Raw genomic sequence first — 144,179 nt, forward strand, 5'->3', positions numbered from 1 at the left:
ACTAGAGGGCATAGGTTTAGGGTGAGAGGGGAAAGATATAAAAGAGATCTAAGGGGCAACGTTTTCACGCAGAGGGTGGTACGTGTATGGAATGAGCTGCCAGAGGAAGTGGTGGAGGCTGGTACAATTGCAACATTTTAGAGGAATTTGGATGGGTATACGAATAGGAAGGATTTGGAGGGATATGGGCCGGGTGCTGGCAGGTGAGACTAGATTGGGTTGGGATATCTGGTCAGTATGGACGGATTGGACCGAAGGGTCTGTTTCCATGTAGTACATCTCTATGACTACGTCCACACCAACCCTCCGAAGAGTAACCCACCCAGACCCCTTCCCCATCTCTACTATCCTATTTTTACCCTTGACTAATGCACAGACCCCATCCCCTACCCTACATTTACCCTTGAATAATGCACCTAACCTACACATCCCTGAATAGTATGGGTAATTTAGCACATTCAATTCACCTGACCTGCACATCTTTGGATTGTGGGTGGAAACCAGAGCACCTAGAGGAAAATGACGAAGACATGGGGAGAATGTGCAAACTCCACACTGACAGTTGTCTGAGGCTGGAATTGAACCCAGGACCCTGGTACTGTGAGGCAGCAGTGCTAACCACTGAGCCACCTGCCACCCCTGGTTAAACCCAATTCTAACCTATTTGCTAATTCGAGAAGTAGATCCTTCCTCTGTCTTTCCACACTTTCTTCGTAAATTTGGGAAGCATCTTCAAACCTCAGAACCTCTTTAGCAACATTAAGAGCTATTTCCTTCACTCTTAACTTAACCAACTACTAGTAACCAAAATTAAACAAATTTACTCACCTAAGTTTTATTGAAAGATCTAGGACACTAATCGCCAAGTGTTTAAATCTGCTGGGATCTTCCATCCTCCAAATCTGTTCAAATCCAGAATGATGAGCCCCCAAACTGTTACAATGCAGAGGTCGAACCCCTCTGTTAATTAAAACCAAATTCCCAGAAAAGCTCACCTCACCTAATAATCTGTTAAAAAGTGTGACAGAGAACTCCTAATTTCCAGTAAAAAAAAATGATTTTCTTAACTCTAATAGTGAATACTAAACAATAACTATGAACAAATCCAAGCCCCCCTTTGTTCTTAACTGCTTACTATCTGACCCCAACTCTATTAATAAAATGCTGTTCCAATGACACACTTATTAAACATTACATTAACTTAATCACAAGACCACACAGTCTTTGTCTTCTCTGTGGTCTTCAATCTTCTGTCTGATCTCCCTGGGTCATCTTCCTTCTTTTACTTGCAAGTATGTTTTACATGAGTAGGTACCTTTGATATAGTGTGTTTTCTAATTTTCTTTGAGAGCAAGAATTTAGATTGGCAGTTGGCTCTCTGGCAGTTGCTCGGCTGATCGATGGCAGTTGCTCTCTAATTTTCAAAATGCCCACTTTTTTATACCCACCAACATCGTACCATCTCATTGGTCCGACGCTATCAAAACAATAAATTAAAACACGTTTGGGTTTTAGTATCCTGAGCATAATTTTAATTCAAATTTAACCAATTAGTTTTTGTCAAAACAACAACCAAAATTCAGGTATCCATTTAACAGCGAATTGTTACATGTATCTATTTTGGAACAACATATCTCCCAGCCTTTCCATTCGAGTAGCTGAGCCTGCACTTTGTGTTTACTTCAAATTTAGAAAACACTTTCTATTTTAAAGTGAACATACATGCTTCCGACTTGGTAACAATGGAGAATTTGCTAATGGGCAGGAAACAGCGAGTGGGAATAAGGATGATGGTTGATGAACTGAAGATGACCTGACCTGATGACCTGGGGTTCCACAGAGATCAGTGATGGTACCACAACTGTTGACAAAGTATATTAATAGGCGAGGGAAGGAAGTGAACTGTAGCCACATTTTCGGATGACATAAACATAGGAAGAAAGTCAGGTTGTGAGAAAGCTGCAAACAGTTTACACAGAGAAAAATAGATTGCTGGTGAAACTCAGCAAATCTGTCAGCATCTGTGGGAAGAAAGCAACTGTTTTAAGTCTATTGATTTTTCATCAAAACTCTGTTGAGTGAGCTAGGGAATGAAGTGGAACTGGGGGGAAAGGACAGCTCTGAAACAACGTGAGGTGATACTGATGGAAACAGAAGTTCACAGTGTGCATATAGCACATATAGAGCTGAGTGTGGATTCAGGATGTGGCAAGAACAGTTGTCTGAGGAACACTGTACATTACAGAGATATCTGTGATCTTGGGTGTATTTGAAACACAAAGGATGAGACTTCAGTTGGAATCTGAGTTCTGATAAAGAAAGACCAGACTCGAAACGCTAAGTCAGCTTCCTTCCCACAGATGCTGCTAGACCTGCTCAGTTTCGCCAGCAATTTCTGTTTTCTATTTTGGAATCGCATTTGTTTGTTTGTTTACAGACAGATATTGATAGGTTTAGTAAGTGGACAAATCTTGGCAAATGGAGTATAATGTGGGGAAATGTGAAGTTGTTCATTTTGGAAAGGAGAATAAAAGAGACAGATTATTATTTAAATGGAGAAAAACTACAGACAGCAGCATCATAGGATTTTGGGGTACTTGTACATGAGCACAGCTAATAAATAGGTGTAGCAGGTAACTAGGAAGACCACTAGAATGTTGACGCGTATTTCAAGGGAATTGGAGGATAAGAGTAGGGAAGCTATACTGCAACTGTACAAGGTGTGGTGAGACCACATCTGGAGAACTGTGAACAGTTTTGGTCCCCTTATTTAAGGAAGTATACCATTTCATTGAAGTAGAGAGAAGGTTCACTTGGATGATTCCTGGCATGGAGAGGTTATTTTATGAGCAAAGGCCACACGTGTTGGGATTCTACTCTTTGAAGTTTAGAAGAATGAGAGGTTATCTTATTGAAACACAGAGGATTCTAAAGGGCTTTTCAGGATAAATGCTGTGAAGATGCCTCTCCTCATGGGAGACTCTAGGACCAGAGGGCATAGTCTTAGAATAAAGAGCTGCCAATTTAAGACTGAGAAAGGCGGAGTCCTTTTATATTTTTAAAAGGAGATAGAGTCTTGGTTAGTAGGGGAATAAAAGATTACAGGGAAAGTGCAGGAAAGTAGATGTGAGGAATGTTGTATCAGCAATGTTCCAACTGAATGGTGGAGCAGGCTTGAGGCCTGAAAAGCCAACTCCTGTCTCTATTCGTTACAGTCTTAAGGTCTCAAACTCCTTCAAATGTCACAAAATTCTGTCACAGCCACTTGACACAGTATGAGTGCATGCATCAAAGACTGTGTTACAATAAAGCATGGGTCTTGAAGGGAATAATAGAAAGTAACAATCTGGTATAATGCCTTTCCTCCATGTTTTTCAAACCATTTTAAACAAATGGGTGACTGTAAAACATGAGGTAAGGTTGCATTCAGTAGGAAGACAATCATAAATCAAAGCAGTATTGTACAAATGTTTACTTAGAAGGAAAGAAAACTGTAATTATGCCCAGAGAGAAGTCATCTTCATAATTTCTTTTTAAATCTACTCACATTAAGTTTTGGATTGGTTAGGCAGTTTAAAATTAATGTTTTGTTAGTAAAAAATAAAGCCATTACCAAACACATTAATGTATTAAAAGAACGAGGAAGCAATTATCCAGTGGAACTCTCCTTTAATTAGACAAATATGGATAAAAGCATAATAAATACCTGAGTCAAATGATGGTTCAGAAGTAAATTAACAGTTAAAATCATTATCAATAAAACTGTAACATATAAACTGTCACACAGACCACCCCGCCCCCCAAAAAAAGACAGTAACGTATAATCTGATAGCTGACCTCTACATCAATACAATAGTGACATGTAAACTCACTTCAAGAGGACAATAACAGAGAAACTAACAGGTAAAGTTCCCATCAATAGGGTAATAACAAGTAAACCTGCAGGAAATTACCTATCAATGGAACAGTAACAAGTAAACCTATCAATAGACACTCACCAATAAAACAGGAGCAGATCAAAACAACATCAATGTTCCCATTGATGATTTCCCAGGTTTTAAACTTCCATGGAAAAAGTGTACAACACACACTATTTGAAGAAAGGCCGGGGAAAATGTTACCAGAAGTAGAATATGAATGGCTCAACTTGTGACTGAGATCATCTAAGTCAGGCATTGTATCAGCTGAAGTCTTTGAATGTATTGTTAACCTCAACATCAAACCATAACTGTTTCCCCAGTCATCAAAACAGTAGCTTTTTGTTAATTTCAAAAATATACTTTATTCATAAAATATTTTGATGATCTGTACAATTGGTCATGCCATACATACGTATACATTCCATCTCTTTGCATACAGGGATCGAGTAATCATTCATATATACAGGTCTGTACATTTACCGTATATCCATATATTTAGCTGAGGCGTTAGCGGAGCCTACTTACTGCGTGGGCCCCCTGTTCTTTGGCAGGCAGGCGTTACATTGTGGTCTTTCCCCACTGCGCCTTGGCGGCAGCTGCCCCAAGCTTCAGCGCGTCCCTCAACACATAGTCCTGGACCTTGAAATGTGCCAGTCCGCAACACTCAGTCAGGGTCAGCTCCTTCAGCTGGAAGATCAACAGGTTTTGGACAGACAAAAGAGCGTCTTTCACTGAGTTGATGATCCTCCAGGCACAGTTGATGTTCGTCTCGGTGTGCGTCCCGGAGAACAGACCATAGAGCACGGAGTCCCCGCATCACGGAGCTGCTTGGGACGAACCTCGACAGACACGTCCTCATCCTCGGAGAACCTTTTTTTAATTTCAAAATATACTTTATTCATAAAATATTTTGATGATCTATACAATTGGTCATGCCATACGTACGTATACATTCTATTTCTTTGCACACAGAGATCGGAATTAATCATTTGTATATACAGGTCTGTACGTTTACCATCCATATATCCATATGTTTAGCGGAGGTGTCAGCGGAGCCCACTTACTGCGTGAGCCCCCTATTCTTTTTTGGCAGGCAGACGTAACATGGTGGTCTTTCCCCACCGCGCCTTGGCGGCAGCTGCCCCAAGCTTCAGCGCGTCCCTCAACACGTAGTCCTGGACCTTGGAATGTGCCAGTCTGCAACATTCAGGCGGGGTCAGCTCCTTCAGCTGGAAGGTCAACAGGTTTCGGACAGACCAAAGAGCATCTTTCACCAAGTTGATGATCCTCCAGGCACAGTTGATGTTCGTCTCGGTGTGCGTCCCGAGGAACAGACCGTAGAGCACGGAGTCCCGCGTCACGGCGCTGCTCAGGACGAACCTTGACAAACACCACTGCATTCAACTCCAGACTTCTTCTGCGTAAGCACATTCCACAAGGAGTGTGTGACAGTCTCGTCCTCTCCGCAGCTGCTTCGAGGGCAGCGTGCGGTGCGGCAGAGAGTCCGGGCGTGCATAAAGGATCTCACAGGCAGAGCCCTTCTCACCACCAGCCAAGCCATGTCTTGGTGCTTGTTGGAAAGTTCTGGCGATGAGGCATTCTGCCAAATGACTTTGACAGTCTGCTCAGGGAACCGCTCGATAGGATCCACCCTTTCCTTTTCCCGAAGGGTCTCAAGGGTCTACGTGCTGACCACTTCCTGATGGACTTGTGGTCAACGGTGTTTTTCTTCACAAATTTCTCCACGAAGGACAGGTAATACGGAATGGTCCAATTACTTGGGGTGTTCCACGGCAGCGAGGCCAGGCCCATCCTTCGCAACACCGGGGACAGGTAAAACCTCAGTACGTAGTGACACTTTGTGTTTGCGTACTGGGGGTCCACACACAGCTTGATGCAGCCACACACAAAGGTGGCCATTAGGGTGAGGGTGGCATTGGGTGTGTTTCTTTCCCCCATTGCCCAGATCTTTGTACATTGAGTCCCTTCGGACCCTGGCCATTTTTAGTCTCCATACAAAATGGAAGACGGCCCAGGTGACTGCGACGGCACAGGTTCTGGGAATAGGCCAGACCTGTACCACATATAACAACACTGACAGTGCCTCACACCCGATAACCAGGTTTTTACCCGCGATGGAGAGCGACCGTAGCTTCCAGCTGCCCAGTTTCTGCCTCACATTCTTGATATGCTCCCCCCAAGACTTGGCGCATACCCCAGCCCCTCTGAACCAAATACCCAGCACCTTCAGGTGGTCAGTCATGATGGTGAAGGGGATGGAGGATCGGTCGGCCCAGTTCCCAAAGAGCATGGCCTTGCTCTTGCCTCGGTTTACCTTGGCCCCCAAGGCCTGTTCGAACTGGTCACATATGCACAACAGTCTGTGCACGGACAGCGGATCAGAGCAGAAAACGGCAACATCATCCATGTACAGGGAGGCCTTAACCTGCAGCCAGGAAGTCACCCCTCTCAGGCTCGCATCCTTCCTGTTGGACTCGGCAAATGGCGCTCTATGCAGCACACAGACAAGGCAGGAGAGAGAGGGCAGTCCTGTCTGACTCCAGATCTGACTGGGAAGCTATCTGATTCCCACCCATTGATTGAGACTGCACTGACAATGTTGGTGTCGAGCAGTCTGACCCAATTGCAGATTCCCTCCCCAAAGTCCATTTTGGAGAGAACATCTCTCATATACGTAAGTGATATCCTGTCAAAAGCTTTCTCCTGGTCCAGGCTGATGAGGCAGGTGTCTAGCTGCCTGTCCTGCACGTAGGCGATCGTATCCCTGAGGAGTGCGAGACTCTCAGCGATCTTCCTGCCCGGTACAGCACAGGTTTGGTCAGGGTGAATCACTGACCCCAGAGCAGACCTGACCCAATTGGCGATGACCTTTGCCAAGATTTTGTAATCCACATTCAATAGTGATATTGGTCTCCAGTTTCTGATTTCCTCCCTCTCCCCCTTCCGCTTGTAGATGAGGGTGATGATGCCTTTCCTCATGGATTCACTCATGGTACCTGCCAGAAGCATACTGACATACAGCTCCAGCAGGTCCTGGCCAATCAAGTCCCACAGAGCAGAATAGAGCTCAACCGGTAAGCCGTCGCTTCCGGGAGTTTTATTCTTTTCGAAGGACTCGATGGCCTTGGTCAGCTCGTCCAGAGATAGCGGCTGGTCCAGCCTCTCCCGTGTTCTGTCGTCTAAGACCTCCGTGATAGAGGACAGGAACGACTGGGTTGGCTTCGAGTCATACAGACTGGCATAGAAGGACTTGCTGATCCTCATGACGTCAGCCTGAGATGACGTTATGGAACCATTTTCTTCCTTCAGGCTGCTGAGCATGATCTCTCTTTGTGCATTTTCTGGAAGAAGAAATGTGAGCAAGTCTCGTCCTGCTCCACAGAGCGGACCCCAGACCGGAATATTATCTTGCAGGTCTCGGAGACAAAGAGCGAGGCTTGCTGGCCCTTGACCTCATGGAGGTTCTCCATGACATCGACCCCCATTGTTTGCAGCAGGAGTAGGTTCTGCATACTTTCCTGGAGTTGGGACAGTTTTCCCAACCTCTCTCTCGCCTCCTGAACACCTTTGAGGATGAAGAACCTCTTGATGTTCCCTTTTACTGTTTCCCACCAGTCCGCTTGGGACTCAAAGAGGGGCTTCACGGTTCTCCGTCCTGCGTAGTCCCTCTTGAGCTCCTCAATGTTTCCCGGGCTCAACAGCTTGGTGTTCAGCTTCCACGTTCCCTTACCAGCCCGCTGCTCATCCTGTAGGTGATAGTCGGCCAGCAGGCGGCAGTGGTCAGAAAAGAACACTGGCTTGACGTCAGTGGATCTGACCGAGAACGTTCGGGACACAAACAGGTAATCTATCCTTGAGCGGATAGACCCGTCTGCCCGTGACCAGGTGTATCTACGCTGCGCTCCGTCTGCAGGGGTGAAGACGTCATGCAGCTTGGCATCTTTGACCGTTTCCATCAGGACTCTGGACATGGTGTCCAGCTTACTGTCCCTGCCGCCGGATCGTCCATCTGCATCAATGATACAGTTGAAGTCTCCGGCCAGAATGACCAGCCTGGACATAGCCAGCAACAGTGGAAGCTGCTGCAGGACGGCCAACCGTTCACTCTTACCCATTGGGGCGTACACATTAATCAGTCTCAGGGGAGCATACATGACATCAGTGACGAGGAGGTGCCGCCCATCACCTCCTTAACCACATCAAAACAGTAGCAGGTAAACTGTGAGGTAGACTCGGCATCAACAGGGCAGTAAGCAATTCTGCTTACAGAAAAGGTGGTACATAAAAGTTGCCATTAATGTGATGGTAACTGGTAAACTGATATGGAAACTCATCCCCATCAGTGGAACATTTACAATAAACACCCCTCAATAGGATGTCAACAGGTTAACCGACAGGTAAATTCCCTAACCATTGGATAACAACAGATAAACTCACCAGTAAACTCCATGTAAATAAGCAAGTTACAGCAAAACTGATAGGGACATTCCCCTCCATTGGACAGAAAAGGTAAACCCACAAGTAAACTCCCATCAGTAGGACATTAATAGGTACGCTTTTATCAATAAGGCAGTTATAGGTGAACTCACCATCAGTAGGACAGTTACATGTAAACACCCCCAGCAATAGATAAGTTACAGATAAATAATTCCTCAGTCAGACAGTTACAGGTGAACTCCCAGTGGAACATTTACAGGTAAACTTCCCGTCAATTGGGCATTAACAGATAAATTAACCATCAGTGGGACAGTTACAAGTAAACTTACCATCAAAGGGTTAGTAACTGGTGAACCCTCATCAGTGAAACAGCTATAGGTGAACTCTCCATCAGTCACACAGTTACAAGTAAACTCACCATCAATCGGACAGTAACAGGTAAATTCACCATTAGTGGAACTGTTACAGGTGAACTACCCATCAGTGATACAGTTATAGATGAACCCCATCAGTTGGTTATTTACAGGTGAACTTCTCATCAGTGGCAGTGTTACTGTTAAATTCCACATCAGGGGACAGTTTCAGCTAAACTCACCATCACTAGGGCAGTTACAGATAAAGTCATCAGTTGGACAGTCACAGCTGGACTACCCACATTTAGGACAGTTTAAGTGAACTCCCATCAGTTGGACATTACAGAAACACTGCCATTAGAGTTATAAGAGATGTAAAGCACAGAAAACCAATTCTTCAGTCCAACTCATCCATGCAGACCAGATATCTTAACCAAATCTAGTCCTATTTGTCAGCATTTCACCCATATCCTTTTAAATTCATATACCCATTCAGATGCTTTTTAAATGTTGTAATTGTACCAGCCTCTGCCACTTCCTCTGGCAGCTCATTCCATACATAACCTCTGCGTGAAAAAGCTGCCCCTTAGGTCCCTTTTAAATCTTTCCCCCCTCACCTTAAACTTACTCCCTCTTGTTTTGATCTCCCCCATCCCAGCAAAAACACCTTGTCTATTTACCCTTGTGGTGAAACGGTTAAAAATTATGTCCCAATACATGTGTGAATCTAACCGGAATGGAGGTGTTGCTTAGTCCCGTGTGAATCTTATTACACACCTCCCCGTGTGAATCTTCTTATCTGTATGTAACCAGAATGGAATGTGTTTTTTAGCCTTGCTCTGCTGTTCACATGAATGTTTATATCTGGAAAAGAGTATATCAGCTGGAAAAGTCTCCAGTTCGGAGAGTCTGCTCCGGGGTTACGTTTAACCGCCGAGCGTGGGTTGTTGGCAACCGCTCCACGAGAACTGACGGCTCCCAGTTCCGGTAACATGTAGAGTGAGTATAAGCCAGACCCGGGAGTCTGCTCCGGGGTTACGTTTAACCGCCGAGCGTGGGTTGTTGGCAACCGCTCTACGAGAACTGACGGCTCCCAGTTCCGGTAACATGTAGAGTGAGTATAAGCCAGACCCGTTGTAAGTATGAGACCTGGTTGTGGCGACGCTGCGGGGAATAAAATGCTCATATTCTAGCAGACTCGCCTCTTGGTCGTTTGTTCTGTGTCAGACTACTCTCCTACGAACCTGACCTTGAGAATTTTTTAAAACAACCCTGTCCATGCCCCTTGTGGTTTTGTAAACCTCTATGAGGTTACCCCTCAGCCTCTGAAATTCTGGGGAAAATAGCCCCAGCCTGTTCAGCCTCTCCTTATAGCCCAAGCCCTCCAACCCTGGCAACATCTTTGCAAACCCTTTCTGAACCCTTTCAAGTTTCACAACATCCTTCCTATAGGAAGGAGACCAGATTTGCACACAAGTATTCTAAAATTGGACTAATCTATGTCCTATACTGCCGCAACATGCCCTCCCAATTCCTATTCTCAATGATCTGACCAATAAAGGAAAACATACTAAACACCTTCTTCACTAAGCGAATGCGAGGACTGCAGATGTTGGAGAAGAGAGTCAAGAGGGTGATGCTTGAAAAGCATACAGGTGAGGTAGCATCCGAGGAGCAGGAGAATCGACATTTTGGGCAAAAGCTCTTCATCAGGAATGAGGCTGTGAGCCGAGGGGGTAGAGAGATATATGGGGGGGGGGGGGGGGGAGACAGGGGAGAAGGTAGGTCAGAGAGGAGGGTGGAGCAGATAGGTGGGAAGGAAGATGGAAGGTTGGAACTGGGATAGGGTGAGGGGAAGGGAAATTGGGTAACTAGTGAAATTCACATTGATCCCGTCTGGTTGGAGGTCCCAAGGCGAAAGATGAGGCTTTCTTCCTCCAGAGGTCAGGTGGTGAGGGAGTGGCAATGGAGGAGGCCCAGGACCTGCACGTCCTTGGCGGAATGGGAGGGGGAGTTGAAGGGTTTGGCCATGGGGCGGTGGGGTTGGTTGATACGGGTGTCCCTGAGATGTTCTCTGAAGTGCTCTGCAAGTAGGCATCCTGTCCTCCCCAATGTAGAGGAGACCACATCGGGAGCAAGGGACACAGTAACTGACATGTGTGGAAGTGCAGGAAAAGCTCTGATGGATGTGCAAGGCTCCTTTGGAGTATTAGACAAAGGTGAGGGGGGAGGTGTGGGCACAAGTTTTGCAATTCCTGTACTGGCAGAGTAAGGTGTCAGGAAGGGAAGGTGAGTTGGGGTGGGGGCATGGACCTAACAAGGGAATTGCAGAGGGAATGGTCTTTACAGAAAGCAGATAGGGGTGGGGAGGGAAATATATCTCTGGTAGTGTGGTCCATTTGTAGGTAGCAGAAATGGTGGAGGATGATTTGATGTACGGAGGTTGGTGGAGTGGTACCCCACCTTCTTCACTATCCTATCTACCAGCATTCTAAAGTCATTTTATTCAGCAACACTTCACAGGACCTTACCATTAAGTGCATAAGTCCTACCCTCATTTGCCTTTCCAAAATGCAGCAAGTCACATTTATCTAAATTAAACTCCCCTCATTAGTGGGACAATTACAGGTAAAATCACATCAGTTGGACAGTTACAGATAAAATCACCCTCAGTTGGACATTTTCAGGCAACCTCACCACCAAGGCGTGAGTTAGAGGAAACCCCGCCCCTTTCCGTTTGGCAGTTGCCGCCCGTCGTGCGCGCGCCCCTCGACGTCCCGTTGTGACTTGCGCCGCGGTGACGTAGTTGACTGCGCGCACCGCCGTTCCCAGTTTGGGCGGCTGGCCTCGGGCGGCGTTGTCCAGTGGAGCGGAGCCCGGGATCATGAAGGAGGCGGAAGGTCTGCGGCAGCGCCGGCCACAGCAGCCGCAGGTCGTTTCTGATGAATCGCGGGACGCTGAGACCAAGCATGTGAGGTAGCGGCTGAGTAAGGGATATTGGGGGATGTCGTGGCGGTGGCGGTCATATAACAACCCTTTGACAGTAACCTTGCTAACTGGGTTCCTTAATGTAATAGACTGGGTTTGCCCCTTCTTTAGAGGTCAATATTAACAGAATGGGAGATAAGATTTAGTCCGCTGTTCCAACATTCTACAAGATCATGGCTGATGTGGTTATCTTCCATCCCTCACTTTCTTGTCTGCCCGCCACTGTCTGCATTGAGTAAATTAATAAACGCAGACTTCAAAGCTTTCTGGGGAGATAATTTGACATAATAACAAGGCCCTGGTAGAAAAGAAATCTGTCTCTAAATGAACACCTTTTATGAAACTGTGATCCTTATATTTCTCTCTCTCTTTCTCACATAATGATTCCTTGATGAAGGGCTTATGTTTGAAATGTTGATTCTCCTGCTCCTGGGATGCTGCCTGACCTGCTCTGCTTTCCCAGCACCACACTCTCCACCTGCACAATATATGACATGGTTGTGGTACTTTCCCAACAAAGTCACCTCAGGATTTTGTGTATTTCAAAAGATCACCTGTCATATTTTTACAACTCCAGTAGGTAAAGACACCTCCATCCCTGACATGGGAGTGTTTGATGGGGATAATGTAGTTGGAATGTTTACTCGATCTAACCCTATGCTGTATCTGTTTAATAGGGACAGTATAGTTTGTGATGTTCTGCTTAGGGTAAATGGAGCTTTGCTATTAGTCTGAAAGAGTGGGAATAGAAATGTGACTAAATGTATTGAGGGTAGTGTGGTTTATATGGTTTACAAGGATTTCGCTAAGGCCTTTGACAAACTCCCATGTGGAAGGCTGGTCCCAAAGGTAAGAAGCCATGGCATCCAAAGTAAGTTGGCAAACTGGATCCAAATTTGGCTTGGAAATAGGAGGTAAAGGTTGATGTTGGAGGATTGCTTTTGTGATTGGAAGTCTGTGAGCAGTGGTATACCACAGAGATCACTGCTGGTACCCTTGCTCTTTATATACATGACAACTTGGATGCTCATGCAGAAGGTATGATTGGTAAATTTTCAGATGACATGAAAATTGGTGGTGGTGTTGATAGGAGGATTGTCTGAGGCTACAGTCTGATATTGTTCAGCTGGCGAATTGGCTTGTGCAATGACAGATGGAATTTAACCTTAATAAGTGTGAGGTGATGCATTTTGGGAGGTCTGATAAAAGAAGAGAATACACAATGAATGGTAGATCCCGAAGGAGTACCAAGGAACAAAAGTACTTTGGCGTACAAGTCCATGGATCTCTGAAGATGTCAACACAGGTAAACAAGGTGGTGGAGAAAGCATTTGGGATTGACGGGGTGTAGAATATAGTAAGGAAGTCTTGTTACGATTTTATAAAATATTGGTTAGCTCTGAGATGTAATGCTGTGTGTAGTTCTGGTTGCTACACCATCAGAAGGACGTGATTGCACTGGAGAGGATGCGGAAGAAATTCACCAGGATATTGACTGGGATTGCTTTCCTTCGAGCAGATGAGGCTGAGGCAGGATCTGATTGAAATATACTGCATATAGGAAGCATTATCAGGGCAGATCATGAAAATCTTTTCCCCTTGTTGAAGATCAGAGGGCATAAGTTTAAGGTGAGGAGTCAGGGGTTAGATGAGATCAGAGGAAAATATATTCTCACCCAGAGAATGGTAGAAATATGGAGCACGCTGCCTAAGAAGGTGTTGGAGGCAGGTAATCTCACAGTATTTAAGAAGCATTGGGACAAGCACGTAAAGCAACAGGCCTAGTGCAGGTAAATTGGATTAGTAGTTTGGTGTTTGTTAGTTGGGATAGATATGATGGGCCAAAAGGCCTGTATGAATGTTCAATTTTCCTTTGTAAGATAAATCCTTCATCCCAGGAGTGAGCTGAGTGAGTCGTCTTTGAGCTGCTTCAAATGCAATTATGTATTTTTTTAAATAAGGAAATCAGAACTGTACACAGTGTTCTAGATGTGGTTTCATCAAGGCCAAATAGACCTCCTTAGATACATTTCATTCCTCATGCAATAAACGCTAACATTCTATTAGCTTCCTAATCTCGTCAATTTTTTACATGTTAACTTGTACCAGGATACCCAAGATTCCTTTGTGCCTCTGAGTTCTGAAATTTCTTTACATGCAAATTGTATACTGTTGTTCATAAGATCACTCCCTCATCCGGTTATCAGTCAAGTAAACATTCTCTGAATTGTTTCTAATCCAATTATACGTACTTTTAAAAACCAAAACTGCATGTGAAACTTCAGATGTCGTTTCACCAAAGCTCTGTAGAACTATAGGAAACCATTGCTGTTTTACGTTTCATTCCCTTGAAATAAATGACAGTTTGTTTCCATTCCTTATCATTTTCTGTTTGTACATTCTAACATTTTGTGAACACTTATGAACTGGGCACCCAGAATTTTCTGTACTTCAGAGTTCTGTAATCTCTCCCCATTTAGATAATATGCTGCTTTTCCATAATTCCAGCCAAAATGGACAATTCACATTTTCTGAGATTTTATTTTATCTAAGTATTTTTCCGATTCATTAAGTCTGCAAGACTCTCTATCCTCCTCATTGACAACTTACTCGCTTCTTTATCTTGGTGTCATTGGCAAATTTAGCTACCATTCATTTGATCTCTTCGTCAAAGTCATTGACTGTTTACAATAGATGTCAGTGTCACACCACTGATCCTTGAGGCAGTCTGCTAGTTTTAGCTAGTCATGCTGAGAACAGCCTATTTATCTCTACTGTTAAAAAATTACACAACATCAGGTTATAGTCCAACAGGTTTATTTGGAAGCACTAGCTTTCAGAGTGCTGCGCCTTCATCGGTGGTCGTCCTGCCTCCGATGTCCACCGAATCCAACACCGGCTCCTCCACGTCATACCCCTACTGTGTATTCCCTGTTCAGGAATCAATTCTTTATTCATGCTGTTATTTTCTGTAGTAACTTTTGATGCAGCACCCTATTATTTGCCTTTTGGAGCTTGAAGTACAGATTTTCCTTTATCCGCCTTGCTTCTTACTTCCTCAAAAAATCTCTTGTAGATGAGTTAAACGCCATTTTTCTTTCATAAAGCCATGTTGACTCTGCTTGATCATGTTACGATTTTCTAAGTACTGTATCTTGCTGCAATCACAATAATGGATTCTAGCAATTTTCCTATGGCAGCTGTATATACTAGCCTATAATTTTTGTTTTCTGACTCTGTCCTTAAATAACGGTGTAATATTTGCTTTTTTATCATTTCTGGCACCTTTCCAGAAGGAAAGGGTTTTGGAACATTGTCAGTAATGTCTTTTCTTTTCAAGGTTTTTAGATGAAGGTCATCCAATTCTGGTGACTTAGTTTATAGATTCAATAATTTTCTCAGCAGCTCTTCCCTGGTGATAGTGATTGGTTAAGGTGGCTCCTTCATGCTCACCTTATCTTTGGAAGGTTTTCTAACCTTCTTCAGCAAAGACATCCATAAAATACCTGTTCAATACCTCTGCCATTTCCTTGTTTTTCATTATCGATTCCCCAGACTCACACTCTGAAGGACCGACATTGGCTTCAGTTACTCTTTTCCTATTTAAATATTTGCAGAAATTGTTGTGTCTCCTTTTATATTACAAGTTATCTTTTTCCCTTTTTCAAGTCATTGTTTGCCCCTTGAAATCTGACCAATATTTTGACCTATCACTGATCTTTGCAGATTTGTAGTGCGTCTTTCAATTTGAATGGATCTTTAACTTCCTTATTTAACTACAGATGATTCTTTTTCATTGAGATAAACCTTTGCCAAGAGTTATTTAATATCTACCACCACATCTCTGGTGCCCTATCTTTTAACCTAGTTCTTCAGTTTTCTTTTGCTAACTCTGCCTTTGTAACCTTATTCAGGTTTAGAACACTTGTCTTGGACCCATACTTCTACCCAGGAAACTGAAAGTGAATTTTCTGCAAAGGTTTCCCACAGTTGCAGGGTGGTATGTATTTAATAGGTTTCTTGCATTGGAAACTTGTGTGATTGTTAGTGGAAAGCATGTTATGGAGAAGTAAGTATGTTGTGCAGTCCTAGATATGAACCATGTCGGGTGGGTTAAGTAGGGAAATATATTGTTTTTATTTTGTGTTATGAGTATCTTGGATTAGGCCAGATTTGTTGCTTGTTCCTAACTCCTCTTGAAAAGGTGATGATGAGCTATCTTCTTGAACTAATGCAGTCAGTCTATCTTGTCTATGTATGTACACCCAGAATGCTGTTGGAAAATGAGTTTCAGGATTTTAACTTGGTTGGCAGTAAAAGAACATCAATATAGTATCAGACTGGATTGTTTTTGGCTTGGTGATGTTTCCTTGTATCACGTGCCATTGTCCTTCAAGGATGTAAGTTTGCAGGTTTCCAGGTACTGTGGAGGAACCTTGGTGAGTTCCTGCAGTGCATCTTATAGAAGATGCATACTTTTGCCTCCAACATTTGTTTGAACGCGGTGCCAGTTGTCCAGGCTGTTTTATCCTAGATTGTGTTGAGCCTCTTGAATATTTTTGGAGTTGTTTGATTCAGGCAAGTAAAAGAGTATTCTTTCGTACTTCTGACTTTTGCCTTGTAGATGGTGAACGGGATTTGGAGAAGTAGGAGCTGAGTTACTTGTCACATATTGATTTTAATGGGTTTGTCATCACAGTCACCTTGCAGAGGCAGTTGACTATTTATTGCTATTTTCTGATATTTTATTGAGAAGCTGCAGTTTAGGTATGATTCATTAGTCATTTAGGCAAAAAAAGGAAATATGTGACCTCTGACAGATGAGAATGCTTTGCTGATACCTGAACCATTGAAAACACAGGAGTAGAGACAGCATACTCCCACGTTTGTGGTCTGACATCTCTTGTGATGGTCACTAGTAGTATTTGGTGGTTTCAGTACCAACAGTCTTTGTTCTTCCATTTGGTTGATGACCTGTTGATTGATGTACCTTATTTTGGGAACTGGCCATCAAAATTACTTTAATCAGCTGTCTCAACCCTCTTGGCCCTTGGACATGAGACTGCTCCCTACTATGTCAGATGACAGTTCTTCCTTTGCCTTCCTCTATCTACAGGTGTGTTTTCATTCTTTCTAAGATCAAAATCTTATCTTTGATATACTGCATTAATGGGAGTAGGGTGGCACCTAATAAATCTTGGAGAATCAGAGTTTTGATTCTTATGGTATCTTTTCTGTTTTCATTTAGAGATTTGTTTGTTTGAAGAAGGCTATGTATGAATGTGACAGTTAGATAAGGTCTCATTCTACACAGGAAGTATCAAATATGGAATGCTGAGTTAACACCGATTGGAAGAAGACCGCTAGTTCTCAACAGAGAATTTTCAGCATTTATACTGCTCTTTTACTGACGGTGTTATACAGCTGTTCCAATTAAGATTCTGGTCAATGATAACTTCCTGGGATGCTACTAACAGTTAAAATGGTTCATGCTGTTTGGGGATTTATTAATGGTTTGAATGCAATGATGCATTAGGATTCCTCTTTCCCACCATGTGATATCTTGTTCATTGTAGAAATTGCATGTAGTCTACATGAGAGAACATAGAAAATATAGAAATATAGAAGATGGGAGCAGGAGTCAACAATTTGACCCCTTGAGTTTCCTGTGCCATTCATTATGACCCTGGCTGATCAGCAAGCTCAATACACTAATCCTGTCCTAAAAGTTTTACCCCTAATCTTTAAACTGTGACTTCTTGTTCTGGACTCTCCCACCATCGGGAACATCGATCCTGCATCAAAGCTGTCTAGAATTGTCTAGATTTCTGAGATCCCACCTCATTCTTCTAAACTCCAGTGAATACAATCCTAACTGACTCAAATTCCTCCTACATCAATCCTGCTGTACGAGAAATCAATTTGTTGAATGTTTGCTGCACCCCCTCTATAGGAAGGACATCCTTTCTGTGATAAGGAGATCAAAACTTCACACACTATTCCAGTTGTGGCCTCACCAATGCCCTGTATACTTGCGGTAGACATCTTATACTCGAATCTTCTTACTGGAAAGGTCAATGTACAGTTGCCTTCTTTACTACCCACTGCTCCTGTATGCATACTTTTAGTGACTGGTGCACAAGGATACCTTGGTCTCGTTGAACATTTCACCACCTCAATTTGCAAGCATTCAGATATTAATCTGCATTCCTATTCTTTGCTACCGGAGTGAATAACTCCATATTTATCCACATGATACTGCATCTACCTTTTGCTCAGCCTGTTCAAATCACACTTAATTTCTGCATCCTTCTCAGCTCACACTTCCACCAAGTTTTGCATCATTTGCAAATATTCAGATAATGCATTTAGTTTACTCATTTAATCAGTAACATATTTAATAAATAACAGGGGTCATTGTGTCAAACCTGACTAGTCACGACCTGCCGAACATTTATTCCTACTGTTTTCTGTCTGTAACTAATTTTCTAACCATCTCAATACACTTTCCCCAATCTCAAATGCTTTAATTTTATGCACTGATTTCTTACGTGGGACTATATTGAAATGCTTCTGAAAATCCAAGTAAACCACATCCACTATCAACCGTACTAGTTGCATCCTCAAAGAATTCCAATAGCTTTGTTAAACATGATTTCCCTTTTGGAAATCCATGCTAACTGTGACTAATTTTCCTAATGTTTTCTAACTGTTCTGCTGTAGAACCCTTGTAATAAACTCTAGCATTTTCTCTTTTTGTGATGTCAGACTCACAGGCCTATATTCCATTTTCTGTACCCTTTTTAAACATTAGCTACCTCTCAATCTATAGGAACTGTGCCAGAGTCTATAGAACGTTAGAAGACGACAACCAATGCATCCACTGTTTCTTGGGCCACTAGGGATTTCTTAACCTTCACTTCCATCGATTTCTGCAACATCATTTTTGTGCTAATACAGATTTGCTTCTGTTTCTCTATCATTTGTGGTATACGTTATTCATCTCCTCCTTTATGAATACAGAGGGAATTTAATTGGTCACCCGTGTCTTTGTTCCCCATTATAAGTCCCCTTGTTCCCTTAAGGGACCGTCATTAATTTTCACCAATCCTTTTCTCTTTACGTATCTATAGAAACCTTTATGGTCAGTTCTTACATTCCCTGTAAGCTTACTCTCATACTCTATTTTCCCCTTCTTGATCATTCCCTTGGTCCCCTTTTGACTTCTAAGCTGTTCCCAATGCTCAGGCCTATTATTTTTATTCTTGCTAATTTGTATACTTCATTTTTGTATCTCATACTATCTTTAACTTTTCATTATTCTCTTTGCACTTTTGCATCAGACAGTAATAAACAATTTTTGTAGTTCACCCATTTGATCTTTGGATAGGCAATGGCAAACACTAAATGTCGTTCCTTTCATTAACATTTTCCAATCCATCATAACCAGCTTATAACATTGTAGTTTCCCTTAAGTCTCAAAATCAACTACCTCACTCTCCATCTTGATGAAAAATTGTATCATGTTATCGTCATTCAACTTCACTGTGTCTCTCACAATTGTGTTACCAATTATTCCTTTCTCATTGCATAATACCCAGTGTCAGATGGTCTGTTCCTCAACGTATTGGTACAGAAAACTATCCCATATACAGTCTAGGAATCCCTATTCTACAGTATTGTGACTAATTTGATTTGCCAAATTTATATGCAGATTAAAGACATCCGTGTTACATACTCCTATACTGCATGCATCTCTGATTTCCTGTTTATTGCCGTTCCCACCATCACCACTACACTTGGTGGTCTATATACCACCTGTACGAGTGTTTTTTGGTATTTCTCCAGTCTACACATATGGATTTTACATTGTCTGAGCTAATATCTTTGCTAAATATTGTGTTTATATCTTCTTTAACCAGTAATGCAAGTCCTTTTCCTTTTTGTCTATCCTTCCAAAATACTGAACACCTCGGATATACATTTCCTAACCTGCCTATCGCCCTGCAGCTTTGTCTCCGTAATCCCAACCATATCATACCCATTTCCATCTATTTGCGCAATAATTTGTCTGCTTTATTTTGAATGCTCTGTGCATTCAGGAAAAGCCTTAAGGCTTGTCTTTTTAACATTGCTTGTTCCATTCCCACTATATTTTACTATGGCCTTGTTTGACTCTGGTCCTTGATCCCTCTGCCTATCACTTCTCTGATTCCCCTTGCTGACTTTTGTTCTTGTCCTTGATTACCCTCCCTGTAACTCCTTGCAAAGGTTTCCATTCCCCTGTCAATTTAGTTTAGACCCTCCACTACTCTAGCAAATAAGACTCAGTCATGCCCAGGTGTAATCTGTCCAGTTTGTATTGGTCATGCCTTCTCTAGAACCAGTCCCAAAGCCTTGGGAATCTGAAAGCCTTCCTCTTACGCAATTTCTTTAGCCATATATTCATCCAATATATCCTGTTTCTATGCTGACCAGCATGTGGCACTGGTAATAATCCTGAGATCACTTTGAGGTCCTACTTTTCAGTTTGCTTCCTAACTTGCTGTGTTCTGCTTTTAGAACTTTTTTTTACATTGTGTACCTGTGTACCTTGTATACCATGACTGGGTGTTAACCCTCCCTGCCTCCAGGATGTCCTGTGACTGCTCTGCGACATCCTTGACCCTGGCACCAGGGAGGCAACATGCTATCCTGGAGTCTCATTTGTGACTGCAGAATCATCTAACTATTCCCCTAACAATTGAATCCCCTATGACTATTGCAATTCCACTCTTTTTGCCCATCCCCTGTGCAGCAGAACCAACTGTGGTATCACGAACGTGGCTGTTGCAGTTTCCCCCTGAGAGGCTGTTTCACTCTACAAGGAGTGAAAGGAAGTGGTAATGAGACTAGTGAAGCAACAAAAGTTGGATCTAGAGGAATTGCAAATGGCAACAGAATTATTACCAGAATATAAAACTTGAAAGAACTGTGGATGCTGTAAATCAAACAAAAACAGAAGTTGCTGGAAAAGCTCTGGCAGCATCTGTGGAGAGAAATCAGAGTTAACGTTTCAGGTCCAGTGACCCTTCCTCAGAACTGATGCTAGCTTGGAAAATGTCAGTTTGTATTCAGGTTTATGCATTTTCTTCTGAAATTGTTAGACTCTGTGTTGATATACCTTAATGCCTCTAAATCATACATTTTGAAAAAAAAACTTAGGGCAACAGTTTTTTCTGTACAGATGTTTTTTGCCTTACTCTGTAAAGTTTGTACTTTGCTGTTCTTTGAATATTTTTCTGAAGACTTAATGAAGGTTGAAATATTTGTGGGGCACACATCCTCCTAAAACATTCATTGAGAAGTTACCAAGTTAATGTAAAATAACATTCTCTTTCCACAATAAATTCCTGAGTATCTTTCTCTTTTAGTGCATATAGTGGGAAGGTTTTCCGGATAACCTTGACAACCCTCATTGTGACTCTTCTGGCCCCATTACTGGTGGCAACATTGCTGCTGGAGTCACCAATAAACCCTGAGCCTTTCAGGTAAGTGTTCATTTGCTCTGGATCAAATGTTAATATTGTAGCCAATAATCTCCAATTGTATATCATCAGCTGGAAGGCGTGGTTGAACAGCATACCAACTCTTGCTGTTTGGACTGGCGTATGGAAATGTTAGTGGAAGGCTGCTGGTCAATTGATCTATTATCAGAATAATGCAGCTACTTCTGGAGGGTCGGATCAAGAAGGAATAAAAGAAAAAGTTCCACTTGGAGGAAAAATCAAGTTGAGTGAGGAAGCAAGGTGCATGAAGGAAAATGTTAAATATGAATTTATAGGATATTAGCTTAAAAATAAGATGAAATTTATCATATAGAAAAGAAATGGGTGCTAAAATTGCATAATTGTTATTTTGTAAAATAAGGTCAGGGCAAAGATCATCAGTTATGAACTAGCATAAGCAGTAATTGCAAAACAGCCTGTTAATATAGGAGTAGATCTGTGGAGTGCAGGTTTACACGAATATAAGACTATAAGACATAGGAGCAGAAATTAGGCCATTCAGCCCATCGAGTATGCTCTGCCATTCAATCATGGCTGATAAATTTCTTAACCCCATTCTCCTGCTTTCTTCTGGTAACCCTTGATCCCCTTGCTACCTAAGAACCAATCTATCTCAGTTTTAAATATACTCAATGACCTGGCGTCCACAGCCTCTGTGGCAATGAATTCCATAGATTCACCACTCTCTGTCCAAAGAAGTTTCTCTTTATTTCTGTTCTAAAAGGTCTTCACTTTACTGTAAGGCTATGCCCTTGGGTCCTAGTCTCTCTTACTAATGGAAATATCTGGATTAGTGGTGGGAAGAGCACAGCAGTTCAGGCAGCATCCAAGGAGCTTCGAAATCGACGTTACGGGCAAAAGCCCCAACCTCTACTTTGTCCGTGCCGTTCAGTATTCTGTATGTTTTAATTAGATCCCTCCCAATCCTTCTAAACTCCATCAAGTATAAATCCGTAGTCCTCAAATGTTCCTCATATGTTAAGCTTTTCATTCCTGGAACTATTCTCGTGAATGTCCTCTGAACGTGCTTCAAGGCCAGTATATCCTTCCTGAGATATGGGGTCCAAACTTGCACACAGAATTCCAAACATGGTCTGACCAGAGCAATATAGAGCCTCAGAAGTACATCCCTGCTTTTACAGTCCTCTCACAATAAATGCCATCATTGCATTTATCTTCCTCACCTCTGACTCAACCTGCTAGCTTACTTCAGAGAATCCTGGACTAGAACTTCCAATTCTCTTTGTACTTCAGACTTGTGAACTTTCTCCCCATTTAGAAAATAGTCCATGCCTCTCTTCCTACTAAAGTGCATGACCTCACACTCTCGCACATTGTACTCCATCTGCACATTCTTTGCCCACCCTCCTAACCTGTCCAAATCCTTCTGCAGCGTCTTCCTCAATGCTGCCTGTCCCTTTACCTATCTTTGTAAAAGATTGGAATCATATTTGTTAAACCTGCTTGCAAAATACAATTGACTTAGGGAATCAGTTGAAACATAGTGAAGGTTATTTTGCTTTTTTTTATTAAAAACATACAATTTATCATGAGCAGAGTAAAAGCCAATTGTTAATACTTCTATGCGTTTACTGATTGTTTTATAACACAGTGAGTAGCCTAAAATAAAGAAAGATGGCTGATATAAGCAGGTGGCTTGGCTGCAACTCCCATAGTATCGAACTACCTTTCAATTTTAATACAGCAAATGGTCAAGGGGCCATTGCAATGCCATGCAACATCTGTTGACTAAGATCAATGTCGCTAACTCCAGGCTATAAAAGAAATGCTTCTTGCCTAAAAATCAGCCATGAACTTATCTTTGAGCACTCTGCAAATAAAAACCTCAAGTTGTTATGGACCAGACCAAATACCCTCAAAATATTCAGAAGATAGGCTAGACCCTAACTTTTTCGTATATTAGAGGTGAATGTAAGCTGTTGAGTTCCAAATGCAACTCGATTGATCAAGCGATTGGCTTTAAAGTAAAACACACTTTATTCATCCCCTGTAGTTAAAATACAGCAACAGAAAGTAGGAATTGGCATAACTTAACTCTTTTGAAAGACTTAACAGAATAGTAGATTATTTTACTAATAAACAGTAACAGTCTCAATATAGTAACATCCCACTAACACAGCCTTGGCAAAAGGCAAATTCAGAAAATAGTTGTCTGACATGCAACTCCAGCAGCCCAGGAGGAATAATATCCAGAGAAAACTTGGGGGGCAGTTTAAAAAAACTACAACTCCTAGTTCTATGAGAGCTTGATCGCACTTGTTCAGGCTGCTCCAGTTGTTCCAAGTTTTAAAAAAAAAAAATCTTAAGGCCTCAGAAGCTGTTTACTCTAGTTTGTTTGGTACTGCATCTCTGCTTTGAAACCTTTCTTCAAAAAATCCAGGACAAAATAACCTCTTAAAACTGCGTATCATCACAAAGCACAATAGTGAAACAGAACTCACGTTTAAGGAAAACTTCCTTAAAACTTTTGAAGGTATTTTTAAAGAGAAGAAACTGCCTGCAACTCCTCAACTGGCAACTAGACAGTCAACTCACTCCAACTCAAAGTAATTCCAGATTGCTAACTCCAATTTTGAACTTCTGGACTCCATCTTAAAAGCCAGGACACATTTCTCAATTGTTTTCTATTTAACTAAATAATCTCTTTATCCATTTTGATTCTATGTAAGTCTGTGTTTACATGTGCTTGTGTTGCAAGGTAACTCTGTGTTTTAAGAATATGTGGAATAAACCCTACTTCTGATTTACCTATACCAATGTTGATATGATTTTTACAAAGTCAGAACTTGTGAGCAGTGAGTGGGAGAAGTATGCCTCATCTCTTTCATAAAGCAGAAAAACTAAATAACAATCTGCTTATGGAGAGGTAGTGAGAATAGGGAGAGTTTTTAAAAAAATGTGATCTGTCTCGAACAGTTCTCTTGATTGAAAACAGAAGATGTGGGGCGATTAAGTATCATCTAACTTTTTAAATTTTGAATTTACAATTTTGAGTACTGTTTCTCACTAAACCAGTATAGGAGAATAAACAAAACTGTTTAGAACTTAATAAAATTATAAACGTTAAAACGCTACTCCTTACTGCTACACTCATGCTTGTCAACCAATAGAGGAGGCAATTACTTTATAGTGTAAACAGTATTTGAGATATTGAAAATGAATAAATTTGATAGGATAAATAGAGAAAAACAATTACCCCTATGGTGGGGTTCCAGGTCAAGATGTTTTAACCTTAAAGTTGATAAGAGAACATTCAAAGGTGATGTGTGCAAGCACGTCATATTGAAGGATACTAGTAATCTGCATAAATGTGCTGTCACCTGCATGGTATATTGGAGTTTCACTGGAAGTCTGAATTTTCGAAGATGAGGTATTTCTAGTCATTGCTGTCACAATTACAAATCATGCCAACTATGGCAATTCCACAAATATTCTCATTCAGGAGCATTTGCTATTTATACATACTGTTTCTAACCTTTACTCCATTTTAACACCATTATTTCCACTAAAGTTGGAATGTTTCTAGTTAATTCAGTTATTAAATCAAGTTTGTTTGTCCTTAAAGTATCCCTAACTTCAGGTTTTTAACCTTTTATGATTGCTTTCTTTCTTGTCTGCAGTTACAAGGAACCTCCTCTGCTGACAGGTCCTTTAGAGCCCAACCTTAAACTCAGACAAGCTGAACGCTTATTTGACGGCCAGCTGATTGGACCAGAATCTATTGCACACCTTGGAGGTATGGATTCACTTTGGTAACTTTAATATTAAACCTGGTTTTAGGGTAGGAGAAAGTTTGTAAAATTCAAGAAGCAAAGTCTCTTCGTTACTATTCTTCTGGTCAGTGCAGCCCATGTTACTATAGAATGAAGATTCATATTGCAGAAGGAGGTCATTTTTTTCCATGGTGCTTGGGTCAATGCTTACAAGAATCATCCAGTTCACCCCACTCTCCTCTTTCCTTGTAGCCCTACAATTTTTACTTTTTCATGGATATCCAATTCCTTTTGAGCATTACTATTGATTTTGCTTCCACCCATTTTATTTCAAGCAGTGCAATACACAACACGACCCCAACGTCAGTGAAAACAATTTAACTCTACCAAAACTGTATACAATGTTGAACCCCTCTAATAAATCTCCCTTAAAACTATTTTGTCCAAGGAGGAGATCCTTGTTTCTTAATCCTCTCCACATAATTCTTAATCCTCTCCACATCCTCTGGGCGGCACGGTGGCACAGTGGTTAGCACTGCTGCCTCACAGCGCCAGAGACCCGGGTTCAATTCCCGACTCAGGCGACTGACTGTGTGGAGTTTGCACGTTCTCCCCGTGTCTGTGTGGGTTTCCTCCGGGTGCTCCGGTTTCCTCCCACAGTCCAAAGATGTGCGGGTCAGGTGAATTGGCCATGCTAAATTGCCCATAGTGTTAGGTTAAAGGGGTAAATGTAGGGGTATGGGTGGGTTGCGCTTCGGCGGGTCGGTGTGGACTTGTTGGGCCGAAGGGCCTGTTTCCACACTGTAAGTAATCTAATAATTGAAATATGTAAGACATGACCCACTATCACCAGTTTTTATACATACATACAAAGAAGGGCACCACTTTGACTGGGACAACACACACACACACATACTAGGACAGGTGAAAGACACGCACAACAATTCTTAGAGGCATGGCATTCTAACCCTATCTATCTTCTCTTGAAAAAAAGGAACCGGAAATGACATCACCAACCTTAAGAAACCAAGACCTATAAATAGAGAGGCGGGACATATCACCAGCACTTCACCAGAGATTCTCACTGACGATGTTACCTAGAATGGTGACGAAATGTCTGAAAACAAACCTTCAAGCTCAACGAGCTAACTTACAGACTTATCAACCTGAGCTACAAATCTTCTCAAAAATCACAAACATAATTGAAGTCTCTTATTCCTGCTACCATTTCAGTAAATGTCTGTCCTTTCTCTAAGTTATGTTGGGCAAGACAGAACTAGATAGTTTATAGTAGCATGCTACACCATAGTAATTGTTAATGAGAGTATAATGACCAAAGGCCAAATCTTTTGAGATGTATCACTGTGCAATTCTGTTAAATGCACTATGATGAATTGTAGGGAAATGTTTTTTGAATAATTTTTGGACATGGTTGATGAAATGCTCTTAAATTTTACACTATATTTACAGTGTCACCTATAGGTCAGTGGGAGCACTGCAGTTTTGGAGTCAGTTCTTACGAGCTCTACAACCTGCAGTGCTGGTAGGAAAGAAGTTTTAAGGATTTTGGCCTAGCCAAATTGAAGGAATAACGGATATGGTTTCGAGTCAGAACAAAGAAAATTACAGGGTAGGAACAGGACCTCCAAGCCTGCACCAAATCAGATCCTCTATCTAAACCTGTCGCCTGTTTTCTAAGGATCTGTATCCCTTTGCTGCCTGCCCATTTCATGTATATGTCTAGGTACATCTTAAATGACGCTATCGTGCCCGCCTCTGCCACCTACGCTAGCAATTCATTCCAGACACCCACCACCCTAAGTGTAAAGAACTTTCCGTGCATATCTCCCTTAAACTTCTCCCCTCTCACCTTGAACTCGTGGCCCCTAATAATTGAGTCCTCCACTCTGAGGGGAAAAAGCTTCTTGCTATCCATGCTGTCTACACCTCTCATGATTTTGTAGAGCTCAATCAGGTTCCCCCTAAACCTCTCTCTTTCTAATGAAAATAATCCTAATCCACTCAACCTCTCTTCATAGCTAGAAGCCTCCATACCAGGAAGCATCCTGGTTAACCTTTTTATCCTCTCTCCAAAGTATCCACATTCTTTTGGTAATGTGGCGACCAGAACTGTACACAGTATTCCAAATGTGGTCGAACCAAAGCCCTATACAACTATCACATGACCTGACAACTCTTGTACTCAATACCCCATCTGATGAAGAAAAACATGCCTTATGCCTTCTTAATCACTGTATCGACTTGCATTGCCACCTTCAGAGTACAATAGACCTGTACACCTAGATCTCTCTGTACATCAGCTTTCCCCAAGGCTTTTCCATTTGCTGTATAGTTTGCTCTTGAAATAGATTTTCCAAAATGCATTACCTCGCATTTGCCCGGATTGAACTTCACCTGCCATTTCTCTACCCAACCCTCCAATCTATCTATGTTCTGTTGCATTCTCTGGCAGTCCCCTTCACTATCTACTACTCCACCAATCTTTAGTGACACCTGCAAATTTGCCAGTAACACCACCTATACGTTCCTCCAGATCATTTATGTATACCACAAACAATAGTGGTTCCAGCACGGATCCCTTTGGAACACCACTAGTCACAGTTCTCCATTTGGAGAAACTCCCTTCCACTACTACTCTCTGTCTCCTGTTGCCCAACCAGTTCTCTATCCATCTAGCTAGTACACCTTGGACCCGGTACGACTTCATTTCTCCATCAGCTGACCAAGGGGAACCTTATCAAATGCCTTACTGAAGTCCATGTATATGACATCTACTGCCCTTCTCTCATCAATCAACTTTGTCACTTCCTCAAAGAATTCTATTAAGTTGGTAAGACATGACCTTCCCTCAATATCCTCTTCAGCAGCTTCCCTACCACTAATGTTGGACTCATCAGTCTGTAATTACCTGGATTATCCCTACTACCCTTCTTAAACAAGGGGATAACATTAGCAGGTGGTGTATAGTTTGGAGGTGAATCTGCAGATGGTGGTGTTCATATAAAATCATACAGCATAGAAACAGACCCTTTGGCCTACCATCTCTTTGCCAACCAACAAATACAAAACTACTCTAATCCCATAGCCAGTATGCCTGGTATTTTAAGTGCTCATCCAGGTGCTTCTTAAATGTTCTGCCATCATCTACTTCCAGTATCCTCTCAGGCCTCATGTTTCACATTTCTATTATTGTCTGGGTGAAAAAATTATTTTTCAGATCTTTTCTAAATCACTTGCTTCTCAACTTAAACTTATGCCCTCTAGTATTAGTCATGTCTGCCATAAGAAAGAGAATCTCATGAGACACTCTGTGTATATCTCTCTTATTTTTGTAAGCTTCAGTCAGGAACCATCCCCCTCCTGAGCCGCCTCTGCTCCAAGAAAAACAAATTCAGCCTATCCAGTCTATTCTCCTGACACAGACTTTTCATCCCAGTCAACATCCTGGTGAATTTCCTCTGTGCCCGCTCCAGTGCAGTCATGTAGTTTTGATTGCACTGGAGAGGGTACAAGGCGATGGATCTTGGGGCATACATTTGGAAAATGTTTTTGAGGGAGTCTTTGTGAATTACTGCAATGCCTCATGCAGATGGTACACACTCATGCCACTGTGTATTGATGATGGAAGGAGTGAATATTTAAGGTGGTGATGGTGAACCAAACAAGGGGTGTCAACCCACTGAAGTTACAATGCAGGACTACTTGCATGCCAAATAGCAGAAGCTGCATGCAAGTAGACAGAGCTAAGTGATTGCACAGTGTATGAATTCAATGTATGGTGATTGACAATAAAGCAACTTGCTGGAGTAGAAGTTTCTGCAACAATGGGAGAGTCCAATACATAAGTGCAAAGAACAAGGCTAATGTAATTGCATTTACTTTTAGCCAGAAATGTCAACTGTATGATCAATCTCAAGCTCTTCCTGAGGTCCCCATCATCACAGATGCCAGTTTTCCACCAACTTAATTCTGTCAGTTTGATATCAAAAAGGACCTGAAGGTACTGGATACTGTAAAGGCTATGAGTGCTAAATATTTTGACCATACTACTGAAGAGTTATGCTCCAGAAATAGCTGCACTATGGGGAATGTAGATAATAACCCAGGTATATGCTGTTTACAAAAAAGCAGTACAAATATAACCTAAGCAATTACTGTCCCATTACAGGAAGTCCCTGATTAACAAGTGTCCAATTTACAAATACTCAAATTTATGAATGTTGTCCTATACTGGGGAGTAGGTTTCAAGACTAGACATACAAACATTCCTGTACTTACGAATGGCTGCTTTACATGGCCCTGTATTGTGTTCCAACGATTGTACAAACTGACTTGCAAATGGAATCCAGGACAGAACCCATTTGTGGCCTGGGGAGTGTCTATAGTCTATTGTTCATTTTCAGGCAAATGATGGAATTGGCCATTGGCAGTGGTATTAGATAGCACTTGCTCAGTCATAGTCTTAGTTTGAGTTCCACTAGAGCCAATTGACTCCCACGCTCATTATAGCTTTGGACCAAACAAAAGAGTTAAACTCTAATTTTGGTCATGATTCGGAGATGCCGGTGTTGGACTGGGGTGTACAAAGTTGAAAATCACACAACACCAGGTTATAGTCCAACAAGTTTAATTGGAAGCACACTAGCTTTCGGAGCGACGCTCACAATCACCTGATGAAGGAGCGTCGCTCCGAAAACTAGTGTGCTTCCAATTAAACCTGTTGGACTATAACCTGGTGTTGTGTGATTTCTAATTTTGGTGACAGCAGCTGCCCATGACATTAGCGCAGTATTTGACTGGGTGAGACTACAGGGAGTCCTAAATGAGGTTCATGGGAATTTGAGGAAACCACTTTACTGACTGGGATCATGCCTAGCACAAGGAATTAGAAGTCAACTAACTCAGCCTTAGTACTGTCTGTGGCCCAATCCATCTCAGTTGCTTCATCATTGTCATTCCCTTCATCATAAGATCAGAAGTGGGATTGTTCGCTGATGATTTTAAAATATTCAGCAGCTATCATAACTCCTCCGACATTGACGGAGTCTGTGTCCACGTGTAGCAAGAGTAACACAATATCCAGGCTTAGGCTGATTAGTGGTAAGTGACATTTTTGCCACTCAACTGCTAGCCATTTACCATTTCTAATAAATAAGGTTCTAACCACCTTGCTTTGATCAACAGAATTACAATCACTGAATTGATCAGGTACTGAATGCACCAGCCATATAAATGCTGTGGCTGTCAGAACATGACAGAGTCTGGGAATTCTGTAGTGAGTAACTCCCTTCCAAAGCTTGTCCACTGTGTACAAGGCACAAGTCAGGCATGTGATGGGATACACTTCACTTGCCTGGATTTGCACAGCTCCAGTCACATTCAAGAAGCTCAGCGTGATCCAGGACAAAGCAGAACACTTGATTGTCACCCTATTTGTCATGTTAAATATTATCTTATCAAGAGTGCTTCGGGAGCATCTGCCAAACCCAGAGCCATACTGCTCAGAAGGATGAAGGAGCACCACTTAGGAGTTCCTTTTCATAGTGCTGTGACATGGAACTTTATTATAGTTACCTCAATGTGGCCTAGTCAAAAGCCTAAACTCCTTCCCTGACAGTACTGTTGGTGTACCTCCAATACAAAGACGACAGTAGTTCAAGAAGGTAGCTCAGTATCACATTCTCAAAGGCAATCAGGGCTTGGTAATAAATGCTGGTCAAGTGAATGACACCTGCATCTCCTGAAGGAGTAGATAAATTGGCTTGACTTTCCTTTTTTTATTAATGTTCCAGTACAGACTTTACTATTATGATTCATGTTCCTTGACATTTTTTTCAAGCAGCAAGCCCCTTGAAGTGGTAATGTAATAATGACCAGGTAATATTCTTTCATTATGTGGGTTGAGGAATGAATGTTGACCAGGATGCTATGAAGAACCCTTCTGTCTTTGTGAGTGTTTTGGGATCTTTTATATTCACATGAGGGGCAGATGTGGCCTTGGTTTAATATCTCACCCATAAGGCAGCATCTCAGTGCATCACGTTCTCAGTACAGTACAGAAATTATTTTGCACATGAATCTTCTGTCGTCATAACAAGATGCACAAAAGGAAGGAAATGGTCTCTTGTGCTGAAACACTATCTTGAAACCTTTCAACTTTATTAGCAATCTTTCTTTTAATTGTGTTTGTTATATCAGGGAATTATGATAGCCCTTTGTATGACATTAGTAATTAATGTTGGTTTCGGGTCAGTTTTGTGATTGTGGATCGAACAGCAACTAAATTAGCATTAACTATACTCATTTGGAGTTGAATCTTTTTAACTGATGCTGAGGAAGGGAATATTCATCCTACTCAGATGAATTGGCAGCATTCTAGCCTCTGAGGCAAAAGACTCCAATCCCAATCTAAGGACTTGAGCACAAATCCAGGCTGACATTTCAGTGCAGTCCTGATTAGATAAAGTTTTTTCAAAGAAGTGTAAGAGATTTTTTCCTTGTAGTCTTGGGCTTGATTTATTATTCATCCCTCAACCATTGTTACAAAAAGCACATTATCATGGCTCTATACCATTGTTTATTGCTTTATCTTGCATAAATTAGCAACTATCTTTTCCTACAACAGTGGTTTTGCATTATTGTCAGCAAAGAACATTAGAACATCTTGAGGTCATGAACCTCAAATCCATTTTACTGCTCCTCGGATGCTGCCTGAACTGCTGGCTCTTCCAGCACCACTAATCCAGAACCTCAAATCCAAGTCTTTTCTTTTTAGTTCTGATTAAACTTGCAGCTGAGGATATGAGTGACCGGATCTCTAGTTTTGCTTTTTTCTAGGAAGGTGCTGAGTGAAGCTTGTTTTGTAACTGAATTCTATATGTGGGATCTCTGCAGAGGTCATATTCACTGGTACGGCTGATGGACAGATTCTGAAAATAAGTGATGGACAAATACATACCCTGGCAAGAATAGGCAAACTTCCTTGTGGTGAGTCATGGACAAAAATGACTGTTTTCTTTGATACGGTTTTGGAGTAGTTTTTACATCAAGCTGTATTTAGTTAAGTGGTCCTGCAGTAATAGTCACTTTTTCAAATGGCTTTATTTTCTGTTCTCTTTAGCTTTAACTTAAGTGTTAATTTAATAACAAACTTGCTGCTTTGTAAAAGTTGGCTTGATGGTGAGAATAAAATTAATTTAAAGTTCATGTCTAAAGTTAAGAAAAATAAAATATCTTTAATGATACCCCTGATTTCACTTTGGCTGCACAGCAACAGCACAGCAGGGCAGAGGTTAAGCCTTTGCTCATGGTGGTTTAGAGGAACGGGAGCTGATCATACTAAAGTATAGGGTACTAAGGGGACTTGACAGGGTACATGTAGGAAGGACCTTTCACTTTGTGGTCAAGTATGAACTAGGGGCCACAGTTTGAAGCTTAGGAGTCTCATTAAGACAGATCAGGAGAAATCTTTACTTTGAGATCCATTCTCTGGAATTCTCCTCTTCACAATGCAGTGGATGCTAGATCATTGAATAGATTCAAGCCCGAGTAAGTTGGATTTTTGAATGATGGAGTTGAGGGGTTTGAGACTGGACAGGACTTGAAGCCACAATCAGATCAGCTGTGATCCTATCAAAATGGGTCTTAAGGCTTGAAAGGCTATAAGGGCCTATTCCTACCCCTAATCCTTGAGTTTTTGAGAAACTATTTAATTCCTTTTCTATGTTGCTTTACTTTCTTGCTCTCCGTTTTCTTTATATCATTTTCTCTCATGATATCCTTCCAACTGTTGATGTTGCTGAAACTTTATTTTGAATCCAGGAACAAGAGAAGATGAACCAACTTGTGGAAGACCTTTGGGAATCCGAGTAGGCCCTAATGGGACTCTGTTTGTGGCTGATGCTTACTATGGACTATTTGAGGTTAATCCAGTCACAGGTAGAGTATTTCAATCACCTGGAAGATAATGTATCACTAAGAACGTGTAAGATTTATAATGGATCTGGTGTTTATTTCTTTGTAAAGAGAGAATGCTCTTCCCTCTCCAGTACCCCAAGGATTAGGCTGCACAACTTTGATGTCCAAGGGAATGGAATGAGCTAACTGTTCTTACACCACACACTGTACAACTTTTATGTCATCCCCAGTCTCAATCGTTCTACAGACTATTGCTTGGCTAGGTAGGAAAGTGAACTGTGAAGAGTATATAGAAATGTTTCAGTGGAATTTGAAGAAGCTAAGTTAGTGGGCACATGCAAGGCAGATATATTGTAATGTAGATAAATATGAGGTTATCCGGTTCAGGAGCAAAAACAGGAAGGTGGATTATTATCTGAATGGCTACAAATTGAGAGAGAGGAGTGTGCAATGAGATCTGGGTGTCCTCATACAGCAGTCATTGAATGTAAACATGCAGGTTCTGTAGGCGGTCAAGAAGGCAAATGGTATGTTGGCCTTCATAATGAGGTTATTTGAATAGAGAAGCAGGTATGTCTTTCTGCAATTATACAGGGCTTGGTGGCACCACGTCTGGAATATATACAATTTTGATCTCCTTATCTGAGGAAAATGTTCTTACTATAGAAGGAGTGCAGCAAACCCTTACCAGACTGATTCCTGGGATAGCAGGGCTGGCATATAGGCTTTTGGATTAAGTTCATTGGAGTTCAGAAGAATGAGAAACCTAAAAAGTTCTAGCAGGGCTAGATGGGTTAGATGCATGAGGACTGTTGATGGAGTCCATAACCGGGGTCACAGTCTAAGGATATGGGGTAAATCAGTTAGGACTCTGATTAGGGGAAATGTCTTAATCCAGCATGTTGGTGGAATTCTCTACCACAGAAAGCAGTTGAGACCAAAATCTTGAATGTTTGAGGAACGAGTTGAATAAAACACTTGAAGCTAAAGAGATCAAAAGATATGAGGGAAGAGTGGGAAAATCTGTTGAGTTGAATGATGTACTGTGGTTATCATAAATGTTGGAGCAGGCTCAAAGGGCTACTCATATGGCCTATTCCTGCTCATGTTTTCTATGATTCTATATTGGCATACTGAGAATTGAAATTGGAATGTCAGCAGAACAAGTTATTTGAATTGGCAGAACTCCACAATGTGCTTTTCTAATAGTTGAATCTCTGTCAAGAGAGGAAGGCTGCGTAGGTGGTAATATCACTGGACTCATAATCCAGAACCCCAGTCTTGTGTTCTGAGGACATGGGTTTGAATCCCACTGTGGTAGATGGTGAAATTTGAATCCAGTTTTAAAAATCTGAAAAGAAAGCAATGGTAATCATTTAACCGTTGTTAATTGTTGTAAAAACAATTTTAGACTCTCATGTCTGTGGAGCTCTTGCAAAAATTTGCAATTTCCTTTTCTGTTTCATGATATTTTGCCTGGACCTTATAGCAATTCTACACCCAATTTTGTGCTGCTTACGTGGGTAGGATCCAGAAAGTCAGATTCACATTAGTTCTGTTCAAGAGTCAGCAGATTCAAAGCTTTAACTCTGTTATCTCCCCATAAATGCTGCCGGAGCTACTGAGTTTCTCAAGCAATTTCTGTTCACTAGTAAATTCACAACTTGCCAAATTCTCTGGACAGCATGAGCACGGCCCAGCTTCAGGTAGCATTATGCTAAAAAGACAGCAATTAAAAAGTAATAACAAGTATGCCGTTTTCCTTCATTGAAGCCCCTCACCCCAAGCATCAATTCCTTTTGATTCCTGCATAAAATGATCCTCGCTGTTTCTTGATTTCATGGTGAAAGCAGAAGTCAGTTCAGGAGGAGCTCATTCAAATTACACGTGATTAAAGTAGGTGAAGGTTTTCAGAGGCTTACTTTTGCAGTGACCTATTTTTCTATCCCCTTTCTCCTACTTGCCAAGGAGCTACTGACTGCCACTTCTCTCACCACTTGCGTCTAGTGTTAAGTCCAGAGGTGCCTTCCAACATCACTGCTAAACTCTTGCCGATGGGTAACAGGATGAAACTGAAAACCCACAGATGGCAGCTGATCTTTCAGGTTATCCAGGCCAGAGGTTTGCAGTTGTACAATCCAGCTGTTCTAAAGGCCATGTTCACGAAGGCATGGAAGATGGCAAGGTAAACTGCACATACCAACTGCTTCCACCACACTGGGTTGAAATCGGCTATGACTGAACAAGGCGCTTAGAATGCCAAGGAGTAGGGTGAAACCAACAAACCCAATTATGAGGTTCTTTATACTCTCGTGTAGCGGCCATGGAAATGCCACCAGAGCCAATCAAGAAAACGTATGTCAAGGTGGACAGCATGACACCATGCTGCACAATGTAATTGATAGAAGAGGCGATAATAGATGCACTACATTCTTTAACCAAGGTATTTGAGGCTGATGACCCTGAAGAGTTCAATGAATGCTCACTCAGTCAACTGCCCATTTTTTTTGCTGAAGATGCAAAGGCCATGGAGATGATCCAGGATTTTGCAATGTAGCATGAGAACGGTGGAAATATATTTGACAACATAGCGGATTAAATCACAGAGGTAGCATGCTAAACAGAAAAAGATCACTGAGTTTTTCTGGCACTGACTCCCAACTTTATTTGTGTGTTTTTACGGTGTGTTTTTATTTGGAATTTTGTTTTGGTATAATGGTACATTTGAACAAATTGGATTGTATAGGCCCCTCCATTGCTATCTTGATGCTCCATTTAACACACATTTCTGGGTGCACCTCCTGGGATTTGTTCTGTTGTGAATTTACTATATTATGAAATGTTGTTTTATCAAAGATTCTTGGTTAATTGTAGCAGTTGCTGAAAGTCTCCATTGAATTCGTGATGTTTACAATCTAAACATCCAGACATTGGAAGATAAGCTCTTTTGTTTGAAATCTTTAATGAAACAGGCCTGTTTATATAGACTTCATGGTTCCAATCATGGACAGCACTTACCTGTTCTGTCATAAATAATTTCAGGTGAAGTGGAGATGCTGGTCTCTGCTCAGAAGATTATTCAAGGCAGGCGAATGGCCTTTGTGAATGACCTCAGCATCACACAGGATGGCAGAAAGATCTACTTCACTGATTCCAGCAGTAAGTGGCAGAGAAGAGATAACCGATACCTGGTGATGGAGGGCACTGCTGATGGGCGGTGAGTATTTTGGAGTTCTGTCTTTACTTGTATTGTTAGTTGTGGTTGTATTGTTAACAGATGACAAACTTTGTATTTATGTAGCATCTTCTCCTTTTGGTTCTCCTGGAATCACTGACTTATGCTGTTCCATTTTAGCAGCTGTTGGCTGTCCTCTATCCAGCCTGAATTGACTTGCACAAACCTTCGAAATTAATTTGTTAAGGAGACATCATGGCCAAACATGACCTTCACTCACATGCCCTTTCTATTAGAGATCACTGTGCAGCCTGGATTGTCTCTCCGTTGTCTCTTTTTAGTGTTTGGAGTAGAGGTCAACACATCTCTGATAATTAAAACTGAAACACCCAAAGAAGCTCGTCTTACCTCATAATCTGATAAAGAAGTGTGACAAGTGGTGTAACGTATCTCTCACCACCACCCCCACCCCAGACTGATATGAAGGAGTGGTTAAATTAAGTGAAATTCTTTCATTCACTCTGTACTCAATAAGGAACACCTTATCTAACTCCAACAGTGAACGAATTAACAGAACAATTAATAAAATGAACAATTCCTCTCAAACTACCTATTTCAGAATAAATCAAAATTCTAATAGGATGATGTTCAAATAAATACAAGCCCCACTTAAATAACAAAACAAAATATTAAAACTTAGTCTGAAGTTCACACAATGTGTCTTAAGGAATGTTCCGCTGTTTCTCCTGTCTTCAGTTGATTCTGCTGTCAGAGATGTTTTCTCAGTAATTTCTTCTGTTCTACCTCTCTCAAGTAAATTCTGGTGTCTGGAAAATTATCTAAGAGTGCTGTGTACCTTTATGAATAGATAGTGTTTTTGGAGAGCGTGGAGATGTCTGTGAGAGTGAGATGTTTTTCTTCAGATGGCAGAGAGTACCATCTTTCTCAAAGATGTACTCTCAGTTCAGATGGCAGTTGGCTCTCAGTCAGTTTTCAAAATGTCCACATGTTTTATATTCTTGTATATTTTTTACAATCAGATTGGTTCCTGGTAGTCAAAATCATCAGGTTTAAATGTGATATGTTTTCAGTATCTAAGAGCTTGGTCTAAAATAATTGGCTGATTCAAGCTAGTTACCAAAACAACAAAACAAGCCTAAGATTTTCCAATGACACAGCCAATTTTTACATGTTTCCAATTTAGAACTATCTATGTATCTATAGCTGCTTGCAGATATTTTTTTTAAAATCCCCAAGCTTTGAAAAGTACTTTATCTCTTAAAGGGACCACACAGTCTGCCCTCCTGTCACTTAAACAAACAAACTCTAGCTTTCTGCCTTCCACTTCATGAATACTCTACTCAATCTTGAAGTGTTAGGAATAATGAGATATGGTTGAAGTGCCCAGAGCAATGATTGAAATGTGAAGCTGTCTTGGTCAGCGTGATCCTGTGTCACACAGAATGCTGCACTAATCAGCTAATTTGATCATACTGAGTTTCTCTTAATTTCTACTTCAATGTTAAAGATGTTCCCTTGCATCTTCCAGTTTGTAAATCTTTTCACTTATTGGCATTGAAATTCTATTGAGTTCTTTCCACGGGCTGGTACTGTCAATGTCCTTCTAGAACGACTTGTTTGGTTTATCTGTCTCCCATTTGGTTATTATCTGTGAAATTGACCAGTTTAAATTGTCTCTAAGACCATGTAATTTGTTTAGATCATAAACAGAAGTCCCATAATCTGTCTCTGAAGCACTCCATTGAACAAAGTCTGACAACTCTTATTTTTGGACTATTCTAATTTCAAAACCTACTGTCTTTCTAACCATCCTTTACCTTTTTTATTGTGGTTATGGCCTAAGTGTTTTCTCATGCCTTTAACCTGACAAGCTTCCAGGACTTGTTTTTCCATTACATCAATATCTTATTAATCTATTCAGAATCTAATCTGGCTAACCTCAAAATACTTTTTCTGTGTTGAAAATTGTCAAGAATTCAAATTCAAAAGGGGGCGAGGGGAGATGTAATATTTCTAACTACAGAAATGTAGATTCTAGGATACATTGAATGATAATTGTCCTGAACTGGGATGTATTTGCCAAGATTACGTCAGGTACAAATGGGCACCTTCAAACAAAAGCAAATGTAGCACTACTACTTAAGGAAAAGTAGCCATAGTCTCGGAGAACCACAAGGTTGCACTTGCATTGGAGACAGACGACTTGTGGTGGTTTAACCTGAGGGTCACCACACCTCAGACGAAGGGCAAGGTTGAAAAGTGGAACCTTCACAGTCAGCCCAGCCAGCATGGGAATTGAATCTGTGCTGTTGGCATTATTGTTCATTGTAAACCATCCAGCCAACTGAACTAACCAGCCTCCACTACTACAATATAACATGTAATGAAAGTATTCCTTCTGTGTTGTGATCATTTTCTCAATTACTTCCAGACCCATTTTGATCCGTAATTTTATATATGAGCTCAATGTTTAGTACAACAGTAACCTCAAGATTTGACAAAGGGTTTATGAACTGAAAAGATTGTTCAACATTCACCAAATATTTTGCTAAAATTTCCTCTTCGATTCAGTACACCTCACCAAATTATGAACCAGTGAGTAGCGATTACTGTTTCTCCCTGAAATAAACTGAGCACTTGAGGTGCTGCGACTGCCAACTATGAAATTGAACTTAATGGATAATAATAGTGATTTATTATGTTTTAGTTGATATCATTTGCAAATTTTTCTGCACTCCTTGCTTATCTTTTGGTTTTGATGTGAGAAAAAAAGTCAATACTCACCATTTTTAATTTCTTGAAATATTCTTGCCTAGTTGTTAATCCTGTGTGTAATTGATATTATTATTATTATTGCAGATTAATGGAATATGACACAGTAACAAAACAAGTGGAGGTATTAATGGATGACCTAAGGTTTGCAAACGGAGTCCAACTCTCTCCAGCTGAGGACTATGTACTAGTTACTGAGACGACCATGGCTCGAATTAGAAGGTGAGAATAAAATGCTGTGCATAAATAATATCTGTGTGAACAAGACCATTATTAGATTGCAGGTACATTTGCTACTTAGTGTTATTAAAAGCAAATCTGTCATATTCCCTTAAAATGTTCTCTGCATATTTCTGTGGATCATACAAAAAGTATTACTCTAAGTAAAACATGCTTTGTCTAGGAAAGAACAAATTACAATACCTAATCTATTTTATGTTTCCCAAGATTGGCTTATAACAAGTAAAGAAAATGTTCTATAAAATTTATGGAATCAGTATAATGGCTACTGAATAGATGGTAATCTGTCGAGCATAGGATCAGTTATTTAAGCTCCTTGAACCTTTTCCACTATTGAGTGGGATCATCACTGATCTGTAATCCTAACCCATATTTATTAATACCTTTGACTAACAAAAAGAAACTAACTCAATTTAAAATTAACAATCGATGTGGCATCAATTGAGGTTTGTAGAAGAGCTGTAGATTTTACTTTTTTTGTATGTAGAAATGTTTCTGAATTTTACTGCTGAAAATGCTGCCTGCAATATTTCCCTGGCCCTAGACTGTCTAATAGTGGAAATATTTCCTCTCTGTCTCTCTTATCTGTTGTCTTTAATATTTTGAAAACTTCGATCTGCAATGAAACTCACGTTACAGTAATTTTACTCTTCCACCTCCACTGTTAGCAGTGTCACCTATCTTTGTGTCATTGGCTAATTTTGAATACGTAGCATTTTAGCCCATCCTCAAGTTGAAAAATGGGGTGAACAATTGAGGCCCCGATATAAATCTTTGTGGAATGTTTACAAACTTGTGTTGACTCCTGCTGGTCAGCTGAATGGTTTTGCAATCTTCAGTCACTTTTTCTTAATTATTCACTCCACTAGTTTTCTGACAATAGAATTTAGCCTAGTAGGTGTCTCATCCTCTGGTTTTCCTATGTTTATTAAACAGCTGAATGATGTGCATAATTTTCTATTCCGAAGGAATGCTTTTCAACTTGTGAGAATTTTGGAAGATTATAGCCAAAGCATCAATAATATTCTCATCAATAATAACTTTCTTTAATCCCTATTGTGGGAAATCTTTTGGTCCTGGGTTATTTCTCTCTTCTTTGCCGATATGTATTTGTTACTGTTATTTAGCATGTTTCTTTAAGTCCCTGTCCCTGATTTCAATATTAGTTTCCTTGGTATGCCTACCAAGCTAATCTCTTTCTCTGCTGTACATAGCCATACAAATAAGTCCTTAGCATGTCTATTGTTCTTTATTGACAGCATCAATATTGAGTTTTCAAGGGGTTTTTGTTGCTTTTTCTTTTATTCAATCATGGGATGTGGGTGTTGCTGGCTAGTCCAGCATTTCTGCTGAATTCCCCAGAGGGCTGCCAACCACGTTGCTAGGGGCCTGGAGTCATGCATAGGTCAGACCAGGTAAGGACATCAGATTTCCTGCGCCTAGGAAGCCAGTTCATCATTAGACTTTTAATTCCAGTTTTATTTTATTATTGAATGCAAATTTCACCATCTACCATGGCGGGATTTGAACCCGCGACTACAGAACATTACTTGTATCTCTGAATTAATAGTCTGATGATAATGCCCACTAGACCGTTGCCTCCTTTTATCCTATTTTATCCACTTTTTCTTTTCATTAATATTTCTGGTAGTATAGAAATGTATTTGTGCTATGTAATTCAATTCTGGCTCTTTTTTGGAATGCAGTTGCAGCATAACTAGATTATCATGACTAGTTTTGGATAATATCTGTTACCTCCCTATACCAAGTTGGTGCTATTTTAAGTATTTAATGTATAGTTCTGTTTTATTTTTAATTTGTTGAAATCCTGATCTTTCCAGAATTTGTACTGAGCTGTGATCTTACTTGGATTACTATTGCACAATAGGAATAGTTGACATGATTCCAACTGTCTTCCTTCTTTAAGAGCTTTTCAAAATTCCATAGCATTCATTTTAAGTACTTCAGAATTTGACTTTTTGTAACATTGCGCTTTAATTCTTTCCAACCTGAAGATTTTCAATTACTTTTGGATTTGAATTGAAATGAATAATTAGTATGAAAAAATGCTATTTGTTCTGATGCACTTTGCACATTTCTTTTCCTTATTTTTTACAGCTTTGTCCCCCTTTGTCATTCTTTGCATCTATCGTATTAATCAGGATCTGTGATTTTGTTTTGTTGGGTTTAGGTTGACTCTTGCCTCTTTAGTGATTCATGGTTGACAATTTTGTCAAGTAAACTCCTTAAGAGAATAATTTCATTTGAATCAAATTAAGTTCTTTCTTTAACACTGTCCACTGATTTCTACCGTTTTATCGGTTATCACATTTACACTTCACTGCATCCAGTTTCTCTATCATTGCATTGAATTCAGTTTTCCTTAAGTGTAGCATTTTACTGGCTGTTGAGTATTTTACCCTTTAAAACTTGAGCTTGATGTTGTAATCACTATTCAATGAATGTCTGTGCACTGTGAGGCATTTTACTAAGTCTTTATGGCATACCCTTTTGTTCATTCTAGGCCATATTGTACAAGTTACTATTGTGAATGTACTCAAGAAATTCACCAGTTTTCTGACATATGCTAATCTGCTTATCACTAACTAATAAGAAAGTTGAAATCCCTATTAAAATTGTGCTACCATTGCTGCAGATATTTTCTAAACTAACTGTTCAGAAACAGTATTGCACATCTCTGGGACAGGTTAGATTTGAGTCCAGGTCTCCTGGTTTTAGAGTTAGGGACAGTACCACTGCCACAAGAGCAAACTTGTTTAATGTAAGCAAGTTACTGTGTAACAGTTGGCACAAGAGTCCAAACACAACTGCTGATACAGTCTTAAATATTTCTGTGTTCAATCTTTCTGTGTTCAAGTGATGTTTATACTGTACAAGGGAAGAGTTCTGATTGGTTGACAAGTAGACGCTGATTCAAAGAGAGGTTGCCATGGAGAATGTATCAGTTAATGATTGCGAAGCATTTTGGAAATTAACTGTCATCATTATCCATTGTCATGAATTGTCATGATGAGTGCATTGTAAAATGCTTTCACAAATGTATTTCTTTTCAACAACAGTGAAAAGCTTTACTACCAAGTGAGTATTTGTATACTTTTGTATTCATTGATTTTACCCGTCAAATCTTCCCTTCCTGCATGCCTCTCATGTCCTTTGTTATCTTCCTTAATGGTAAACGTTACTCAACCTCTTTTATAAATTTACCACCCTGACAGTCTTTCAGCCATGAATCTGTAATGGCTACCATATTAGAATTTGCACCTGAAATTCAATTTGTTCCTTATGCAAAGAGCACTTTTAAGACAAACACTAACCTGTCCTTTTGCTCTAATATTTTACTGACATTTTTCTTATTTCTCATTTCTTGATTAATTATTTAATATCTTTTGATTTCATTTTATCCGTAGCACCTAAGCACAATTTCTGGCTGTTACTCCAAACTTTTCCTTTTTGGTTACGTCTTGAATTATCATTTATGCTAACTTTACTCCATGAACACTTCACCCATTTACAAGTCTAGAGCATCTACCACAACCTTTATTTATCCTTGTCATCAGGACAGTGTAGTTCGAGTTGAACTCATTCCAACTGTACATTTCAGTCCTGGTGAAATGCTGGTAACAGTATCTGACTAAATGGAGCACCTTTCTCCTACTTCACACTTTTGACCATGTTTCATGTCCCTTATTTGTTTATCTGCAGACCAATTTGGACATGATTTCACTAATAATCCAGTGATCATAATTTTTGAGGTCTTGTCTTTAAATTTAGTTCTTAGTTTTGCTTTATTCCTTCATATAAGCTGGCCGTCATTGGCTAAGTCAATACTTCCAGCCCACTCCTAATTGCCATGGAGAAGTTGGTAGACATTAAATTGCTGCAGTCCTACAGGTTAAGGGCACCAACAGTGTTGCTTTGTTACATTTGAAACTGATAAGGAAGTAAAGAGCAGCCAACTCATCAAGCCCCCCCCCCCCTTCTGCAGGTTGACTTAAGGCTGATGGATGTCATGCTTCCACCTTTCCCAAGCCCGGTATGCCATGTAATCTCTGAGATAAAACAAAGGTCTGGAGAAAGTTCTCAGGCCAGTGTGCAGCAAAGTATTTTAGAAAGGTCCTCTCTCTCAGCTTTCAGGCTATCCAAACCATATTTAGGATTGAGTATTTGTTATCTATGCCTACATCTACCTCATTGTAGATTAAACAATACAAACCTAATCTTCCAGTCAAAATAAAATATTTAGATTAACAGGATATTGAGAGCAGGGAAGGAAAGAGAAGGAAACAATGTAAAAGGTTTACCCTGTAAAGTGCTAAAGTCGATGGGTTTAATAACTTTGTGACAAATCAGGTTGCCAGAATTGATAACATTTTCCACATCTAATCAATCATAACTAATCAGCGCTATAACTCTGTGACAAAGATACAGTGACAACTTGTATGTGCATTAAGTGGAACTTGTTTTAAGCTGTTGTTGCACATGAGAAGTATTGAGTCTTTCCAGTAGAGTGCAGTATGGCACATTTTATGTTGTTTGTTGTCCTTGTAACAAGAACAAATTGCTGTGTGATGTCCTATTCTTTTCCTGTCTAGGGACAATTCATAAAGTGAGTTTTTGTTTAAAAAGTTAAGCATACAAAATCAGTAATTTCAGTAATTTCCTGCCAATTACTTCAGCTGCAATAAGGAAATGAGCTTTTAGTTTCTCATAGTTGGCATGTCCCAAATATAAAATGACACCCTAAACTGGAGCAAGCACAAAGTGCTGCAGTTCGCTGTGCTCTGACAAGACTGACAATCAGCTTAACCACAAGGATAATCAGATATTATTATGTTGATGTGTTTCCATTTTATTCTTATAATTTATAGGAACCATTCAGTGTGTTACATTGATTCCATTATACTTTGATACTTGAAATGTGTCAGTACTTTGAAACACATGCACATTTCAGTACATAAATGAACTTACAGCACAGAGACAGGCCAATCTCCATGCACCATTAACTTACTTTATAAAAACAATTTAGCATCTGCTTCAAAGTATTTCCAGGTCAAGTACAGAATAAAGCCATGTGGAGAATAATTTTAACTCTTCTCTAATGATGTCTTAACACTGACTTGAGAATTTGAGTTTTTTTTGGTGTTTAACATTCTTCTGAGAACATTCCGAAGAAGGGTCACTGAACCTGAAACTTTAACACTGATTTGTTTCCACAGATGCTGCAAGACCTGTTGAATTTTTCTAGCAATTTCTGTTTTTGTTACTGATTTTCAGCATCTACAATTCTTTAGGTATTTTGTTCAGGTGATAGTAGCACCAGTTAAGCATGGACAAGTGCAAAGTGAAAAGAAATATAAACTGAATGAAGAGATAATGATTTGTCACTCAAACTTTGTGTCCTTGCCAGATACCACATCTCTGGATTAAGAAAAGGAGGACATGATATATTCTTTGACAATCTTCCTGGGTTTCCTGACAATATCCGACCAAGTAGTTCAGGAGGCTATTGGGTTGGCATGGCAGTACTACGCCCAAATCCTGGCTTTTCTATGATGGATTTCCTTGCTCCAAGGCCTTGGCTTAAGAATTTGATTTTCAAGGTAGGAAATACTTCATTGTTGGCTTGCAATACAGAAAAGTTACAATGGATCAAAAACACTACACAAGATAGGTACAGGACATTCAGATGTTATTTCCTAGTTTAGCTGTGTTTGTGAAATTTGTGCAGTGCTATGGAACCTTTCAACTGAGCAGGTTTTTAATTTTGGTTCCTAACTTGTATTCCTGGAAGGAAGCAAAGACAACGCCCATAAGTATCTTACATGCCAGAACATTTCTGTGGCAAGTTTGTCGACTCTAGTAATGGTTAATTTGAGTGACCCCCTTCCATATTTCAAATGCAAGAAAATGCATTATGAATGTAGCTTAATTTAAGTATTATAGCCACAGCATCATTTTGGTGAGTCTTGAGCTGCATCCCTTCCAAAGCAGGTATATTCATCCTAAAATACATTGCCCAGAAATGAAAGCTGAATAGGATCATATCCAGGCTTGTATAAATGCAACTTAGCACCAATCCTTTTGTATGTTACACCCATTAAGATAAAGGCCAATGTCAATTAGCTTCATCATTATTTTCCCCCAGTTTGTCAGCTTTTAATGGCTTCTGTATTTAGGCTCATAAATCTTTGTACTGCCATAATTGACAGCTTCTTGCCATTTCAGATGTAATCTATCTATCTTATTTCCAAAGTGGGCGACAAAACAATTTCCTAATTATACTCCATCTACTACTGTTTTGTTCACTGACTTACTATAATCAGTATCTTTTGCAACTTGCTGCACTGTCCAGTAAGTATTTCTGGACAAGTATTAGGAAAGGAAGCTGGCCAACTCCAAACATAATCCTTTGGGTGAAGGGAGGCGAAGTTGTTTCTGAAGTGGGTGATGCTGTGATTTAGCTGTGTTATGACTGAGATGAGCTGTAAGGGGCAGTACACTTACATCATAAATCATTCTGTGAATAAATGTACATTCTGATGCAGTGCAAAGTTATTTTTAAAAAAACACACTTGCAGTTATATAATGCCTCAATGTTCCGAAGAGATTTTTAGTGAAGTACTTTTTTTGAGGTGTAATAATATAGGAAGCATGACATCTAATTTGAATAAAAGTCCCACAAATTATAAGCTGGTAATGATCAGGTAATTTATTTCAGTGACATTGTTTGGGGGCTACATATTGACCAATATCTCCCTGTTCTTTGAATTGTATTACATTTGCCAGAGGTGGGGTCTCAGTTTAATGTTTTACCTGAAAAGTAGCACCTTATCAATACTGCAGTGAGAATTTCAACCTGAATTACAGGCTCGAGCCTGTGAAGATGACCAATCGAAATCCTCCTTGCTCTGAGGTGAGAGTGTATCACTGATCCACTGTTGATTAGAACATAAGAAATAGGAACAGGAGTAAACCATTTGCCTCCTCAAGCCTGCTCCACCATTCAGTAGGATTATGGCTGATCTGACTCCTACCATTTCCCTGTAACCATTAATTCTCCCACTGATAAAGTATCTATCCACCTTAAACTTAGATATACCCAAGGTCTCTGCCCCTAAAGCTGGCTGTGGCAAGGAGTTTCAAAAAACCCAACCATCTGAGATGAGAAGTTCCTCTCTCCCAACCTTAAATTGGTGCTGCTTTATTCAGAGACACTGTCCTTTGGCCCTAGGGGCCAAAGGGGGAATATCCTCTCTGGCATTTACCCTGTAAAGCCTCTTTAGAATTCTATATGTCTCAATGAGATTGCCTCTCATTCTTCTAAACTCCAGAGAGTAGCGTCCCAATCTGTTTAGCCTTCACTCATAAAACACTCATTCCATACTGGGGATCGTCCTAGTGGACCTTCTGTGAACTGCCTTCCATGAAATGATAAAGAAATAGAACAGAAGTAGTTTGTTCAGTCCTCAAGGCTGCTTGGCCATTCAGTGAGATCACAGCTGATCCAACGTTTCTCACATCCATTTTTTGGATTGGGCGGATGCTGTTCAGAGGGTTAGTGTAGACTCAATGAACGGAATGGCCTGCTTCCACACCACAGGGATTCTATCAATATCTCTCTGCAAACTGTTTGTGTCCCTCTCTCGACCTTTCCATCCATTTTTGCATCAGCAATATGTTTGCCTTCTTCCTTGATGCAGTTACACAGCTTGAACCAGTTTCAGCTTCAATTCATGTTGTTCTGAGAGACTGTTATGGACCAGGCCAGACCTCACAGTATTTTAAAAGGTAGCCTAGACCCCAACTACTTCTTATTTTAAAGGCAGATGTGAAGTGGATATTCCAGGAGTGATGCAGGAGTGAGTCAAACCACTCGGTTTTAAGCAAACAGAATTTATTTAAACACTACAGTTGAAATATGAACAAAAGTGAGCAGAATGTAGAATAACTTAACTATTTGAAAACCCAACCGACCTGATATAGCAATTTAGCTAAGGAGCTGTTCCAATTCCCATAACATCCCATAAACACACGCCTTGGCAAAAGGTAAATTCAAACTCAGGTTCTTACAGGCAGGAGGAAACAATTTCCAAAGAGACTTTGGAGAGAAAGCCAGTCAGGAACTATCTGCTGAAGCTTGGAAGTTTTCTCTGCATTGCTGCAGCTCCTCATTGTTACAATTAACAGAAACTAGTAAAAAACCTGGACGAGAAGAACTGACCACTCCTCTGCCATTGTTAAACTAGGCTCTTGCCCTGGCATTTCAGCACTTCTACCTTTACAACCTCTCTTGAGAAAAAAAAGGACAAAATAACCTTTTAAAGCATCATCACCCCTTAAGAAATGAACCATAAATGTACAAAGATGGCTTCATTTTAAATCCCTTAGACTTACCCTGTTAGTACACTACAATACATATACATTACATTAACTACAACCATGCAAACATGCACTACTATGTTTTATTTCAGTCTGTTAACTCCTGCCACCAAACGCCTTAGTTTATTCATCCAGGTCTCGACAATGTGGCGGCAATTACGTTTTCTCGTCCTGCCACGTGCATATTTTTCAAATTTAATGGCTGCAATAACAAGCTCCATCTAAACAGTCTGGCATTTTTTTGTCCTTAAATTTCTCAAAACCCTTAATGGGTTATGGCACCATATTGGCAACATAAATGTTGAAATGTTGTAACACCAACACCAAGCTCAAAGTCGTCTCAATTGTCGAATATTTCTGCTGATTCAGTTCAGTTTCCTGGAGAAATATCCAATAGGTCTTTCTATCTTCTGGTCATCTTCTTGTTACAGTACAGCACCAACACCCACATCACTTGCATCAAAACAGTCTTGAATGGCTTTGCGTACTTAGGTGTGGCTAATACTGGGGCAGTGGTTAACATAGCTTTCAGCTGTCAAATGCCTTCCAACAATCTGCCATCCACTGAAACTTCCTGATTTTCTTAAGTAATTCAGTAAGTGGAGCAGCCACGCTGCTAAAATTTGGTATGAATTTCCAATAAAACCCACTCAATCCCAAGAATTGTAGTAATGTTGTCTCATCAGTGGTATGGGGAACCCCCCCGATAACATATATTTTCACATTCTGTGGCGCTATCTGTCCATGTCTGGAATGTGATGCAGGCTTTGGTGAATTCATTCTTAGCTAGGTTTATCATCAAGCCTGCCTCCTGAAGTTGATTGAATAATTCCCATAAATGTTGCAAATGTTCCTTCAATGTGTAACTAAAAATCACCCCATCATCTATGTATACCACACAATTGGGTAATCCAGAAATGACTTTATTGATTAGTCTTTGAAATGTCGCTGACACATTTTTTCGTATCAAATGACATGACTTTAAATTGATACAGTACATTTGGTGATCCAAAAGCTGTAGTTATCTTCGCTCTTTCGGATAAAGGTACCTGCCAATATCCTCTAAGTAAGTCCAATTTAAAAATATATGTTGCTTGCCCCACCTTTTCAATGTAGTCTTCCAAATGTGGAATCAGACTTTGTAACTGCATTGACTTTGCAATAGTCTACACATTTGGCACTGTTACTGTGGGTGAGCTCCAATCACTACAACTCACTTTGATTATGTCATCTTGGAGCATATGTTTAATCTCTTTTTTAACTGGTGCCAATTTTAGGGGATTAAGTTTATAAGGATGTTGCTTAATTGGAACAGCATTTCTTTTTCTACATCATGCATAATTAGATTAGTATTTCCCAGCTTATTCCCACATATTTCCACATTTCCAAAATGACTCTTTCAGGTCATTTTGAGTTTCCTCTGGAAGGTAACTCAATTTATCCCAATTTCTGACAACTTGCTCATTGTCCAATTTAGTTTGAGGAATGTTCAATTCAGAATCCTCTGAACTTTGTTCTTCACACTCACCAATTTCTCCTTAATCAATTTTAGTGGTCCTCTCACTTCATGCCCAAATTCTAATGCAAATGGACTGAATTTGTTTGATTCATTTGGTGCGTCTTTAATGGTACAAATAAAGTATAAACAGAATTATTTTATTCCTAATCACCTAGATAGTCTTGGCTAAAGCCCTGAACAAGGTCTTTAACATCTGCCACCTTTCTAGTGCTCCCTGTGATTTTGGAAGGTACACAATGGACTTGAATCATTTTATTCCTAAGCAGTCCATAACTTACTTGAATAATTTTGATGTAAAATTTGACCCTTGATCTGATTATATCTCTGTGGTTAGTCCATATCTAGTGTTAAATTTGAGTAACTCTTTTAAAATCCTTTTGCTGTGATATTGTGTAATAGAATGGCCCCTGGAAATCCAGTGGACACATCTGTTATTGTCAACACATACTGATTCCTACTTTTTGTTTTAGGTAGGGGTCTTATGCAATCAATTAAGACTCTTGTAAAAGGTTCCTCAAATGTAGGAATGGGTATGAAAGGTGTGGGTTTTATTACTGCTTGTCATTTTCCAATTATTAGGAGAAAGGGAGGATTGTAGATGTTTGGAGATCAGAGTCTAAGAGTGTGGTGCTGCAAAAGAGCAGGTCATGCAGCATCTGAGGAGCAGAAGAGTTGCCATTTCGGGTGTAAGCTCTTCATCAGGAAAGAAGCTAATGGGCCAAGGGGGCAGAGAGATAAATGGAAGGGGTGTGGGACTGGGGGGGGAAGGTAGCTGAGAATATGATGGGCAGATGAAGGTGGGGGTGAAAGTGATAGGTGGGAAGGAAGATGGACATGTAGGACCGTTCGAGGGCGGTGTTGAGTTGGAAGGATAGGACTGGGATAAGGTGGGAGGAGGGGAAATGGGAACCTGATGAAATTCACATTGACCCCATGTCCTTGGAGAGTCCCCAGGCAGAAGATGAGGCGTTCTTCCTCCAGGCATTGGTTGGTGAGGGTTAGACCGTAGAGGAGGCCTAGGATCTGCATGTCCTTGGGGGAATGGGAGGAGGAGCTGAAGTGTTCGGCCACAGGGTGGTTGGGGTTGGTTAGTGCGGGTGTTCTGGAGATGTTCTCTGAAACAATCTGCAAGTTGGCGTCCTGTCTCCCCAATGTAGAGGAGACCACATCGGGTGTAACGAATGCAGTAGATGATGTATGTGGAATACAGGTAAATTTCTGTGGGATATGGAAGAATCCTTTGGGGTCTTGGTCTTAGGACATATGTTCTAAGACCCCAAAGGATTCTTCCATATCCCACAGAAATTTACCTGTACTTCCACATACATCATCTACTGCATTCGTTACACCCGATGTGGTCTCCTCTACATTGGGGAGACAGGACGCCAACTTGCAGATTGTTTCAGAGAACATCTCCAGGACACCCGCACTGGACTGTGATGAGCGGGCAAACGTGGATGCAGGCCTTACAATGGCAGGGGAAGGTGCCGGGAGGGGACGGTGGGTTAGTGGGGGACATGGACCTGACAAGGGAGTCACGGAGAGAATGGTCTCTCTGAAATGCAGATAGGGTCGGGGAGGGGAATATATCTATGGAGTGGGGTCTGTTTGTAGGTAATGGAAATGGCAGAGGATGATGCGGTGTATCTGGAGGTTGGTGGGGTGGAAGGTGAGGACCCAGGTGAGGTGTGGGATGTGGAGGAGATGTGCTGGAGGGCATCATTGACCATGTGGGAGGGGAAATTGCGGTCTTTGAAGGAGGAGGCCATCTGGAATGTTCTGTGGTGGAATTGGTCTTCCTGGGAACAGATGTGGTGGAGGAATTGGGAATAAGGGATAGTGTTTTTACAGGAGGCAGGGTGGAGGAGGTGTAGTCCAGGTAGCTGTGAGAGTCCGTGGGTTTGTAGTAGATATCAGTGTTGAGTCGGTTGCCGGAAACGGAAGTGGAAATGGAGAGGTCCAGGAAGGGGGGAGAAGTGCCTGAGATGCTCCAGGTGAACTTAAGATTGGGGTGGAAAGTGTTTGTGAAGTTGATGAACTGTTCAACCTCCTCGTGGGAGTTATTGATGTAGCGGAGGAAATGAAAGGGAATGGCGCCGGTGTAGCTACAGAAGATGGACTGTTCCATTTACCCGACGAAGAGGCAGGCGTAGCTGGGGCCCATGCAGGTGTCCATGGCTATCCCTTTAGTCTGGAGGATTGGAAGGAGAAGTTGTTGAGGGTGAGGACCAGTTCAGCCAGTCGAATGAGTGTGTTGGTGGAAGGCTACTAGTTAGGTCGATGTGAGAGGAAGAAACAGATGGCTTGGAGGCCTTCGTCATGGCGTATGGATGTGTACAGGGACTAGATGTCCAAGGTGAAGATAAGGCATTGGGGACTGGCAAATTGAAAGTCAAGGAGGAGGTGGAGGTGGTGTTCCAAACATAGGTGGGGAGTTCCTGGACTGAGGGGGACAGGACGCTGTCAAAAGTATGCAGTGATAAGTTTGGTGGGGCAGGAGTAGACTGTGACAATGGGTCGACTAGGGAAGTCAGGTTTGTGGATTTTGGGTAGTTGGTAGAACTCGGTGGTGCAGGGTTCCCAGACTAAGGTTGGAGGCTGTGAATGGGAGGTCCCCAGAGGTGATGATGTCGCGAATAGTCTGAGAGATGATGGTTTGGTGATGGAGGGGGTGAGATCGTGGTCGAGGGGGCATGAGGAGGATGTATCTGAGTTGGTGCCTGGCTTCAGTAGTATAGAGGACAATGTGCCAAACTACCACTGTGCCCTCCCTATCTGCAGGTTTGATGGTGAGGTTGGAGTTGAAGCGGAGGGCTGCACGTTGTGAGAGTGAGAGGTTGGAGTGCGTGAGGAGGGTGGACAGGTTGAGGCGGTCTATGTCCCAGCGGCAGCTGGAGATGAAGAGATCAAGGGCATATCACAGACCAGCCCGGGCTGTCCAGGTGGATGGGGTGTGCTGTAGGTGGGAGAAGGGGTCCTCCGAGGGTGGGTGGGAGTCCTGGTGGGAAAAGTAAACCCGGAGGCGGTGGAAGAAATGTTCAATGTTGCAAAATGTGTCGAATTCATTGATCCAGGAGCATAGGGGGTTTTCCAATGACCTGATGTATTTAACATGTCTGGCAAAATTCAACTGCATCCTTGTGCAGTCCAGGCTAGTAAAAATGTTCTTATATTTTAGCTTGCGTTTTTATTTCTCCTAAATGACCTCCTACTGGTAGTTCAAGCGCTATCCACAACACCACCTTTCTGTAATCCTCTGGGAATATGACTTGATGAACTTCTGCCTGTTTTTCATCTGCCTGAATATATCATGGTCTCCATTTCCTCATTAAGACATAATTTTTAAGATAGTAGCACTCAGATTCTTCAGGTTCTTCTTCCGTGTATGCTTTTTGATACCATTGTTTCAGTCTGTTGTCTTTCTGTTATAACTCAGTTAATTTCTCTGAACTAAAACTATCCACTTTGTCCTCCACCAGCAGCTGTTTTGTCTCAGCCATTTATTCAAATGTGGTCTCCGATAATTCTATTTCAACTTCCTTCTCTGTATTCTTTGGTTTCTCCTCTTGTTTCATTTGGTGACTTTGTGAACTTGTTACTACACAGTCAAGAAAAATCTCAGCATATGCTTCCTGTAATACCTCAGTTGCCTGATTTTCACACTGGCTTTTTGACCACAGTAGGCTGTACTCATTAGCAAGGACAACTTGTATTCCTGGAGCCAAGAGTCCTTCCAATACTCTTACCCTGACTTTTCCACTTTCCACTGGACAGTCTTAACCTCACTTTATATAACTGAGCACTTCTTGTCTCACTGTGAATTCCACGTATTGGCACTTTTTCTGGGATTAGTCCTTCTGAGTTACATATCTCCTCATCTCCCAACATCAATGATTGACATGAACCCGTATCTCTTAATACTATAACTTCTTTACCTGCTGCTCCTTGCGAAGGTAAGGTTTAATTGCATTGGCACGTAAATGGTTTAAGATGATCTGGCACTTCCTCCTTAACCATCCTCTAATCAGGTTGGATATTCTGCTGCAGCTTTTTAGCCTCCTCGGTGCCTTCCTTTACCACTTCAACAAAATTTACTGGCTTATCCTGTTTTCCTACATCTGGCTTCCCACTTTTTTTTTCTAACCCACCAACACTATGATTTCTTGTGGCCTACTTTGTTGCATAGAAAACACTGGAGTTTTTAAACTTCTGTTTCCCCTGCATGGGTTTCCTTTTTACCCTGTGGTTAGCTATCTTTACTATCTTCACTGAGACCTACCTTTCCCCTACCACTTGAGGATTTCTCTTTTTCCCCAATTTCTATCCCTCACTGATCGAAATTGATGTTGAAAGCCAAACTTTGATTTATGAACCAACTCATCGTCAGCCATTTCAGTAGCTAATCTTGCCATTGTAATTCTGTTCTTTCACATGACTTCCACATGAACTATTTCAGGAAATGAATTTTTGAACTCCTTCAAAATTCAGAGGAATCTCAATTATCTGAGTACCGATTATCCGAAGGAGATCTTGAGGTCCCGATGGGAACATTATATCAAAGACGTGTTTCCAACAGTGATCGTGTCTTTTGTTTATAGTGATTAAACAGGCATCGTCTCCAAATGATTGACTGACTGACTGCCCGCCCTCTCTCTCTCTCCACACTTTCTCTCAAGTTCTACACAGCCATGTACCCTAAACCCCCCTTCCCACATAACCTCTCCAACATTGTTCTGTACAGGGCAAAGGTGGAACCTGTCTAAAAGTTGCAGTAAATAGTTGTGTGTGTGGCTGTGGCTGCGTGTGTGTGCGCTATTTGGAGACTTACCCAATAAAGGTAACTGCAGCAGTCTTGTTGGAGTCCAGTCCAGCTGCCCCAGGAGAGGGGGTGGGAGGCAGTGTTGGACAGGGTTTGGGCGGTGTTGCACAAGTTTGGGGTAGTGTTGGGGGGGGGGTGTAGTTTTGGGGGTGGGGAGAGGTGTTGCCCGGGGTTGGGGGCGGGGTCTCCACGCTGTGTGCTGCTGCTAGTCTCCTGAACAGGGAGCAGACATTTTAAAAACTCCGAGCTCCAGAGGAAAGGCATTTAATCGATTAACCGAATAATCGATTATCCGAACGAAATAGTGCCTGCCCATCAAGTTTGGATGATTGAGGTTCCCCTGTAATCGTCTCTCTAAGAGTGTCATATGTTTGATCTATTTTTAATGCCTTTATGCACCTATCAAAATTGCTTTGTTTGATCCTTTTAAAGGAGAAAGTGAGGGCTGCAGATGCTGGAGATCAGAGCTGAAAATGTGTTGCTGGAAAAGCGCAGCAGGTCAGGCAGCATCCAAGGAACAGGAGAATCGACGTTTCGGGCATAAAGCCCTTCTTCAGGAAACTCAATGTATGTTTGATCAGGGTCGCTCCTTAGATTCCTGAAACATTGCCTGTAGGCTTCTGGCACAAGCTCATGTGCACTTAAGATGGCTTTCTTCACCTCCTCGTACGCCCCAGATACCTCCTCTGATAGTGATGTTCTATCTACTAGCTTTGTTTGGATCAACAATATCTACATGGTCACTGACCAATTCAAATAAAAACAAAAATTGGTACTATATTTCTGGTTTTTTTTGTTCTGTCCGATGTTAATGTATTCACAGGTCACTTTTGCAGATCAAAAGGAGTGACTGTTATCTTCCACTTTTTCTCTTGTAAATGCCTAACAGTCCTTACTGTGTTTGTGATTTGTACCCTTTTTAGCTGTTCAGTCAGGAGATGACAATGAAGTTTGTACCCAAGTATGGCCTTGTATTGGAGCTAAATGAGGATGGATCCATCAACAGGAGCTTCCATGATCCCCATGGAGTGGTGGTGCCTGCAGTTAGTGAGGCAGATGAGCATGATGGTTACCTGTACCTTGGTTCCTATTATTCCCCCTTCCTCTGCCGGCTGGATCTCAACAAGGTTTAACATGCTTGGTCTGAAGTGAAAGGATTTTTGCCGAAGGTCCATCTACAAAAGCTAATTTATAACATCCCGCCAACTGATACTTCAAGAAAATGCATTTCAAAAGTTTGCCATGCTTTGAAGATCATAATGATGAATGTTCAAGATTTAATTTTGTTTTGTTTGACCTTTAAATATCAACAAGTTTCCTCAATGATTTGTGAAACTAGACAATGAGGAATAATTTCTGATTATGTTCATTATGAAACAGTTCATTGTCTGAAGTTGGGTTAATAAAAGTTTGTGAAATTAATATATTGCACTAAACCTATAACTATCTACTTTTGGAAGTACAGCAATCATATTAACCAATTTTGTGAATTTATGTAATGTGATGCAACAAACATTATGGATTTTGGAATTTACTGAAAGTTTAATTGCTAATTCTGATTGTGATGTTTGTGGTTCTTCTGTTTAATAATGTGACAGATTTAGGCTCCATTCAATTGAGCTTTGGGTTTAGATCGATTTGGGAGGACACACTTGAATCATGATTTGGAGTTTTTAATTGGAGAACCACACCAGGATATTATTGTCTGGGTCAAAAAGTAAACAAAATTATCAATTTACATATCAATTAGCGACTACAACATTAATAGGCAGATATTGGTAGATAGCTAGTCCTATCTGTTAACCTTTCAGTATTTTCTCTATCTAACAATGTCGTTCCAGAAATTAAAGATTTGGGCGAGACATTTCCTCTTCATTTTCCATCCAGTCCCACACGGATGTAAACATACAGAACAGACTGTCATAAAGAGAGAACATTCACAGTCAATTTTCTTTGAACAATTGAGATGCTATCATACTAAATTACTTACAGTTTTGAAGGAGATTAAATGCTTCTTAAATGGAAATCAGAGTGTAATGTTTATGATAGAATTTACATCATGCTACATTTTGATGGATTGAATGGGCCTTATCAAAAGTTGCCACTGCACTGTTGTTTTGATTGTAGCATTCAAGGCTACCTCATTTATAAAGATGTACAGGTACGAAATGGAAGCTGTCATATTCAGCTTCCTCCATGCTGGCTACTGAAATGTTTTAGCTTTGCAAGTGGTTATACCTATTGCTAGTGTGATCAGTGATGGGTCAGACTGGCCCTTTCTCATTCAAACACAATGGTTTATTTCCAGTTACTACTTGTCTTTTAAAATAATTTTGAAAAATTTTTCACTGTTCCAAACCTCTTCCTCAGGCAGTACTACTAGTCTTGTGAATAGAAGAATGAATGAAAACAGTTGATAATGTTTTTCAATTGTATGACCAGGTGTTAAAAAGTCATGAATAGTGGGCTTCTGCATTATAAATTGAACCTGAATGTGATTTTTTTAATCTAGCAGAGTATCTGTACTGAGGATGGTTAAACTTGTTACAGCTTAAAGTTTAGTTACAGTAATTGTATAAATTATAACCTGAAACTAAGAGGAAAGATCACTAAACACATTCCCAGATTATTTCAACTGAGTTCTCCATCCTGTCTTTACAAGACTGTTGATGGGACACTGCAAGATTGTACTTCTAGTCATTAAGACTAGGCATTTAAATTTATAAGACTGCAGCATACCTTGTCTTGCATTGTTCATTAAAAAGATGATCATGCTGAAACTTATTCTTCCGTGTTTTTGTTTAGTGATGCAACACTAGTTTATGGAATGCCAAGGATGGGAACACAACTAATGTAAGGATTATAATCTCTTTTATGGCTGCATGAGGACATAATTTCAGTAAAGGAGCAGACATTGGAATAGATCTGATTTACATTAAGTCTCCCTCCTTTTGCATCTGTCAAATTCTGGAGAAATAAATCGACCATTTTATCTCAACGTTCCTGTAGGGGTGGCAGACTTTCTCTCAAGCCCTTGCATCCCTGTCTGAAGCATAGTATGTGAAGCATATTTCAACAAACATGTTCTGAATTAGAAAGTTATTGCACTAAGTCACATTTAAGAAACTTGATTACATAATCTAGTACATACTCTAGGACGATTATTGACAAAAGACTGTAGTCAGAAAAGGCTGGAAAAATCTTGTAGCACCCATTGAGATAAAGAAGAGTAAAATGCTTTAGGCTGCTGGCCTATCATCAGCATACTCTAGTGAGGGAGTGGAGAGGGAGTTGCTCGAGGAATTAAGACAGGGGAAGTGATGGCAAAGTGATAATGTCAATGGACTAGAAATCCAGAACCTCCGGTTAATGTTCTGGGGATATGGTTTTGAATTCTGCCATGGCAGACAGTGAAGTTTGAATTCAATAGTGGATAATGACGTTTGAAATCTGGAATTCCAGTGATCACACAACCATGCTCCTAAAAATGCATCTGGTTCACTAATGCCTTTTAGGGAAGGAAATCGGCCATTCTTGCATGGCCTGGCCTACATGAGACTTCAGACCCATAGCAATATATTTGATTCATAACTGCCTTCTGAAATGGTTCAGCAAGCCATTCAGCTTAAGGGTAATTAGGGATGAGCAACAAATACTAGCCTTGCCAGCAGCGCTGACACCATAAAAACTAGGAACAGGAGTGGGCCATTCAACCTTTCTAGCCCATTCCACCATTCAACCGGTTTATGTTTGAACCTCTATCTTAATGCCATATTTCCACATTCTCCCTGTACCCCTTGAGTCTTTAAAATCTCTTGAATATATTCAGAGACTTGCCCTCCACAGCATTCTGTAGTCCAGAATTTCACACGTTTACTACCTTCTGAATGAATAAACCTTTCCTCATTTCAGTCATAAATGGTCTATCCTCTATTTGGGACTGTGTCCCTGATTCTTGACCTCCAACCAATGGAAACATCCACTCTATCAGCTGGTATGTCCAGTCCTGTCAGACTTTTATATGCTTCAATTAGATCCCCTTTTCATTCTTCTAAACTCTTTGTGAATACAGGCCCAGTCGAGCCAATCTCCCATCATAGGACAGTCCTTCCATTCCCAGTATCAGTTTTCCAGTATCAGCAGTACTTTGCTGAGTGAAGGACTACTGCAGTGTCAGAAATGCTGTACTTTAGATGAAATGTTAATACCTGTCTGCACCATCAGGTAGTCTTGACACATCTAGAACACCTGGAAGAAAATAGTTGTGTTTTCCCTGGTACTCTGGCTAATAGTTATCTCTTGTCCCACTTTAAAAAAAAAAGTTCTATTTTTGCTTTATGACAGCAAGATATTTGAAAGTGCTTTGCAGCTTATGGTCACTGATGGAGGAAATTCCTGTTAACCTCTACCGTGCACAACAAGCAATTAAATAATTGTTTCTGGTCCACTGTCAATATGAATGACTCTTAATTGTTGCTTGTTTACACTTTTTTGGGGGGTAGCTAAAGTCAAAGAATAAATAGCCTTATTGTGAATTCCATACACATGAGTTAGTTTTAAAGAAAACTGTTGTAAAAGTGGGATCAGTGGTGAAATAATAGTTTTTAAATAAAAAACAAGTTGTGAACCATAATAGTGTCACTGTTGGCGCAGGAACATTTAAAAACTTATTCTGTAGATATGAGAATCACTTATGTTAGTCATTTCTAATTTCCTTTGAACTAAGTGGTTTGCAATGATATTTGAGGGTAGTTAAGAATCAACATCATTGCTATGGATCAGGAACTGCATGATCAGACCAGATAAGAAACTACCTGAATGTCATTTGTAAACCAGATGGCGCCACCATTTCGTTCCAAATTTATTAATGAGTTAAATTTCAGTTTTTTTTTCCTTGCTGCTGTGGTGGGATTTGAGCAGATTAGTCCAGGCCTTGGGATTATAATACACTGCCACACCCATTTGTGTTATATGCCTCCCTTTAATGCCTGTTGCAGGAAACAACTATGGAGAGAGGCCTAATTTGTAGATTAGGCCATTTTTATGGAGCATTTCCAAATCTCAGGAGCTATGACCTGGGATTGATTCCTTTTTAATCTGAGAGCTAATAAATTCCATTAAATTCTGGTGCAACCTCATTTGCAGTAATTGTATGTGGTTTTATTACTTTTGCATTTACCTCATGAAGCAGATTCTGACTAGAGTAGGAGAACAAGAAAGATTCCTGGTTTAAGTAGATTGAGATAATAGGGCAGACTTTATTCTTGGTCTTAAAATTAGAGAGGCATACACTTAAGAGATGATCTGATTCCACTGGAATTATGAAGGGCACTGGGAGCTTGCAAGACTGCCAATAAGTGAATATTTACATTGGCATTCTGACAAAATGGTTTTTCATTACCCATCCCTAGTTGCTCTATGAAGATGGTGACACAACTGAGTGAGAGCAGATAAAAGTCACGATGTGGGACTGCAGTCTTACATTGAGTGAGAAGACTAAGGATTACATGCTTCCTTTCTGAAGGACATTAATGAAGCTGTTAGATTTATTTATGGTAATCATTCTCTATTTGCTGATACTGGTTTATTTGATACTAGAGAAATGTGACACTTAGTGAAATGAAAAGTGTAGGGACAGAATTGGAGCTCACTTTTATTTCTCAAGGGATGATTGATCTGTGGAACAGGGATCTTTCCGCAGCAGTTCTGTGTACATATAAATTAGGTGCAGAAATAAATGTGACCCCTCAAATCTGCTCTGATTAAATCATGGCTGGTTTGATTGTTTCAAAAATTCTCAATTGTTTTAAATAGAAGATCCCCTTATAAGCTATGTTCCTTGATCTGGTTTTCTCTCACGACGGACAATATCCTTTCAGCAGCCATCCTATCGATTTTCCTCAGGATCTCATTCTTCTAAACTGTAATGGATATAGGCCCAACCTTCCCTTGCCTACCTGAATATAACCTTTGACTTCCACTTAAAAAAATATTCAATAATCCTGCGTCCCGCTGCTTTTTGAGGAAGATCATTCCGGAAAAAAAATCCTTAGGGAAAAAAAAACTCATCTCCAACTTAAATAGGAGATCCCTTCCTTTTAAACTGTGTTCTCGATTTTAAGCTTTTTCATAAGGGAAGCATCCTTCCAGTACACACTCTGTCATGAGCCTCAGGATGATGTGCTTCCCCTCATTCTTCCAAACTATAACAGATATAAGCAAACTGATGTCTGTAAACCTGGCTGCACACCTTCATTCAGGGGAAAAAAAAGACCTGGAGTGGGGTTAGGTCATTTGGCCCATCAAACATGCTCCACTTGCCTGCCTACCCTTGATACTCTTTGAATCCCTAGAGAATCAAAAAATATGTATCTCTATCTTAAAGACATTCAGTGACTCTGCCTACACTCTGGAGATGAGAGTTCCGCAATATTCCATGAGAAAGAAAACAAAATTCTCAAAAAAAGCTGCAGATGCTGGAAATTAGAAATGAAACCAAAAGAGAAATTGCTGGAAAAACCTCAGCAGGTCTGGCAGCCTCTGTAGAGAGAAATCAGTTAATGTTTCAGGTCCAGTGCACCTTCAGCAATTTTGGTTTTGATTTTGTTTCAAAAATTCTCAATTGTTTTAAATAGAAGATCCCCCTTATAAGCTATGTTCCTTGGTCTGGTTTTCTCTCACGACGGACAATATCCTTTCAGCAGCCATCCTATCGATTTTCCTCAGGATCTCATTCTTCTAAACTGTAATGGATATAGGCCCAACCTTCCCTCGTAAGATAACTAGTTCCATGGACAAAAGGGGCTAACTAAACTTTTTTGTTGAACTGCTTTGAATGCGATTTTATATGTGTGTGTATATATATATATATATATATATATATATACATGAGACTGAATGTGGTTTCACCAATGCCCTGTACAGCTAACAAAATGCTCTTACTTTGATTTCACATTCCTCTTTATAAGTGACAGTATTCCATTTACCTTTCTAATCTATTGCTGTAACTGTATACTAACTTCTTGCAATTCATGTACCAGGTCCCTCTGTACCTCAGTTTTGTGATCTCTGTCCATTTTGATAAATGCTGCTGTTCTATTCTTCCTCAAAGTGGATAGTTTCATTTTTTTTCACATTGAACTCCATCTACTAACTTTTTACCCGCTTAACTTATTTATATCCCTTTTCAGATTCTTCATGTCCTCTTCACAACTAAGGTTCAGCAATTTTAGCAGCTGTAGTTTCAATTCTTCATGTGAGTAATTGACAGATTTCTAGCTTTTGAGGCTCCAACACTGTTCCATGTGCTCCAGTTACATGGTGCCAGCTCAAAGAAAAGCCTCTTTACACTCTCACTCTGTTTCCTGTTACCTAACCTATCCTCTAACCGTACTAATAATATCTCCTATACCATGGGTTCTCATATTGTGTAATAATATTTTATGTAAAATATCGTCAACTGCCTTCCTGAATTTTACATACAACACAAGTACTTCCTGTAAACATTTTAATTAATTTATCAAACACAAATTTCCCCCTCCAGAATCATGCTAACTCTGCCCAATTGCAGTGAAATTTTCTAAAGTGCCCAGGCATAGTCTCCTTAATAATAACTTCCAGCATTTTTCCTGTGAAAGATGTCAAGTTGTAATGGTTTCCCACTTTCTGCCATGCTCCTTTCTTGAATAGTGGAAAATAGTATTTGATGGAACTTTCTTAGCATCTAGGGAATTTTGAAAAATTAAAAGCAATGTACCTATTACGTTAGTACCCATTTCTAGAAGACTCTTGAACGCTATCTATCAGGACCTATGTACTTGACTTCCAGTTCTAATAATTTTCTCAGCCCAATCTTTGTCATTGTTTTAAGTCCACAAGATCTCAGAATTGTTACAGTGCAGAAGGAAGCCATTCAGCTCCTTATATCTGCACCAGCAGTCTAAGAAGCACTAGGATCTAGTGCAGTTCTCCTACATTTTCCCCATACTCTAGCACATTATTTCTATTCAACTATTGAACCTGCCTCCACCATATTGCCAAGCAGTGCATTCCAGACCCAACCATTCATGTGAAAAAGTTTTTGTTTAAAATATTACATTTACTTCATTTACAAATCACTTTAAATCTGTGCCTTCTCATTCTCTCTCCCTAAGTATCTGGATTTCTGATGATTTTGAGAAATTTTCATAGCCTCCTCCTCACCAGGGTCCCAATCTCTCCAATCTATCCTCATAACTGAAATTTCTCATGCCTGAAAACATTTGTGCAAATATCTCCAATGCAATGACATCGTTCCTATGTGACACACAGAACTGTACACAATATTGCAGCAGAGTCTAGTGAGTATCTTGTACCAGTGCAGTGTAAACTCCTTGCTCTTTTACTCCATGCCGCTGTTAGCCCAATTCAGGATACTGTATGCTTTGTTGATTGAGCCCCACTCGTCCTGCCACTTTCAGTGATCTACACACATATGCACCCAGACTAATGCTCCTGCACACCCACCTCCTAAATATTAGATTAGATTACTTACAGTGTGGAAACAGGCCCTTCGGCCCAACAAGTCCACACTGACCCATTCCCCTACATCTAGTATTACGGGCAACCTAGCGTGGCCAATTCACCTAACCTGCACATTTTTGGATTGTAGGAGGAAACCGGAGCACCCGGAGGAAACCCACGCAGACAATGTGCAAACTCCACACAGAGTCGCCTGAGGTGGGAATTGAACCCGGGTCTCTGGCGCTGTGAGGCAGCAGTGCTAGAAACCGTGCCACCCCAGGATATTGTATCCTGAAATGGAAAATCTTCAACCCTTTGATTCCTCAACGATCAAACAAGACTTTGGTTTCTTTGTCTAAATGCTATTCATGTATGCATGGGAGGCGTACCCATCAAAGATGGTGCACAACTGATTAGCTACAAAACAATGGTTTTATACTATATTTTACAGGTAACAGTTTTCCAACAAAAGAAGTTACACGTTCTTGTCTCTGTCCGACGGTGTTCATTCCAACTTATCTTGCTAGTACACGTGATTATATTATTATGTTCAAATTTATACATGATTATTTTATCCAATCAAATCCAAATGTTCATGAGTACATCATTCTAATAAAATCATTACATGTTCATGTCTATTGACTGTAAGTATGCACTTTGATTATAAAATTTTTATTGTCTTTTACCCCCCCTTTATTTATACTGTCCATCTAATTTCTTCCTACTAAAATGCATCCCTTCACATTTCTTTGCATTAAACCTCATCTGCCACCTATCCACTCACTGCATTGACCTGTCCATGTCCTTTTGAAGTTCCACAAGGGTTCACAGTGCTTCAAAGTTTTGCATCATCTGCAAACTTTTAAATTGACCCCTGCACACTAGGATCTAGTCACTTTTTAAAAGGTTTTCATTTTGAGTTGTAGCAAAGAGGGGTTGGTACAGGGCTAAGAGTCCATAGAAGGTGGAGCAAATACATTCTCCCAAACAGTTTAAGAAAGACTGGGTTCTTGCAAGTACAGTATTGTAATCATTTAATAATCTAACACTGGGTACCACAGTGGCTCAGTGGTTAGAATTTATGGCTCACAGCACTAGGGACCCTGGTTCATTCCCACCCTCGAGCGACTTTCTGTGTGGTGTTTGCACATTCTCCCCATGTCTGTGTGGGTTTCCTCCAGGTGCTCTGGTTTCCTCCCACAATCCAAAGATGTGCAGGCTAGGTGAATTGGCCATGCTCAATTGCCATAATGTTCAGGGGTGTGTAGGTTAGATGCATTAGTCAGGGTAAATGTAGGGGAATGAGTCTGGTTGGGATACTCTTCAGAGGGTCGGTATGGATTTGTTGGGCCAAAGGACTTGTTTTCACACTGTAGGGATTCTACGATCTCTGCTTCAGTAACACAAAGCTTGATTTACTGCTTAATGAGTCTACAGCCAATCAGCCTTTAATTAAATCTATTCTGTTATAATAGTAAAATATACAATCAGCAGATTGGATATGCATGTATTTGTTCAGAGGAAGCAATATCTCACTTCTTGGACAAAAATGAGAAAAGCTCTTGAAAGGCCCAAGCTATTAGCTCTTGAGGAGAGAACATTCAACAAGAACAATCAATCCCAGCTTTCATAACAAAGTAAGGAGTTACATTTTCAGTTAGTACACCCAAAATTGATGCACACCTATTGAAGTGTAGCCACTTTCACAATAAAGCAACAGTTAAATGGGGTGTTACAAGGTTAGTGATGTTGACTGAAAGATTAATATGCTCAGATTTTACAGACAGTTCCAGTTTTCTCCAGAATAGCTTTGTTGACTGTTATGACACCGGGTAAATCCTCCTGCTTAATTTAAAACCAGCAACACAGAAAAGCTTTATCCTGTCCAATAATCTGTAAAACTTTGAGTGGCTAAGAACTATTTAAAGTAAAAATTAACAACTTCATCTCTTAAAGAATAACAGAGAATAATTAACTCACAACTATTTACACCTCCTTTCTCTAATCTATCTTTACTTTCCCTTCTATAATACTAGACTGATAAAACTCCCAATTACGATTTACAAGAAAATTCAAATTTTAAAACCCATGCAGCGGTCGAATCTTCTCTTTATCTTCATCGGTAGATTGGCTCTCCAGGTCTGTGTGGAGGTTTTTCTCTGTGCGAACTTCTTTTCGAGATAGGAACCTCTCAGAGAGTTCTGACTAGCAGTCTACTGCTGTTGGTCTGGTGGCAGTTCTCCTCCTAAATGTTCAATTTTCCCTGGTCTTATACCCCAAAGCATCGGATTGTGTCATTGGCTTTTAAGATTGTCAATATACTCAATTCAAACTTGATTGGAATTTGGTATGTTTCAGGGTATAATTTAAACCGATTGGCCTAATTTGAATCTGTTTTGTCATTTCCAGGTAACCAGCTGCCCCAGTAGCTGGAGCACATGTTATATTGTGTCTTATTGAGAACACTAGGTGTTGTCACTGCTAGCTTTTACTCTTTTAAAGGCATATTACACCCATATCTTCACAACATGACTCTTCTCCATGCACTGAAAAGGACAGAGAAGCCTCATTCTGGATTAGTGGTGCTGGAAGAGCACAGCAGTTCAGGCAGCATCCAAGGTCCAGCAAAATCGATGTTTCAGGCAAAAGCCATTCATCAGGAATAAAGGCAGAGAGCCTAAAGCGTGGAGAGATAAGCTAGAGGAGGGTGGGGGTGGGGAGAAAGTAGCATAGAGTACAATAGGTGAGTGGGGGAGGGGATGAAGGTGATAGGTCAGGGAGGAGAGGGTGGAGTGGATAGGTGGAAAAGGAGATAGGCAGGTAGGACAAGTCCGGACAAGTCATGGGGACAGTGCTGAGCTGGAAGTTTGGAACTAGGGTGAGGTGGGGGAAGGGGAAATGAGGAAACTGTTGAAGTCCACATTGATGCCCTGGGGTTGAAGTGTTCCGAGGCGGAAGATGAGGCGTTCTTCCTCCAGGCGTCTGGTGGTGAGGGAGCAGTGGTGAAGGAGGCCCAGGACCTCCATGTCCTCGGCAGAGTGGAAGGGGGAGTTGAAATGTTGGGCCACAGGGCGGTGGGGTTGATTAATGCGGGTGTCCCGGAAATGTTCCCTAAATGCTAGGAGGCACCCAGTCTCCCCAATGTAGAGAAGACCGCGTCGGGAGCAACGGATACAATAAATGATATTAGTGGATGTGCAGGTAAATCTTTGATGGATGTGGAAAGCTCCTTTAGGGCCTTGGATAGAGGTGAGGGAGGAGGTGTGGGCACAGGTTTTACAGTTCCTGCGGTGGCAGGGGAAGGTGCCAGGATGGGAGGGTGGGTCGTAGGGGGGGGCGTGGACCTGACCAGGTAGTCACGGAGGGAACGGTCTTTGCGAAAGGCGGAAAGGGGTGGGGAGGGAAATATATCCCTGGTGGTGGAGTCTTTTTGGAGGTGGCGGAAATGTCGGCGGATGATTTGGTTTATGTGAAGGTTGGTAGGGTGGAAGGTGAGCACCAGGGGCTTTCTGTCCTTGTTACGGTTGGAGGGGTGGGGTCTGAGGGCAGAGGTGCGGGATGTGGACGAGATGCGAGGACATCTTTAACTACGTGGGAAGGGAAATTGCGGTCTCTAAAGAAGGAGGCCATCTGGTGTGTTCTGTGGAGGAACTAGTCCTCCTGGGAGCAGATGTGGCGGAGGCGGAGGAATTGGGAATATGGGATGGCATTTTTGCAAGAGGTAGGGTGGGAAGAGGTGTAATCCAGGTAGCTGTGGGAGTCGGTGGGTTTGTAAAAAATGTCAATGTCAAGTCGGTCATCATTAATGGAGATGGAGAGGTCCAGGAAAGGGAGGGAGGTGTCAGAGATGGTCCAGGTAAATTTAAGGTCAGGGTGGAATGTGTTGGTGAAGTTGATGAATTGCTTAACCTCCTCGCGGGAGCACGAGGTGGTGCCAATGCAGTCATCAATGTAGCGGAGGAAGAGGTGGAGAGTGGTGCCGGTGTAATTACGGAAGATCAACTGTTCTACGTAGCCAACAAAGAGACAGGCATAGCTGGGGCCCATATGTGTGCCCATGGCTACTCCTTTGGTCTGGAGGAAGTGGGAGGATTCGAAGGAGAAATTGTTAAGGGTGAGGACCAGTTCGGCCAAACGAATGAGTGTCGGTGGAAGGGTACTGTTGGGGATGTCTGGAGAGGTAAAAACAGAGGGCTTGGAGGCCCTGGTCATGGCGGATGGAGGTGTAGAGGGATTGGATATCCATGGTGAAGATGAGGCATTGGGGGCCGGGAAAACGGAAGTCTTGGAGGAGGTGGAGGGCGTGGGTGGTGTCTCGAATGTATGTGGGGAGTTCCTGGACTAGGGGGGATAGGTAGGTAGAGATGAGTTCAGTGGGGCAGGAGCATGCTGAGACAATGGGTTGGCCAGGGTGGTCAGGCTTGTGGATCTTGGGAAGGAGGTAGAACCGGGCAGTGAGGGATTCCCGGACTATGAGGTTGGAAGCTGTGGGTGGGAGATCTCCTGAGGTGATGAGGTTCTGTATGGTCTGGGAGATGATGGTTTGGTGATGGGGGGTGGGGTCATGGTCGAAGGGGCAGTAGGAAGAGGTGTCCTCGAGTTGGCATTTGGCTTCAGCGGTGTAGGGGTCAGTGTACCAGACTACCACTGCACCCCCTTTATCCGCTGGCTTGATGGTGAGGCTGGGATTGGAGCAGAGGGATTGGAGGGCTGCGCGTTGTGAGGGAGTGGGGAGGGGGGTAGACAGGTTGTGGAGGTTAATGTCAGCCTAACTTTTTTATCTGAAGAATGGACCCACTAATAACCATCTTCATTACATTTGAACAAACAATCTTCCAACTCAGAGGCAAGAAAGTGCTACCACCGAGCCATGGTTGACACCCTTACAACTTTAACCAACTTTGAAAATTCTAAGTAAAAGAGAGCGCGTCTAAAAATAGAGTCTCCTCAGTCCAGTCAACGTCAGGTAATGGGAAGTAGCGTCATGCTCAATTGTTCTTCTGTCCCTTTAAAGATCTTGGTTGACTTGTGCATTTCCAGCATTATTGACCAGCTCTTGTGACTTAATGGATGTTACATCTGTTTCAGTGTTTAGCAGTCTTTTGGTATAAATCCCATTTCAGAGTTCTTAAGAACATAATCTAAGTTCTCAATCCCTGTGTAGACTGAATGAATGCTACACTGTTGGTAGTACTGTCTTTCAGAAACAGTGCTAAGCCAGGATCTCATCTCACCTTGAGTTGCTGTAAAAAGATTCCATTTCTTTATTTTGAAGAACAGACGACAGTTGATTTGACCAATGCTGATACAAGACATTGCACAAAATGTTTGCCAATATTCCTATATTACAAAAGCAGCTACACTTTTCAAAAGCACTTTGTTGTAAATCTCTTTGGGATATTCTGAGCTTGCAAAAAGATCTATAAAATGCAATGCCTTATTCAACATCACCAATAACTCATTTGAAATGTGTTGGTTGATACCATTAAGGCAAAGAAAAAAACCATCGAAAAAACAGTGTACAGCTTCCAATAGCAGCAGCTGTATTCTTTAAAGTGTAAAAGTATGGCCATTTCTAGATGAGGAGGAGTTCTTCATGAATTATGCAGGACACTGAATCTTCTCTTCAACACTTCAGGCAGAAAACAGAAATGGTGAAATTGAATAGTAACTCCACCACTCTGTGGAAATGCTTCAAGTATTAGCACAGGGAACGAATACAGTCCTGAAGGATTCACTGGCAACTTGTTGCAATCACTTTCCAACTTTGTTTCCATAAAACAACCCAGAGTTCAAAATGACAAGTCAACCGCTAAAAGAAAAATGTACAAGGTTAGTGGAAGGGCAGTACAAAAAAATGTAATAGAATCCCCACAGTATGGCAGCAGGCCACTCAGCCCATATTGATTCTTCAAAAAGCAGCCCCCCCCCCCCGCTTCCCCCAGACCCACCCCATCCCTATAACCCTGCATTTCTCGTGGCTAATTCCTGGACACTATGAGCAATTTAGCACAGCCAATTAATCTAACCTGCACATCTTTGGACTGCGGGAAGAAACCCGCACAGATGTGGGGAGAATGTACAAACTCCACATAGGCAGTTGCCCAAGGCTAGAATTGAAACCAGATTCCTGGTGCTATGAGGCAGCAGTGCTAACCACTGAGCCACTGTGCCACTCACTAATAAATTAAAAATTGATATAAATTACAAATAAAAATTCATTTTACAGAATCATACAGTAAACAATTGTACAAGCCTGAAGGTTACAATTTTGCAATCATGTCAGTGTTAGCTTTTTGAAAGGGCTTTCCAATTAGTTTCACACATGTGCTCTCAATAGCATTGTTACAGTAGCAATTAATTTGGAAAGCTCCCACCTGATAAAGGATCAGTGTATTCTGTCAAATCCTTCTTCTGTTGTTTCAATTTGTACTGTGGGAATCAGCAATCAGGGAACATTGTAACATTCAGGGAACAGAAATATTCCAAAGGGTTGTTCCATTTGCATTCCACTTTGATAGTTCCAAAATATTACTCATATCCAATATAGCCCAGGAACAAGGGTGAGTCATGTTAGGGCAATTTTGGGGCCAGTTTGTTCGAGAAAACAGATACAGAGGTAAACTCCACACAGAAACGGATGGTTTAGCTGGACTGCTGAAAAGGCAATGAACTGTACTGAGTCTGTGCAGTTGGGACTCAGTGAGAAATATATGGCTTTTGGATGGCTCTATGCTTTTAGAAGTTCTAGAAATTTGAGATGTTTGAGTCAGGGCTCCAGAAAAAGGTCCTGGGATCTGTGAGTGCTCAGAAGAAAGTATGATATTAGCGATTTTTGAGAAGATTTATAGCTCAGGTTGATGATAAGTCTGTAAGTTTGCTCGCTGAGCTTGAAGGTTTGTTTTCAGATGTTTTGTCAACATACTAGGTAACATCATCAGTGAGAGTCTTCGGTGAGGCGCTGGTGGTATGTCCCACCTCTCTATTTATAGGTCTTGGTTTCTTAAGGTGGGTAATGTCATTTCCGGTTCTTTTTTCCAAGGGAAGGTAGATAGAGTCTAAATCGATGTGTTTATTGATGGAGTTCTGGTTAGAATGCCATGCTTCCTGAAGAAGGGCCTGTGCCCGAAACGTCGAATCTCCTGTTCCCTGGATGCTGCCTGACCTGCTATGCTGTTCCAGCAATAAAGTTTCAACTTTGATCTCCAGCATCTGCAGACCTCACTTTCTCCTTAGAATGCCATGCCTCTAAGAATTCTCATGTGTGTCTTTGTTTGGAGAATTGGAGAGTATAGAAAAGATTTACAGGGATGTTACTAGGACTGGAGAATTTGAGGTATAAGGAGAGACTAGATAAACTGAGACTTTATACACTGGAGAGTAGGAGGCTAAGGGGTGACTTTCTGGAGGTTGATAAGTTCATGAAGGACATAGATACAGTGAAAGGCAAGGGACTTTTCCCTGCAGTAGGGGAGTTCAAAACTAGAGGACACAATTTTAAGGTGAGAGGAGAAAGATTTAAAAGGGACCTGAGGGGCAACTTTTTCACAGAACGTGGAATGAGCTGCCAGAGGAAATGGTAGATGCAGGTATAGTTACAAAATTTAAAAAGATATTTGGATAGGTACGTGAATAGAAAAGGTTTAGAAGAGTAACTGCCAAATGCAGGCGAATAGGACTGGTTTAGTTTGGTCAGCATGGATGAGTTGGATGGAAGGGTCTGTTTCCGTGTTCTATGACTCTATTACCTTCTTTAGAATTTTAAGGCACTAGACATGTTCAATAAAACTGAGTATGATTAGACCTAATGAAAAATTTAAGGGGTGATATTAAATTGGTGAAGCTCACTGTTTCTGAAAAGGTGGGGTTGTAGCCTGAGGAAATGCAGTTTCGAATAATGCAGGGATGTGTAGCCCCCCCCCCCCCCCCCCCACCAAAGCAGAGTTGGACCAGAGTAATCTATGACTGTTGACAGTCTATGATGCTCCATCCAGTCCATGGATGGATATTTAGTTCAAACACCAACAGGTTTGTTAGGTTAACAACAAAACTCAGAGAACAATGATACAGGACGTCAGAGTCAGACGGTCTACAGCACAGAATAAAGCCCTTCAGTGCATTTTTATACCACTCAAAAACCATCTAATTATGGTCAGCCCATTTTCCAGAAACTGCCTGATAACCTTGTACCTTTTCATATTGCAAGAGCACATCGAAACATTCCTTCAATGTGATGAGAGCTTCTGCCTCTAGCACCTCCACAGGCAGTGGGGTTCCAGATTCCCACCACCCTTTGTGTGAAAATGCTTTTCCTCACATGCCCTTTAAGCCTCCGGTCCGTACCTTAAGTCTATGTCCCTGGTCATCGAAACCTCCACCAATGAGAACAGTTTCCTCATGTCTATGCCCTCGTTATTTTATGCATATCAAATCATGTCCCGTCCCCCCGTCCCCCAGTTTCCTCTGCTCCAAGGAAATCAACTCCAGTTCATCCAATCTTTTAGACCATAAGACCCTATGAGATATGAACAGGAGTAGGTTGTTCAGTCCTTAAGGCGGTTGCACCATTCAATAGGATCATGGCTGATCCGAGATTCCTCATGTCTACTTTCCTGCCCATCCCCATTACCCTTGATTCCCCGACTCATCAAGCATCTATCCCAGCCTTAATTATACACAAGGATTCCGACCCCACAGCTCTCTGTGGCAAGGACTTCCAATGACACCCAGATGAGGTGAAGATACTCCTCATCTCAGACTTAAATTGACAACCCCTTATTCTAAGTCTATGCTCTCTGGTCCTAGGTTCTCCCATGAGGGGAAACATTCTCTTAGAATTTACCTTGTCAAGCCCCTTAAGAATCATACATGTTTTACTGAGATCATCACTGATTCTTCTAAACTCCAGTGAGTGGAGTCCCAGCCTGTATAGATGTTTCTCAGAAAACAATCCCTCCATACTGGGGATCATCCAAGTGAATCTTCTCTGAAAACTGCCTCCAATGCAATGATATATTTCCTTAAATAAAGGCAACAATTTTACATTTTATCACATTATACTCCATTTGTCAACTTTTTGCTCATTTATTTAATCTATTAATAGCTCCTTGCAAACTGTTTGCATCCTGTTTTCCATGTATTTCTATCATCTGCAAACAAATTTGGCTACAGTTATTAATATACATAAATTGTAAACATTTGCAGTCCCAGCACTGATCCCTGTGGAACTGCACTGGTTCTAGGTTGCCAATCTGAAAAAGAACTCCATATCCCCGCTCCCCATTTCTTGCCCATTGGCCAATTCTTTATCCATCGATATTCTACTTCCAACATCATGGGCTCTTATGACAACTTTCATTGAGGTACCTTGTTGAATGCCTTCTGGAAGTCCAAATACAACACATCTACTGGTTCGCCTCTATCCACTCTGGTTGAGAATTCCTCTAAATACACCAATAAATTAGTCATATGTGATTTCTCCTTCATGAAGCCATGTCAATTTGCTTGATTAGACAATGATTTTCCAAGTTACTTTTCTAGAGATAGTGATAGTACTTAATTCCTCACCACTTATTCTTTAATATTAGTAGAACTTTGATGTATCTTCCACCATACAGACTGATGCAAAATATCTGTTCAGCCCCAATGCCATTTCCTGTTCCTATCTCCACAGGTTCATTTTCTAAGGGGTCTTTTGTTCACTCTGATCTTTCTCTTCCTTTTTATGTATTTAGAGAAGCTTTTATTGTCAGGTTTCATATTCCTCATTAGTTTGCCTTCATAGTTTAATTTCTGTCTTTATTATCTTTTTAGTCATCTTTCGCTGGGTTCTGAATTTATTCCAGTCTTTGGGTCTGTCACTGACTTTGGGCTCCCTTCATGCTTTTTCTTTCAAATTCATACTCTCCTTAATTTCCTTGGTTAGCCAAGGTGGCTTCTCCCTCTCTGAATATTTCCTCCTTACTAGGATACATTTTTACTGAGAGTCATTAATTACCCCTCTAATCTCAGGCACTGCTTGCTTACTATCATTTCTGCTGATCTGTCTGCCCAGTTAACTTTAACTATCCTTATTCCAATTTCATTGTAATATTTAAATAATTGTTTCTAACCCACACTTCCCACACAAACCAAACTTGATTATGTTATGATCACTACTTCCCAGAGGACTTTTTACTGTGAGGTCATTTATTAAACCTGCCTCATTACCCATGACCAGATGCAAGATAGCCTGTTCCCTAATTGGCTGCATGACATATTGCTCTAGGAAACTATCCCTAATGCACTGTATGAATTGATCCTCATAGCAACCTTTCTAATTTGATTAACCCAATCAACATGAAGATTAACATCACCCATAATTATTGCTCTATTCTTTTTAGGTGCTATTATTTGTTGATTTATAGCTTTTCCCAGAGGAGCTACTGTTTGGAGTCTATACACAACCAATGTCTTCTTTCTCTTGCTACTTGTTTTAAAACATTCCCTCAAATAGACTCTACATGAACTGATCAGAGAATGTCTCTCACTCTGTCCTAATTTCATCTCTTATTATAGTGCCATCCCACCACCTTTTCCATCCTGCCCATCTCTCTGAAAGGTCAAATATTCCTGAATTTCAAGTTTCTGTCTTGGTCATATTCATTTACTTTGATTTGTGCCATCAGTTTATTTACCCTTTTCTGAATGCTTTGTGACACAAAACCTTTCAGTTGGTTCTATTAATCAAATGTCCCTACTCTTATGGTTCGTTGGTAGAAGAAGACATTGTCAAGTTCTGTTCAACAATCAGCCCCATCACTAACCTACAGTTCTACATTCTCCTTTACCTTTCATTTTTCTAATTTTTCATGCAACCAACAGCTCCTTCCTCCAGCGTGATTCAGCTGAATCCCATCCTATCAGATCAGTTCCCTTCTTCCTGACTACTAGGACCAATGTGATATGAATTCAAACCCATGTCTCCCATCACTAAAATTCTCCAACCCAGTCAACATCTTGGTAAATCTCATTTTCACCCTCTCCAGTGTAATGCAATACGAATTTCAGAATTGCATCATCTCTGCATTTAAACTAATGCCTTGACTAATAAAGACAGCTAATCCTTACTCCTTCTTTATCTACCTGTCCTGGTCAACATACAACCCAAGGTCCCTGGTTTCTGATTTACAGCGTTCGCAGTTCTTTCTGTTTTTATTAAGGTCCCTCAGAGTCCTTCATCAAGTTCAACCATAAAGGCTGAAGAAAACAAAGGTGGAGTAAAGAGATGTAAAATTAAATGGACAATTAAGGAAATATAAATATGGCTACTTACTGATTTTATTTGTACCAAAGTTGCCGTGTGCAATTTCTGTGCAAGTACTGCCCAGTACACCTGAAATCCTTCAATTTGAAGAAACATTTCGTTACTGAACATGAGCAACTGAGGACCCGAAATGCTTATATTCTTTTAAGCAAAAGGCCATGGAAATGTTCAGTACCAAAATGCAATCTGCAGTTACAACAAAAGAAAATCTTATGGTCTCACTTACTTAATGGCACAGAGAATTGATTTTTAAAAAGCTTGCAATTGTTGAGGAGTTGTTAATGCCATTTGAGCTTAAAATCATAAGGGAAATGTTTGGAAAGCAGAAGCAGCATCATCAATAGGAAAACAATGTCAAGCGACAGTTTTGTGATGCATTGATTGTCTGCATAACAATTACCTTGTTGTTTACTGGCGTTCAGATGACATTTTGACATCGTCAAAGGAATTAATAACTTCAGTAGTGATCAGTCAGACAAATTGCATGGGGGATGGGGTCTGCCTCGATGGAGTTTTAGCAGCAACTAAAAAGCATCGCATTTGTAAAATAAAAATTAAGACAATACACCTTGAGTAATGGCCAGACCTGCAAAGAATGGTATATTTCCTTTGCTCAGGGGCAGTATTGAGAAAAGCCCTACCTCGTTCACTAGTTTATGGTGGCTGGCATCCTGGTCAACCTTACTGAAACAAACTTTATATTTTAGATTTATTAATTGAGTTTAAGCTCATAGAATCCTACAATATAGAAAAAGCCCTTCAGCCCATCAAGTTTGTACCATCAAAAATATACTACACCGTGGACGAAAGGGGCTGTTGTGGTGTGATGGTAGAATCCCTGCCTCTGAGCTGGGAGACCCAGGTACAAGTCCCACCTGCACCAAAGGTGTGTAGTAACACCTCTGAGAAGTTTGAGGAGGAAAATACCTATACCTTGAGCTATCTGGAATATTTGCTTATTTCCACTGAGATCGTTCCTGCAAGAGATTCCTTCATGGAGCTTGGAAGGGGCAGGTGAAGAGGTGGGTAGCTGAGGCAGGAAAGCTGTCTTACTACCGGGACAGTTTCCCCACAGCAGGATTAGAGAGTAGGCTAGCCACTCCTGTTCAATCAACCTGTTCAAAGATGTTATTGACATGCCACTGGGGTAGATGGGACTTGAACCTGGGTCTCCCAGTTCAGATATAGGAACTGTACCACTGTATCACATGAGCCACCTCAACCCCCCACCATGTCAAGGAGACAGTTAAATCAATTTATAATTCAAACTCCAATTGATGGTTGCCTTATGGGGCTAATGAGCATTCTGTCATAGTGGAGGAGCTTCCATGATGTTTGGACACCATAATGGAAATGGCTTTCCTGTCCTAGCCAGGAGGAAGACCATCCAATTTAGAGGTTTCTTGGTCCACAGACACGACTGTGGGCAGGAATAGCAGCCCCACAGTCCTGACTAATCTCTGTGGAAGGATTTCCCCTCTTTCCCATGGGGCCTCTGTCCTAAATGTCTTATCTTAAAAGATCTGAGGTGCTTCCATTTTAAAAGGCCACAGCCTAGTCTTTAGCAGTGATCACCCTGTGAACTCTTTGAGCCCCATCAATCTTAATTAGAAGGTGTCAGTAGAAAAAATGATTTCCTGACTCTACTCAGTCCAAGTCTTACTCCGATCATATCAAACCTTGTTGAGGCCACACCTGGCGTATTGCGTACTTTGACTGATTCTGAGATGCTGCGATTGTCCTGTGAGGAGACATTGAAGGAACAGGACCTGCAATCACTGACATTTAGATGACGTGGCCTTATTTAAGCATGCAAAGTTCTTACGGGGTTTGACAGGCGAGAAAAGTGGTTCACCTGCCTGGGGAATCTAGAACAAGGGACAATCTCAAAATAAGAGGTAGCACTGAGATTTGGAGCAATTTATTCATTTGGAGAGTGTACTCTTTAGAACTCTCTAACCCAGAAGCAGATGGGGCTCAGTCAGAGAATTTACAAGCCAGATCGATGGTTTTTTTAGATATTAAAAATAATAAAGGAAATGGGAGTAGCATTAGGAAAAATTGCATTGAGGTTAAAGATCAGCCATGATCTAGTTGGATGGTGGTGTAGGCTTGTTAGTTGAATGGCTTACATTTGCACTAGTATCCTATGTTCCTCTCTCACCTCAAGCACCTGAGGCCCAGGATGGAATGCATATCCATGTGTTTTGTGGAATTTTGTAAGGAAGTGGGCAAGAGCACAATTTCTTGCTCAAAAAGAGAGAGGTGAAGTGGTGGCTCTCTCTCAAGGCAGAATGCTTATCTATATCTCTAAATTGATAAGAGACCAATTTGACAAGTTGCAGCAAGAACAACCTATAGTTTACTAGTTTGGTTACCTGACTGACACATTCATACAAAGGAATCTGTTGAATAAAAATGAAAAATAGAAGAACTCCATTCCGTCCAGCGTGAAAGAATTGATGTATTCAAAAGGAAAATCCTGAAGCTTTTTCTCTGTGGGGAGGGGATGGGAGTTGATATGTTTGAGCTCTAACATTCTTTGACATAATAAAGACTAACATATCAAAACCCATGTTGATAGCACATCTTTCCAATCCATTTTCCAAATTCACCACAACCTTTCCTAGAATTCAAAACAGAACAACCTTGCACTTTTGTGGGCTACAAACCATCCCATTAAAGAGAATAATGAAGCTAAACTGACATCCTCCTTCTCAGACATATTCAAAGAGCTCATTTAAGGATTACTTCTCTCAAAAAGCTCAGTGAAATTCTGGTGGAGACATTTCAATGTGAATGCTCATATGAACACAGCGTCATTTTGGTCCATGGAATTCCAGCAATGACATCAAGGAAGACAAAATATCAAGCCAAGATGAACCTTGCACACATGCACATTTGCTTGTAGGAGATTGTAATGGAAAATTAACAAAATTAATATTTACTCTGAAATCCATTTACTCTGAAATCTGAAAGACAATGCTTTACTAAATTTAAAACTTTCTGACATTTTGCTGAAGTCTGCAGTCGAGGGACAGCTTGTCTCTGCGGAACTTTGTAAATATTCAACAAGAGAAAAATATATGAACAGTATGTCCACAACAAGGGAATGAAAAGAATAACAACTCAAATCTTCACAGTCATTATCGTTGAAAGCATGATAAGAAACAGTATAAGACAAGTATATGAATTATGCTCAGGGCCCTTGCACAAGACATTTTTGTCAAGTGCAGGTGGTCCCTCTGCAATGCAGAGGTTAAAATTAATAGAGCTCTTTTTGGTTGCTCTTGCTAATAGTTGAGTCGAGTTAATTTAACTTCCACGACAGTAAACTTCAATTGCAATCGCTGAGCACCAGGAACAAATTTCACATTAACCAATGTCCAATTGTAAATTGTATAGCTAATTTTTTAAGATAGAAAAGATGTACTTTGTGCATATGTTGGAACATTCACTACATAAAATGGTGGTGCGGTTGGGGGGGCAAGTGATGGAAGAATGATGATCAGAAGCAAAACAATCTTCAGAACCAGTACTCTATTTCAATGTTGATAATTCAATTTAGTTTTGCCAGAGGGTTGTGATCAGTAGTAGTTCTTGACAAGTACAGGAACCCTGGTCAGTGTCTTATATTAATCCAAGTCTGAGGTTTTGCTTAAGAAAAAGAAGGAAGCATATGTCAGGTGCAGACAACAGAGGTTGAGTGAATCCCGAGAAGAATATAAAGGCAGACACTTAAAGGGGAAATCAGGAGGGGAGAAAGGGGACATGAGATAGCTTTGGCAAATAGGGTTAAGGAGATTCCAAAGGGATTCTATAAACAAATTATGGACAAAAGGGTAACTAGGGAGAGAATAGGGCCCCTCAAAGACCAGCAAGGCAGCCTATGTGTGGAACTGCAGGAGATGGGGGAGATTCTAAACAATGATCTTAGATCACTGTTTGCTGTGGAGAAGGACATTGAGGATATAGAATGTGGGGAAATAGACGGTGATATCTTGAAAAATGTCCGTATTACAGAGGAGGTGGTGTTTGATGTCTTAAAATGTGTAAAGGTGGATAAATCCCAGGGACTGATCAGGTGTACCCTAGAACTCTAAGGGAAGCCAGGGAAATGAGATATTTGTATCATCAATAGTCACAAGTGAGGTGCTGGGAGACTGGAGGTTGGCTAACATTGTGCCACTATTTAAGAAAGGTGGTAAGGAAAAGCCAGGGAATTACAGACTGATGAGCCTGACATTGGTAGTGGGCAAATTGTTGGAGGGATTTGTGAGGGACAGGACTTACGTGTATTTGGAAAGGCAAGGACTGATTCGGGATAGCCAACATGGCTTTGTGTGTGGGAAATTATGTCTCACAAACCTAATTGAGTTTTTTGAAGAAGCAACAAAGAAGTTTGATGAGGGCAGAGTGGTGGACGTGATCTATATGCACTTCAGTAAGGTGTTTGCCAAGGTTCGTTATGGTAGACTGGTTGGCAAGGTTAGATCTCATGGAATACAGAGTGAACTAACCATTTGGAGACAGAACTGGCTCCAAGGTGGAAGACAGAGGGTGGTGGTGGAGGGTTGCCTTTCAGACTGGATGCCTGTGACCAGTGGTATGCCACAAGGATCAGTGCTGGATCCACTGCTTTTTGTCATTTAATATAAATGTTTGGATGTGAACATAGGAGGCATAGCTAGTAAGTTTGCAGATGACAGCAAAATTGAAGGTGTAATGGACAATGAAGAAAGTTGCCTCAGAATACAATGGGACTTGACCAGATGGGCAAATGGGCTGAGGAGTGGTAGATGGAGTTTAATTTAGATAAATGTGAGGTGTTGCATTTTGGAAAGGCAAATTTCAGACCAAAGGAGTAGCCATGGGCACCTGCATGGGATCCAGTTAAGCCTGTCTCTTTGTTGGCTACGTGGAAAGGTCCATCTTCCGCAGTTACACTGGCACCATCCCTTACCTGTTCCTCCGCTATATCAATGACTGTATCGGCACCACCTTGTGCTCCCACAAGGAATTTGAACAGTTCGTCAACTTTACCAACACCTTCCACCTCGACTTCAAATTCACCTGGACCATCTCAGATACCTCCCTCCCCTTCCTGGACCTCTCCATCACTAGTGACTGACTAACCACAGACATCTACAATAAACCCACTGACTCCCACAGCTACCTAGACTACACCTTCTCCCACCCTAGCTCCTGTAAAAATGCCATCCCTTACTCCCAATTCCTCCGCCTCTACCCTATCTGTTCCCAGGATGACCAATTCCACCTCAGAAAGTCCCAGATGGCCTCCTTCTTCCAAGATCGTAACTTCCCTTCTCACATGGTTGACGAAGCCCTCCAGTGCATCCCCTCCACTTCATGCACCACTGCCCTTGAACCCTACCCCTACCCCTGCAACAAGGACAGAACTCTCTTGGTCATCACCTTCCACCCCACCAACCTCCGTATACATTGCATCACCCTCCGCCACTTCCACCACCTTCAAACAGATCCCACCACCAGAGATATATTTCCCTCCCTAACCCTATCAGCATTCTGAAAAGACCAATCCCTCCGTGACTCCCTCGTCATGCCTCCGCCGCCCCCCCCCCCACCCACCAGCCCACACCCCACTCCTGGTACCTTTCCCTGCCACCGCAGGAAGTGCAAAACCTGTGCCCACACCACTCCCCTCACCTCCATCCAAGGCCCCAAAAGATCATTCGACATCCATCAGACATTTACCTGCACCTCTATCAATGTCATCTACTGCATCTGTTGCACCTGGTGTGGTTTCCTCGACAGTGGGGAGACAGGACGCCTTCTTGTGGATCATTTCAGAGAACATCTCTGGGACACCTGCACCCACCAACCCAAATGCCTAATGGCTGAACACTTCAATTCCTCCTCCCACTCTGTCGAGGACATGCAGGTCCTGGGCCTCCTCCACCACCATCAAACTGTTACCACCCAATGCCCGGAGGAAGAAAGCCTCACATCACACCCCGCCTTGAGGCCCTGCAACCACATGGGATAAATATAGATTTCAACAGCTTCGTCATTCCCCCCCCCCCCGCCCGCCCCGCATTATCCCAGTCCCAAGCCTCCAACTTGGTACCGCCCTCTGGACCTGTCCATCATCTTTCCCACCTATCCGCTCCAACCCCCAACCTATCACCTTCTCCCTCACCTTCATCCATTTATCGCTTTCTCAGCTACCCTCCCCTTCCCCCCTCCTCCACCACCTCCCATTTATCTCTCAGCACCCTGGCCCAAAAGCCTCATTCCTGTTGTAGGGCCTATGCCCGAACCGTCAATTCTCCTGCTCTTCGGATGCTGCTTGACCTGCTGTGCTTTTCCAGCAACACACTCTTGAGTCTGATCTCCAGCATCTGCAGTCTTCACTTTCGCCTGGGACTTATACACTTAATGGCAAGGTCCTGGGGAATGTTGCTGAACAAAGAGACCTTGGAGTGCAGGTTCACAGTCCTTGAAAGTAGAGTTGCAGGTAGATAGGATAGTGAAGAAAGCATTTGGTATGCTTTCCTTTACTGGTCAGAGTATTGAGTACAGGAGTTGGGAGATCATGTTTCAGCTGTACAGTACATTGGTTAGGCCACTTTTGGAATATTGTGTGCAGTTCTGATCTCCTTCCTATTGGAAGGATATTGTGAAACTTGAAAGGCTTCAGAAGAGATTTATAAGGATGTTGACAGGGTTGGAGGATTTGAGCTATAAGGAGAGGCTGGGGCTGCTTTCCCTGGAGCGTTGGAGGCTGAGGGGTGACCTTATAGAGGTTTACAAAATTATGAGGGGAATGGGTAGGGTAAATAGACAAAAGTCTTTTCCCTGGGGTTGGGGAGTCCAGAACTAGAGGGCATTGGTTTAGGGTGAGAGAGGAAAAATATAAAAGAGATCTAAGGGGCAACATGTTCCTCATGGAAGGTGGTGAGTGTATGGAATGAGCTGCCAGAGGAAGTGGTGGAGGCTGGTACAACTACAGCATTTAAAAGGTGTATGGATGGGTATATGAATAGAAAGGGTTTAGAGGGATATGGGCTAAAAGCTGGCAAATGGGACGTGATTAGATTAGGATATCTGGTTGGTATGGACGAGTTGGACCAAAGGGTCTGTTTCCATGCTGTACATTTCTGTGACTCTACGACTCCAAGTCCGTCAGGCAGGTAACTTGGCATCTTTCATGTTATCTTTAAATTTTGTACTGACTCCAGTAATAGTGGGGTTTGAGTAGCAGCTAATCTTCCCACATGGGTCCCGATAGATCCTTCTCCATGCTACAGACCCAAGTTAGCAGGTATATCCTTTAGGTCTTGGAGCATTTCAGTCAGTAATGCTGCTGCAGTGCCACTCCTGAATGATGGATGCTGAAGTCTTCCACCCATAGTGTATTCTGCACCTTTGCCACGCTCGCTGCTTCCTCTGTGGTGCTCATTATGTGGGGAGTATTGATTCACCAGCTGAAATGGGGGTGGGGAGTGCAAAGAGATAACCAGCAGGAGCTTTCCTTGTCCATGTTTGACCCGATACCCTAAGACTTCATGGGGTCCAAAATAAATGTTGAGGACTCCCATGATCACTTTCTCCTGACTGTTTACTACTGTGCCTCCAGCTTTGTTGGTCTGTCCTGCTGATGGGACAGGACATGCCTATAGATGGTGATGATGTAGTCTGGGACTTAGTGACTCCCACCAAATCTTATCTTACAGATAATATCAGGCTGTTGCTTGTCTATTCTATGAGGCAGTTCTCCCAATTGTTGCACTAGCTGTGATTTTGGCTCCCAGATGTTAGTCAGGAGGACACCTCAGGATCAACAAGGCTGCATTTACTGTTGCTGTTTCTAGTGCCTTCATTGGTGCCAGGTGGTACATCCAGCCCAATTCCTTTTGAGAATTTTTCAGGGTTTGACACAACAAAGTGGTGTCAAGTTGAGAGTGTTGCTGGAAAAGCACAGCAGGCCAGGCAGCATCTGAGGAGCAGGAGAATTGATGTATTGGGCAAAAGCCCTTCATCAGGAATCTTCAACAGACTGGTGTGCTTGTCAGTTTCAGAGGACAATTGAGAGACTGGATTTACATGTGGACCATATCAGGCCAGAATGGCAGATTTCCTTTCCTAAAAAGACATTTGTGAATCCAATCGGTTTTTATGACTATTGACATCATTAGACTTTTAATTCCAATTTTAAAAATAAAATCCACATTTGCCAGGGTGAGATTCAAACTCTGACCCAGAGCATTATCTAGGCTTCTGGAATACTAGTTCATCAGGACTATCACTAATTTCCCATGTTTACTTTTGTGTAGATATTAGCAGCCTTTCAAATATAGGTTCAAATAATGAGGGAAGAATTGTTTTACCTTAATCAGCAGTGGATGTATTTCAAATGAACAGTATTTGAGATTATATGGTCTTCCTTTGCGACACACTGTTCTCCCAATATCAACATAGAGAAAATATTTCAGACCAGCAACAACCTTGAATAGAAAATAAGTTCTTTTTAATATCTTCTTAGAACATAGCTGTTCAAACTGTTTGTAAAATTGATTTATTCTTAAGTTGCTGATAAAAGGCAAGACTGGAATGTAAAGAATGTTCATCTTACTCTAAGTGTAAGCATTTCAAATCCTTAGCTTCCTCTGATGTATGTGCAAAATGATCTTGTATTTTTACCAAGACAACCACATCACATTTAGATCCAAGGTAAACAAAAGGTAGTAATCTTCAGGGCATTGTCAGTTTGATTGAAAACATTAAATACACCTTTCCCTCTTTTGTCTGAAGTCATTCATGTAACCAGTTCCTCGATACAAATGTGCAGGTCTGAAAAAAAACATGCTTTTCTTTAATTAAACTCACTGACCAGTGTTGCTGCGGCAACTGCTTAGCTGTGCATCGCCCAACTGGCTCTAAAAAGAAACTTACTTTTTGCAAACGACTCTGCTTTGTGTCAGCTCTCACTCATTGCTGCAACCTGCTCTCCTTAATCATAATTGATAATAAGAGTTCAAGGCCCTGCGGCAGTGGAAGCTTGCTGGTTTGGTAGCAAGGTGAGTTGATGTGCAGAGAATAATGAAGCTGACATTTTTAAGAGCAGAAAAGGGAAAGGAGAAATTTAATGAAGATGCTCAAAATTAGGGGGATTTTGATGGAGTAACAAAGGAAATAAAACCCTTTCCACTGATGTTGAATGTCTACAGTCAGATGATGCAAAATTAAGGTAATTGGCAAAAGAACCAGAGAGGAAAATGCAGGTTATGTTTGCAGGGCAAGTTCGAAAGCTTGGAACGAGTGGAGGAAGCAGATGGAACCTTTGTTCATGTAGGACAAGATAGTGTAATGTAGTGAGGTTTGCAGGCAACACAAAAATAGATGGAAAGGCAAGTTGCAAGAGGGATACAAACAGCTTAAGGGACATATTGATAGCCTAAATACAGGAGCAAAAAGTTGGCAAATGGAGTATAATGAGGGAAAAACAAAGGGAAGTTGTTCATTATGCAAAGGCGAATAAAAGTTGATAAAGCACGGTGCTGGAAAAGGCACTGCAGGTCAGGCAACATCCGAGGAGCAAGAGAGTCAATGTTTCGGGCAGGCCCCCTCTTCAGAAACATCGACTCTCCTGCTCCTCAGGTGCTGCCTGACTGGCTGTGCTTTCCCAGCACCACACTTTATCAACTTTGATTTCTCCAGCTTCTGCAGTCCCCACTGTCTCCTAGGGAGAATAAAAAAAACAGAGCATTATTTAAATGGAGGAAAAACTGCAACACAAAGGGACTTGGGGATACTTGTGCATGAAACACAGAAAGCTAGCATGCAGGTGCAGCAAGTATTCAGGAAAGCTAAAGGAATGTTGGAGTATAAGAGTAGGGAAGTCTTCCTGCCATTGTACAAGTTGCTGGTGAGACCACATCTGGAGTACTGTGAGCAGTTTTGGACTCCTTATTTAAAGGAAAGAGATTATTTCAATGAAGACAGTTCAGAGAAACCTCACTAGGATAATCCCGGGTATGGAGGGATTGTCTTCTGAGCAAAGGTTAAACAGGTTGTGATTGTACTCACTGGAATTCAGAAGGATGAGGGGTGATCTCATTGAAACATAAAAGATCCTTAAGGGGATGGACAGGGTAAATGCTAAAAGGATGTTTCCCTTCATAGGAGGGTCTCAGTCCAGGTGGAATAGTCTCAGAATAAAGAGGTGCCAATTAAGACTGAGTTGAGGAGGAATTTCTTCAATTAGAGATTTGGGTCTCCTTGCCACAGAGAGCGGTGGGGCACAGTCCTTGTGTCTATTTAAGGCTGAGAGATTATTGATCGGCAGAGAGAAAAATAAAAGGTACAGGGAGACAGCAGGAACCTGGATGTGAGGAATGTTGGATCAGTCATGATCCTATTGAATGGCAGAGCAGGCTGGAGATGCTGATTGGCTTCCTCCTGGTACTATTCGATATGGTGTCATGGATCTCACAGATGACGTCATTTGGAAAAGTTATTTGCTTGGGATTTCCTTTCCATTTTCTCTCTGCTTCTGGCATGCATGTGTTTTCAAGAGAAGCTGCATTTTTTATTTTGTTGCACCAGACAGTAATCATATGGGAGCTTCTTCCAGGACTCAAAGTCATTACCAAAACCTCAGATGGTAGCTTCTCCTTTGGCCACCATCTGAACACATCCCAGACTCAATATCTTCATTGAAGATTCACTTTGATAAATGAGTGCCAGGCACCTTAGTTATAGGAACAGCTTCACTCAATGTTGTGACTGAGTCAGTGTTGATGTTTGACATGCCAGTTGAGGGGACACCTCTGAGACTCTGCTATGTTGTTTAACTGTCTAATTTTCAGAAGCCTCTGAAGGCAACCCAAATGAAAAGTGGTTGAGTTTCTTAGCGGATAACTCTGAGGGAGAGAAACAAAAAGAGGGAGAGAGAAAGAGAAAGAGGGAGAAAGACGAAAACTTTGAGCTTGAGGTAGTCCATTTCTGGAGCAGGTTGGACATCACTATAGTTTTCTTCATACTAATTATAAGACAAAAGTTGTTGCGTGCTTAGGAAATAAGTCAGTCCAGCTCTGAACTGGCAACCATTGTGCAATCATTGGCAAACGATAAATCATGATGTACTTCCTTGGAGACCTTAATCGTTTATGAAGTCATCTCGAATAGCTTTTATCCACAATGGAGATGAGATACACTCCTCTCTAATTGTAACAAGATTGCCAAGTTCCATTTTGTTTGTATAAAGGTAGCAAACAAAGTCAACTTTTTATTCTTGTGGGAGGGTCATTGCTGCCACAAAAAATGGAAGAGTTCAGTGAACCTCTTGACCAGGCACTGATCTCTATCTTTGTAGATAGCATCAGCTCCTGGAGCTTGGCCATTTGATAGGAATTTAACCATTTTATATCTGAGAGCCTAGGTTAGACATTGAGAGAGCAGCTTATGGAAACCCGTGGCATTATGTTGATTGCTTCTTCCTTGCTGGACGAAAGACAATCAAGGATGTGGTTGAAGGGTTCTGCCCATCTTCTGAGAGTTTGGATATTTTCTGTGAGCTGTGTTGACCTGTTAGCACCTAGGATCAGTAATGAACCAGCAGACTGGAGGAAGAGAAAAATCTCAGAATTGTCAAACCTTTCCCACTCTGGAGTCTGCATATGACTGACGTTAACCTGCTTTCCAATTCATCCAAGTGTCTTGCTTCTGAGATTTTTACATTCTTTCATGGGATATGTGAGAAGTCCGACACCTGTCACCCATCCTATAACTGTGTTTGGTTTGAGTGATTTACTACAGCGTTATCAGGGTGGCTAAGTCTCAACCACATTGCTAAAGATCTTGGAGTCACATATCGGCCACACCAAATAGCAGATTTTATTCCCTAACAGAGCACTATTGAAACAAATGGGCTTTTCCAACAAAAGATGCTAGTTGTCATGGTCACCATGATAGAAACTAGATTTATTAATGGAATTTAAATTCGAGATTTGAACCCATGGGCCCTAGCTTGGGCATCTGGAGAATATCTGAGTAATATTACCACTATGCCATGAGACCTTCAAAGCTTATTCTGGACAGTTCTGCAGATATTTTGGTAGGCATAGGACTTGAATACTGATGACTAGCCATTCAGGAAGACTCTTGAGGTGACATTTTTCTTCCAGTAGTTTCTTCATTGTTCTCATCAAACTGATTGTGATGCTTACGAGTGGTAGAGTCAAGGACCTCTGAAACAGTGGAATGTACTATACCCCTGAAGGTTGTGCAGCGTTACTCTTCCCTTACACTCCTACATCAGGTGATGGGAATCAAACATGTTGGATGCACAGATACTTGTCCATAAATATTTTTCTTTGGGGTTCAGTGATTCCTTAAAAAGCTCACCACAAATCTTGTTTAAATTGTCATTTGCATACAATTGTACAGTTGTGAATCTCTGATTTGTGTGTTCTTCTCCAGACTGAGTATTCTTGGTCAATTTCAGAAGAATGGAGGAATCAAACGTTGCTTTTTTTGCAGCACTTAGATACAACGTTTCTTACCTGTACTTGTGCTTTATGTATCTTCTGAACTTTATACAGGAAGATATCATTTGACTGGTTGTTGTAACCATAGATTGCAATTAAGCTGGCATTTTGAACACCAGAGTCAGTGGTGTTGACATCTTGGAGAAATCCTGGCCCAACTGGTGTCTTTTCTGTCATGCCAACAGCTGGAATATCACAAGAAAAAACACAGTCATGAACAAAGTGGGAAATAGGTCAACTTACCTGGGCAATGCATGACAACTATGAATCATAGAAGCAGGCCAATTAGCCCACTGAATCCACACTGACCCTCTGAAAAGCATCTCACCCAGACCCACCCCCCACCCTATCCCTGTAGCCCTGCACTTCCCATGCCTAATCTACCTTGCCTGCTTATCCCTGGACACTATGATAAATTTAGCATGGCCAATCCACCTAAACTGCATATCTCTGAACACCTATAAGCTGTTTTATGAGCCCAGGTAATAAATGGAAATTACTTAGGATCCTTGATTAATGTTTTTTAAAAACAGAAACGTATAAAGGCCATGGATACAATAGAGGTGTGATTTACTGTAATGACACCAAGTGTATAGGACTTTAGTTCTGCAGGAAACAATAGTAGCCAAGTCAGTAGATGTAGAACTGGAGAAGGTCATGCTTGATGAAGGGTCCCAGCACAAAACATTGACTTTTCTGCTTCTCTGATGCTTTCTGAGCTGCTGTGCTTCTCCAGCTCCACATCTATTGGTTCTAACTTTCAGCATCTGCAGTCTTTACTATATCCAAACAACAGTGGCTAAGATAGTTTTCCTCCAAGGTTAAGGAAATTTAAGTTTGATCAGCTTTATTTTTTTTGTTTTAAATGAGAGGTTTTGACAAGAGTACATAAGCAGAAACTGTTTTACTTGGCAGTAGGGTCGCTGACCAGAGGGCACAGATTTAACTGATCGCCAAAATAAATAGACATAAGGTAAAGCGAGAAGACACAAGTCATAGGAGCTAATGGTCAATCCATCCCATCACAATGAACCTGTCATCACTCAAAACTGTACCAACACTAACCCAAGACCAACAATGGGTTGTGGTGTCTGAACACAAACCCTGAGAGAAGTTAATTAAGGAGGTGAAGTTAAACTCCTTTACATCAGGAGTGCAAGCATTGGCAACCTCTTGTTGGCATACTTCCCAACAGTGTTTATCCAGCTGAATGGCCTCAGTGTCTCCAACAATTCTAATTTGTTGCACAGTTTTAAAATTGGATGAGAAGTGGGTTCTGGTAAACGCATGCAAACAGAAGTTTTAAAACCATCTCAACTAAGCTTTGATGAGATCAATAAGTCCCGCTGAAAATGAATAGTTATCAATTAAACTTGAGAGATCTGTTTTTAGATGTATTTCTGATGCTTTAATTACATGACTTTCTTCCTCAAATTGCTGTCTCCTAAACTCTTACTTTTAGTCCACTCTTTCGGCCTACTGCTTCCACACAGTCTATCAGAAAGACAACAAAACAGACTATTGTCAACTACTGGAGTCATCCCACCCTCAACCCACTCTTAAAATACTTTTGGAACAGGTACAATATCCAAATAACATGTAAAATAAGTCCAACTTAATATCCTTATTGATTTCTTCTCAAGATTGCCTGCAGCAGTGAAGAGTAACCTTCAATCCCTGGAAATCGCAGAATAATCCAGAAAGGCTTTCAATCCCATCTCTGACAGAAAAGCTGCTTGTATCTGAACTGGCACCAAATCTCATTCACCCATCATCACTGTGATGTCTGCTTGCATTGACCAATTCAACCAAGAGATCTGTTTTTACACTGTAAACTCTAATAAGTGGAAGCAACCTTGGCTGAATACTAAGAATACACAGGGGTGAGTGGAGAAGATAAAAAAACAGTTTAACAATAAGCAAACTATAAATGAAAACCTTGACTAAACAACAAATTAAAATAATTGATGTAAATTTGTAAGCTATGCACAGCAGGCTAAACAGTTTCTGAATAGTGTGAGGCATTCAGTAGAATTAGTCACAATTAGTGGTTTTGGAGGGTTAATTACAGGATTATACTTCCTGTAGATAATAAGGTACATACTACAGCTGCAAATATAGATTAAAGTTTAAAATATGATTTTGAAAGAAAATTAATCAAATCTCTACATCCTGTTGATAGTTTAATGTCCAAACTATCAACTTCTGGAGTTTCCTTTTATTGGAAGTAGGGCAACAGTCCACTTCTATTGTCAGACACAAACAGCATGACAAAAGAATATTTCTTATTACAAATGATAAGTATTCAAACTATTCAACTGTTCAAATGCATCATCAAATGCAGTGAATTCTAAGAATTAAAGATGGGTCAGCATCTTTAAAATAGTTGCTTGGAAAGTACAGAACCTGAATATTGCTTAAAAAAAACTGAAGCTTTTCATTTCGAAAGCAATATCAGAATAGAATCAAGAGTTTACGCTCATGGTTTGATATTCTTGCAAACTGAGTGAAAGACAAAACCGACAACATGACAATTTTTCAGCAACACCTTTCTTAGTCTTAAAAATGACTGCAGTGGTGACAGGAGAGGAGTTTGTTTGGACAAACCAATAGACACAGAAAGTTACTGAAGTTATGATTGAGTTTACAATGTTCATTGTTGTCAGGAGATCTGCAGTACAGAAGTGAACAGGCCATTCAGCTCAACAAATCCAATGTTTCTACTCCAAATCAGCCTCCTCCAATTACATCCAGCCTGCCTCTGCATCACTGTGTTCCCTTTACACACCTTAAGGACATGGATGCACTGAGCTTCAACTGTTCTAAGTAGCCGTCCATTTCACAATCTTGTCATTCATCATGTGAAAGAATTTCCCATTATCTGGCTGGTTCGAAACATTTATATCCTTTTATTTTGGATTCACCAATAGAAAGAGAGTATTTATAATCATCAATTTTAGCTCCTTTCACCTTTGCATGAAAATTATTTTTTAATTATAGCGCAATCCCAAAGGCCTGAACATAATAACAGATTTTTAAAATACAGTACATGAGGCTTCTGGGTTTTACTTAATGAAGATGCAGTTACACATCAATTGAAAATTATTACATCCAATTCAAATCTTTTTATCAGCTTGAAGTAATGGACTCGGTTGGCTTTTCTTTCAGTATTACCTTGTGTTGGGCTAAACTGTTAGTTTGTTTCAAAGTTTCAAAAGGTTAGCATTTGATATCAACATTTAAGGACACATAGAGATGACGCGTAATGGAAAGCTGACAAGATACTGTAGAGGTAAAAACAATGACTGCAGATGCTGGAAACCAGATTCTGGATTAGTGGTGCTGGAAGAGCACAGCAGTTCAGGCAGCATCCAAGGAGCTTCGAAATCGACGTTTCGGGCAAAAGCCCTTCATCAGGAATAAACGCAGTGAGCCTGAAGCGTGGAGAGATAAGCTAGACGAGGGTAGGGGTGGGGAGAAAGTAGCATAGAGTACAATGGGTGAGCGGGGGAGGGGATGAAGGTGATAGGTCAGGGAGGAGAGGGTGGAGTGGATAGGTGGAAAAGGAGATAGGCAGGTAGGACAAGTCCGGACAAGTCATGGGGATAATGCTGAGCTGGAAGTTTAGAACTAGGGTGAGGTGGGGGAAGGGGAAATGAGGAAACTGTTGAAGTCCACATTGATGCCCTGGGGTTGAAGTGTTCCGAAGCGGAAGATGAGGCGTTCTTCCTCCAGGCGTCTGGTGGTGAGGGAGCAGTGGTGAAGGAGGCCCAGGACCTCCATGTCCTCGGCAGAGTGGGATGGGGAGTTGAAATGTTGGGGCACGGGGCGGTGTGGTTGATTGGTGCAGGTGTCCCGGAGATGTTCCCTAAAGCGCTCTGCTAGGAGGTGCCCAGTCTCCCCAATGTAGAGGAGACCGCATGTAAAACCTGCGCCCACACCTCCTCCCTCACCTATATCCAAGGCCCTAAAGGGCCACATCAATCAAAATTTTACTTGCACATCCACTAATATCATTTATTGTATCCGTTGCTCCCGATGCGGTCTCCTCTACATTGGGGAGACTGGGCGCCTCCTAGCAGAGCGCTTTAGGGAACATCTCCGGGACACCCACACCAATCAGTCACACCGCCCCGTAGCCCAACATTTCAACTCCCCCTCCCACTCTGCCGAGGACATGGAGGTCCTGGGCCTCCTTCACCGCCACTCCCTCACCACCAGACGCCTGGAGGAAGAACACCTCATCTTCCGCCTCGGAACACTTCAACCCCAGGGCATCAATGTGGACTTCAACAGTTTCCTCATTTCCCCTTCCCCCACCTCACCCTAGTTCTAAACTTCCAGCTCAGCACTGTCCCCATGACTTGTCCGGACTTGTCCTACCTGCCTACCTCCTTTTCCACCTATCCACTCCACCCTCTCCTCCTTGACTATCACCTTCATCCCCTCCCCCGCTCACCCATTGTACTCTATGCTACTTTCTCCCCAGCCCCACCCTCCTCCAGCTTATCTCTCCACGCTTCAGGCTCACTGCCTTTATTCCTGATGAAGGGCTTTTGCCCGAAATGTCGATTTCGAAGCTCCTTGAATGCTGCCTGAACTGCTGTGCTCTTCCAGCACCACTAATCCAAGATACTGTAGACCTGTAACGCATTTAATCACATGGGTTCGGCACACAACTAATTGGGGGGAGAGGCTGGGAAAGAAGAAAACAGCAGTGTATGGAGTATAATTTTAAAATGTTGTTATTTGCGCACTTTCAAATGCTGTAACTGAACTGGACACAAACTTGCTGCTTAGCTGATTTATGGGGCTGACAAAATCAATGAACGCGGGCTGCTGGAACTAAAGCAGACATCGCTGACAAAACCTTCAGTTACAAGCTTCCCGAATGCAACAAGTTTTATTGAGCTGCTGCAGCAGAAGCCACATCCTCTCCAATTCAATGCAAACAGCACATTTAATCTTGCTGTGACAACTCTACCTCTGGTGCTGCTTTTACACTCTCCACTTCCTTCAACAATTGCACAGAGCACAATGCATTCCAGTAAGTTTATAGCATCCAATATTTACAGATACAACAAGAGATATCGGTTACTTGCCATCTGAATGGACCAAAGCAACAGCAAACAACGCAGACAGAAGTACTTCCAACATTGTGCCCATTTGGTAGTCAGTCTTGCTTCCTACACCCTTCTGCCCCTGCCTTTTGAACTTTTGTTTCAAGTCAGGAAGTGTTACCCACATTGGTGTTTCCTGGTTACAATCTTAGCCTTTGTCCAATTGGGGCTTTTACTTTAAAATTCTGGCTTCCTTGTTGATTATTTTCTGCAACAATGTTTCAGAAACTATAGTGGCGACCTGAATCAACTCAAAACCAACATGCATGCATGGAGTTAACATTGGGCCCAGTGTTTGCATAGCCTGGGCTTGTGCAGAAGATTGAGAGATGATCTAATTGAGGAAGCTAAGATGATTAAAGGTTTTCATAGGGCAGTTAGACATTTCCCAAGTGGAAAGTTAATCCCAAAACCAATAAGTGGAGTGGGGTAAAGCTTTGAACAAGAAAGTTATTTGCTTTGCTGTTGTTCAACCCCCGACTTGGAAACCATAATTACCCTAGATTAGTATTAACAAATCTAATTTAGAAACTAACCAAAACTGACCAACAGATTCGAAAACCTGACACAGCTCCGAAAAATCTTAATTCTCAAAACCAACTCTGACTAAAAACTTACAACATTTGAATGACAATAGTTGCCCTGAAAGTGCAATAAGGCATTGAGTAGTAAATTCTTTTCACTTGAACTACATGAAAGCTCCACGAACAATAGATATGTTTAAGACAATGGACAGTGCTATCTACTTTTGTATATGCTAGTAAAGCTAGCAGGTGCTAAGGCTTGGAGAGTTTGTAGTCAGCTGTCCTGAAGAAGGCAATGCTAAACCACCGAAATATGTCACCCATCAGCACAGACCAACCAGTGGAAATCTATGGCTCAACCTTCAGAAATGAGAATTGCAGAAATTGATTTGGAGGAGCCGGTTTTGGACTGGAGTGGACAAAGTTAAAAATCACACAACACTAGGTTATAGTCCAACAGGTCTATTTGGAAGCACTAGCTTTCGGAGCGTTGCTGCTCATCAGGTGGTTGTGAAGCAGGATCATAAGATACAGAATTTATAGCAAAAGATTATAGTGTCATGCAACTGAAATGATATATTAAACAAACATTGATTGTTGTTAAGTCTTTTGTCGTTTAGAATGAATTACAGGTTTTGGTTCATGAATTGTTTCAAGCAACAATATGATTTCAGATAGTCAACATGGTTTCGTCAAGGGCAGGTCATGTCTCACAAACCTCATTGAGTTTTTTGAGAAAGTGACCAAGCATGTAGATGAGAGTAGGTTTGTTGATGTGGTATACATGGACTTCAGTAAAGCCTTTAATAAGGTTCCACATGGTAAGCTGTTAGAGAAAATGCAGAGGCATGGGATTGATGGTGATTTAGCAGTTTGGATTAGAAACTGGCTTTCCGAAAGAGAGCAGCAAGTGGTGGTTGATGAAAAATATTCAGCCTGGAGTCCGGTTACTAGTAGTGTGCCACAATGATCTGTTTTGGGACCACTGCTGTTTGTCATTTTTATAAATGATTTAGATGCAGGCATAGGTGATGTATTAGTAAATTTGCTGATGACTCTAAAGTCAGTGGACAGTGGACAGTTTGGAAGAATGTTACAGGTTGCAGGGGGCTTGGATAAACTGCAGAATTGGGCTGAGAGGTGGCAAATGGAGTTCAATGCAGCTAAATGTGAGGTAATGCATTTTGGGAAGAATAACAGGAAGGCAGAGTACTGGGTCAATGGAAAGATTCTTGGTAGTGTGCACAGGGATCTTGGAGTCTGTGTATATAGATCCCTGAAAGTTGCCACCCAGGTTGATAGTGCTGTTAAGAAGGAATACAGTGTGTTGGGTTTCATTGGTAGAGGGATTGAGTTCTGGAGCCATAATATCATGCTGCAACTATACAAAACGCTAGTGCGGCTGCACTTGGAATATTATATACAGTTCTGGTCACCATATTTTGGGAAGGATGTGGAAGCATTGGAAAAGGTGCAGAGGAGATTTACCAGGATGTTGCCTGGTCTGGAGGGAAGGTCTTATGAGGAAAGACTGAGAGACTTGGGTCTATTCTCATTGAAAAGAAGAAGGCTAAGAGGGGATTTGATAGAGACACACAAGATGATCAGAGGATTAGATAAGGTAGACAGTGAAAGTCTTTTTCCTAGGATGATGATGTCAGCTTGTACGAGGGGGCATAACTACAAATTGAGGGGTGATAGATTTAAGACAGATGTCAGAGGCAGGTTTTGACTCAGAGAGTGGTATGGACGTGGAATGCCCTACCTGCCAATGTAGTCAACTCAGCCACATTAAAGATATTTAAACAATCCTTGGGTGCTGAACTTGGCTATCAGCCTATGCTTGGCCACTTTGCATTGTTGCCTGTCCTGAAGTCCACCTTGGAGAATGGTCACCCGAAGATCTGAGCTGAATGCCCTTGACCACTGAAGTGTTCCCCACCTGAGAAGGAACACCGATGTCTGGTGATTGTTGTGCGGTGTCCATTCATCCATTGTCATGACGTCTGCTTGATCTCGGTGCATCCTTGCCTGCAACGTATGAGATAGGCAACATTGGCCTGTTGCATACACGGTGGGTGGTGTCCCTATGTGACACTATTTATGTCAACATAAGCAGCATGGACAAATGATCGGGAAGTTTAAATTGTCAGTAAGTGCCCCCCAGAATCGCTTATGTTAATGAGAGAGAAAAATTTCAGGTTGTCAGGTGTATGTTGACTTTAATGAATATAGAGGGTCTTTTAAAGAAATAGTTTTAAGATAAGAAATAACCTTGAGTATTGTAGCTGACCACAAAAGAAGCAGCAGGGGCATTTTGCAATAAGCTCATAGTTTGTAGGTCCGCTTTTTGGACTATCAAAATAGTAAAGGATGATCTCAGAAGTCAGAAGGTAAGAAAAGAGGAACTGGATAAAATAACAGGAAGGCTGTCATGATCAAGGACAGCCAAATGAGACAGATCTAAAAGGAAAACAAGTGAGGTACTTAATAAGTATGATCGGCTTAGGCTTGGGTGCAGGGAATTACCAAATGAGGGAATAACGGGCGCAAGTAATAACCAAATAAGGGGATAGAATGAAATAGACACTTATGATAGGTTTATTGCTTAGTGTAGGGGTGTCGAGAGACCCCACAGAAAGGTATAAAAAACTCTGTATTTTATTGACAGGTGTGGCTCTCCTTGTAGAGCCACCCATCTTTAAAGATGTTCAAATAAATGTACTGCTTCGGAACTCTTTGACTCAGATTGAAAATTATTGATTAAGTGGGTTCGTTTCTCACAATTGGGGGCTCGTCCGGGGTGAATTTCAGCTCCTTAAAAGGCTCCCACCATCGATAACTGAGAAGGCGCGCCCCGTTCCTTTAGAACAGTCTCATGTTTTTCAGCGGTGGGTGGCTTGAGGGATTGCCTGAATTGAATCCTTTAAGAGTTGTTCCGAACCAGTTGGTAGTGAGTGTGTGTACCTTGAGTTGGACTCAAGGGGACCTTGGGTGGGACCCAAGGGGGAAGGCACAACCGGAAGACGTCTAATAGCCAGGTAACTTTGTGCACAGACCAAGGTAAGAAAATTGACTTTTAAGTACTACCTTGGTGGCTGGGGCTTGGGTTTTAGTAGTTATGAGGGACTAACGAAAGTATCCTGGGGGTTCGGGAGTACCAAACTCCTACGTCAAGTTGGACTCGAGGTTTCTGGTTCATAGGGGTGGGACCCCTAACTCGATTGCCTTTTCGCGATTTACAAGGACACCAGAATCACCTGACAAGGGTCAGGCTAACCCCTATAAAGTGCCCTACCTTGAGTTGGACTCAAGGAGTTTCTGGGGAAAGAATCCTCAGATTCTGTAGGGATTGGATCCTTATTGGGAGAGGTGATTGAGGCCACTGGGTGGTGAACCAGGGTGAAATGAGTTGTGCAACAAGTAGTAAAGGAAAATCCTCTGTTGAGAAGGGAGGCATCCCTAGCAACATTCCTCCAGAAAGTCTGTTGGGTAGGATTAGATTAGATTAGATTACAGTGTGGAAACAGGCCCTTCGGCCCAACAAGTCCACACCGACCCGCCGAAGCGAAACCCACCCATACCCCTACACTTACCCCTTACCTAACACTACGGGCAATTTAGCATGGCCAATTCACCTGACCCTGCACATCTTTTGGACTGTGGGAGGAAACCGGAGCACCCGGAGGAAACCCACGCAGACACGGGGAGAACGTGCAAACTCCACACAGTCAGTCGCCTGAGGCGGGAATTGAACCCGGGTCTCAGGCGCTGTGAGGCAGCAGTGCTAACCACTGTGCCACCGTGCCGCCCACAATGTTGGGAAATGAACACAAACACGACAAAAAGATAGAAAAAAGATGATAAAGTATTGTTGTTTTGTTTGGATTGAGGAACCTATTCTTCGTCCTGCCGTCTTGTGGCCAAAGTACGGGTTGGACGAAGACTGGGTTTGTCAATATTTAAATTTATATGTTAATGAAAAAGAACCCTTCAGTCAGGAGGAGTCTGATTATGCCTCCTGTTGGAAGGGTGAATCTAAAATACGGATGTACACTGTAAAAATAGATGAAAAGAAAATCTCTAGTGCACCGAGTCAGGGGCAGGCAGTGGGACTGGGGCAGGGGGATGAAGGTCCCACCACATCTGAGACAGAACAGGAAATAGATAAAAGTTAGGTCCTGATTGCAAAACGCACCAGAAGCCAAATGGAAAGATTAGAAGAAAGTAAAGGGGAGGCAGAAGAAATGTTGGTCCAAAACATGCTTCCATTAAGAGAGGTCCCAATCGGGGAAAGAGAAATTGGATTTGTTAATGTCCCTTTAACTAGTGGGGAAGTAAGGTCCTTTAAAAAAGAAATGAAAATACTTATAGAAGACCCGGTAGGTTTGTCAGAACAGATTGATCAATTCCTGGGTCCGTATGTATATAGTTGGACAGAATTGATGTCCATACTAAATATTTTATTTAGTGGAGAAGAAAGAGGGTTGATAAGGAAAGCAGCATTTGGGCTCTGGGACATGGAACACCCCATGGAAACTGAAGGGGCAGGTCAGGCAGAGGATAAGTTCCCCTTAAGAGACCCCAATTGGGATCATCAAAAACAAGAAGATAGGGAAAAGATTAAAAGTATGAAAAATTTATTAATAAGAGCAATTGGAGAAGCTGCCCCAAAGTCACAGAATTTAATGAAGGCATTTGAGGTATGTCAAAGAAAGGGAGAGAGTCCCTCGGAGTTTTTACAAAGACTGAAGGACTCTATGCGCAAATATTCTGGGATGGATTTAGAGGGGCCAGTGGGGGAAGGATTGTTGAAAATACACTTTGTGACTAAGTCTTGGCCAGATAGTCAGAAGAAAATACAGAAAGTAGAGGGATGGAGTGAGAAACCATTAGATGAGTTGCTGAGGGAGGCCCGGAGAGTGTCTGTAAGGAGAGAGGACGAAAAGCAGAAACAAAAGGCAAAAATAATGATAGCCCACGGTTGATGAGACAATAAAGAAAAAGACAAAACTAAAAGAAGAAAGAAACCGGAATGGTCGGGGAGGAGATGTTAAGGGGTTTGGTGGACGGGAACAAGGATCAAAGTGGAAATCCCCACAGGTGGGATGATATTACTGTGGAAAGACAGGTCACTTTAAGAGAGTGTGTCCAGATCTGAAAAAGGGAGCAAAGGCAATACCATTTATGAATCTTGATGAAAAATAGGGGTGTCAGGAGTTCCTGCCCCCGGGGACCCATCAGGAACCCTTGATAAATTTAAAGGTGGGACTTTATAAAGAGAACATAGTTTCCGAGTTGATACGGGGGCAGTAAGGTCATCCTTAAATTTTAAGCCCAAGGCAGCGGGAATGAAAGAGTTAATTGGATTATGGCGACAATCTTGTGATGAGAGGCATGAAGAATCAGTTTTGCGCTCATGAAAAAATTCTGCCACCAAATTGGGATTGAATTAACTGCAGATGGTGCTGTGAAACCTGTTGAGGTTCTTAAAAATGAATGTGCTCGAGCAAAACGATTACAGAAACAGAATGAGAAGTCACAAGTGACTGGTAAACAAACAGAACTGCGCAACTACAGTTTTAAAAATGTTTTAGTCACTTGTTGCATTTCCACCCTGAATTATAGATAATGATTTTTATATTTATATAATATATAATTAATAATTAATATTTATAATAAATTGATTGCGCCAGCCTGAATCAATATTAATTGGCAGGATCCCTTCACACATTCTCAGTGACCTGTCATATTGATTCATGGTTCATTTAAAACATGACTGCATTAATTTATTGTTAATTAAAGAGTGGAAAGCTACATTACTGGCTGATGAGGTAACTAAAGAAGCAGTCCTGAATCCACAGGAAGCGGTGGTTTATTCCCTAATACGTACTGTCCCAGGTCCTCGGGAAGCTCCTATCTCTGGCCACTGCCAATCCCAGAAACTAAAGATTTGTTCTTAAAAGAGCATATGCTGGGCTGGTCCTCCTCTTTGTTTTTTCTCAGGAAGCACGGTTTATTGGCACAGACTCCGCCCCTTGAATTTGCTGTGCATCCGCTCAGACCGGGAGATTGGCTCTTAGTAAAATCATGGACAGAGATTAAATTGCAACCAGTCTGGGAAGGACTGTACCAGACTCTCTTGACCACTGAAACAACGATAAGGATGGCAGAGAAAGGCTGGACTCACTACACTCTGATCAAAGGGCCAGTGGAATCTCCAGTTGAGGAAGGAGTCTGGACAGCGGAATCAACGCAAGAACCACTGAAACTCAGGATAAAGTGACTTTGAGTAACTGATTATAAAGTGGTGACGTGAGCGCGGCATTATTTCTGTAGGATTGTATATTAAGTTTTTTTGTGCTTCAGCACGATTTTTAGAATGCTGGGGGTGCTTCGAGTTATGATACTAGCCCTCTTAATATTGGGATTTTGTCAAACATTATTTTCATGTGTGTTATTAACGGTCCCTAAATCTGATAATCCGCAAGTAATAGACCTGATGCAAGCAGCTTAGTAAATTGTGGGGATGGAGATAATCAGAGACAGTACCGCAGCTCAGAGATACATCTTAAGTCCTATGGGGATGGTCTTGGGGATGGCACTTGGTATAATGGTCTCGTCACAGTACAGCGGGCCCCATATTTGGGATAGAAATGAAAACAAACAGGAATGATTTCTCGGGCAGTTGTTTTTGAATTAGCATAGGACAGGGAAAATGGGCAGAACTACTGGCTAATAAGTTACAACCTTTCACCCTTCCTGATGACCTTAAAGTAGTAAAAATTATAGAGGTAAAGGACTTAAAACAGATCATTGAAATAGAAACTGGATACGGGGATACAAATGCTTGGGTTGAATGGGTGAAATATACTGTGAAAAGTCTGAATAAAAGCAATTGCTATGCATGTGCCTCAGGTAGACCGGTGGCTCACGTGGTCCCCTTTCCGCTCGGGTGGAAGCGAGACAGGGCTGGTATAATATGCATGATATAATACGCCTGTATCAGGGTGAGACGGCGTGGGGTAACCCAGGCTGTCGGTCTTTGCTGTTGTTGTTCCCTCCCCTGAAGAAGGAGGAATTAAAAATTCCCCCTTCATTTTTGGACGTGGTCGGGAATCACACCTCCTGTGTACGAAGGCAGGGGTCAGACCAGTCTAGGAGATTTCTAGGAGACTTAAAGTCATGCTCGGAAATTGAATCGGTTTCCGAGACAGAGTGGGGAGGAAACTATTCAGCTTTAAAGATACTCCGAGCGGATTTGTGGTGGTACTGTGGCGGAAAGATTCTAAGACCTACTATGCCCTCTGACTGGCGAGGCACTTGTGCAATTGTACAATTGGCAATTCCATTCTCCCTAGCATTTGAACGAGGTGAGATTCCTGAACTGAAGAAAAGGAGGAGGGCACGGTCAGTCTTTGCTACCTCCTTTGATGATGATATTTATTTGGACTTGATAGGGGTTCCCAGATGGGTGCCTGATGAATTTAAGGCCCGTAACCAGATAGCAGCTGGATTTGAGTCTCTCTTCTGGTGGGTTACGATTAATAAAAATGTCGATTGGATTAATTACATCTATTACAACCAACATAGATTTATAAATTACACCTGAAACGTTGTTAAAGGAATAGCTGAACAGTTAGATGCCACAAGCAGGATGGCCTGGGAAAATAGAGTGGCCTTAGATATGACGTTGGCAGAAAAAGGGGGAGTTTGTGTTATGTTAGGGGGAAGTTGCTGTACCTTTATTCCGAATAACACAGCCCCAGACGGCTCGATTACTCAAGCCTTACAAGGATTGACGACCCTCTCACGTGAATTGGCTGAAAATTCTGGGGTGGACACTTCAATAATGGGGTGGTTGGAGTCTTGGTTCGGCAAATGGAAAGGAGTTGTGGTTTCTATTCTAACCTCCTTGACAGTGGTCGTTGGGAGTCTGGCAGCGCTGGGCTGTTGTATTATTCCTTGTATTCGGAGTCTCGCACAGAGAATGGTTGAGACTGCCTTGACCAAACAGATGCCCCTGAAGGTTATGCAGGGGGACGGCCTTTACTTGTTAACAACTTATGATGTTGAGAATACCCCCAAAGGCATTTCCAAAGTAGATGACCTTTCAGGTCTGATGCTCTCTAACCTGGAGGCCTCATTGTCCCAGAATCAAGAAGATCAACATACACTGACAAAAAAAAAGGAGGAATTGAGAGAGAAAAATTTCAGGTTGTCAGGTGTATGTTGACTTTAATGAATATAGAGGGTCTTTTAAAGAAATAGTTTTAAGATAAGAAATAACCTTGAGTACTGTAGCTGACCACAAAAGAAGCAGCAGGGGCATTTCGCAATAAGCTCATAGTTTGTAGGTCCGCTTTTTGGACTATCAAAATAGTAAAGGATGATCTCAGAAGTCAGAAGGTAAGAAAAGAGGAACTGGATAAAATAACAGGAAGGCTGTAACGAACAAGGACAGCCAAATGAGACAGATTTAAAAGGAAAACAAGTGAGGTACTTAATAAGTATGATCGGCTTAGGCTTGGGTGCAGGGAATTACCAAATGAGAGAATAACAGGCGCAAATAAGGGGATAGAATGAAATAGACACTTATGATAGGTTTATTGCTTAGTGTAGGGGTGTCAAGAGACCCCTCAGAAAGGTATAAAAAACTCTGTATTTTACTGTCGGGTGTGGCTCTTCTCGTAGAGCCGCCCATCTTTAAAGATGTTCGAATAAATGTACTGCTTCGGAACTCTTTGACTCAGACTGAAAATTATTGATAAGTGGGTTCGTTTCTCACATTAACATTGTGATCTTTTGTACTGGCTGAAATAAATTTCACACTATTTGGCTGAATCTAGATTCAACCGCGACATGTTCAGGTCAAAATTGCAAGATTCTGTACTGATTGTCATCAGCTCTTGTAACCATTGTGTATATTGTAACCATTGTGTTTATGTGGGTAGTCTAGTTGAGATTCTGGTCAATGGTAACTCCAAGGCTGTTAATAATGGAGATTCAGTGATGCTACCACCATTAAATGTCAAGGGTCAGTGGTTGGATTGTCTTTTATTGAGGATGGCCATTGCCTGGCATTTGTGTGATGTGAAGGCTATTTTCCACTTGTTAGCTCAAGCCTGGATATTGTCCAGATCTTGCTGCATTTGAACATGGTCTGCTTCAGTATCTGAGGATTTGTGAATGGTGCTGAACAGTGTGCAATCATTGGAGAACATCCCAATTTCTGACCTAATGATGGAGTGAAGTTTATTGACAGAGCAACTGAAGATGGTTGGGTGTAGGACACTACCATGAGGAACTTCTGCAGAGATATCCTGGAGCTGAGCGAGAGCCTGGTCTCTGGTAGTCCTCTGATTACCGGCTGCCTTGGGCATTTCTTTCTCAGAGGCTGCAGAGCTATCACAGCGAGGTGCTGAGCATATAGTGGTCCTGCACTCTTTGTCTCGGGATCCCCTGTGAGGCCTCAGTATCGGACTGCTGGGAATGGGGTGTGGTCAGCTTGTTGATGTTTCCTCTGAAGAATGTCTCCTCTCGGTCCACTTGCAGAGATCACAGAGATGCTGGTGGTACCTGCAAACAAGTGAATGAATCATGGTCAATGGCTCGACGTGATGTGCGATTACTGAAACTGACAGCGCGGTTAGTGGGAGAATGGCAGAGGCAGGCAGGGTGAGATTTACTTATTTGGTGCAGCATGTATGTTTCTGCAGCCCCACAGGAGTGGTATCAGTTTGGTCCTGCGAGGGCAAGGATCATCGAGGATTTGGAATTTCTTAGCTCCCTACCCCTACACTTTCCAAGTTGTCTCCAGTTATGGGCTGTTTTTCCCTGTAACATCAGAAGAGGAGGAATGAGTGAAAGAGTAGTGGGTGGCACAGCTGTTAGTGCTGGTACAGATGGAGAAAGTGTGGGGAGCTATTCTGATGGAGGCAATGTGGATGGCATGCTGGGTTTGAGAATGAACGAGAATGAGTGAGGGAAGATGGAACATGCAGTAGTGAGAGTGGCAGAGAAAAGAATGTGGTGCATACTTTGGCGGAGCAGACAAGGCCAATGACCTTTATTCTATATTGTTGACCCTTTCTCCCCACCATGGAGATGGCACTGGCCTGGGTAACGACCTCCAGGACTCTGTTGGGGAATAGTAATGCCATCTTTTCCTTCTCTGCCCATGTGCTGACTCTGCCGTTGATTGAGCAGGGCAGCTTCAGAATGCCAGTCCCTGCCTGGGCACACAGTGGCCTTTTAAAGATGGCGAGGCTGTGAAGGATGTTGGTGTTTCAGCTGTTATCTACTGAGTGCTGCATTGTCACGGGAATGGCATGTGGTAAGGTGGGGTGGCATGCAGACACGAGAGATGCCATAGTGGCGGGGTGGCTAATTGATGAGGTGAGTTTGGTAAGATACAGAGAGAGCTGAAAATGTGTTGCTGGAAAAGCGCAGCAGGTCAGGCAGCATCCAGGGAACAGGGGAATCGACGTTTCGGGCATAAGCCCTTCTTCAGGAATGAGGAAAGTTTGTCCAGCAGGCTAAGATAAAAGGTAGGGAGGAGGGACTTGGAGGAGGGGCGTCAGAAATGCGATAGGTGGAAAGAGGTCAAGGTGAGGGTGATAGGTCAGACTGGGGTGGGGGCAGAGAGGTCAGGAAGAAGATTGCAGGTTAGGAAGGTAAGCAGGGTGAGATTTCATCGAACTCAGCACTGCCTTCCTAACCTGCAATCTTCTTCCTGACCTCTCCGCCCCCACCCCAGTCTGACCTATCACCCTCACCTTGACCTCTTTCCACCTATCGCATTTCCGACACCCCTCCCCCAAGTCCCTCCTCCCTACCTTTTATCTTAGCCTGCTGGACAAACTTTCCTCATTCCTGAAGAAGGGCTTATGCCCGAAATGTCGATTTTCCTGTTCCCTGGATGCTGCCTGACCTGCTGCGCTTTTCCAGCAACACATTTTCAGCTCTGATCTCCAGCATCTGCAGATCTCACTTTCTCCTCAAAGATACAGAGAGAGAACTTGCTAGGCCTCACGGTGAGCAACCCTCCAAAACACCCAAAGCAACTCGAATTTGGCCAAAAAATGTAAAATCCACCCTAAATCTTTTAATGTGGAGTTGAATATTAAATGTTTTACAGTACACAAACAAAATAGCCTGTGCTACATACGGGGTCATCTATCTGTGGGTCATAGGTCATGCAACAGCAGTAAGGTGAAGCCTCCATTAAAGCTCTGTCTGTCAGCTGCAGTTCAGTTTGAGATGTCGAGTTGTCCTTTCAGCCTGGCATGTGACAATAGTCACTTTCTTGCTACCCCCTTCAGCAATACCTTTCCTTATATTTTAAATTTTATTCTCATCATACTCGAAGCTGATCTATTGCCCTGGAGAAAAAAAGGATTCTTTTTCCAGTTAATAAAAAGTGTCTCATAGCAAATCAGGATTCAGCCTCATCGTATTGACCAAGGGCTCAGTTCAATTATTACTGTCAGTGGCAAACACATAAGTTTGAATGTTTTATTTACAAAATTGTGCATCTTGATTAATTAGATTAGATTAGATTACTTACAGTGTGGAAACAGGCCCTTCGGCCCAACAAGTCCACACCGACCCGCCGAAGCGTAACCCACCCATTCCCCTACATTTACCCCTTTTCCTAACACTAGGGGCAATTTAGCATGGCCAATTCACCTGACGTGCACATCTTTGGACTGTGGGAGGAAACCGGAGTACCCGAAGGAAACCCACGCAGACACGGGGAGAATGTGCAAACTCCACACAGTCAGTCGCCTGAGTCGGGAATTGAACCCGGGTCTCTGGCGCTGTGAGGCAGCAGTGCTAACCACTGTGCCACCATGCCGCCCGAATTGTAGCATGGTTTTGTACTTCACAATTGAGTTTACAAATCATTATACCAAAAAAAGCTTAAAAGAATATGACATGGGTGATTTGATGGTGGGGTAAAAATTCAGTTGTGCATAAGCGCTGCTGGATATTGAGAAAGAAACGAAAATAATCTTATACGAAAGCAGTTCAAAACATTTTTCATGGGTGACTCGGTGTTGGAAAGAAAAGATTCAGAGCTGCATAAAAGCATCGCTGTATCGCAGTGAAGAAAAGATAAAATCTTCAGCATTTTAATTTTTTACCCTACATGTCTTATTACCCTCCCCTATTTATATCAATCTCATATTGTCCTTCGTGGTCAGTGCTGGTAAAATGCTAATTGTTTAATTAGTGACATAGAAACAAAAATAAACTTCAAGATTTCTGACCTCTCTGCTTTGTTGTGTGAGATGTCCAAGTGTTGCAGAGCCCTCAAGGGGCCAGCCCAGTCTGTAGCTGTACAGTGGAGGTCTGGGTCATCGTTGTGGGAAGCAGCATTCGTATCACAGTCAGGAGCCTGCTGTCAAAGTCAGTGGCATTGAGTAGAGCCCCAGTGTTTCAGCCATCCATTTCATAACCACTCGATCCACCTGCACTTCACTGCCTATGAGCAACCGCCACACTGACCCAGTGTACAACACTGCTGCAGAGTGATATGATACATAAGAGACTGGAGGATGTGACCCTCGATGTAGTCAGTGCCCTGATACACGTGAAACTCCTTGAATAGCAATCCAACCCCAAACTGACAACCACTGTTGCTATATTCTGATCTTTTTGAGCCACAGTAAGAATCTACTAGGACCTAGAGAATTGAAAGCTTGTCTGCCAATAGTGGATCAAATAAAGTTGGGCATGGATTGGCAGAAAGGATATTAGAGAGGGAGGAGGAGGATCCAGTTTTGTAGTCCATGCCGGGACAAACATTATAGGCAAGACTTGGAATGAGGACTTGTTTAGGAGTATCAGGAACTAGCAATTAAATGTAAAAACAGGTCCTCAATGGTTATAATCTCTGGATTTCTGCCCAAGCTATGTGCAAATTGGTATGGAGACATAGGAATAAGGGAAATAAACACCTGGCTGAAAAAATGGTGCGGTAAAGAGGGGTTCCTTTTCATGGGGCACTGGCATCAGTGTTGGAACAGAAGGGATCTGTACAACTGGGTCGGTCTCCATCTGAACTGAACTGGGACCGGTGTTCTAGTGAAAACGATAAATAGGATGATCGACAAGACTTTAAACTAGGAGGTGGGGGAGTGGGGGGGGGGAAGAGAGGTATAAAACTCCATGAAGTATAATGACCAGTGGGAAACAAAGCAGTAGGTAGGTTCTGTGGGGATGGATTCAACCATATGGAAAAATACAAAACAAAATGGAAAGAAAGGAGAAATCATGAGAGGGTATTAAAGTCTCCAGCATACAAATGGACAGAATGTTCGGAAAGGGTTAGAAATCAAATTTCAAATGCACTGGATGAAGAAATGACAATGAGACAAGGGACGGTCAATACAGGATGAAGGTGTTGTGTCTGAATGCATGCAGCATATGAAATAAGGTAAATGAGCTTGTGCAGATCAAAATTGGCAGGTATGACGTGGTTGGCATCATTGAGAGATGTGGCTGCAAGGGGATCAGAACTGGGGCTAAATATCCAAGGATATACATTCTACTGAAAAGACAGGCAGGTGGGCAGAGGGGGATGGGTTGCCTTGTTAGTAAGAAATGAAATGAAATCAATAACAATAAATGAAATAGAGTCAAATGATGTAGAATCTGTGTGGGTAGAGTTGAGGAACTGCAAAAATTAAAAAAAAAAACATGATGGCAGTTATGTACAGGCCTCCAAACAGTGGGGTGCAAGATACACCAGGAAATAGAAAAGGTGTGTAAGAAAGGCAAGGTTACAGTGGGCCAACTTACTGGTCTATAGTTCCCAGGCTTTTCTTTGCAGCCCTTCTTGAATAATGACACAACATTCGCTACCCTCCAGTCTTCCGGGATCTCACCCATGGCTAACTATGATGCAAAACTATCAGCTAGGGGCCCGGCAAATTCTTTTCTAGCCTCTTGGATCTATCTAGTCAGGACCAGGAGATTTATCCACCTTCATACATTCTAATACACCTCTACTGTGATATGGACAGTAGAGGTATCACCAAGGTATCACCACTAACTTCCCTAAGTCTTCATGTCTTTCTCCACGGTAAACACAGGAGAAATATTCATTGAGAACCTCGCTGATCTTCTGCGGTTCTACACATACATGTTCATATTGGTCCTTGAGGGGCCATATTCTCTCTCTAGTTATTCTTTTTCCTTTCATATACTTAAAATACCTCTTTGGATTCACCCTAATCTTCTCAACCAAGGCTATCTTGTTCCCCCTTTTCACCCTCCTGGTTTTCTTCTTCACGAAACTCCTGTATCCCCCTATGTGCCTCCCTTGATCTCAGTTGCCTGTACCTGAGCCATGCCTCCATTTTTTTTTCCTGGTCAAAGCCTCAATATCTGTCATCATCCAGGGTTCACTATTCCTACCAAACTTGCCCTTCACCCTCACAGGAACATGTGGACTTTGAACTCGAGATATCTCACTTTTAAAGGCCTCCCACATGCCAGAGGTCCCTTTGTCTGCAAACAAACTACTCCAATCAACCCCTGCAAGCTCCTGCCTAATTTCATCAAAATTCACCCTGCCCCAATTTAGAACTTGAATCTGTGGACAAGTTTTGTCCCTCTCCAAACCTACTTTAAAATTAATAGAATTATGGTCATTGGTGCTAAAGTCCCACCCCACCCCACCACTGTCACCTCCATCATCTGTCTTCCCTATTTCCCAAGAGTAGGTCGAGTTTTGGCCCTTCCCAAATCAGGCCCTCTATATACTGCCTGAGGAAAATTTTCTGAATGCACTTAAATTCCACCCCATCTAAGCTCTTAATGCTCTGGCAGTCCCAGTCTACATTAGGAAAATTAAAATCCCTTACTATGGTAATCCTATTGCGCCTGCAATCTCCCCAGTCTCCCTGCATATTTGTTCCTCTAATTCCCATTGATTATTTGGGGGCCTACAGTAAGACCCCCCAGTAATGTCACCCTCCCCTTATTTCTTAGCTTCACCCACAAAGCCTCACCAGATAATCCTTCAGTTATTTCATCTCTGATTACTACTCGCCTTATCAAAAATGCAACTCCCCCTCCCTTCCTCCCAGCACCTATGTCCTGCCTAAAGCACCTTCATCCTGGTACATTAAGCTGTTAGTCCTGTTCCTCCCTTAGCCATGTTCCTGTAATGGCTATAATCTCCCAGTCCTATTACCTATCCATTCCCTGAGTTCATTGGCCTTACCTGCCAGTCTCTTGCATTGAAATAAATGCAATTTAATCTAACAGGCATTCCTTGCTCCCTGTGATGTTCCAGCCTGACCTGACTCTTCAACTTGCTATTTCTGATTACGGTATCTCCTTCCAGCCTCGCACTTGCATCCCTGCTGTTCAGGATCCCACCTCCGTCAATCTAGTTTAAACCCTCTCCTTATAGCACTAGCAAACCTGACCACCAAGATATTGGTCCCCCTTCAGTTCAGGTGCAACCCATCTCTCTTGAACAGGTCACATCTGCCCCAGAAAGGGTCCCAATGGGCTAAAGATTTGAATCCCTGTCCCCGTACCAATTCTTTAGCCACATATTCATCTGCCATATCCTCCTAGCACATAGTTTTAGAAGTAATCCAGGAGATTGCCACTTTTGAGGTCCTGGTTTTTAACTTATTTCCTATTTCTCTACAATCACTCTGCAGCACCTTATCCTTATTTCTACCTATGTCGTTTCTGCAGACATGCACAATGACTTCTTGCTGCTCACCCTCCCCCTTGAGAATGTTCTGCAGTCACTCTGAGACGTCCTGAACCCTGGCTTCTGGGAGGCAACACACCATCTTGGACTCTCGTTCACGGCCACAGAATCTCTGGTCTGTCCCCTGACTACTGAGTCTTCTATCACGGAGATCCTGTTAACATTTACCCTTTCCCGCTGTGCCCCAGAGCCAGTCGTAGTGCCACCAACCTGGCTACCACTGCTTCCCCCTGAACAGTCATCCTCCCAACAGTATCCAAAATGGTATACTTGTTTGAGGGGAATGGCCACAAGGGAGGTGTGACCACCTCAGTCAAAAAGTGTGGTGCTGGAAAAGCACAGCAGGTCAGGCAGCATCCGAGGAGCAGGCGAATTGACGGTTCAGGCATAAGCCTTCATCAGGAATGTTGTGAGGGGACAAGAGAGCTAAGAGATAAATAGGAGGGTGTGGTTGGGGCTGGGGGAGGAAGATAGCTGGGAATATGATAGGTGGGGGGGGGGGGTGATGGTGATAAGTCAGAGTGGAGGGTGGAGCAGATAGGTGGGAAGGAAGATGGACACGTAGGACAGTTCAAGTGGGCGGTGCTGAGTCCGAGAGTTGGATCTGGGATAAAGGTGGGGGAGGGGAGATGAAGAAACTAGTGAAATCCACGTTGATGCCGTGCGACCAGCTCACTAAAACTCTTAACTATGATGTGCTCAGCATCTCAGTAGCTCCCTAGCATCATCTCCCAGAAGTTGCAGCTGGGTGCACTCCCCACAGGTGTAGTCACCAGGGACAATGGAAGTCTCCCTGAGCTTTCACATCCTGCAAGGGGAACGTGCAACTGCCCTAACTGCCATTTTAACTGCCAGTTTATTGTAAAACTAAACAAGTTAAAAGGACTTTACCTGAGTTTACCTGAACGTTTTGCTGAGCCACTACTCTCCGAAGCCTCTTGAAGGCAATTGATAGATTAAGGTGGATGGGGGGAGAGGGGTGATGGTGATATGTCAGAGTGGAGGGTGGAGCAGTTAGGTGGGAAGGAAAACGGATAGGTAAGACAGTTCAAGAGAGTGGTGCCGAGTTGGAGGGTTGGATCTGGCATAAGATGAGGGTAGGGAAGATGAGGAAACTTGTGAAGTCAACATAGATGCCGTGTGGTTGGATGGTCCCAAGGTAGAAGATGAGGCATTCTTCCTCCAGATGTCAGATGGCTAGGATTTGGCAGTAGAGTGGGAGGGGGAGTTGAAGTGGTAGGCCACAGGGCAGTGGGGTTGTTTGGTGCATGTGTCCTGGAGATGTTCACTGAAACATTCTGCAAGTTGGTGTCCTGTCTCCCCAACGTAGAGGGGGCCACTTTGAGAGCAACAGACACAGTAGATTAAGTGTTTGGATGTGCAGGATAGTCTCTGCCAGATGTGGAAGGATCCTTTAGGGCCTTGGATGGAGGTGAGGGGGGAGGTGTGGGTGTAGGTTTCACACCTCTTGTGGTGGCAAGGGAAAGTGCTGGGAGTGGAGGGTGGGTTGGTGGGGGTCATGGACCTAACGAGAGAGTTGCAGAAGAATTGATCTCTGCAGAACGCTGATAAGAGTGGGGAGGAAATATATATCTGGTGGTGGGGTCTGATTGTGGGTGGCAGAAATGGCAAGGGATGATGTGTTGTATCTGGAGATTAGTGGGTGGAAGGTGAGGACTGGGGTGGGGGTGGGGGTTTCTGTCCTTGTTGCAGCTGAAGGGATGAGGCTCAAGGGCCTCCACCTTCATCTACCTATTGCCGTCCAAGCCACCTTCCCCCCACCCAACATCTCTCTTATTTATCTCTCAGCCCCTAACATATTCCTGATTGAGAGCTTATACCTTATTGGTTGACTGTCCTGCTCCTCAGATGCTACCTGACATGTTGTGCATTTTCACCCTTTCTTTAATTTCAAAATTATACTTTATTCATAAAATAAAGGCCACCCTTTCACTCTCCTCTTCAGTGCATATAACTGGTTGTCCTCTATTAGTCACTTGTCTGCACTTGAACTCAGCGTGTGACTTGCTGACAACCTCATGCTGGGAGTGGTAACTGCACCAATGCAGATTTCCTTTTTTTTATTTCAAAAATATACTTTATTCATAAAATAATTTTATAGTCTGTACAGTTGGTCATGCCATACATACGTAAACATTTGCATACAGAGATCAGAAAGTTGCCACCCAGGTTGCTGGGTTGTTAAGAAGGTAGGTGTGCTAGCTTTTATTAGTAGAGGGATTGAGTTTCAGAGCATGAGGTCATGCTGCAACTGTACAAAACTCCTTTCTGGCCGCACTTGGAGTATTGTGTACAGTTCTGGTCACCATATTATAGGAAGGATGTGGAAGCTTTGGAAAGGGTTCTGAGGAGATTTACCAGGATGTATGGAGGAAAGGTCTTATGAGGAAAGGCTGAGGGACTTGAGACTGTTTTCGTTAGAGAGAAGATGGTTGACAGGTGACTTAATTGAGACATATAAGATAATCAGAGGGTTAGATAGGGTGACAGTGAGAGCCTTTTTCCTCAGATGGTGATGGCTAGCCTGAGGGGACATAGCTTTAAATTGAGTGGTGATAGATATATGACAAATGTCAGAGGTGGTTTCTTTACTCAAGGAGTAGTAGGGACGTGAAACGCACTGCCTGCAACAATAGTGGACTCTCCAACTTTAAGGGCATTTAAATGGTCTTTAAATGGATAGACATATGGATAAAAGTTGAATGGTGTAGGGGGTTAGATGAACTTCAGATTGGTATGACAGGTCGGTGCAACATCGAGGGCCGAAGGGCCTGTATTGCGCTGTAATGTTCTATGTTCAAAGGTCATGGGGAAAAAGCAGGAAAATGGGGTTGAAAAACCTATCAGTCATGATTTGATGGACTAAATGACCTAATTTCTGCTCCTATGTTTTCAGGTCTTCTGATCTTGATAGTCGTAGAGGTTCAGTAATATTTAACTTGCAATGCCAATAGCACCATGAAGGGTGTGAAAAATGTCTGCAATGCCAAACTGGAGGAACTGTAGGTCTTGAGGATGTTACAGAGATATTCTATAGCTTGGAACATGTGAGGCCACGTAGATACATAAATATAAGGATATGAATTTTTTAAACAAGTGAATAAATGGGCAACAGACCGTTAGAAAAGCTCAAATTTATAGAGAGTTGAAATGGGAGATCAATCAGGACAACATTGGAATAGTGAAACCTGAAGGTAAAAAAAGGCATAGACGGCGATGTTCCTCTGCCTTGGTAAAGCAGCCATGTCGAGGGGCTAATTTGAACTAAGTCTCAATGACTTCCAAATATTTTTCTGGATGCAAACGTAAGCCATTACAAATATTAACTGTTCTGGAGTCAAAACTGCTGTGGAAGTTATGTCGATGCAATGTGCTAGGAATCTGGCATGATCTGGCAGTATTGCTTCATATGATTTTGCAATTGCAAATGATCAGCCATGTGGAAGTATTGATCTAGAAACTGCTGCTGGTAACATCAGCTTGCAAGCTCTTTTGCACAATCCATTCCTGCTTTTTTAAAAGCACAGACGTTAACTTGTTTATCATGAGCCCTCACTGGAGTAACCAATGCAGGAAAACCTTTCAAATACTTGCTGAAATCACAGAATCAATGCTGGAAACCATGCCTTTGATTTTATTGGCTTTGATTATCTCCAGCTTCAAGTGCTGGCATTATGCTTGTACACTGAAATGCAGTTGCTAATGTGATGATACCTAGATTGAAAGAACTGCCTTTCATAAACTCAGTGATCTGGATACAAGGAGAACTTACCCTGCATTTATTCTTTGAAATAGTGCAAATACAATTTTCATGCCTAGCTGAGAGAGAAAATGGGACTTTGGTTTGACATGTGATTTGAAAGACTGTATTTCTACCAATGCAACATCATGTGTAAGTATCAGTAACAGATTACAGGCTGGAATCCCTCAACTGGGCATTTTGATAGAGAAATTACAGGGTGACCGATGAGCCAAGCCTGAACTTCAAAGTTCAAGTCAACAAACTAGATTTGGGAAGAGGATGCAGATTAACCTTCTCAGTGCAGAGATGCTCTTTGTCCAAAACTATGCTTACGGCTTGGGTCAAATATATTATTATGAGAGGAGAGAAATGCAACCTCTGCTTGGCTTTCAAGATGTGCCTCTAATTCTTGATGGGGTGGAGCTGATGTTGGACTGGAGTGGACAAAGTTAACAATCACACAACACCAGGTTATAGTCTAACAGAGTCAAGATTAGTGTGGTGCTGGAAAAGCACAGCAGGTCAGGCAGCATCCGAGGAGCAGGAAAATCGACATTTCGGGCCGGAACCCTTCATCAGGAATGAGGCTGTGAGCCACAGGAATGGAAAGATAACTGGGATGGGGGTGGGGCTGGGGAGAAGGTAACTGAGCAGGTAGCAACCCATTGCACTCCCAGCTACCTTCTCCCCAGCCCCACTTCCCCTCCCATTTATCTCTCCACCCCCGAGGCTCCCAGCCTCATTCCTGATTAAGGTCTCCAGCCCGAAATGTCGATTTTCCTGTTCCTCGGATGCTGCCTGACCTGCTGTGCTTTTCCAGCATCACTCTAATCTTGACTCTAATCTCCAGAATCTGCAGTCCTCACTTTCGTATCGTCTAACAGATTCATTTGGAAGCACTGGCCTGGAGTTGTGTAGTCTAATTGCTGTGATCTTGTGAGGAGAGTTACACATTATTGATGTTTTGCAATGTCTTTCAACAGCTTCCCATTAGTCGAGGTGTAACAGAGGGAGGAAATATAACAGACGGCTCTCTGATTCCACCCTCCCCTCCCAGTATTAGTACAGGAAGTGTGACTGATGACTGAAACTGACTTGGACCTTGCCGAATAATTGTTGCAGTGGCTTCGGCACATTGTCAGTGTTCTCCAGTTTTGTCAGGAACAAGTGTGAAACTGAGATGTGCCTGCTCTGTCCTTTCTATAGGAAGCCATTACCCATCTAGGCTAAACAAGAGAAACTGAGACTAAATAAGGCACTAAAATACTGGGCTTTGTTCAAACTGTCTTTACACCAACAACACTTTCTCCTTGTAACCTTGAGTTTCTCCCAAAATGTTAGCCGTGGTTCAATGGCAATACTGTCACCTCAGAGGCAGACAATCTAGGTGCCCCTGTGGAAATTTAAACAGAAAGTGTTGAAGTTTCATCCGAGAAGCTGGAAATAGATGCTGGGGTCAGTTTTCATGTCAGAAACCTGCCTCTGAGGAAAACTAATTAAAATTAAAGTTTTCATGTGAATATGAGTTCAGAGTTGGAGTGGAGACAAGTTCCCTCCAACACATCCCCAACTTCAGTTCATGAGATTCATTGAGGCTGACAAGTCTATCCTTGTGGATGACATATAAAAGTGAACCCCTTTCAGCCTTCGAAAGGGACATTAATGTTTATCTTGTCATCGTGGTAACATTACGGAATGGAGCAGGGGCAGCCTGACCAATGCTGGTTCCTCAGCCACCAAATAGCGAAACAGATGAACTGATTATTTATGTCAGTTATGCCACTGGGAGCTTACTATGTGTAAATTGGCTGCTGCATTATCACATTGTGGGCAGCCCACAGCCTGGAGCACTTAACATCGAGTTCTCCAATTTCAGATAACCTCCTTGGTTATTTGAAAGGAGGGAAAGGAGCAGTTACCAAGGGAAGATATTTTATCAGATAGGAGTTGGGAAGTACAGACTGGGAGCAATTGTTCCACAGAAACGGCACAGCAGACATATGGAGACTGTTTGAGATGCAGTTGTTGCGAGTGATGTATGAATGTGTTCCTCTGAGACAGATAAGAAGGGGTGAGAGTAAGGAACCTTGGATGGCAAGAACAGAGGAGCTCCTCATCAAAAGGAAGAAGGCAGCTTATGTAAGGTGGAGGAAGCAAGGATCTAGCACAGCTTTAGAGGATTACAGGCTTGTTAGAAAGGAGCTCAGAAATGGACTGAGGAGAGACAGGAGGGGGCATAAAAAAGGCTTCGCAAGAAGGGTCAGGGAAAACCCAAAGGCATTTTACGCATATGTGAGGAATAAGAGAATGATCAGGGAGTAGGTAGGGCCAGTCAGGGATAGCAGAGGGAACTTGTGCATGGAGTCTGAGCAGATAGGGGAAGCCCTAAATGAGTTTTTTGCTTTGGTTTTCACTAAGGAAAGGGACCTTGTTGTGAATGAGAACTTTGAGGAGCTGGGATACAGGCTTGAACAGATCAAGATTTAGAAGTTGATGTGCTGGAAATTTTGGTAAACATTAAGATTGATAAGTCCCCCGGGCCAGACCAGATTTATCCCAGGCTTCTCCGGGAAGTGAGAAAGGAGGTTGCTAAGCCACTGGTGAAGATCTTTGCCTCCTCACTCTCCACGGGAGTCGTACTGGAGGTTTGGAAGGAGGCGAATGTTGTTCCTCTTTTCAAGAAGGGTAACAGGGAAATCCCTGACAATCACAGATCAGTCAGTCTTACGTTTGTGGTCAGTAAAGTTTTGGAAAGAATTCTGAGAGATAGGATTTATGAGTGTTTGGAAAATCATAGCATGATTAAACACAGTCAGAATGGCTTTGTGAGGGGCAGGTCATGCCTCACAAATCTTATTAAGTTCTTTGGGGAGGTGACAAGACAGGTCAACGAAGGTCGAGCAGTGGATGTGGTGTATATGAACTTCAGCAAAGCACTTGATAAGGTTCCCAATGGTAGGTTCATTCATAAAGTCAGGAAGTATGGGATACAGGGAGATTTGGCTATCTGGATTCAGAATTGGCTGGCTGACAGAAGGCAGAGAGTGGTTGTAGATGGAAAGTAGTCTGCCTGGAGGTCAGTGTTGAGTGGGGTCCCTCAGGGCTCTGTTCTTGGGCCTCTGCTCTTTGTAGTTTTTATAAATGACTTGGATGAGGAGGTTGAGGGGTGGATTAGTAAATTTGCCAATGACACAAAGGTTTGAGGTTCTGTCGATAGTATTGAGGGCTATTGCAGGCTGCAGCGCAACATAGACAGGATGCAAAACTGGGCTGTGAAATGGCAGATGGAGTTCAACCTGGATAAATGTGAAGTGATGCATTTTGGAAGGTCGAACTCGAATGCTAAATATAGGATCAAAGACAGGATTCTTGGCAGTGTGGAGGAACAGAGGGATCTTGGTGTTCAAGTATATACATCCCTCAAAGTTGCCACCCAAGTGGTTAGGGTTTCTAAGAAAACATACTGTGTTTTGGCCTTCATTAACAGGGTGATCGAGTTTAAGAGCCGTGAGGTTTTGCTACAGCTCTACAGGATTTGCTATAGCCAAATCTCCCTGTATCCCATACTTCCTGACTTTATGAATGAACCTACCATTGGGAACCTTATCAAGTGCTTTGCTGAAGTTCATATACACCACATCCACTGCTCGACCTTCGTTGACCTGTCTTGTCACCTCCCCAAAGAACTTAATAAGATTTGTGAGGCATGACCTGCCCCTCACAAAGCCATTCTGACTGTGTTTAATCATGCTATGATTTTCCAAACACTCATAAATCCTATCTCTCAGAATTCTTTCCAAAACTTTACTGACCACAGACGTAAGACTGATTGATCTGTGATTGTCAGGGATTTCCCTGTTACCCTTCTTGAAAAGAGGAACAACATTCGCCTCCTTCCAATCCTCTACACTTGGAATATTGTGTCCAGTACTGGTCGCTCTACTATAGGAAAGATAAGAGGCTTTAGAGAGGGTGCAAAGAAGGTTTAACAGGATGCTGCCTGGACTGGGGGTACTTGCCTTATGAAGAGAGATTGACTAAGCTCGGACTTTTCTCTCTGGAGAGAAGGAGGAAGAGAGGTGACCTGATCGAGGTGTACAAAATAATGGTAGAGTCAATAGCCGAAGACTTTTCCTAAGATATTAGGAGAAAGGTACAGAGGGGATGTCAAAGGAAGGTTCTTTACACAGAGAGTTGTGAATACATGGAATGAGTTGCCAGCGGTGGTGGTGGAAGCAGAGTCATTTGGGACATTTATGCGACTGCTGGACATGCACATGGTTAGCAGTGAATTGAGGGGTGCGTAGGTTAAGTTATTTTATTTTACACTTGGATTACTCCTCGGCACAACACCATGGGCTAAAGGGCCTGTTCTGTGCTGTACTTTTCTATGTTCTATGTTGTATGTTCCCCATCCCCGACTCCCTTCCCAGCCCTTCCCTCTCCCAACCACTGCTCTGTGCCACCAATCGGATTCAATCCCCTTCATTGACCAACCAGGTTGTACCCTCTACCTGTCTCCACCTATCCCCACTTCACCAACCTGCCCCAACCTCCCCCTTATCTGCAGCTCCCCCCACGTCCACCTGAAGTCCTGAAGAAGGGTTACACCTACAACATGCACCTCCTGATGCTGCTTGGCTTGCTGTGTTCTGCCAGCCTCCTGCCAGTCTGTTTCAGATTCCAGCATCTGCAATTTTTTTTTTGACTCTAACCAAGCATTATCACATTAGAACAGTGGCTACATTTCAAAAGTACTTCACTGACTGTGAAGATTTTCGTGATGCCTGAAGGCATAATATGAATGCAAGCTTTTCTTTCTCATTTCTATTCCCTGTATACACAGAATGCTTTCAGGTCTCTTTTGGAGCTTTCCCTAACTATTCAGTGAACTTCAGTCCTATCTAATCACAGCATCCATACATGGTGGCTCAGTGGTTAGCACTGCTGCCTCACAGTGCTATGGACCTGGGTTGATTCTAGCCATGGGTGACTGTCTGTGTAGAGTTTGCACATTCTCCCTGTGTCTGTGTGGGTTTCCTCCCCCAGTCTAAAGATGTGTAAGTTAGTTGAATTGGCCATGCTAAATTACCCATAGTGTGCAGGTTGGATGCATTGATCTGGGTGGGTTACTCTTCAGTGGGTTGGTGTGGACTTGTGGGGCCAAAGGGTTTCCACACTGTAGGGATTCTATTCTATAAAACTTTATGCATCCATACTTATGCAAAGTGGGTTCTATCTCTTCAACTAATGATATAGTCTCATTGATATTTTCCAGAGAGGTGTCTTCAGCTAAGAATACCTGTAGTGGAATCAGAAAGAAGTGTTACAGATATTGATATAGTTCTAGCTTCTAACTAACTTCTAGCGTTAGTTTTTATTAAAGGTTTCTATCAGGAAAGACTGGGATTCTGTGTGAGGGTTATTATTCAGTCAGTCTACTCCACCCTCTGGGAAATCAACTTCAGAGAGACCAATGCTCAGCATTGATTCAGATTGGCTGCTGATTGGTTATCTTCCATGCTGCAGAAAACCACCCGAACCTCAGAGCCCATGACTTCGTAACAGGGGGGGCAAAGGACCAGTGAGAAAAATTACAATCTGGAAGGAAAGTCGAGGGGCTGGACTTGTAAAGCCTTGTGTGGGAAGTGAGGTCTGGGAAAGGATTGTTCCCCGAGAAGTGCCCACAGGGGGGGGAACCACAGGGACACTGCTTGAAGCAAAGTCCGGATAAATTGTGACTAGAGCAGGAAAGGTCAAACTGGAAGGCTGTTTTTGGTGAGGAGCCATATTGTGGATGTCCGATTGGTAGGGTACCATGAGAAGACTACCCAGAAGGGGGAGTGTGTTGTTGGAAAAGGACAGAAGTCAGGCAGCATCCGAGGAGCAGGAAAATTGATGGAGACCTTCATCAGGAATGGGGCTGGGAGTCTTGAGGGTGGAGAGATATCTCTCCAGATCTGCTGTGCTTTTCCAGTAACACAGTCTCAACTCTGATCTCCAGCATCTGCAGAGCTCACTGTCTACCCAGAAGGAGGAACCAAAGCAACTCTCATCAAAGGTTTAAGCTCTTAGCTCACTAAACTGCCATAGAGCTGCACAGAGGGGGTTAGTTCATTGAGAAGTCGGAACTGCTAGCCTGAGATTCAAATACTCTGAATCCAGCCACATGACTTACCACCTTTCTCTCTTTCAATCTCTAACCTAATATCTAACCTGCATAGTAACCTTTTGTCTTGTCTGTCAGGTTTAAGTGCCGGCTTTGGAAAAGGGAGGATTTTAGTGATTTTTCAGAGTTTGTATCATTGCTATTACTAGAATTTTGTCAAGTGCTTTTCGTTATTAATAAATAGTTATTCCTGTTTAATGTAAAACAATATCAGAAGTCTTTGCAATAGGTATAGCTCCGGGGCAGTAAATCGAGGGACAGGTCAATTGTGAGGAGTTATTGTGATAACATTGCAAAACTTTCATCATATATTACTGACCAGTGGTTCTCCACTTGTTTGTCCGTGTGGTTAATACAGGGTCTGTGACATAATAAGTAAATATGATTTGATGAAAGGCCAATTCAGGAGACAATAAGTATATAGAAGTAAAAATGGACCTGATCTTCCAGGTCTGGGAAGAAGGATGTGGATAGGTGGTGGGTGATTGGGGTTCAGTATCAGTTTTGAATGAATTTAGGTCTTCCCAATATAACATGTGCATGGATCAGAATATTCTCAGAATGAACATTCACCACTGTTGTCAGCAGAAGTTTTAGGTCATTGTAGTTGCACATCAAAAAGGGGTCATTTTGGTCTTTATGCTCCACACAAATTTCCTCTCTCTTCATTTCCTCTCATCATATGAATTAATTCTTCTGTCCTTTACCACTTGTAACATCTGTGCTTCCCCCTGTTTTGATGATCTAAACATTTACTCTGTTAAACAGAAACATTCATAGCACACATGTCCTAGGCAATGACCATTCCAAACAAGAGAGAAGTTAACCACCTCCCATGTCATTCAATTATATTCTTGTTGCTGAATACCTGACTATTAACACTCTGAGGATTACCAATGTCCAGAAACTGAACTGGAACAGCAGTATAAATATAGGACAAAGGGGCTCCTTTAGTTGACGACTCCATCCACTAATCTAAACATTCACTCACTCCAACACAAGACACAATGCCAACAATATGTACAGTATACAATTTGCTTTGTATGAACTCACCAAAACCCCTTCTAAACCCATAATCTCTACTAGCTCAAAGGACAAGGGCAGCAGACACATGGGAAGACCTCCATCTTTAATCTTTTCTCCAAGTCATTTGCCATCCTGATTTGGAACTATATTGCCATCTTTTCACTGTGGCTGAGTCAAACTCCTGAAATTCTCTCACCAACAGCATTGTGGGTGCACCCATATCATCAAATGGACGACAGCAGTTCAAGAAGACAGTTTACCACCACCTTGTCAAGGACAACTAGGGATGGACAATAAATACTAATCCAGACAGCTGCACCCACGTTCCCTATATGAATTTTTAAATAACCTGATTAGTATGATTTGTATCACAATCTGTAGCTTTAGATTCACAGAAGTTACTGGAGTTTAAAATGCCTTAACTGATGGTTACATTCCAGTTCTAAGTAAATCATAAAATTGAGTGTTTAAACTTCTACATTATTAAAACCGATTAATCTATACTGTAACCTAATTAGCACATGAATAACTCAGAATTAAGTTTCAAGACCGATTGTCCTGATTAATTTCTCTAAGGTTGATTGATTTCTCTTCAGTGTAAAAATAACTGACTGTTTAACCAATCTTTTTGGAGAGCACAGTAAAGCTGACAGTGAACATGAAGGCTGTCACCCGAAATTTTAACTTCCAATACCAGTCATCCAGCAATTTCAGATTTACCCTCCTAATCGTGGAAACAGTTTCTGTCTATCTATTTTACCAAAGCTCTTCATAACTTTCAACTAAATCTCCTCTTAACTTCTTGTCCTCCATGGAGAACAGGTTTCATCGATCTAATCTCTCCACATATCAGAAAGCCCACGTTTCTAATATTCTAGTATATCTCCTCTCCTTCACCTTGACTTTCTATTGGTACTCATAATTATAGATAAACCTTCTGGCAATGGGGTTGATAACAGAGCAGTAGAATTAATTGTAAAACTAGCATTTTGTTGCAGAAGATGCTTAGGAGCTGGGAATATCCACAACTGTGCAGCAACAGTACTGCAACTGGCTCAAAGGTGTAATTACAGAATGTAAATGGACTACATTGTGCTGTAATTTCTGTAATGAAAATGATGCTAGCGGACACCTCCCTAGCATTTCTTATCAGGTCGTTTTATAATCTCAGTGTTCACCTTTAAATGATTGATTACTCCCGACAGCTAATTGATTCCCCTACCTCATTCAATAGTCCTGCATTCCCAGACTCCTTACCATGCTGAATTTCTCCCCTTATTTGAGCTTTTTGTATCTGCATCCCAATCGAAAATATTGGTGATTTGAGTCGTGCTTTGCATTGATCTCTTTTGCTTTGAGGATAGTTCCTGGGAATGGTACATGGCTTTAATGTTTCTTAAATGGATGAGAATTAAACCATGAAAGAGCTTCCACAGTATGACAAGTCACGTGGACTTGCAAGCTTTGGCAGTTCAATCTTTCTCTGATTAATTTCTTCTCAGTGCTATATATGTATATATTCACATCATATGATTTAAAATGGAGTTAATGAAACAATAATCTGGTTTCTATTTACAGATTCTGAAAAACTTGCTGGGTACCTTCAGAATCTTTTTTTTATGTCTGATTTCTATGTTTCTGTCCTGTCAGGAATAGAACTGTGTTAATTGAGCAACTCTTTCTTTCTCAGATCCCCTCTAAAAAGCCTACTGCATTTTGATTTGGTTTTGATTATCCTCCTTTTGATTTCTCATCCGATTTTTATCTCCTTCTTTTGGATTTCCATCTTCAGTCCAGAGACTGAGGATCCAAGAAGCTCTGCAGTCGAACCAGGAGCTGGCAAAAACCTGTCTGAGGAAGATGAGAGGACATTTGTCATGCTGTGCTTATTTCACATTTAACTTTTATGCTGAAATTCTTCTAGTACTGAGGTGTGATGAGTCACTGCTGGATAATGGAATATCCTCAGCACACTGTCACCATCAAATGCCAAACACAGAACATTCAGGAACACTTTGTCTAATCCTCTCCAACTGAGAAACATTCTGAATTGTTTCATTCCCCATGTGAGCAATTTTTATGTCTTCTTTGAAGGAGCTTTCCAGCTTTGTGCTGATTTATAACAGACATTCAGCGCATTGTGAAGCCTTTATCAAACAAAAACTGTATCATATAGGAACTACTCTATTCCAATTGTATTTCCCAGCTCTTTTCCAGCACTCTTTAATATTTTTCCTCCTCAGATATTTAATTATTTCTTGAGTTCCCTGAGTGATTCTGCTTTAATAGTCATCTGCAATAATTTATTTTACATTCAGATCATTTCCTTCTATTATTTATTAAACATCTCATGGTAAAACAGTGATGCACTTCAAAAAGAAGTACTTGACTCTAAAGTACTTTGAGATGTCCAAGACCTCTGAAAAATGCTGTATAATTGCCAGTCTTCCTTACCCTTTAACCCTTTTATGGGTCAAAAATGTGCACTCCTTCTCAAATTTGTTAAAGGTGGATATAAGCTTGCATTATTCTGTAGCGTTGATCTGGAATGCACTGTCTGAAAGCGTAGGCTTAATAAGAATTTTCAAAAGGGAATAGACATGCACTATAATGGGAACAATTTGCAAGGTTACAGGAAAACACTAGGGAACTAATTTGATAACTCTTTCAAAAAGCTTTCAAACATAATTGGACAAATGCTCCCAATCTCCCTCTGTGCTGTAGAATTCTTTGATTCACTCTTTTATTTCTGATTTTCAATATTCCTATTTAATTCCATCCTAATCTCTCCTGGTCAGGTTAGGAGAACCCAACATTTGCAAATCATTCACATATCTGTAAGACCAACGTCCTGCTGACTTGACCCTATTCCCTTTTCTTCCTGCTCCCTATGTCCGCTGATAGGGCCTTGAGAATAGGGGCAGGCAGCTTTACCATTTGAACTTGTTTTGCCTTTCAATAGCTCCATACACCCACCATTTTGCGAATCTCCTTGAACAACAATGGCTGACAAAACATGATCAATCTCAGTTTTAAAAATCAAACTTGATCTAGTTCATTTATAAAGAGAGTTCACAAAATATAGATGAAGAATAACTTCTACCCTCTTTGGTCCAGTAATCTGAATATAACCATGAGTATTGCATTTGTCTTTTTGATTAGTTTCCGTACTTATTCCTGACATTTTAACATAAAAGCAAAATACTTAGGATGCTGAAACCTTAAATGAAAACAGAAGATACTGGAAATGCTCAGCTGGTCTGGCAGCATCTGTAGAGAGAAATGGAGTCAGCATTTCAGCTTGCAAACTACTTGCATAATCTCTCATCAAATCCTCAAATTGCATCCTACATAACCATCCTGAACCATCTCCCCTTATATATTTTTGGACGTGATTGCAGCCTTTAATATTGTCCTCCTCAAATATCTCCTCCATTGACCAGCTGGTTATCCAGTTAAAGGATCACCAGAAATATCTCCTCTTTCCCCTTCTCTGGAACTTGCTCTGGATCCATCCCCTCCATTTCACATTTCATATTCTGCCGTTAGCATTATCTTCTGAAACCATGCCAGATTCTAAATTTATACTATTGACAGGCAACTTTCTTCACCAGCTACTTTCTTGGCTTGAATTGGCCACACTGTCTATCCAATTTCCATTATTAGATGAGCAGAAAGATTCCCCTCTAAAGTCATTGTCTTCATTCCCACCACAAAACTTTATTGCCTCGACACCAAGTCCATCCACATCCAAGCAAACATTGGAGGTTTAGTCAGACTATTCACAATCTTGACACTCTACGTGACTGTGAAGTGAACTTTTGACTCCTTGCTTATTCATCTAGCAAGACCAATTACTTTCACCCTTTTATCACAGGTCCATCTCAGCCTGCCTCTGCTGTTGCAACACTTTGTTTTTGTAACCTGGACAGTGAGCTTTCCTGCTGACATCCTGCCTTCCACTCACTGTAACCTTTAGCTTTGCTACTGACATTCTGGCTTCCTCAAGGTCCAGTACTTTCCCATCTCTACGACCTACATTAGCTTCCAACCCAGCAATGTGTTAATTTTAAAATTCTTATCTTTGTTTTCGACTTTCTTCATTGTTTTATTCCATCTTAACTTCTCAGTAACCTCCTCCAGCTCTACAATCCTCTGAAATGTCTACACTCCTCCAGTTCTGGGTGATCCTGTCTTTAGCTGACCAGGGCCACTGCTCTGAAATTTCTTCCCAAACCTCTCCATCTCTTTTTCCTCCTTTAGGATACTCTTTAAAACTGACGTCTTTGATCAAGCTTTTGGTCACCTGTCATAACGGTTCCTCATTTGGCTCAATGTCAAATTTTATTTGATAGGGCACCTGTGAATGAACATTTTCCTGTGTTGGAGGTGCTTATATAAATGTAAGCTGCTGTCATTCTGGACAATCCTGATTGCTTAGTTTGTAACCTTGCTACAATGGCATATCCAAACTGCAAGCAATGATCCAGTTTTATCCTAACTAGTAACATGTACAGATGTCATGCCATTTTCTTTTGTATTAAGTTTCCTTACATACAAAATCTAGAACCTTGTTTGCTTTTCCATGGACTTTTCTACGAAGCTTCTTACTTTTAAGAATCTGCCATCTAAATGTCCACCCTTTCTCCATTCCTAAGGATATTGCAATTCTAAGTTAGAGCTGGAAATTTATACCAGTTCCAATATACTTACCTTGATAACTACACAGGAAATGTTAGACAGAAAAAAGCTTGCTGAACTCCTTGGTAACTACAAAAGTGACCCCTCAATCTCACAATGAATCTCAATGCCCTCTCCAACTAAATCCTGCTCCCACTCAATCGCTTTCCAAACTACATCCTGATTCCTCCTCCCATGACCCCTGGATTATCTCTGACCCCCAGATTATCCAATCACCAATCCTGACGAGACTTGACTATTCCTTCAGAAACTATATACCTGACCACATAACTATCCCTGACCTGACCAATGCCCTCAACCCAACCAGAATATCCCTGCAACCAGACTACCATCGACACACTGCCTTATCCACTTAACCACCCTAACCTACATAACCTCTGTTTCGAAGGAAAAGCCAGTGAGACTTGTGAAAGATGCATACTGGTCCAACTTGTGTAGTGTACCTCAGAACAGTGCTCCGGTACACTCATTTCCAAGTATTATTCTTTCCTTTACTAGTTTCTCCTTCTGAGCCAGCTAGCCACTTGCATATTTACCTCATGCATCTCACCCACTTACTCTCCTCACACACCTATCCGTCCCATCTACCTCCCCACTTCATCAGCTGTTCACTCCATTGAATGACCAGGCATTGATACAATAGCCAATGCTGTAAAAAAGCATTTCCTGCTTTCTCCCCCACACCACGCCATTCCCGACAGAAGTACTGCTGCATATTTGTAGGAAAGATGGATTTAGAAGGCCCTGGAAGAGTTGTGTAGCAGCTGTTTTGGGGATGTTGTAAGGATGCTAGCAATCTGGTGATCATTAGTGCTGCTCAGAAAATCCCACTCATGAATGTTACTGGCCTCACCACACTGATATCATTCTGATAAATTTAATATTGAAACCCTTGAAAGGTGTAACGTTGTGATACTTATCCACTAGATAACCACTAAGTATACCCGAAAAAATTAGGTTGGTGCATTTATGAGCAACTAAAATTTTCACAGCTTGATAAATCTTAATTGCAGCCATACAACCGTGCTGCCCTCAAGCATTTTACTCTACAAGTGCAGAATTGCATCCCTTTAGAATTGAGTTATGCTTGGAAATTCAATTCTATTTTTATCTTGCCCTCCCATTTCCTTCATTTTATTATCTTAATTCCATCTTTATTTCCAGCTGTTTATTTCATTTTGAGTACGTGATTTGACAGTGAATTAAACATTCTAATTTATACTTCCTGCTTTCGGTGAAGTTTTTAACTGACGATCCCAGCTAAAACAATAGAAGCTATAGCAGATTGTGAACCCACATGCGGAAGGATAAGGGGCGTTTTCTGGCTGTTTAATGCAGCTGGGACATTGACGGGTACAGTTAGGGTTAGGACACTGAGGGTGCCAGTCATGACAGGATATAGCAGAGGCTGACAGCAGCAGAGCCCTGTGGTAGGCAGGAGCAAACACTGAGAAACACAGTCAGTCTGGCAGCATCTGTGGAGAGAGAAACAGAGTTAATATTTCTAGTCCCATGTGGCTTTTCAATCTGAAGAAGAGTCATATCAGACTTGAAACACTAATTCATTTTTTATTAATTCATCCACAGGATGTGAGCATCACTGGCTAGGCCAGCATTCTTTACCCAGAGGGCAGTTGAGAGTCTACCGCATAACTGTAGGGCTGGAGTCATGTGTAGAAACACAGTTACCACCCCTACAAGGCATTAATGAGCCAGATAGCCTAACAATCTGAAATGGTCATTAGACTTTTGATTCCAGATTTTTATTGAATTCAGATTCTTTCAACTGCCCTGATAGGATTTGAAGCCAGGTCTCTGGACATTCCCTGGGTCTCCAGATTAAAAGTCTAGCGATAATACCACTGGCCATCACCATTCCTTGCTCATTTCTTCTGTTTTTCTCTCTCCACAGATGCTGCCAGACCCACTAAGTTTCTTCAGCATTCTCTGTACTTGTTTGAGAATTTCCATCAACTGTATGCTTTTGCTTTTACTCTGTGGTGTGCAGAACCCAGATTCAGGGCCATCAAAGATTTACCAACCTCATTAGACTGGCAAAGTAAATATCATTATTGTACCAATGTGAGACAGCAGCCATCACTCTAACATCTTCCAACCATTCTTCTACATAGCTCCCCTCTGACTGATACACCCTCCTAGTTCCACACATTCCTTTGTATCCAGGCACTTACTCCAATCTCCATCTGAACAGGACCCCATCCACCTCATCCTCATCTTCCGGGCTTCTCACATTCATTTCTTATGGTCCTCCTCCTCAAGTGTTCACCCTCCATCCTCAGCAGTCATATTACCTCTCAGACTCCAACTCTGTACCTCCCCTCATTGAAGGCCAACAAATCCAGGGCGCAGTAGAGAACAGGGGGCCGGCCTGTAGACATAGGCTGTATTGGAGGAGGTTGCTCTGGAGATCGGTGGGGTAGCACACACACACACACACACACTCACACACACAAAGTGTCAACAATGGAGAGATTGCTCACAGCGCAAGTGACAGCATCTGATGGAGCGCAGTCACTCGGTACTGAACGGTCACTCATGTTGTGCGAGCATTGGCTGAACTGTCATTCTATACACTGTGCTGTGTATATGTTCCTTCTCTCACTTTCAGTTCCAACCTTTATTTTCTAAAGACTCTTGCTAGAGTATATCAAAGGGTGCCTCCGGATCTGTCCAGGTAGCTGAGCCACCTCTTGAACTGTCCAATTGCGTGCTCTCTTATCACCCTTGTGATCACTCTGCTGTACTTCCCCATTGCCTCAATGGGTCAGGTTCCTCATGAGATTCAGTGGCACATCAGTGGGTAACCCTTGATGGTCAGGTGTCAGTGCTGAGCCTGTGGGCTGGACTGAATGTGACAGTTCCCTGAATACTTAATGTAGTCCATGACCTGTTGCAGTGGTCACAAACAGGGTGCAGGGGGTATTGTGGCTGTTGGAAACCATTCCAATCCCTGTACAGTTCCAGCTGAATTGGTGTGTACAATCAGTCAGCCTCTGGGCTGGTGGAAATCCAACTGGAGAGGCAAAGCTCTCTGGGTTGGAGTGGCCTCATCCCATGGCAACGTTGATTTGATTGATAGCCTTGACAACAAGGTACCGATGATCGAGGGTGATGCAGAAACCTGACTGTAAAGTCCTGGGGATATCACCATCTCCCTGGAAGGAGCCAGAGATCAAGAAATTCAGGGCCATGGTGACCTTGATAACCACAGGCCAGCTACATAACCTGGATACCTTGGGAGGAGGTCTGGTTCCCGATGGCTGCAGGGATCTGTTGTGAAAGCCTGATTCTCTGACGTGCTGAGTAAACCCACCCTCAGCCTATATACCCCATTTTAGGGGCTATTGCCTCTTAGAAGCTGAAGCACAGGGTGATTCAGACTGTCCTGACTCTGAGTCACTCGTCCCAGTTGTTTACATCCTGGACGTTGTTTGTTCCCCATTGAAGATCATCACAGTCTCCTCCTGGTACCTCACTGTGACATCCTCACAGCTTGGTCAGGTCTGCTGCACTCAAACCCAAAGTCGATCTTGACATCCCTTAATTTAGTCTTTGAGGGTTGCTAATCCTGCTGAGGCCCTCTGTCCAACTGCTTTGTCCCATGGAAGAGCACGTGAGTATGGAGAAAACAGCTACTGTAGCTGGTGTGGACATTCCTACACTCCCCTCAGAGGGCCAGGCCACTGTTGTACAGATTACTCCCACACTACGATGAATGGAAGCTGAAAGGAAGATGTTTAAAATTAACTCCAAAAAGTTGCAACTGCCGCTGAAACTGGTCCTTCTTTGTCCAGACAGCCAGCACAATCCTCTCACTGTGGCTGATCATAAGCTTGTGAATTTCAGTTTATAAACATTCCCACCTCATCGATTTCAGCCATCTCTCAGCCCATGCTGTAATCTCACCTTTTGGACCCCAGGGAGATGTAGTAAGGCTGTGAAATGTATGTGCCGGCTCTTAATGTCAGAATGCATTAGAGGTGGAGAATCATAGAGATGTACAGCACGGAAACAAACCCTTTGGTCCAACTCTTCCAAGACGACCAGATATGCTAACCTAATCTAGTCCCATTTGCCAGCACTTGGCCCATATCTCTCTCAACCCTGCCTATTCATATACCCATCTAGATGCCGTTTAAATGTTGTAATTGTACCAGCCTTCACATCCTCTGGCAGGTCATTCCATACACGCACCACCTTCTGCGTGAAAAACATACCCCTTAAGTTCCTTTTAAATTTTTCCCCACTCGTTCTGAACCTATGTCCTCTAATTCTGGACTCCCCCACCACAGTGAAAAGACTTTGTTTATTTACCCTATCCATGCCCCTCATGGTTTTACAAACCTCTATAAGGTCACCCCTCAGCCTCCGATGCACCAGGTAAAACAGCCTCAACCTATTCAGGCCCTCTTTATAGTTCAAATGCTTAAACCCTGGCAACATCTTTGTAAATCTTTTCTGAACCCTTTCAAGTTTCACAACATATTTCTGATAGGATGGAGACCAGAATTACACACAATATTCCAAAAGTGGCCTAACCAATGTCCTGTACAGCTGCAACATGACCTCCCAACTCCTTTACTAAATGCTCTGTCCAATAAAGGAAAGCATACCAAATGCCTTCCTCACTATCCTCTCTACCTGCAACTCCACTTTCAAGGAACTATACACCTGCACTCTAAGTTCTCTTTGTTCAGCAACACTCCCCAGGACCTTACCATTAAGTGTATAAGTCCTGCTCTGATTTGTCTTTCCAAAATGCAGCACCTCACATTTATGTAAATTAATCTCCTTCTGTCATTCCTCAGTCCATTGGCTCATCTGATGAGAATCCCGTTGTAGTCTGAGATAACCTTCTTTGCTGTGCACTACACCTCCAATTTTGGTGTCATCTGCAAACTTACTAACTATACCAGCACCAATCCTTGTGGCACTCCACTGGTCACAGGCCTCCAGTCTGAAAAGCAACCCTCCAGCATCACCCTCTGTCTTCTATCTTCAAGCCAGTTCTGTATCCAAATAGCTAGTTCTCCTTGTATTCCATGAGATCTAACCTTGCTAATCAGTCTTCCATGAGGAGCCTTGTTAAACGCCTTACTGAAGTCCATGCAGATCATGTCCACCGCTCTGCCCTCATCAATCCTCTCTGTTAAGTTAAAACTCAATTAAGTTAGTGAGACATGATTTCCTACGTACAGAGCCATGTTGACTATCCCTAATCAGTCCTTGACTTTCCAAATACCTTTAAATCCTGTCTCTCAGGATTCCCTCCATCATCGTGCCCACCACCGATGTCAGGCTCACTGGTCTGTAGTTCCCTGGCTTGTCCTTACCACCCTTCTTAAATAGTGGCACCGCGTTTGCCAACCTCCAGTCTTCCGACACCTCACCTGTGACTATCAATGATACAAATATCTCAGCAAGGGGCCCAGCAATCACTTCCCTAGCTTCCCACAGAGTTCTAGGGTACACCTGATCAGGTCCTGTGGATTTATCCACTTTTATGCATTTCAAGATATCCAGCACCTCCTCCTCCGAAAAATGAACATTTTAAATCTATTTCCCCATATTCTATATCTTCCATGTCCTTGTCCACAGTAAACACTGATGCAAAATACTCATTTAGTATCTCTCCCATCTCCCGTGGTTCTAAACATAGGCCACCTTGCTGATCTTTGAGGGGCCCTATTCTCTTCCTAGCTACCCTTTTGTCCTTAACGTATTTAGTGGGAGCCAAGTCCCACCTGCTCCAGAGCTGGTCATAACATGCCTGAACTGGCTGACTAAAAAGTATCTGCATGGATAAAGACATTTAATTGGCCTTAATTAAATATATTTCAATTAGTGACCCAACAGATGGGTGTTGTTCGTTTGCCTCTGGACATGTCTGGCTGAAAGCCAACCAAATGACAATATTGTTGGTATTTACGTACCCACAGACATTTGAATGTATCGTTCCGTGTCTGTACAAACTCCCCACTGCCTGACCCATGGACGATGCTTCAACTGGATTGGTGAAGGAGTCCTACTGTTACTTGCGCTCTCCACACAGGCTCCAAAACACAAAATGCACCCACACATACACTCATATATACACGCTCATGCAGACACACTCACTCACTCTCTCACACATACCCACATACACACTCATGCGCACGCACATACTCACACAGAGACTCTCACACACACAACCACTCACACAAAGACTCATGCACCACAAAATATTCCTTCAAGAGTACAAAGTTCCACAAGTGATTTGCCCAATGAAAACAATCTGCCACGCAATAGTCTGTGACAAGTCTGTAAAGAAAGGTAAACAATTTCGTTTTACTGTCTACTGAAAAATTAGGCCGGTTTCAGACCTGCTTATCCATTGGTGCCAGCAACGAGGATAAAAAAAGAATTTTTTTTTGTTCATTCACGAGGTGAGGAAAGTTACTGGCTGGCCTAGCATTTATTGCCCATCCCTAATTGCTCAGAGGGCAGTTAAAAGTCAACCACGTTGCTGCGGGTCTGGAGTCACATCTAGGCCAGACCAGGTAAGGATGGCAGCTTCCTTCCCTAAAAGAGCTTAGTAAGCCAGATGGACTTTTCCCCAACAATTGATAATGGTTTCATTGTTCGACTGAATTACAAATTTGTATTGAATTCAAAGTCCATCATCTGCTATGGTAGGATTTGGACCCTGGTCCCCAGAACATCATGACTCAACCATTGTTTTCCCCGATTGGAGAAGAGGCAGAGTTCTTAAGTGAGGTCAGGTGAGTCTCCTCAGGGGTGAGGAGAAAGTGAGGTCTGCAGATGCTGGAGATCAAAGTTGAAACTTTATTGCTGGAACAGCACAGCAGGTCAGGCAGCATCCAGGGAACAGGAGATTCGACGTTTCGGGCACAGGCCCTTCTTCAGGAATGAGCAGAGAGTGTTCAGCAGGAGAAGATAAAAGGTAGGGAGGAGGGACTTGGAGGAGGGGCGTTGGAAATGTGATAGGTGGAAAGAGGTCAAGGTGAGGGTGATAGGTCGGAGTAGGATGGAGGCGGAGAGGTCAAGAAGAAGACTGCAGGTCAGGAAGGCGGTGCCGGGCTGGAGGGATTCGGCTGAGACAAGGTGGGGGGAGGGGATGAAGAAACTGGTGAAGTCCAAGTTCATCCCCTGTGGTTGGAGGGTCCCCAGTCGGAAGATAAGACGCTCCTCCTCCGACCGTCGCATTGTTGTGGTTTGGCGGTGGATGAGTCCAATAACCTGCATATCCTCAGTGGAGTGGGAGGGGGAGTTGAAATGCTGTGCTACAGGGTGGTTGGGTTGGTTCGTCCGGGTGGCCCAGAGGTGCTCTCTGAATCGCTCCGCAAGTAGGCGGCCTGTCTCCCCAATATAGAGGAGGCCACACCGGCTGCAGCGGATGCAGTAGATGATGTGGGTGGAGGTGCAGGTGAATCTGTGGCGGATATGGAAGTTTCCTTTGGGGCCTTGGAGAGAAGTGAGGGGGGAGGTGTGGGCGCAAGTGTTGCACCTCCTGCGGTTGCAAGGGAAGGTGCCGGGAGTGGAGGTTGGGTCGGTGGGGGGTGTGGATCTGACAAGGGAGTCGCGGAGGGAGTGGTCTCTACGGTGGTCTCTACCTCCAACCGCCACCAGGACAGAACCCCACTGGTCCTCACCTACCACCCCACCAATCTCCATGTACAGCGCATCATCCGCCGTCACTTCCGCCACCTCCAAACAGACCCCAGCACCAAGGATATATTTCCCTCCCCTCCCCTATCAGCTTTCCGTAGAGACCACTCCCTCCGCGACTCCCTTGTCAGATCCACACCCCCCACCGACCCAACCTCCACTCCCGGCACCTTCCCTTGCAACCGCAGGAGGTGCAACACTTGCGCCCACACCTCCCCCCTCACTTCTCTCCAAGGCCCCAAAGGAAACTTCCATATCCGCCACAGATTCACCTGCACCTCCACCCACATCATCTACTGCATCCGCTGCAGCCGGTGTGGCCTCCTCTATATTGGGGAGACAGGCCGCCTACTTGTGGAGCGATTCAGAGAGCACCTCTGGGCCACCCGGACGAACCAACCCAACCACCCTGTAGCACAGCATTTCAACTCCCCCTCCCACTCCACTGAGGATATGCAGGTTATTGGACTCATCCACCGCCAAACCACAACAATGCGACGGTCGGAGGAGGAGCGTCTTATCTTCCGACTGGGAACCCTCCAACCACAGGGGATGAACTTGGACTTCACCAGTTTCTTCATCCCCCCTCCCCCCACCTTGTCTCAGCCGAATCCCTCCAGCCCGGCACCGCCTTCCTGACCTGCAGTCTTCTTCTTGACCTCTCCGCCTCCATCCTACTCCGACCTATCACCCTCACCTTGACCTCTTTCCACCTATCACATTTCCAACGCCCCTCCTCCAAGTCCCTCCTCCCTACCTTTTATCTTCTCTTGCTGAACACTCTCTGCTCATTCCTGAAGAAGGGCCTGTGCCCGAAACGTCGAATCTCCTGTTCCCTGGATGCTGCCTGACCTGCTGTGCTGTTCCAGCAATAAAGTTACAACTCCTCAGGGGTGAACTTCCTTCATCAAGACCTGTCTGAAACGGTGATGTGCATTTGTTTATCATGACCCTGATATTCTACTGAATCCTCCAATCCAATGTGAATCTGTCACAGTTGCCTGACATGAAAGAGTGTAGATTTGGGTGAAGTGGTCAAATGAGATTCAGGGAGAGTGATAGTATTCGATTTCACTTTGATTGTTTGCATACTTAAATGACACGGTGCCGTCCTGTTATGTACTTGAGGTGAGCTGAAGAGAACCTGTGATCTTTGAATATGTATTGGCGACATTTTGATATTAATGGGGAAATCCAAACAAATTGCTTAATATGTCATTTTCCAATCAGCACCACAATTTATTTCCAATGTTGGAACTATATCGCTGCCTCTTCACTATCGTAGAGTCAAGATCCTGTAAAAACACCGTGGATATCCAAGAATTGCAGTGATTGAAGAAGACATCTCACCATCAGCTTCTCCAGGGCAATTGGCGATGGCCTAGCCATTGGTACCCAAATCCTATGAACAAATAATAATAAACAATCTGTTACAGAACAGCTTGTTCTGATACATTTTATTTATTTTAATTTATGGATTGGCAATTTGGAAATGAGAACAGTAGAATTATGGAAATCATAGAAACCTGTGACACAGAAAGGCAGCATTTGGATTGTGCTTGTGATGATGGAAAAAGATAGCTGTGCAGCCCAATTCCACTTTCTAACTGTTGGCTTGTAGCCTGAGGAGGTTACAACTACTCTTTAAATGCAGCGTTGTGTACCCAAATTAAATTATCATTAGTATGGTAATATATACCACCACTATATAATTAATGAGATGGGAAAGGTATGAGTTGAACCTGTAATTACCATGTAATCAAAGTATATTTAAAAAAGCAAACCTACATTTAGGTAACACCTTGTGGAGCCTCAGTATACGTGAAAGCTCTTTACAACCAATGAATTACTTTTGGCACGTAGTCTCTGTCAGGAGGACATGCCAGGCAATTAGCAGTCAGCACCATCCCACACACAGCGACAATGTAATGATACATTAATCTGTTTATCACAGTGATGCTGGGAGGATGAATATTGTGCAGGGTGGCTGGGAGGAATGGGACTAATGATCTTTTTCACAGTGTCAGTACATATGCAATGGGCACAATGGCCTCTATCTGTGCTGCAGGGATTCTATGAGCCACTTGCTATTCCTATTCTGGGAGCATTTACACTTTACCTGTAATGGGACCTCATGTTTAATATCACATTTAAAAGACAGGGCAATTCTTTGATCCCACACTCCCAAAAATGGCCTGGAGTGTTACTACATTTAAGGACCTATGATTGGAGCTCTAGAAGAAAACAATGTTGCTTAATCTCTGACTCAGTGAAACCTGAGCTGTGCATATTTCACAGCACCCATTTCTTCCTATTCTGACTCATTTTTGTTCTTTCCAACTCCAGTTTCTTCTCTCCTACACCAATATTTCTTCTGATGCCCTTCCCCACATTACTGTTTCCTGGCACTGTCTCCATTTACTGTTGATAAGCAGTCCATATACATGTCTACCCCATCAGCTCAACCTGTGGACCCTCTGCTTATTATGTCAACTGAGACTCAACCTGTCCCCAGCTCACCTGACATGGCTAAATTTGTTGTTCTTTGAATGAAATCTCCTTTTGACTTCTCTCACTTTCTCCAAATAAAATAAGCCACAATGGGAATCTACATTAGTCATTGCATTAATATGGCTACCTCGAAAACACATGGCTGGAGATAACTGATTGCTCAGCTGTCCATTGCTTTGTTATCTGGAATTCATTAGGGAGCAATTGACAGAAAGCAAGGGCTGTCCCATTTCTGAAATGTACACGCTGTTCTTGAGTTCAGAATGAAAAATATTTATTCTTCTGGAAGAGTGATTGGAAGAACTGCTCAATATTGTATTTCCTAAGTTCAATTGTTGCCTTGGGTGGCACATTCTCCTTGTGCCTGTGTGGGTTTCCTCCAAGTGTTCGAGTTTCCTCCCATGGTCCAAAGATGTGCAGGTTACTGGGTTGGCTGTGGGAAATGTGGGGTTGTGGGGCAAGGGTAGTAGTCTTGGGATGATCATCAGAGGATTGGCGTAGACTCGATCTGCCAAATGGTGTCTTTCTGCACTAAATAACAGAACATGTGGGCTTCCAATTCTAAACATGCATGTGTGATTAGTGGCTTGAACGTACATGCCAGAGCGTCAGAGTGACAGGTTTCAGAACAATCTATGTTTTATTCTTTTGACATCAAGAATAACCCATTGGCCAAAATGTGTGTTTTCTTCAGGAAGCTAATTTCTGCAGAAAAATCATTTTTCTGTTACTTTCCCAAAGTAAGTGCCATGATTTCATGACAGACTGGGGAAATTTAGAGGGATACATATTTATACTTCTGTTATTACTGACTGTGTCTGTTAATCAAACATCATCACAGCAATAATTGTCTTTTTTAAGAAACCTGTTTGATAGATCTATTTTCATTTAAAACCCAATCTCGCTAAGATGTTTGGTTGCCCATTCTGACAAGTGGGAGAAGTATTTTTGTTTTATGTTGTGATACATGGAGCAGTGGGACTAGAATGAATATTTACTCCTCGAGCCTCAGTCAAATCAGAATGTACATATCATCACAATTCTCTGGGGCAGTGTGCTGGAAATCAAGCTCCATTATTTCCGTACTCACCACAAATGTTAAAAGATAGTTCCCAATTTACCTGACTGCCAAACTAAGATGAAAAGAAAACACTTGCTACATTTCTATACTTAACAAGAAAACAGCTGTTTATGACAAACTGGTTGGCTTTAACCAATGGCAATTAAGACATAAGAATAACAAAATTATTTCTCTATAAGTTAAACTCTACCTCTCCTTAAAACTCCTCCTTCTCAAGCAGACAGACACACAAAGACGGACAAGCTGTGGTTATTAAGGGGTGGAGACAAAAGACAAATAGGGGAACGTGATTCAATCGCACCAGCCTGTAACACATGAATTAATGCATTGCTCTTTCCTTTGTTTCCAATTTATTTTAGAAATTATTTGACACAATGTCATTTGCACACCAATGCTCTCTTTGACTGGTTGAGAATTCAACCTTCTTGACTTTGAAGGCGTTTTATTCCTCCTTCAGCAGGGGATTTACAAGAGGAAAGTGGATGCAAGCTGCTATTAAAGGCTTGCTAGTATCTCCACATTGGGGAGTGGGGGTGGGGGAAGAGAGAGAGAGAGACAGTGAGAGATGTTTTGATGCATTGTGTTTGCAGGCTGTGTGGTTCTCTGCTGCGCCAGTCCCATACAAGCCATGATCACATCGTTAGGAACCAATCAGAATGTTGTTGTCAAGCAGTTTTCCCTTGGTTCTCAGAACCGATCGGCGTCTGTAGGATCTGCTTTTTACATACAACTCATAATGTACTTCATTAAACATGCAGCCATGGTTTTACACAGTCTCCTTAATTTAAAACAGTATCTTCCTCTTTCTATTCCACTGTTTAAAAACAAAGGAAGTAAAAAGATGGGGTCTGAAATAACTCTACAGACGATGGTGTTTGTCACCAAGTCACTCTTTATTTACATATGAAAAATCCTGGACGCTAATACTTTCTTTTCAGAGCCAGATATCAGAGTGCCAGAATCTCTGACACTCACCCTTTTTATCTATCAGCCAGAGCTCCGTTACTGGAACAGATTTCCGGCCCCAATCAGGGAACTCTTATTCTATGAGGTCCACTTGGCTGATCTCATTGTAATCGCTACAGGGTCTTTACAGTATGATTGCGTAAGCAGGGATGTGATGTGAGAATCACAACAGCCAATTAGCTTGCAGCAAGTTCTTACAAACAGCAATGTGAAAATGACCAAATTACCCCGTGTGTGGCTATTATTAATGGGATAGATATTGAGCTTCACACTGAGAGATAACTCACCTGCTTTTCACCAAAGTAATACAATGAGATCTTTTACATTCACCTGTGAGGGGAGACCTAACCTCACTTTCTACGTCTGAAAGGCCGCTCCTTAAAAAGTGCAGTAGTCCCTAAATTCCACACTGGGAGAGTTACTTACCCAGGTTTTGGAACGGAAGGTATTTGCATCGCCACTGACTCAGAACTAACTAAAGTTGAAGTGATCGCTAACATCAGCATTCAAATAATCTTTGAGCTGAATGAAGTGAAAATTCACATAGATGGGATAAGAATAGTTTAAAATAATTATCGCCTTTTTAAAAACTGAACTTCCCTTTGAGGCTCTCATCAGTTCCTCTGTGACATTTCATATTAATTATTTGTTAGTTGTTATAAATTGAGATAAAATGAGTCAGCGGGCAATTTATTTTGTTAATTTCATGACCATCTGTCTTCTCTTCGTTTGTTAACTGCTTATTTAGCAAAATGCAGCTGAAAGAAAATTATATTTTATTTATGACTTTTGTCCAAAAGCAAAACACAAAGTGGGCTGAAAGATGCCAGTCACATGGTGAGTACACAGCTGCAGTAGAACATTGAGATAGTAGGTTAGTTTCTTTAAAAAAAATCACATTTAAGAATGTTTATTTGGCGATGAGATTGTAGGTGGGATGGCATGTTGGATATTGCAGACTTGTGATTCCTTGCTGCTGATGTACTCTCACCTGTGGCTTAATGCTACATTTTACCTCTTGGGGGTGAAAGGTCGTGGGAACGAGACTGTTCCAGTGACTTGTGGTTGACATTTTGAGGGCAGTACTGAGGATGCATCACCATTGGAGATGCCGACTTTTCAACATGTTAATCCAAGACTCCCATTAGCCGTTGGGTGGCTGATTGTAGTGATTGGAATCAGGTGAATCTCGTTGACTATGAGATCCTTGACAGAGGTTGTTAACTTGGGCCAATCAGGAAACCCCAGGCTGACCAATGTAACCAGACGATTTCCCTCAGGGATCTGGGGTGGAGGGTGTTGCACGCAGCAGTCCCCTGCAACCACAGATTGTGGTGGTTCACGGACTCCCAGCCCAACTGCTTGTTCTGTGGTGCTGTGGAGTCCGTGGACCATGTGTATATATTCTTTCTTTAGTTTTCTAGAGAACCTTCTCCTCTGCGTTTGGCTGCACTTCAGTCCCACATTCCTGATCTTCGGACACCCGGTGTGGAGGGGGAGGGTAGGTCAGAGGGCCTCCTCGTGGGTCTGCTCCTGGGCCTGGCCAAACTGGCCATAAGCAGGTCCAGGCAGCGGGCCGTGGAGGGGGTCGGTCAGGCCAACTGCCTGCCCCTCTTCCATGGGTATGTCAGAGCCCGGGTGTCTCTGGAGAAGGAGTATGTGGTGTCTACCAACTCCCTCGAGACTTTCAGGGAAAGGTGGGCACCTCAGGGAGTGGAGTGTATTATTTCCCCCTCCAACTCTATTTTGATTTAATTCCTGCCCTCCCCTTCACTGTTTGATCACACAGCATTCCTCTCTAAGAAGGGCACTGCTTGTCGCTTGCCATTTGGGTATTTCCTTTCTTCCTGGTGGTGGAAATTGAATAACGATTGGTACACTTGTGTCTCACATCTGCACACACACAACATGGGTGCGGGGGAAAAATAATAAAAAAAAGAAAAAAGAGAAAACAAGTAACCAGACGATTTCCCTCAGGGATCTGGGGTGGAGGGTGTTGCACGCAGCGATCCCCTGCAACCGCAGATTGCGGTGGTTCACGGACTCCCAGCCCAACTGCTTGTTCTGTGGTGCTGTGGAGTCTATGAACCATGTATATGTTGGGTGTGGGCACTTGCACTCCCTCTTTGATTCTCTTAAAAAAATTTTCTCCTCTGTTTTTGGTTGCACTTCAGTCCCACGCTCCTGATGTTTGGGCACCCAGTGTGGAGAGGTGAGGGTAAATCAGAGGATCTCCTCATGGGTCTGCTCCTAGGTCTGGCCAAACTGGCCAAGGACAGGTCCAGGCAGTGGGCCAGGGAGGGGCTTATTATGGCCGATTGCCTGGCCCTCCTCGGCGGTCATGTTTGGGCCTAGGTGTTCCTGGAGAAAGAGCACGCAGCGTCCACCAACACCCTCGATGCCTTTAGAGAGATTTGGGAACCGCGGGGGGGTAGAGTGCTTTATTTCCTCCTCCGACTCTATTTTGATTTGATCCCTACCCTCTTCCTTCACTTTTTCTTTCACATCAGTATTGCCCTTATTGGGCTCCCCGGTTCCCTGGCCACGTGGGTGTTTTCCTGGTGGTGGAAATATTAAATAAAGTTTTTTGCACATGGTGCCAATACTGAGTCCTGGCACACACAACATTACTGTGCAGCAGTAGTTTGGGGATAACAGAAAAAAATCTAAATGGTAGACTTAGAACCTCCTCAGTTCAGGGAGTGACACTGAGCTAGCTGGCCACAGCCAGTGTCCTGTGCATAAATAAATAAAATGTATCTTGGTGACAGGATACCAGCCTCTGTGCAGTTATTTCACTGATAAAAGAAACCTATAGGACTATTTATATGTTATTTGATGAATGGATCTGGTATTTTGCTGCGTGAAAATTGTTGGTCATGCTTCTTATAACATAATGTTGACTAGATTTCAAAAGGAAATTTGATCCAAACGCTAATCGAATTGTAAGTTATTTTAATTGCTAAAATATACTTTACTTATAAAAAATATCTTCATATGCACACACAGGCACTAAAGCAGTTCTATACAGTCTTTGCATATAAAGAGAAAATGAATATTTGAGTTTGACATTCTTTGGAGTTGAGAAACCAAATGCATTTCCTACTCATTCAGGACACTATTTACTTTCATTTTGAGGCACCAGGAGGATCTGTTAACTGAATGGACCCCCATAGTACTTTCACAGAAAGACCTCAAACAGCAGTCTTGCCCCACTGTGTTTTGGTGACTGATGTCCCAAGCTTTAACGTGTCCCTTGGTATGTAGTCCTGGAACTTGAAATGTGCCTGTCTGCAAACTTGGTTGAGGTTGACTCTCTGTGCTGGAAGACCAACAAATTTCGCACAGACCAAAGAGCGTCTTTCACCAAGTTGATGGTCCTCCAGACAAGTCGATGTTTGTCTCAGTGTGCATCCAGGAGAACAGGTCGTAGAGCAGAGTCCTGTGTCATGGAGCTGATTGGAATGAGTAGTGATTACATTTATTTCATGCATTTTCATCTCATTAAAGCTCCACTTGCTTTAGTTACATCCCACTGACAACTCAGGGAAAGCAGACGGCACATTTCCAACTGGTAAAACAGAGCAGGTACCTAGAAATTGCAGGCCGCTCACTGCTCCTTTGGGACAATGTTCCCGAGTGTCCCTGTGGCCACGATCCTCCTCAACCTTTCTCCCATCCACATTGGTATGGTCAAGCTACCCCACTGTGTTCCTGTTCTCGGATCATCCCTGTCCACACTTCACACCTTCAACACTTGACTTTGGAGCTCTCGGTTTCCTATGACTTGCAGTGGACGGTGCGGTGCACTGGCTCAGTGCTTAGCATTGTTGCCTCACAGCACCAAGGACCTGGGTTTGATGCCAACCTCGGGTAACTGTCTGTGTGGAGTTTGTACATTCTCCCGGTGTCTGTGTGGGTTCCCTCCGGGTGCTCCAGTTTCCTCCCACAGTCCAAGGATGTGCAGGCCAGGTGAATTGGTCATGTTAAATTGTCCATAGTGTTACGTGTGTTAGTCAGGGGTAAATATAGGGTAGGGGAATGGGTCTGGGTGGTTACTCTTCAGAGGGTTGGTATGGGCTTGTTGGGCTGTTCCCATACTGTAGGGAATCTAACCTAAGAGATTCTGCAAGGTTGCTTTGCACACTCCGAGGCAGCTCATGCATCAACACAGGGTGTTTTTCTGCTGATGTGAACGCATGCACTTCACAGCCTTTAGTCTGCTCTCGTAGTGCTCACTCACTTTAACAATGAGTTACACGCTGCCAGCCTCTCTGTGGCTTGCATTGCTTTCTTAGTGCACAAGATCACTAGCACTAAGTTCCAGGATGTCAACATCTGCGGTTTATTTGCTTTTTAGCACAGAGATAAAGGCATGTAGCTGTGACAGTGGGGAGTACTGAACAATCTATCACTCACACTGGGGTGGACATGTTGGTGCAGGGCACTGCGCTATGTCAATACCAAAAATGGACCACGTGCCATGGCAAATACACTGTATGTAAGTCAAACATATGACCATATGTGAAGGTCAAAGGGCCACCCCTAGTGGGGCAAAGGGGAATTACAATTAATTGGAGTAGGGGGGTACACTGTAGTCAGTCAAGGGGCTTGTCCTATTTCAAGTCCAGGGTTTTGGTCACAGTCACTCACACTCTTGGTCTTCTGAGAATTTGGGGATCTTTTTCCTTGCAGTCCAGGATGGCCCACAGTCAGTGCTGCAGGTCAAGTGCAAATAGTTCAGGGATTACAGAGTAAGGCCTGCCTTAGATTGGGTAAACAAGCTGAATTGGATAGGAGCTGACGAGTTAACAAATTAACACAGTTCAGTCTAGTTCTTGCACTGCAGCTCCAAGGAGAATAAACAAAAGAGGTCACATGACTGAATAGTTCAACTGATAGAATGTGAGATTCTTCATCTCAGCATTGTGGATTTGAGTGCCACATTTGGCACAATTGTTTTGAAACTTCAATTATGAATGGGGACTCCCTATGATTAGCAAGAGGGAATGTAGGTTTTAAGCAGTTTGAGCTAAGTAAAGGGTGGAAGTGTATTTTTCTTTCTTGCCCAGGTAGTACAGGAATGCCCAGAGATGATTTCACTCACAAATTGGTTTTGGACATGGGTGAAGGCAAATCTTTAGGGGCAGGGTCCAGGACAGGGGTGTGCATCTGGGCCTAAACCCAAAGCTATTAAGGACTCACTATGCTTGGGTCGGGGTGTGCTTGGGTACTACTATGCCCAGGGTTGGGGGTAGCATTTTGACCTGTGATTACTCTTTCTGGTGAAAAGATGTAGGCAGAGATGTGATCTATGGCACCATGAGTGGTAGGAGATGAAGAAGCAGAGTGGAGGAGTAGTTCTTTAGCAGGGAAACCGAGGTATTTCTGTAGCTGGAAGACATTAGACCCATAAGGTCAGCCCATTGAGCCTGCTCAGGCATTCAACAGGATCATGATTTTTCCGACATTCCTCACATCCATTTCCTTGCCCTTTCCCCATCACCCTTGATTCCCCGACTGATTAAGGTACCATCTACCTTAGCCTTAAAGAAGCACAAGGAAAGACAGGGCAGGCTTGATGGTCTGAATGACCTATCCTGTTCCCCTGTCCTGCCCCCATCACTGTTGAGCTGCTGGAGGAGGACTTGCAGTCAGAAGGACTGGTCAGCAATTCCATTCCAGGTGACTCTCAAAGATATAGCTCCCTTGTATTTTATGCCAGCAACCTCAGTTCAAGCAGCAAATTGGGACCCCATGGGACTCCATGGGGTGGCATAGTGGTTCAGTGGTTAGCACTGCTGGGTCCCAGGTTTGATTCCAGCCTTGGGCGACTGTCTCTGTGGAGTTTGCACATTCTCCCGTTTGTGCGTGGGTTTCCTCCGGGTGCTCCGGTTTCCTCCCACAGTCCAAAGATGTGCAGGTTAGGTGAGTTGGCCATGTTAAATTGCTCATAGTGTTAGGGGCATTGGTCAGAGGGAAATAGGTCTGCTTGGGTTACTCTTCGGAGGGTCTGTGTGGACTTGTTGGGCCGAATGGCCTGTTCCCACACTGTAGGGAATCTAATCTAATCCCCTAATCTTCAATTTATAAATTCATCTGCCAAGTTACTGATGGGATTTTCTCCAGATCTCATCCTTCCACCACAATGAGGAGAGTCTCTGTTTAGTGGAAAGGGCGTGTGGAATTTGTGTATTTTTTAGTCATAGAGTCATAGAGATGTACAGCATGGAATCAGACCCTTCGGTCCAACCCGTCCATGCTGACCAGATATCTGAAACTAATCTAGTCCCCTTTACCAGCACTTGGTCCATATCCCTCTAAACCCTTCTTATTCATATTCCCATCCAGATGCCTTTTAACTGTTTTAATTGTACCAGCCTCCACCACTTCGTCTGGCAGCTCATTCCATACACACACCACCCTCTTTGTGAAAACGTTGCCCCTGACGACCCTTTTAAACATTTCCCCTCTCACCCTAATCTATGCCCTCTAGTTCTGGATTCCCCCACCCCAGGGAAAAGACCTTGTCTATTTACTCTATCCATGCCCCTCATGATTTTATAAACCTCTATAAGGGCCCCCCTCAGCCTCCGATGCTCCAGGGAAAACAGCCCCAACCTGTTCAGCCTCTCCCCATAGCTCAAATCCTCCAACCCTGGCAACATCCTTGGAAATCTTTTCTGAACCCTTTCACAACATCTTTCCGATAGGAAGGAGACCAGAGTTGCATACAATATTCCAACAGTGGCCTAACCAATGTCCTGTACAGCCGCAACATGACCTCCCAACTCCTGTACTCAATACTCTGACAAATCAGCCTTGACCTTGTGTTTTGAATAAATATCTTTCTATCCCTTTAGTTGCATGTGTAATAGTCTTGAGAGTATTTGCACCAACCCAGTTCTCCATAACCAATGGGGAAGCTCAAGTGTTTAATAATGGCAGGGACAAACTGTCTGCAGTTGAAGTTGCATGTGACCTAAACCCACCATGATGTTGAGATTCTTATGCATTTTATACGGGTAGTGTTTTGGTTACTGTACCAGGATACAGTTTGGATACTACTTCCTCCCAGTGGGTGTCTGCTGGTGCCATCCTGTCTCTCTGAGGACAGGAGACAGCCAGACTGAGATCACAGTCCCTCCTTCCTCCTTGCCAATGATGCTGAGCACCCACTGAGGATTTTGCTGAAACCCAAAGACAGTTTCAATGTGTTGAGCTGCTGTCCCATTGCCATGATGCTAACTCATTGGCAATGCGCTCATTAGTCTTCAGCAACTAATTTGCCTTGCACTAATTTGCCATTATACAGGCACTAGTGGCATCCAGTGAACCTCCACCAAGATGCCAGTGCTGAAGACCCTCAGCTCCAACCTTAGAGGCTGCATTGGGAAGGTTGACACCCATAGCCTTTCACCAGGACAGAGACTTTCACTTCCGTGGGGACTGTTTCTAGATTGAACTTTGAAGGGAGCATGGTCTGGTGAACTGCCACCTCTCTGAGCTGGTTCAGCATGAAAAAGCTGCAGGTCCTTGACATTCGCGAGGCCTGCCAGAGACAAAGTCCTTGCTCAGTGCCAGGCAGAAGAGCTAGTCTTGGCCAGGAATAGCCTGAACCCCAACAAGAATGGTGCCAGGAATGAAAAGCATAACGTATGAGGAGCGTTTGAAGAATCTAGATCTCCACTGTATGGAGTTGACGAGGATGGAGGGGGATCTAATTGAAACTTACATAATACTGAATGGCCTTGAGGAAGTAATGAGCAGGTTAGACCAAGGAGACCCAATGGACGGTATCTACTGAGGCTTCAAGAAGGCCTTTGACAAAGTGCCGCATAGGAGGTTACTGAGTAAGATATGGGTCCATGGTGTCAGAGACAAGGTGCTAACATTGATAGAAGGCTGGCTGTCTGGCAGAAAGCAGAGAGTGGGGATGAAAGGGGCCTTCTCAGGATAGCAGCTGGTGACAAGTGGTGTTCGCAAGGGTCAATGTTGGCACCACAACTTTTCACTTTATACATTAATGATCTAGAGGAAGGAACTGAGGGCATTCTGGCTCAGTTTGTAGATGATAAAAAGATAGATAGAGGGACAGGTAGCATTGCGGAGGTGGGGAGACTGCAGAAGGATTTGGACAGATTAGGAGAGTGGACAAAGAAGTGGCAGATGAGTACAGCACAGGAAAGTGTGAGGTTATGCACTTTGGTAGGAAGAATAGAGGCATGGACTATTTTCTAAATGTGGCAAAAATTCAGAAGTCTGAAGTGGAAAGAGACATGAAAGTTCTAGTCCAGGATTCTCTCAAGGTAAACTTGCAGGTTGAGTCAGTAGTTAGTAAAGCAAATGCAATGGCATTTATTTTGAGAGGACTTGAATATAAAAGCAGGGGTGTACTTCGGAGGCTCTGTCTGCCTCTGGTCAGATCACATTTGTAGTATTGTGTGCAGCTTTGGGCCCCATATCTCAGGAAGGAAGTACTGGCCTTGGAGCATGTTCAGAGAATGTTCACAAGAATGGTGCCAGGAATGAAAAGCATAACGTATGAGGAGCGTTTGAAGAATCTAGATCTACACTGTATGGAGTTGATGAGGATGGAGGGGGATCTAATTGAAACTTTCAGAATACTGAATGGCCTACTCTGAGACGATGTTGAGAA

At 42.3% G+C, this 144,179-nt stretch overlaps 2 protein-coding genes across 4 annotated transcripts; one reads left to right on the forward strand and one right to left on the reverse strand.

The window, feature by feature from the left end:
• The first annotated feature begins 11,548 nt into the window (after window positions 1-11,548).
• On the forward strand, window positions 11,549-56,665 carry apmap (adipocyte plasma membrane associated protein). 2 transcript variants are annotated; one of them, XM_043696435.2, is made up of 9 exons: window positions 11,549-11,707; window positions 21,133-21,249; window positions 24,909-25,024; window positions 31,917-32,009; window positions 32,844-32,960; window positions 35,982-36,156; window positions 38,995-39,129; window positions 44,576-44,768; window positions 54,809-56,665. In XM_043696435.2, the coding sequence occupies exons 1-9, from the start codon at window positions 11,616-11,618 to the stop codon at window positions 55,016-55,018; spliced, it is 1,248 nt and encodes a 415-aa protein (XP_043552370.1). In that variant the 5' UTR covers window positions 11,549-11,615; the 3' UTR covers window positions 55,019-56,665. The 2 variants fall into 2 exon arrangements, with proteins under 2 accessions (XP_043552370.1, XP_087847690.1); XM_087991564.1 differs by lacking the exon at window positions 54,809-56,665 and adding an exon at window positions 54,318-54,752.
• A 10,962-nt stretch (window positions 56,666-67,627) lies between these two features.
• On the reverse strand, window positions 67,628-91,445 carry LOC122553022 (cystatin-F-like). 2 transcript variants are annotated; one of them, XM_043696436.2, is made up of 5 exons: window positions 91,328-91,445; window positions 86,241-86,410; window positions 82,065-82,181; window positions 73,702-73,769; window positions 67,628-68,199 (listed from the first exon to the last, which is right to left on the reverse strand). In XM_043696436.2, the coding sequence occupies exons 1-4, from the start codon at window positions 91,389-91,391 to the stop codon at window positions 73,707-73,709; spliced, it is 414 nt and encodes a 137-aa protein (XP_043552371.2). In that variant the 5' UTR covers window positions 91,392-91,445; the 3' UTR covers window positions 67,628-68,199; window positions 73,702-73,706. The 2 variants fall into 2 exon arrangements, with proteins under 2 accessions (XP_043552371.2, XP_043552372.2); XM_043696437.2 differs by lacking the exon at window positions 73,702-73,769.
• Window positions 91,446-144,179: the final 52,734 nt, after the last annotated feature.

This window comes from Chiloscyllium plagiosum, unplaced genomic scaffold (genome assembly GCF_037043375.1).
Source record: "Chiloscyllium plagiosum isolate Xiang-an unplaced genomic scaffold, Cpla_swu_hap1 HiC_scaffold_10, whole genome shotgun sequence".
NCBI classification, from domain to species: Eukaryota; Metazoa; Chordata; class Chondrichthyes; order Orectolobiformes; family Hemiscylliidae; genus Chiloscyllium; species Chiloscyllium plagiosum.

Bases quoted from the DNA above. Each gene is read 5' to 3' on its own strand.
- apmap (XM_043696435.2), top strand. From the start codon at position 11,616: ATGAAGGAGGCGGAAGGTCTGCGGCAGCGCCGGCCACAGCAGCCGCAG. The intron at 32,010-32,843 runs GTGAGTCATGGA...TTTTGAATCCAG, and splicing joins AATAGGCAAACTTCCTTGTG to GAACAAGAGAAGATGAACCA. The intron at 39,130-44,575 runs GTGAGAATAAAA...TGTCCTTGCCAG, and splicing joins ACCATGGCTCGAATTAGAAG to ATACCACATCTCTGGATTAA.
- LOC122553022 (XM_043696437.2), bottom strand. From the start codon at position 91,391: ATGGGCACAATGTTGGAAGTACTTCTGTCTGCGTTGTTTGCTGTTGCT. The intron at 86,411-91,327 runs GCAAGTAACCGA...GTGATATTCCAG, and splicing joins TGCTTTGGTCCATTCAGATG to CTGTTGGCATGACAGAAAAG. The intron at 82,182-86,240 runs GTAAGAAACGTT...TTTCTATTCAAG, and splicing joins TACATAAAGCACAAGTACAG to GTTGTTGCTGGTCTGAAATA.